The 144,179-nt window shown below is 41.2% G+C and overlaps 6 protein-coding genes and 1 long non-coding RNA gene across 19 annotated transcripts in view; 3 read left to right on the top strand and 4 right to left on the bottom strand.

Annotated features, from left to right (window-relative positions):
- The window catches only part of BEST3 (bestrophin 3), a 17,243-nt gene extending 361 nt beyond the window's left edge, over positions 1 to 16,882 (top strand). Inside the window, exons 2-9 of the mRNA XM_030479372.1 lie at positions 1,490 to 1,584; positions 2,140 to 2,373; positions 7,605 to 7,759; positions 8,480 to 8,557; positions 8,974 to 9,126; positions 12,051 to 12,131; positions 13,460 to 13,611; positions 15,976 to 16,882. Of these exons, the coding sequence (XP_030335232.1) occupies positions 1,490 to 1,584; positions 2,140 to 2,373; positions 7,605 to 7,759; positions 8,480 to 8,557; positions 8,974 to 9,126; positions 12,051 to 12,131; positions 13,460 to 13,611; positions 15,976 to 16,882 (1,855 nt within the window). The remainder of the gene's footprint in view (positions 1 to 1,489; positions 1,585 to 2,139; positions 2,374 to 7,604; positions 7,760 to 8,479; positions 8,558 to 8,973; positions 9,127 to 12,050; positions 12,132 to 13,459; positions 13,612 to 15,975) is intronic.
- Positions 16,883 to 20,949: 4,067 nt separating this feature from the next.
- LOC115604680 (cathepsin E-A-like) lies at positions 20,950 to 30,796 on the bottom strand. 4 transcript variants are annotated; one of them, XM_030477984.1, is made up of 10 exons: positions 29,896 to 30,160; positions 29,555 to 29,732; positions 27,428 to 27,545; positions 27,098 to 27,113; positions 26,808 to 26,928; positions 26,147 to 26,346; positions 25,657 to 25,779; positions 24,846 to 24,990; positions 22,319 to 22,417; positions 20,950 to 22,223 (listed from the first exon to the last, which is right to left on the bottom strand). In XM_030477984.1, exons 1-10 carry the CDS (start codon positions 29,949 to 29,951, stop codon positions 22,044 to 22,046), a joined length of 1,236 nt encoding a protein of 411 aa, XP_030333844.1. In that variant the 5' UTR covers positions 29,952 to 30,160; the 3' UTR covers positions 20,950 to 22,043. The 4 variants fall into 4 exon arrangements, 3 of the variants coding, with proteins under 3 accessions (XP_030333844.1, XP_030333845.1, XP_030333846.1); XR_003990371.1 differs by having other exon boundaries at positions 22,132 to 22,223; positions 22,319 to 22,407; positions 29,896 to 30,775; XM_030477985.1 differs by lacking the exon at positions 27,098 to 27,113 and having other exon boundaries at positions 26,808 to 26,926; positions 29,896 to 30,157.
- Positions 30,797 to 34,837: 4,041 nt separating this feature from the next.
- On the top strand, positions 34,838 to 35,674 carry LRRC10 (leucine rich repeat containing 10). Its single transcript, XM_030477988.1, has one exon. The coding sequence runs from the start codon at positions 34,838 to 34,840 to the stop codon at positions 35,672 to 35,674; it is 837 nt and encodes a 278-aa protein (XP_030333848.1).
- Positions 35,675 to 38,235: 2,561 nt separating this feature from the next.
- CCT2 (chaperonin containing TCP1 subunit 2) lies at positions 38,236 to 50,459 on the bottom strand. Its single transcript, XM_030477983.1, has 16 exons — positions 50,182 to 50,459; positions 48,939 to 49,013; positions 48,408 to 48,473; positions 48,198 to 48,309; positions 47,218 to 47,294; positions 46,103 to 46,215; positions 45,353 to 45,555; positions 45,052 to 45,152; positions 44,838 to 44,965; positions 43,429 to 43,532; positions 41,517 to 41,636; positions 41,176 to 41,304; positions 40,986 to 41,089; positions 39,858 to 39,957; positions 39,229 to 39,370; positions 38,236 to 38,562 (listed from the first exon to the last, which is right to left on the bottom strand). Exons 1-16 carry the CDS (start codon positions 50,182 to 50,184, stop codon positions 38,532 to 38,534), a joined length of 1,608 nt encoding a protein of 535 aa, XP_030333843.1. The 5' UTR covers positions 50,185 to 50,459; the 3' UTR covers positions 38,236 to 38,531.
- Positions 50,460 to 59,682: 9,223 nt separating this feature from the next.
- Positions 59,683 to 111,594, bottom strand: FRS2 (fibroblast growth factor receptor substrate 2). 10 transcript variants are annotated; one of them, XM_030477975.2, is made up of 10 exons: positions 111,459 to 111,594; positions 97,836 to 97,906; positions 94,264 to 94,372; positions 92,918 to 92,994; positions 72,793 to 72,898; positions 70,171 to 70,262; positions 68,090 to 68,276; positions 64,694 to 64,852; positions 63,591 to 63,754; positions 59,683 to 61,245 (listed from the first exon to the last, which is right to left on the bottom strand). In XM_030477975.2, exons 6-10 carry the CDS (start codon positions 70,234 to 70,236, stop codon positions 60,295 to 60,297), a joined length of 1,527 nt encoding a protein of 508 aa, XP_030333835.1. In that variant the 5' UTR covers positions 70,237 to 70,262; positions 72,793 to 72,898; positions 92,918 to 92,994; positions 94,264 to 94,372; positions 97,836 to 97,906; positions 111,459 to 111,594; the 3' UTR covers positions 59,683 to 60,294. The 10 variants fall into 10 exon arrangements, with proteins under 10 accessions (XP_030333835.1, XP_030333834.1, XP_030333837.1 ...); XM_030477974.2 differs by lacking the exon at positions 92,918 to 92,994; XM_030477977.2 differs by lacking the exons at positions 92,918 to 92,994; positions 111,459 to 111,594 and adding an exon at positions 102,526 to 104,364.
- Positions 111,595 to 113,695: 2,101 nt separating this feature from the next.
- LOC115605371 lies at positions 113,696 to 124,747 on the top strand. The gene is made up of 2 exons (XR_003990577.1): positions 113,696 to 115,989; positions 122,699 to 124,747. It is a non-coding gene; the product is annotated as an uncharacterized LOC115605371 (long non-coding RNA).
- A 6,546-nt stretch (positions 124,748 to 131,293) lies between these two features.
- Positions 131,294 to 136,953, bottom strand: YEATS4 (YEATS domain containing 4). The gene is made up of 7 exons (XM_030479667.1): positions 136,820 to 136,953; positions 136,568 to 136,687; positions 135,812 to 135,878; positions 135,617 to 135,711; positions 134,006 to 134,098; positions 133,841 to 133,928; positions 131,294 to 131,875 (listed from the first exon to the last, which is right to left on the bottom strand). The coding sequence occupies exons 1-7, from the start codon at positions 136,868 to 136,870 to the stop codon at positions 131,706 to 131,708; spliced, it is 684 nt and encodes a 227-aa protein (XP_030335527.1). The 5' UTR covers positions 136,871 to 136,953; the 3' UTR covers positions 131,294 to 131,705.
- Between the last annotated feature and the right edge of the window lie 7,226 nt (positions 136,954 to 144,179).

Raw genomic sequence — 144,179 nt, 5'->3', positions numbered from 1 at the left:
TTCTACTTTCAGCCCAGTGTTGAGCAACCCTCCTGCTGAAGTTAGGCTAAATAAACACCCATAGCTAGCCTATGTTATATAGCTTTTATCATTCTGATGTTGAGTTGGCAGCAGCGAGTGTGCCTCTCTGCTTATCATATAGACTTTTCGTTCTAATTGCAGAACTGTGTCTTCAGTTGCTCAGTGGTAATTTCCTTAACAACCTTGAAAGGTAATAATTTGAGAGCCAGGTTATGTAGTCAGGAGAAGAAAAGTTTTGCTTAAAGCTAGGGTGGCACGCAAACTTTATTTTTAAGCTTGCAGAAAGCCAAGCAAAACTTCATGGAAACCAGACATGGTTGTTAGCTTTGTGTCACCCAGGACCTGGGAGGGTCACATTAGGAGAGCTGCTTCTTCCACCAAGGTGTGAATTAAACACTTGTATGACAGATGCAGTTGCATCAATTAGTGCAGTGAAACTTTTAATTGATGAAGTACACCACACAGAAGTATCAAAATCACGATTCAGCTCTTGCCTTGATCTGTAATTAGACCTCGGCGTTTGCTCAAGCAAAGTGAAGCAAGGAGAAAATGAGCTTCAGTTTGTGTGTGATTAATCACTAATTTTGCAAAATGTTCTATACCTGTAAACTCAGAAAGAAAAATACATCATTAACACGTGAAGAAACACAGGAGTCTCAAATGTATTTAAATTAATCTAGTTTTACCGAAAATTGGCAATTAAAGACCAAGATAAATATACCATGGAAAGCTTTCTATATGTTCTCCAGGTTTTATTGCACAATTGTAAGTAAACCCCACCAAATATTTATCATGTGTTGCTTTTATATAAAATCAAAGGATAAATGCAATACTCATCTATAAAAATAATTTAAAAAAAAGTTATATTTGAGATTGTTGTATTTCATTAGACATCTTTTTCCCAGGGGCAGAAGCTGCCATACTCCACTCATTATCTCTCATCTCGTGAATATTTTCCTCACTGCAAAATAAGTACAGTAGTTGTGGTTTTAGTCTTGTGGAAGAGAAAAATTTAGTAGGAGTAAGAATAAAAAAGCTACTGCAAAAACATAACATTTCCAAATGAGAGCAGTTGGAGATTGGTAACCTTTTGCAGTTCAACCAGGTCTGACCATAAGTAGCCCTCTGAAAAAGGAGGATAAGCTCTCTTACAGACCTTACAGACTTGCTATCATCATTGGTCCCTATGAGACAGCAAACTAATTCTCCAGGCATAGTGATCCTAATCAGTACTGCCAGTCAAATTAGTCATGAGAAAACTGCAGAGACCAGGGAATAATACTGTCTTCTCCTCCAGCTTCTGTATTACATGCCAAAAGTATTAAGGACTTTACCTTTAAGAATTCCTTTGAAGACATTAGCCAAGGTTGCTCCTGATTGTGCATACCTGATTATTTATACCTATTTGCACTTTGTAGCTAGTGCCAGAATATTATGAAAGGACAGATACATTTTATTCTTGCTGCAGATTTTTTCTTACAGGTAGCCAAAAACGGTTCTTTGAAAAATTATCAATTTACTGTGACAAATATGCTGAACAAATCCCGGTAACTTTTGTGCTTGGTAAGTACCGGTTACATGTGAAATCATTCTCCAGCGCTATCTCTGTTCAGGCATTTTGTGAATGTCTGTGCATGGAAGCGTTTCAGAGCTGAGGGGCATATGGGAGGTTAGAGGTTCACAATGAAATCATCAGCTTCAAACAGATCTCCTTAAATTCAAGTTGCTTTTTTCACATCAACATTTATACTCATGTTCGAAGTATACCAACATAAGAGCAAAATTTCTGCACGTATGCATATGTATATATTTGGTGCCCACTAACACTGATACATTGTGCCCAATCTATCAAAGCACTAAATGCACTCAAGGTTTACTACAGAAGAGGAAATTTGGAAGTTAATGAGTATGAGAATCTCAGCTGGAATGGGCCATTAAGTTGCAGTGTCTATTAAATAATGAGCGTTGATTCCATCATGGGTTTTGATGTGACTTACTGCATTTATTCTGGGAAATGTAGCAGCTTAGTGATGTGAATAACACTCTGCAAACTAAATCAAAATGACCTAAACAAAAATCCTAATACGCACTGCACTTTTTTTTCCTTCTAACTCCCAGGTTTCTATGTTACTTTGGTGGTGAATCGCTGGTGGAACCAGTTTGTGAACTTGCCATGGCCAGATCGTCTGATGTTCCTCATCTCTAGCTGTGTCCAGGGCAGAGATGAATATGGGCGCTTGTTAAGGAGGACTCTCATGCGTTACGTGAATTTAACATCTCTGCTGATCTTTCGCTCCGTGAGCACAGCTGTGTACAAAAGGTTCCCTACCATGGACCATGTGGTAGGAGCAGGTACAGGAGTCCTTCTCCCCCTCATTTCTTTCCTTTACATCAGAGGTGGAGGCGCAAGGAGGGAAGGAGCTGGACTAATTTTTTTTCCCTCTTTGGCCCCATGTGTGCCTCATACTAAACCATGTCTTTTATAGCTGGACTCATAGACTCATTGAATCATAGAATGGTTTGGGTCGGAAGGGACCTGAAAGATCATCTAGTTCCAACTTCTCTGCCACAGGCAGGGACACCTTCCACTAGACCAGGTTGCTTAAAGCTCTGTCTAACCTGGCCTTAAACGCTTAAAGGTCTTAAAGGTCTTTAAGATCTAGTGATCTTGAAGATCTTTTCCAACCTATGATTCTATGTCAAAGCTACCACGTTTTTGTCAGTGGATTAAATGATGTGCCTTACGTGTGCAGCTTTAATGCTCTTAAAGTCTTCATTCAGTGACACTATAGAAATCAAAATGAGTTGGAAACTTATCTGGATCTGTTTTCAGCATCACAGAGGCAACAGGCCTGCCACAAACGCACAGATTCATTGAGCATCGCTACAACATTCCCCAAAACATGAAAAATAATGTAGTTGCAATACATATGATGCAGTAGGAATGGTGATTGACATATGGCAATTGCCTCGATGCCTAGGATACAACCTTGTCTCGTGTATCAGAGACTGATCCCTGTAGGCTCTTCACAAGTTACAGCTTTATCTCAATTATTTTAAGTAGATTGCATTTTAAGTAGATTGCACATAATTATTTAATACTTAAAAACAAAAAACAAAAACCAAAACCCAAAACAAACCCCAAGGGTTTTTCCTTTATATTTACAATCTCACTTTAAATTTAGTTTTTCAGGGATAAATATACTAAGTATTAAGCATGTCTATTTTCTAATTGGTTTTGATAACATGGTAAGTGTGATGCTGGGAAAGAGAGTTCAATCGTGCAAGACTGCTTGCCTATGAAGGTCTGACTGATGAGTATTTAAAGGCAAGGTGTGATGCCATGCCATCGGTTTCCCATGGTCAGCATCAGAGATAGAATGCCAGTGCAGAGAAATGGAGATATATTCTAAAACAGGAGAAGTCATACTGTCCTTACTGAATGTCCCCTTGCCTTTCTTAAAATATTCCTTTGGCAGAGATTATAAGCAAATTGTAGCAAGTTAAAATATGCAGTGTGTAATATACATATCCACATTTGACATATGTGTGAGAAGCTTGGATATTAACAAAAAATCCAGCAGAATGCACTGATCTTACTGGGAAAAAAAGAAGTCATTTATGTTGGATTCATTGGATTTTGAAGTTCTCTCCTTGTGTTTTTCAAACAAAACTGTTTACCTGAGTGGTGAGAGGTCAGGGAAGCTTCTGTCACTCTCCCCAGCAATCTGCTTCTAGTACACACTGGAGAAATTACAACATTTCCAGCAGGCTAATCCAGCTCTGCCTCCCTATTGCCTAAAGACAATCTGTTCCAAAAGAGACAAAATGTCGCAGTGTTTGTACAAAATTGTAGACCTGGAAAACAAGTTTCGTTGTTGGTGGTTGTTTTTTTTAACAGTGGAAAATATTCTATAAATGGATAAAGAAGTATTGATAGTATAGTCAGCTCCATGGATTTCAGTGCTTGTTCTGTAGGATTTTAATACATATTGGCACATAATTTTTGTTGATGCAGTACTGAGCACTTGAGAGTAATATTTTGCTTCATTAACATCCAGTGATTAAGACAGTACTCTGCAATTATCCCTCCCTAGCTCCCTGTGGCATTACATATGAGACTGGATGGGAGAAGCAGCATTTAGTATGAACGTGAGCAGCAGAAATCTGATACTTGCAGCACAGTCATCATTGCAACAACTTGTGCCGATTTTACATTTCTCTATCAAGCTGAGAAACTGCACAGTATAACTATTGTTACACATTTCTCTTTTCAGGCAAATGAACTGCTTAAATTCATAGATTTTAAATCTGAGAACAGTATCATGATAATCTGGTCTGACTCATCCATAACACAAGGCATAAAAGCTTACTAGTAACATCCTTTGTCATGTTGGAGTTTCTGATTGACTATAATACCTTCTAAGGAATATAACCAGCCCTGATCTAAAATTCATCCGGATATACTGGAGACTACACCACATCCTAGGTGAACTGACATTCACAATGGTGAACTCGCTGTTGAAAAGTGGCATTTTATTCCAGTCTGAACTTGCACAGGGTCATCTTCTAATTACTGGATTTTGGAATGTGTATGGGTTGTTATTTTTCTAATTAGGTGAAAACATAATTTTTCTCTCAATAGTCACCTGTTAACAGAATGCATAAAGGATTGAATAAACTTAGGAACTTCACCATCTGTAGTCTCTCCCTACAAGACACAGTCTTCAGTGTCTGGTGTGGAGGATCTTCTAACTCTTTCTGAACCTTTTTTTCGTTTTTAGCATGCTTTATGCAGCTGTAGGAAGTAGATGCATGTAGATTCATGACATTATGATGCCGAGTGCTGCAGCACGTATGCCATAAGCGTCAAATGCCTAGCAGCAGTTGTAAGCATATCAATACTGTTGGCCACAAAGTACGAGGGGGAAGTTGGATGCTCAAGAACACAAGTCTTAAAAAACACAAGTAATGAGTCAACAAATGAGGAGAGCAGCCCAAAACAGCTGCGAGGAAATGCTGAAGAGAAACATGAGGTATGAGCTCAGTGACATGAATACCTACAGAAGGCTGAAGTCTGGAGTCCCAAACCCTCTACTGGAAGGAAGTACCTAAATTAACTCTTTCTCACATAACACAGAAGCAGAGAGTTAAACTTGTATCTACTTGCTGCAGTAACAGCAAGCGGCTCTGAACTGCATGTCGTTTGTATTGCCATAACCTGCTCTGCTCTCATGAGACCCCACTTGGAGTACTGTGTGCAGTTCTGGTGTCCTCAACATAAGAAGGACATGAAGCTGTTGGAGCAAGTCCAGAGGAGGGCCACAAGGATGATCAGGCAGCTGGAGCACCTCCTGTATGAAGACAGGCTGAGAAAGTTGGGGCTGTTCAGCCTGGAGAAGAGAAAGCTGCGTGGAGACCTCATAGCAGCTTTCCAGTGAAAGAGGCCTACAAGGATACCAGAGAGGGACTCTTCATCAGGGACTGTAGTGACAGCACAAGGGGCAATGGGCTTAAACTTAAACAGGGAAAGTTCAGGTTAGATATAAGGAAAAAGTTCTTTACTGTGAGGGTGGTGAGGCACTGGAATGGGTTGCCCAAGGAAGTTGTGAATGCTCCATCCCTGGCAGTGTTCAAGGCCAGGTTGGACAGAGCCTTGGGTGACACGGTCTAGTATGAGGCATCCCTGCCCATGGCAGGGGGGTTGGAACTAGATGATCTTAAGGTCCTTTCCAACCCAAACCATTCTATGATTCTAAGAACACAGCTTCGTTGAACTTTTCTGACCAAAAAGATACCCATTTAACAGTGGAGAGTTGAACTGATCCTTGTGCCTTTGCTGTTCTTCATGACCTCCTCAGGCTGCGTCCTTCCAGATAATGACTTCCCAGAGCCTCTCAAGTGACTTGCATCCAGTGTTTACTCCAGACTGTCAATTTTCTGATATCCTCTCTGTCTCAGCCTGTTAGAAACATTTTTCCTGTCCCATAATGAGCAGGCTGGCCATCCAAATATCAAAGGCAGCCTGAAAGACTGACTTTTAGGAGTCAGGAGCCATGACTAGCAGGTCAATTTTTCTGGTTGCCTGGTTATTTCTGTAGACTTGATTATGAGAGCTGGCTGCAAACTGACCAGAGATCTTTCTCAAATTCCATGATACTGCAGGAGGACTGTGTCTTGTTGCTGAACTTCTATTCTTCCACGGAATTTTCTGTCCTGTCCTTGTGTTCCTTTTCAGTAGTTGCAGTATTTCATACCTCCCCTGTTGAATTGTTGCAACTGTAAAACAGTGGCATTTTTCTCGACAACAGAATATCTATGAAGGTTGCTGTGTTTCACAAATCTCCTTTTACCTTATTCACATATTTATACAAAACACAACTGAGTTTCTGTATTTTTTTTTCTGCTTCATGTATTATTAGCAATGTTAGCAACAATGAGCCAGTTCTTAGTTACTAGTTGAAGACAAGAAAAAGATCCTATCTACTCTGAACTCCCTTATTGAATTTTCAGCACTCAGATTTGTAATTGATTGGCTGAGCACTTATTTTGGGGCTGTCATGTTACTAACTTTGTCCTGGTTTGGAGCTAATGTCAGCAAAACAGAAGCAGCCTTATATCCACCTTGGTAGGTGACACACACCTGAGCAAAAAAATAAGATTCTCCAAACCTGAAGATTGTTTCAATCCCAGAAAATCCAGGATTTGGATATAAGAAAATGTGAAGTTGATCCTTTTGGTTTTTCTGAGGTTGTTTTCCTCACAGGCTGGCTGGAAGGAAAACAGCAGAGCAGATCTTTCTTACCCAAGGGGGTAGAGTTGTTGCTCCAAAACCCAGCTGCTCTCTTGCCAGTCCCAGGCAGTGACCTGGTCTGATGCAGGTGCTGTCATGCACAGCCCTGGCTCCCCTGCCATCTGACCTTGGGCTTGCTTGCAGCAGGGGGAAGCAGGGCTTCACAAGGCCAGGGAACTCTTCAGGAAACATAATACCTTCCCAGCACCCCAGCGAGGCAAATTGCCAGGCAGAGAGCAGCTTCAGCCAGCAGCCCCACAGCATGTCGCCTGGCCCGGTGTTCCGCTAGCAGCAGGACTTCTGTGCATGGTTCCCTTTCCATCTCTTTGCACGCCTTCATAACCCCAAAGAAAACATGAAACGCAATCTGGCAGGGAACCGTTTTGCTGGCAGAAAACACAGTCTCTGTTGAGCTCTGTTTCATGCATGCACTTGTATCCTTTGTTGCTTGCTCACTGCTTTGCAGATTTACCAAAAAAATACCAGAATCAGAAGGTCACATAAGTGCCCTTACAACATATGTGGAGATGCTGCCTAAAGCCATCATTGCTGAAAAGTAACAGGTAGTTATTGCAAAAGAAGTTGTTTCAGGCAAGATCTATCCTAGCAAAAAACTCAAAAAAAAAAAAAAAGAGAAGACTACTTAGTTGGAATTACAAATAGCATTTAGCATAGTTCTATGCAAATATCACATAAACAGACTCAAACATATTAAAAATTTATAGTATCAGTAGCACTGAAAGCACAGAATAAATGAAGTCTTTGGTTTTGTTTTTTGTTGGCTAAACAGGTTTTATGACAAGATATGAAAGAAAAATTTTTGATGACCTGAAGTCTCCCCACCTGAAATACTGGGTTCCATTTGTCTGGTTTGGGAATTTGGCATCAAAGGCACGAAAAGAGGGGAGAATTCGAGACAGTGTAGATCTGCAGACACTAATGAACGTAAGTAGAAAAGGTAAATCTACAGAAAACTGATCTGAAATTGCTATGTGGTAGCTTTTCACTTCCATAATTTGATTTAGTGTGCACAGCTTTCCAGTGTCATCTAAGCAATCTTATTCAGGATTTATACCACTTGTCTCTGTGTACGGACGTATGCTCAAGCACACACAGCAGCAGTTCGCTGGGATTGTATTTATATGTCTGAGAAGGTATTAACTAAAGCAACAAAGTGATGAGTAAAAAATTATTGTAACATCACTGTAAATTCATACTTGTTCCATCGCTGCAGGCAGAAAAAAAAAAAAAGAGAATAATGTGACATTTGGAAGATTTTAATATCAATTTCAGGGAAGATAGTCTCCCTGAATATTTCATTAAGTGGTCAGACATGCTTTTTATGATATAATATATTCTCTTTCATGTATCACTAAACTGTAGATAAGACAGAAATGAAAGATAATTTGTGAAGAAATACGTAATATACTAAGCATTCCAACTCCATAAACCAAGTGAATATTCAAACGTGACAATGGGGTGCTGGATATAATTATGGTAACAATTTCTATATACTAAACTTTCATATCTCTTTGACTTTTTATATGTGCAAAAATGAATTGTAACAAAATATTTATAATTTAGAATTGAACCCCATGCTATTTTAATTTCTTGGGGGTTATTTTTTCTTTTATTCTTTCTTTTTTTTTTTTTTTGTCCTTTTAGGAGATGAATAAGTACCGGTCTTGGTGTAGTCTTTTGTTTGGTTATGACTGGGTTGGAATTCCACTGGTCTATACCCAGGTACTGAGCTCTTATCCTTTACAAAATTCCAAACACCATTTCTATAAAAGGGGAGTTTGGTGAAAAATATCCATAGACTCGACTAGAGTCTCCGAGCTATTGAACACTCATTGACGCCCACAGGATCACAAAGGCCTCACTGACTATTTAAGTCATATTTAACAGTCATATTTAATGCAGAGATGTTTTGAAGACCTTGCATAAACTGGGAGAGACAAGGGAAGCACTGAAGTGTTTTTATGTTTCCTGGGTCTTCTGCCTGGCCATAATTATTCCTGTGACCCCTCTATTCATAATACCTCCGTAGAGATTTGTAAATTATATGGCCAAAGGCAGTCAGAAGCCTTTGGGTATGTGTTGCTTTATGCATAAGATTGTATTATTGCATTATTTCAATGAAGTTTCGTTCTTTGCAGGTTGTTACTCTCGCAGTCTATACTTTTTTCTTTGCCTGCCTGATAGGGCGCCAATTTTTGGATACTGACCAAGGGTATCAGGGACATGACTTAGATCTTTACATTCCAATCTTCACGCTGTTACAGTTCTTCTTCTACGCAGGATGGCTCAAGGTAAACTAGCTTTCCAGAAAGGTCATGGGCTGAAAGGGATTGAATCATACTTTCTTTTGCTCAAAGCCAGCCTTTAGTATCTGCTGTTAACTTAATCAGATGCAGGCAATTAAAGGCCTCCAGTTCCAGAGGGCTATCAAACAGTAGCAGCCAATATTGGCTACAACCCTACCGCATAAAAATGTTCATTAAAAAGGAGTTATAGAAGGAATTGAATGCTACCCATCAACCCATTGATGCCTGCCTGGTTAACATATCACCATCAATCTCATAGTTGAGTAATTAAGGCACATACCTCATGGCAGTTCTTGCCTCTGCAGTGACTATCAAGGTAGACTAGCTGGAGAAAAGTTTCAAATGAAAAGCAAATCGGTGCATTAGGGTTTATGCGCATAGAGATTTCCTTTTGGAGTTATTAATCATGGCTGGAGACTTAGAGCTAACTTTTCTGTTAGAATATAAATTCAGCAAAATTGGTCACTTTTAGAGCCCCCTTCCCAACTTCAAAGGGCAGAGTACAGAAAGCAGCACACCAAGCTGTCGATTGCAGGGAAAAGTAAAGTGTCTGCAGGGCAAGCTCCTCTAGCCCTGTGTCCTAGGAACTCATGGGGAAAGGGGTTTGCCACATAGGGACCAGCCTTGGGGGGATCATGAGAGAGAGGAAGGGAGGCTGATGCGGCAGGGGCAGCACATTGTTCTAGGCAGTGTTGTCCAGGGATTTACTGTTTACAAAACTCTTACGCTGTTCATCTTGACCATCCTGCTGGTGCTCTTGAAGGATGAATGGTTTCACCTTCAGCAGCACCCAAGGCATTAGCAGCATCTCTTTCAGATCGGCTCAAGGCTACCAGCCAAGTCCTGCCTATAGCAGGTACAAGATGCCATTGTAACTGAAGAATCTTCTGCGTTAGGAAATGAAAAGGAGAAGCAGTTTTTAAAAGCAAATGTATTATCGGCAGCACTCCCTTGGACCGGAGGTTTGTTGAAACCTGCAGAGCTCCCGAGTCAGGATATTTCTGTCTTGAAGGTTACAGTCAGTTTCCTGCTGAGTGTGTTGGGCTTTGGCTGCCAGGCTGCAGAAAGAGCCTCAGGCTATTGACTTCCAGTAACTCTGCAATTTCTCAGAAATTATGGCTAAAATGAGCTCATGCCTTGGCCTCAGGCCTGGTTTGTTATACCTACAGTACAGGGGCAAAGTTTCCCACCATGTGAGACACTTCTAAATCTCCATTTTCATTACAGGTATAGACGGACTGTCCGAATACAGGGCTTAGTTGTCCATCACTACATTCCTTTCCTGAGAGTAAAGTCATGTCTCACATGCCAGGACCACAGCAAAAGGCCACCACTGCTGTTTCCTCTGTCCCAGCCCTGCTCACTTCTTTTAGCTCACGTGACAGTTTTTGCAGTGGATTTTTGAGTGGTGATCCCCCGCAAACACAGTCTGCATTCTGGCTAATTGTTATTGCAGCACTTCCATAGCTATGCCCAAAATCTAATGCCATGCGCCAGGCCAATGAGTGCAAGCAGAGGTGTCCCCTGTCTCCTTTTCATTCCTCCTGATTTTGGGCTGTTTCTGTTATGTTAGTCTGCTTGGTGGTTCATTTGACATCTTCCACTGCTGGCCTGGGAAGTGGTGACCTAGCAGAGTCAGCAGGTGCTTACTCACTGGTGCAACATAGAGGCACATGGGAATAAATAACCAGGGAGTGACTCCCTTACTATTATAAGTTATTTAGATCATAGTCATCCATTGCGAGGTTCATGACCAGGACTGCTCAGTCATACAGTCGATTTACCCATACCCAAGTTAAACTGAGGACTTGGCCACTGCTCCTGTGCCTGGCCCTGGTGGCCACCAGGAAGGCTTGGGAGGGTCAGCAGGAATGTGATTGGCTTCAAAACTGAGGCTTAAAAGGACAAACAGAAGGAGAAAAGCATGAAGGGGAGAGGATATTTAACCTCAGCGTACCAATGAACTGAGAAATAGAGAAGCAGTCTGAATTCCCTAAAACTTTTTCTTTTTCAGTTTTTCCTATATCATCTTATTTTTTCTCCCCCAGCAGCTGTAAGTTTTCTCCCCACAATATATTTTGGTGATCATAGGGATGGGGGGCAGTGTCTGTTGGTTTTCCTTTTATCTAATCCTTGTGGGGGAGAGGGGACAGGACTGGATAAAGCTATGGGCAGCCAGAGAGGTTTTCTTTCCCATCCTAGTTCCCATACTAAGGCACCTCACCACAAAGGTGCTAGAGCTCACTGCTTGGTTGTCTCCTCCACAGGATGGGCTTCTCCCCTGCAATTTTAATCACTTCGAGTGCAGAAACCGAAACCAGCAGGAACAAACTCAGATTCTTCCTTGGCTTTAGCTAGCATGATGCATAGCATCCACTTGAGTCTTTTGGTGGACTGCTTTTCCTGAAAGGTTCAGAGGGATGCCATCAGCATCATCCCCGATAAAGAAGCAGCAGCTGAGGGCTGAGCTGGAGAGACGAGCTGTGGTCCCTCCAGCAGATTCCAGCTGCAGGTCTTAGGAATACTGAGCGAATGGGCTGGTGGAGTACTGTATACCATAATGCAGTAACAGAGTCTCTAGCTGCCTAGCCATTCATTTAAATCAGCCAAAGTCAACAGTAAGGAGATGTAATGACTATCTTATGTGAGAATTACTGTGGCCCAGACGTGTCTCAATTCCCAGCAGGCCAGCACTGACATTTATGATTGACAGCACCAACGAGGCATGGAAGTATGAATCTATAGGGAAAGCAAGCTGTTCCTTCACTAGGCTAGCAAAACCATCATATGGGAGCTCAAGATTTGATTGGAAGTGACAGGCAGGGAAAGAGAGAAAAATCCAATCTTATTTTCTCAGCAGTCCTGACATGGCATGCCAACCTCTATTCACTGTCTTATTTTCTTTTCAGGTTGCTGAACAACTTATTAATCCATTTGGAGAAGATGATGATGATTTTGAAACTAACTGGTGCATTGATAGGAATTTACAGGTTGCTGTTGTATTTCTACTTCCAGCTTTACTGTACCATAGGTTATCATTACATTTAATCCTATTTCTTATACTGAGGCACAAACTAAGGGCAACAAGTGTCAGCATAACAAATTCTTTCCCTGAAGGAGTACCTATGGCTATGATCCACAGATTTTGTTTTGACAAGTTAATGCATCTTGGTTTTGGTATTTGACATTTATGATGCCTGACTAAACAGGCAAACAACTGACCTCAAACTATAAGCTCACTTTGTGCCTGGAAAAACATGTAATGTAGGTCAATCCTGCAAATCCAAAAGCCATCTACTCCCACATAGTTAAGGACACATTTTGCTAATCAGAATGTCTAGAGATTACAATATTGTATATGAATCTGCCTTAAAAAAAATGGCAGTGAAGATACCAAAAAGACCAAGCAGGGCCCTGAACTAATAAGCAGGGCCCATATCATGATTTATGTTGTGATTCTGCCACCACGGCAGCATCTGTGGTGGACACAGGAGCCGATGTCCTCAGTGACAGGAGCTATGAGATGGCCAGGGTACAGATTTATTGCAGCTACTCCTCATTTCCAAACAGCCCCTTTCTGTCAGCCCCTGTGTGTCTGGATGAGCCCAAAGACATGAAGAGGTCCTTTGGCAGCTGCTGCTCCTCTTGCAGGTAGAGCCAAGCATAGCTTTGAGCTGCTGTTGGACCCCACGTCTGCTGGGGACCACTGAGACTGCAAAGCAGAGCCCGGGTGTTCAGGGGAAGCAAGGGCAGGGCAAGAAAACCAGCATATTAAGCAAAGCAAGCAATGCAGGTACAGAGAGGAGTGGGAAAGTCCTTCACACTGCCAGAGATGCTCTCCGGCTTAACACCACTTCAGGCTGCTTGTGCTATAGTGCCTCAGAGCCCTTTGTATAAAATGTATTAGAATGTCCTAAAACAGGATGACCCGATATTTGGTTCTGAATGTCTTAAATGTGGGCAAAGCCTATCAGAAAGCTTCTCTACCTCTGGACATTTGAAGGAGCACATACTTTCCATAGCATCTGGAGGATCACATGTCCATTTATCTACATCACACTTGAGGACTTCGATCCGACACAAATATCTTTGCAGTGTAGAAGACTCAAGTTACAATAACATTTATGCTTTCATGAGTATAGGAGGATGTAGGGGGTATATTTTATAATACTGAGTCTCTTCCCAGTGCCCAGGCCAGCACACACAGATTACTTTCAAGTGTTTCTGAAAGAAATATTGACCCAAGGAGCACAGAGTAGATTATTTCATATACTGTACTATGTTGAAAGTGACATGATTTATACCAAAAAAATCTAAGGTCTCACTTCTGGCGGTGGACGAGATGCACATGAACTTACCAAGGATGGAGAAAGATATTTACTGGAATGACTCCTCTGCCCGGCCACCCTACACAAAAGCAGCTGCTGATTACTGTATTCCTTCATTTCTTGGATCAACTATCGAAATGGGGTGAGTGGCACTAACGGTTCTTAATGCCATCAGAAATAACACCACCTCTACAGTCCGTGTTGATTGATGGACAGTCAGGGTAGGGCTGTAGGCTGTGGCAATACTGTGAGCAGGGAAGGTGAAAATGGGAAATGATGTTAGGAGGGAGTGGACAGGCTGGTGTTGGTGGGATGATTTCTCTGGTGGTCCATGTGCTCATAGGAACTTGGCACCTATAGCTTAAATTGTGTAATTACTAAATAGAGTATGTTTGCAGGGAGGGTTTTTTGGTAGTCTTTGAGCACAGGATGGCTCCTGAATACGGTAACTGACTTTTCTTAATAATTATTTACTACAACTTCTTCATACATCCCCCAGTTAGCAAATTAGCTATTCCTGTGCTTGTTTAGGTAGCAGATGATGGCTGAAATCAGCCCAGACTTTTGTGAAGACAAACAAGAAATTATTGTAAACATACGACTTTTCATTGACTAATAATCTAGGCATGGAAGTTGGAGCAGTCAGATTTTGTGAAGGAATGAAGAGGAGTTATTTGCAGAGATCAACACAAGAACCATCGTTATAAAGAAACATGCAGACAACAGAGGACTGCCCCATGCTGTCAGAATCTATATTAGAAATCAGTGATAGGCCAGTTAGCTTAAAAGCTGTTGAGTTTAAACGCTTGTGACATACTGTAGTATAGAACAGGTTAGTAGGTGTAAATACCACCATGCCTGAACAAATACAAGGGCAAGTAAATGTTTTCATCTGAAAACCTTTTAAAAAACTTTATAGTAGCCATTTTTTAACTTTAAAACTTATCTCAAGAAGTTTTCCATTTCTCTAAAATTTTCCAGCCTTTCTCAAAATTAAATGTGCTTAGTTTTTGCTTTATTTGGCCTGGAAATTGGTGTTTTCTGATTTTTATCCCTCTTATTTTTCCATTTTTACATGCATTCTACTACAAAGAACAATGGTTTATATGAATTCCTCTTATTGCAAACAGCCTTTTCAGAATGCATTTCCTATAAAATGGCCAAAACAAAAGTAAAGAAGCGAGTAAAAAGTAAAGAAGAAAAACTCACAGAATGTAATTTATTTTACTCCAATTGCAAGGGGGAAAAAAGTGGCAGAGAAGAAACATTATTGAGTCTCCGAACAATTTTTTAATAAGAAGCACTTCACACAAAAAATGAAGCAGGGAGTGAATGAAAAATAGCTCCGTGTTAGCCCCTGTGAAATGCAAACAGCTCTGATGTGTGGACTTTTTTATCAATTATTTTCTCCTCTGAACTGTTTCTCTGTTCATCTCTCTAAAAAAAAATTGGTAGTTCTTATGCAGACATCAAAAACAAGGTCTAAAGATTCATCCAAGTCCAAAGGAAATATATAAAACTTCAGCCAAAACCTAAAGTCTTTTCCAGTCCCCTCAAGCCAACACCTGGAACAAGTTGCCTAGAGAGGTGGTAGATGCCCCATCCCTGGCAGTGTTCAAGACCAGGTCGGATGGGGCTCTGAGCAACCTGGTCTGGTGGAAGGTGTCCCTGCTTATTGCAGGGGGGTTGGACTAGATGACCGTTAATGGTCCCTTCCAATCCAAACTCTTCCATGACTCTGTGAGCTTCACAAACTCTGTATGAAGTTCCTCTGTCCCTCCGGGTTAGTGTTGCCTCCCTGCTTTCCTTGCCTCGGGTTTGGCCTGAGCCCCTTTGCCATCCTCACCCTTAGGACAGGTAACTGGGACAGTTTGGCTTGTCCTCTGGTATGCCCTGGGTCCGTAATGTGTACTGCCCAACAGATGCAGCAATAGTTGTTCTCATGAACCACTGAGGCTGGGCAGGAGAAGGGTACCAGGCACAGGCAGGACTTTCAGACCCGCTGTCGTGCCCCAGAAGTATGTGAGATTTGGCCATCTGAGTAATTCCAGCATCTTTTGAAACCATCACACTGTTGCTTCCAGGAGTAGCTTTTTCACTGTTGTTCTTTTTGCCCAAAGGATTCTCCTGAAAAAGTATCTACAGCACCAAGCAGGGTTTCTTTCTCCCCTTTCCCTCACCCTAATCACAAGCCTAACCATGTGGAGCTGCCACAGAGGGCTGCAGCTCAAATACGAAATAGTGCCAGATGCCCTGTTGGATGCCCTCCCAGCCTGGTCCTCAAGAGAAGAGATACTTGGATGTGGAGAGCTTTCTGTGTGATCTGGCTGGTCTAAAGGCACAGGCACTATTTCCTGGCACCCTCACCCCTTTCTTGCCCTTGTTTGGGGGACACACTAGGGCCTTGGTTCCTACATCTTCCTGCTGAGGCAGCAGGATATATGTGCATGCAGACCACATACTTTCTATATATAAGCAACACATTCTAACTGGTTTTATTTGGCAGGCTGGCTGATACTGAATTCCTCTATGGGGAAGAGTGGCCCTGGGAAGAGGAGAAACACCGAAGGCAACGTTCAGTGCTGAGAAGGGTCAAGAGATTTCTCAGTGTCCATGAGGGCCCTTCACCTCCAGCACAGCAGCGCTACAGCCGGCAAACAAGTGAGAACTCAGTGTTTTTCCCAGCAGATGAAAAGGGGCACATCAGACGCCTGCAGGAAATGCACACGAGAGGGAGATACTCTACCTCGAGCTTCAAGAAGAAACATGAAGGACTTGACAGAAATAACAGACTTCACAGTAGCCGAGACCTAGGACCCATAACTGAAACCTCAAGAAACGAGGCACTGTTTGGTGACAGTGACACCTCATCTGAGACAAACAAGCCAGTTCCTGAGGTCATCATTTCTGAAGCCGAGGAGGAAGAACCTGATGTGCTGGGCAAACCAGACCCGCAAACAGAGCGCAATGCAAGCATGCCAGACGAGAAGCTCCAAAGGAGCCTAACTGAGACAAGCGTGAGTCTTCTGGATGATCCTTTTATCCCCCCAGAAATCACTACATACTTCCCAGGCTCTGAGGTGCATCAGTCACTTCCTACTGTGATAGGGGAGCCCAAACATGAACCCTATGTTAGTAACTTAGCCGGTTTCATAACGGATCATGAGAGAAACATTCAGCGATGGAGTTTACCAAGCTTCCATAGTCAAAGTATAACTCCAAATGCTGGCACTGCACCACCTTTAACAGATTCTGAGACATCGTCACAGCAAAGGACCTCCAGTGATGCAAAAAATGTTACTTCTGCTGCTGCTCCAGAGACATTCGAGATGCAGCACTTGTGGGAAAACCTGGATAGTAAAGAAACAGCCATAGTAGAATTTTCTCATGAGAAGAGTGAAAGAAAACTCTGAACAAGCTTCCTCTGGGTTTGACTGAACTTCTCATTTTCTCTTGCAAGTGGTTCTCACACAGGTGATGCCAGGACTGTGGCACCCTCTCAAGAGGTGACAGAGCTGCAAGAGTAACTGTGTTTAGGACTCCACTCTTGCCAAGATCTTCAGCTGGAAAGCTGTAAATATCCCAGGAAGACAACTAAATGGCTCAGGACTGCTAGCAAAAATTGGTCTCTGCCTCCTTTCCCCCAGCCCATTCTCATGCTGCCCAGATGTATCACACATGTTCTCCATTAACCCAAACCTGAGCCAGCATTAGATGGCTCATGCTGCTCCAGGGGTGGCCAAGCCACCTCTCTGAACCTCCTGGTAGCAACTTGGCCTCTCAGCTACCAATCCTACAAGGAGTTTCAAAGCAGGCCCTGAAAGCAGTGGCAGCTCTTTGGTTTTAGCTCTCACCCACATCTACACAAACACAGCCCAGAACGTGAGGCCAGTATTCCCCCACAAGTGAGCATTCAAGTAAATGGTGTCCCTAGAAAAGGGAGAGACCATGTAGCTCAGAGACCAGGAGGAACAGAGGGAGGGGAGATGCAGGAATGATGGGCTGCAGCAGCCAGCATGTGGTATGGCCTGTATGGAACGATAGCCTGTCCACCCAGCTGTCTTGCTCAGAAAGTTGCACTTCAGATGACAAACCAGGGTCTCTACCACAGTAACTGGCAGCACCAGTGGCTCCTGGGAGTCTTCAGGACCCCTGAAGCTGGGAAAGGAATGAACAGACCTGCCTGCTCCTCTGGCCAGCAGCTTAGGTGAAGAGCCCTTCCAGTAAGGCTGTCACATAGAGCAGGACTCTGCTATTGCATCTGGGTAGGCTTTGTGGGAGAAAAATATCAACCACCCCCCCATTTCTACTTCTTCCAGCTTTGCTTCAGTCTGGGAACTGGGTCCTGTTGGTATGCATTAGACATGCTCTGAGCAGTGTCACCCTTTCAAATCCTTCAGAGACACTAGACAAAAGCACATGTATCCCCGTCAGTTTAGGAAGCAGAGGACACTTAGATCTAGGAAGAGATGTTTAAACTCATATTATGGGAATTCCAGGTGCGCAGAAAAGCCAAGCATAGATTTCACAGGCACGTATAGAGGCACTTCTCCACACTGTGAGATGAGGTGATGCCAGTGTCTGATAGCAGCTGAGCAGTGAGGATTCATCACAGTTTTGCAGCAAGGCATTCTGGTGCAACCTGACCCTTGCCACCCCCCCGAGTCCTCAGGCAAATCAAGTTGCTATGGTCAGGTTTGACCAACAGAATGAGAACCTCAACAAAGTGAAATGATATTGAAATAAACAGCACCTTAGCCTAGAAGTCTGATTTTCTGGGTGGCTGTTACTAGGTAATACCAGCTTCTGGCAGCATCCTCCAGCTTTTCAGTCATCAGAGCCCCAGACTGCTGACTTTCCCCTGGGAAGAAGAGTCCCTGCCGTGGCCTGTGACAGTGGTGGAAATACACAGTTTACCCTTCTCTATATCAGCAGAGAAAAAAAGATTTTCTTCCAGCATTCAGTCTTTCTTCCCTATTCTCTATTTTTTCTTTGAGCCAAAGCTACACTTTTCAACTCAGTATTTTCTCAATATAATTGCATCTGCAGCTGTCAAGGAACTCCATTTACCAATGAGCTTAACTTTAACAAATGGTAAAGTTTAAGCATAAATGATATGTTTTACACATGTCACACAGCTAGACAAAGTAAAAGCAACTGCTGCTCTCCCTGGGAGCCTGAAACACTCCTCTACAGAATTTTGTTAAATTCAGGAGAGCAATACAGGTTTCGGAGGAGTTTGGCCATACTCCTCCCAGCTGTGCATGTATAGGAAGAGGTTTCAGTGGCTGTGGAGAAAGTCTGGACTGTTATTTAGCTGTGCCCTCTCAGTACATAAGTTTGAGGAGCTGTGCTTCTCTCTGTAAGGGGATTTCAACCAGAAAACAGAGATAACTATAAACTGCCCAATACAAATCTGCACTGAGGGTCCAGTCCCGCTATATGTCCTTACTCTCTTCCCTCACCTCAGCTTCCACCAGGGCTTAAGGTGTTGGAGCAAAGTGCTCATCCTCCCCAGCCCAGACATCAGCATGTTTCATGATGGCACTGCTAAGCCTGAAGAAGCCATCTCAGCTACACGTTGTCTAGCTCTGCTTATCTTCCATCATCTTCTTCTCAGCCTTGCTGCTACCTAGGACATGCACTGCTGCTTTCAACCAGGGCATATGCATCTTATAAGCAATGATTCTGCTACCTCTGCCAGCACTCCCTGGCCCAGCAACTGTGTTCATTCTTCAGTGGAGGGTAAGGGTAGCCACACTGTAGCCATTAGGAAGATAAAAGCTTCAGTTAAGTCCCACGGAGGTGCCTGTTAGACATGTAGACATATATTAAATTAGGAATGACTGCTCTGAAATCCCACAACGTAATCTGAGCTACACAAATAGCATTTCACACATAATGGACCAGCTCCATGTTAGCTGTAATATTCTGTTTGCTGCTTGCAGAGAAGCTAGTGCTGGGATGACTTAACAGAAAAAAATTCATCTCCTCATTTAGTCTGTTATGCCACTTTTGCAAACGTCTGCAGGCTCTGATTTTGGGATTCTGTGCTCTCTTAGGCATGTCTCTCAGTACACTATTTATTTGCCTCAACATGGTAAATGGACTATTTTAGCAAACCCAACAATTTACAGTTCATGTTTGCTGGTATAAACAATGCCGAATTATTGCATGAATAAAAGCACTTTGAGAAACACAGTCATCTTGGCTGTATCGAACTGTCAAGAAGCACTTCTGGCGAAGGTTTGACCTCCCATGCAAGTCAACTTGGTGTCTGCCAGGAACAGCGAGGCAGACCTACAGAAGCTGGCAAAGCTGGAGAAGAGTGAGGATAGAATAGGGCCAGGATAGACAAATAGGTCAGAGCAGCAGCTTGCTCCCATCACATGGTGCTAATCTTGAGCAGGATGAGAGATATCAGAACAAAGAGAGGGCTGGTCCCTGCACACGCTGCCTGACTTTACACCTATTTCTTGGGTGTGTTCATGCTCTGTGCTAGAATTCGTAGAACTGAGTTGTTGGTGTAAGGACCAACCAGCTGCAGGGACATGTCCCATCACCTTTAAAATCTTCCATCATAAATAACAGATCTCTGACTGCAAGCTCATGTTTGAGGAATATATACATATTTTAGAGAAACAGAAATATACCAGAGTATTAAGTCTGCTGCATAGTAGAGATAACAAAAATACCCCCCTGCTGTTAAATGAGTGATAAGGCTTTATGGATGTTTCTTTGTCTTGGTTTACAACCACACAAATTACGTTTTCTAGACCAGTAAGTTAGCTCATGGTCACTCTGTTCTTTAAGAGTGGCATGGACAAAGGGGAAACAAGACAAGACTGACCTGAAATACATGGTAACTTCATACAGCTCCATCTTGTCTGCAGAGACAACTGGCAGCAGGTCACCATTGCTACAGGTTGGTAGCCAGGATGCCAAATGTGTAATACAATGTGACTGCAAATAGGGAGTCCTGAAAACATGTACCGGAGAGAGAGAGTATTTCATACTGGAAGGCAGGATCAGTATTTCAGAGATACCTACAGGCAAACCATCTTGCTCTAATAATACTTACCGAGCTTTACAACTAAAACCTTCAAATCTAAGGGGCTGTGACCCCAGCGCTGCCAAGGCCAGTAATGGGTGTTGTGTTTGGTCTGTGCTAAGCATCCAGACAGGCATCAGCAGCAAGTCCCCCGGGGCCACCAGCCTCTGCCCCAGCCACACTGCGGTGGGGCCAGCCTCCAGCTCTCCACAGCCCTGCCCGGGAGGTGCCTGGTGCGCAGGGCTGGGGCTGCAGGCATTTATCAGCTTTAGGGAGACACAAGCAGCCCCAACACCACAACACATCCCATCTCTCCCCTCCAGGCTGCAGAGCAACCTGTATTTTCAATTTCTGCTGCATGCCTTCTTCCCCCTCCTCTCTGGCATGGGAACCACTGTAAGACAACATAAAATGAAACTGAAACAGCGCTAAGACTGGAGCAGATTTTGTTTGCTTAAGTTTTATTCACAGGTACGGGGGCACTACCAGTTCTAACAATCCAAACAAATACTCCAATGGGTATAATTTAGGTGAATCCTCTTTTGCCAAATACAGCACAGCTACCTATGGCTGTTTCACACCTCTGTCAGTGCTGAAGCTGCTGCCACTGCTGACAAGAAGTGGCTGAGCAAGAGGCAGTAGATGTCTAGTGCTGGTACATTGACCCCGTAACTCATCTGTGGCAGGGGTGATGCATTGGTACTCCTTTGCACCTCCCTTTGCAAGGGTTGTGGTCTGGGTTTTGTAGCACAAATAGATGCTGCTCCCAGCTGCCCACATCGCCAAGGGGCAGAGGTGTCAGACACTAAATGCAGCATCTGACCTAAGATACAGACATTAAATGCTGAGACCCAAAAGGGGAATAGGAAAGTGACAAGTGAGAACGAACCCAAGGGAAAAAGCAGATTTGAGAGATGGCGTAAGGAGCAGGGAGCAGGAAATGGTGTACAAGGAACAGTAGTGGACATTAGTGGTCGCACAGGCATCAGTCAAATTCCCCTTTATATAAACTGGTTAGAGTAAGCCAATATACAGAGAACTTCCATGGCACTAGGGAAACAAGGTTGAACAAAGCCCTAACCATGGAAAATAGTGAGGAAAAAGAAAGCAGTGGGAAATGGGATGGAAAATAGCACACAAGAATTAAAAAGAGTACTCAGAGCAGACCAGACTGGGATTAGTTTTCCCTGCTCATAATTACTATCTTGTCAGCCTGGCACTGTTCAGCATTTTTTATCCTTCCCGCTCTTCCACAAACCTGAGTGCTGAGCTGTTTTCACTTCACCCTGAGAGCTGTGGTGTCTGGCAGATATTCAGGAAAAATTGTTTCTTAGTTGTAAACATACAGATATTGAACCAAGCTATATAATTTGGGATAAGGATCACACCAAAGCCCTTAAAACCTGGTGGGGACAGAGCAACTGTATTTAGGTCCAGAGCTTCAGTTAAAGCCCTTCTTCACACTTGTGTTGAAGATCATTACATTAACATTCAGGTTAAGGCAGAATAAATGCTATTACGACTCAGTCATAATCCTTCCTATGAGCAGCTTTTGCAAATCCCACTCTGTCATTCCCGCGGTCAAAAATGCAGTAAAAAGCAGACATAAAGACATCTCCTAAAATCCAGAGCAGTCCATTGCGAGTGGGGATGTCGAGAGACTGAAAGCCACTCATACAGAAGGTTTGGTCTTCAATAGACTCCTGGAAAAGAAAGTACAAAGTGTCCTTGTGATAGCCTGCTTCAGCCCCATCTCAGGAAGCAGGAAACAGGGAATGGGGAGGCTGCGGATACACACCTTTATGACGTACTGCTCTGCTGTCAGCTTGTACTCATGGTGTCCAGTCGTGAAGCTTATGTGAGGCAAGCTTGACAGTCTTCTGCAGTCTACAAGAAACTGTGATGCACAGATTGAGACAGCATCGGTTTGCCTTTTTTTAAATATTGCCCTTTAAATGCAAGACTTTAGTGGCAGGTAACTGAATTTGCTACAAACAGCAGCAGGCTGACTTACGGCCCAACACTGCCCTCCGGCTTCGCAGCTCCTGCGCTGGGTCAAAACAGCCTAGCAGCTCAGACCACTGCACCAAAGGCCCAAGGGACCCAGCACTGATGAAAATCCTTGGAAGCCCCAAAAGGAATGAGGTGAAGGGAGACTCTGATGTCCCCCCTGTAGAACTCGGAAGCAAAACTGAGTGTGTGAGCCCCAGTCAATCTATATCAGCAAGAACAGCTGAGCAAAAGGCTTGGACTGGGTGAAGGGAACTGCCTCCAGCTCACGGAGGGAGAGCTCACACCATTCCTTCCCCTAACATCGTCGTTTTAGGGGAAAAAAGCCAGTGAGGAATATAGCACTTTGTACTTATACTCTGCCCTGGAGTGGGATTTAAAAAGCAGAAGAACTAAACTCTGGCATGGTCATTAATTTCCATAAATAATACATCCACTTACAGTAACACAGAAGATAATTTCCTGGCCTTTCTAGTTATTTCATGAAAAAACTGGTGTTTCAAATGGCACTGCAGAATGCTCCAAGCCCCAGAGGGATCTTTGCGTAAGCTGTAGTGTTTAAAGTCATTGTTTTAGAGACTTCCTAGAAGGAAGAATCTATTTTTTGTTGTTGTTAAATCTGCTTTATGAAAACATACCTCTAAATCTTGTGTATACTTATCAGGTGTCATGCCATTAGAACAAAATAAACCATGAGATACAGAGGATAAGAGTGAAAAAAACAGTGTCATGGCTTGTAGCATACAAGAAGCAAGACATTATAATTTACATTTATTCATTTACATAGCTAGTATGTCCAGAATAAATTAATCCTTGCTGGAAAGAGATATAAGCTCTGGTAAAATCACTGATGGATGCACCCACTTATAGGGGGATAAATTTGAGCCAGTATATTCAGCCTGTCTGTGGCTGCTACAAAAACAGTCATAGAAAGTCTTGTTTTCAGGATGCATTTTTGCAGAATCTGAGGTGCTGGCTGAGTGTTCTCATGTCAGCACTGGAGTATATAAACTTTTACTGCAATGACCTGTTCCTTGTTTATACTATGCTGATATAAGTACATTGGAAATACACAAATGCCACTCCAGGTCTTCCTTTTACGAAAGGAGGCAGATTAAAAGCCCACTTTTGTCTTTGATCTTTGCAGAGCAACCATCACACTCAGTTTTCTTCCAAGTGCAGTTTTGGGTCAGGATCAAGACAGCTGCAAAGTTGACAGAAGCCATACAGGGCAGCTTTACCTGGGGCACTGGAGCTGTGGTGATGTGGTGATTACCCATGGGAGTCAGCCAAGGGCCAGCGATAAGGCACTTAGGTAAAAACAACCTGCTCTTTCCCTGGCGGCAGGTGGATTTAGCCATCTCAGGCTTGCTATCTCAGTGCTTAGACATTACAAGGGTTCGGTTATGCCATCTGAAAACTGCCAGCAGGGAGATGCAAAGGGCAGTAGAGAGGCATCCCCGCCCGGCCCGTGGGCAAGGCAGTGGGAAAGCCTAATCTACCTCGAGCAACTTCGGCTCATGCAAGCCCCCCCAGACTGGTGCAGGGAGTTAGGGGTTGCAGAAGTGGGGTCAGAGAGGCTATCAAATGATACATCAAAGCTGTTTTGTCCCACTGGAGGATGTGGAGGTTCTCCTCAGAGGGCAGGCACGGAAGGAGGGCAGGAAGGAGTTGTGGGGAGAATCAGCAAGAGGGATGCAGGAGAGAGCAGCAGAGAAGAGAGGAAAACCAGTGAGGAGACAGAGGAATAAGAGACAGCGAGGTCTGTCCACGCACGTGGCTCATCTGCCAGGAGCCAGCATGGTGATTGACACCACTGTGCATGGCTTTCAAGATCCCTGGCACAACACTGCCTGCTCCACCGCAAGCTGACAGTGAGAGCTCCTGTCAGTGGAGCCATTGTAGGGCATAATTAAAATACCTTTCCTTTTTCATTTGATGCTGATGGGGCTGACCACAGCAGCATCACGGGGAAGCCAGTAGCTATAGCTGAGGGCACTGAAAATCCTCTTATTTTACAAAAGACAATGATCTCTGATGCAGAGTAGAGATTGATTCCTCAAACAGATGTCTCCGTTTTTCCCTTACACACCCGTACTGATGAGTATGGGAGAGGAGGTGGACATATGTGAGGAGGGCTGGGGCAGCAAGGCAGTTGGGTCAAAACCAGCTTGGCTGCTAGTTCAGTGCTGTCCTGGAAGCAAAGCTTTTGCTGAGACCTTTCTGAGCAATTATTTTGGTTATTTTCCCACCCTATAAGCTCTGTGCACCAAATACCAGTTTCTCTTCCTGTTTTCTGGCTGTATAGTTTTTACCTCTCCAGTACGCGACGGACTTGCCCCAATATACTCCTGTAATCGCCTGATTTGTGAAGAGGGGCCCGTGATAAGAGAAGTGCCTGAGTCAACGATGGCTTCACAGCCATGGGAGCAAAATGCCACCCGGCCCTGGATCTTTATACTGCAAGTGAAAAACAAAGGATCTTTAAGCAAATGGCATATACACTGGGACTGAAGCGGCATATTATTGCTAGCTAAAGTGCCAGAGTACGGACTGATGTTAAAACTAGCTGCCAAGTTTTGCCAGTCTTAAAAGACAAGAATGTCTTTAGAAGACAAGAAAGTAATAAAAGGATGAGGAAGATGTCTTGTCTGTGGACTCACTTTTCTCTCTCGGGACTCCTACAGCCCTAATCATTTGCTGCCTGCAGATGAATTTTTCCTCACCTGCAGGTATCTGTCCTCATTGATTTACACAGCATGATGGAGGAGGAGCAAAGAGACACTGACTGCTTTGAGCAAGGTTAACAGGAAAGATGAGAGCAGGACCCAGAGCTGGATTCCATTCTTGGGTGCCTCAACGACTTAACTGAAGAGTCCACCAAGAGCCAACTTGACCACTGGTGTATCATACCAAAACACATTAACATGCTCCCCCAGGAAACAGCTAGCCATGTCACAGCAGGTGTAAAGAGCTAATAAACTCCTGCCTCATCTTGGTGAAACCCCTCTTTGAAAGGCACAAGGGTAAAACACTGCAGCTGAGTCCTCCTGTATAACCAGGTGTTTCTGTCTGCAGGTTTTACCTGGGGAGGTGAATTCCACCAGGTGTTTCATACATACATACTTGTTCAGGTGTATTTGCCAATAGCTTTTCTCGGTGACTGGGACCCAGTGGATTGAACCTTTGTAGAGAGAATGGTCTATCCCCCCCAGAATCAACTCACCACCATTCTCGCTGTCGTCTCCTCTGAAAGCAGAAGACAGGTTAACACAGACATGGGAGTGAGCCAGCATACACTTAAAAAGCAAAAGACAAACCACAGCCCTTTCTGAACTCAGGTATGGATAGCTGAAAAAGATTATTTCTAAATTATAACTGCATATGTCCCAGTCCTCCAAACCAGGGACTAAGATAGATAGGCAGCAGGAGCAGGCTGAGCCAGTTGCTACTTTTGCCTCAGAATAAACAAAACAACAAAAAAAACCCAACCAAAACCCAAGAAATGGGGGAAATTACTTTCTTGAGTTGAAGCTTTATACAGATGCACTGTTGTCTCTATCAACAATTAAAATAGATTTACTTTTCTTTTGGCAGTGATGCTTTAAAGACTGACCTTTTCAGATAGAAAGAGAAGACCGGCTCCTCTACCAGCTGCTGGTTCATGATGCTGTCAAAAACTGGCAGAGCATTACCCACTATCAAGGAGGGGTAACCCAAGCCCAGCACACCATCAAAATGGGCAAGGGCAAAGGTCATCCCTGGCTCAAACACTGACTCGCCAAAGTCCTGGCCCTTGATGGAGATGTTGCTTATCTGTTTGGTACCAAAACAAGAAAAACAACAAACCCAAAACAATTGAAAGCAAAGACACCATCAATTACAAGACATTATCCACATTTCAGATCCATATAAATGGATTCATTCCAGTTATAAAGCCTGCACAATATCCCTGTGTGACTTGCGTCAATAGAGCAGGTGCCCATTTGGCAGGTAGGCTGCACCGATTCTTTTTAATGCCTTAATTCTGTGGCTGTTTGTCTATAAACCCACAACAGGACCCAAGGAGACAAACAGAAACAAAAACCAGAATGTTAGGGGTTTGTCTCGGTAGCCCAAAGCTGGAGCAGCACCCACACTTCTCAGCACCCAGCTTGCTGGGGCCTCACCCTGGCCTTGCCTAAACCAGGCAAGGCTTTCCAAGGCAAAGCCAGTATGTGAACTGCCCTGAAAACAGCTGACCTGGAGGCTGACACCCGTTTGAGGTGGATGCTCACCTGCAGCGTGTCTTTGCCAGCAATGCCCAGAAGCTGTCCTGTGCCATACTGCAAGGAGAAGGCTTCCCCTCCGTGCTCGTACGAATCCGACAGGAAGGACTTAAATTTCTGGTGCACTCCTACACAAAACAAATGACATCTGTGCACCGAGGGGAAGTCCTGGTGATGCACCCGCTGCCCAGCACAGAACCAGAGGAGATGTAGGAGAGCCAGATTTTTCTTGTCTTACAAGGAAGGTGTCGATGGAGGTGGCTGTTCCCCTGCAGGCACCCCAGTTTTTCTGTACCTTTTGGAGGTTATTTTGGGGTTTAAAGACAAATTAAAACAAAAATGGGCATTTCCACCACTACTGGTAGCTCTCCCAGGTTTATTTTCATGCCTTTTACATCCGGCACCTCACGGTGCAGAGTGACCCTTGGCAGCTGCAGCCAGTGCCTGCCCTGGCTGCGGGGTGACACGGAGGGGCAGAGACAACGGAGCAAGCCAGGGAGGGGAGAGTGACCCTCAGGGTGCTCCAAATCCTCCCCTCCCAAATCCCTGCTGCAGGCCAAGGATGGGAAAGGAGAAGTGTCCAAGGAACACAAGACACAAAGAGCGTAAGGGACAGTAACATTTCTTACTGCACGCTTCGCTGATGCAATAAGCAGAAGGGACCCAAAAGTTGGAGGAGCCGGTGTCAAACACGACAGTGAACTTCTGGGGCGGTGTGCCGACACTCACAACTCCGTAGTACTGTGCCTGGGGGGCAAACAACACAGTCAGCTCCGGGCTGGTGAGCTATTCCTGAGAAACAGGCAGGCTCGGGAGTATCACACAACACTTTCTCAGGGGGTTGGGTGCAATTTGAACATGAAGGCATGCACAGGAAGGGGTGTCTGGCTCCAGAAGTGCTGCGGGCAGCAGATTTCACTCCAGCTGCATGCGTAACAGTGCAGGATTTTTAAAACCTGTTAAGCAAACACTCAGTTGGGTTCCCTCAGGAAGTCAACAAGCCCTATTGCACCGACTGCAGTGGTCAAACTCTCACACAACCACATGGGTTTTCCAGCAGCACTTTACTGATGTCAGTAACAAACCAGTGATGCAGAGACAGCACGACCTGCCTCTGCCAGCATCAAAGGACTCCCACCGCTGGCACAAACACTGTCACATGTGGCTGGGCTTTTTCCTTTGTAATTATCAACTATTAGTAAGTCAAAAATCTGTTCTGTTGCATAGACTGTATCTGATGCACTGAACAAAGTTCATCCAGTGGAAAAGAAATGACTGACCATTCCTGGATACCAAGTGAGGATAGAGATAATCTGTGAACACATGAGTGCTGGAGTGAAGAGCTTATCCACATCCCGAATGTAAGTGTCTAAGTGCCCCTATCTGGCCCTGGAAAAGCACTTCAGCATTAAGAGGCCTATTTTTAGGAAGAGGCATTTCTGGAATTCAAATGCAGATAGAAAAGCAATAGCCAGTGCCAAGCCTTTTGTAGCAATACAAATATTTGAATATCTATCTTCAAGTGCATACTTGTTAATACACTGAATATAGTTTCTGACCCTGAATGAGATACTCATGAAAAGGCAAGCAAGTGCACCATTTGAGAGAATATACAGCAGGATTTTATTCCTTTCTGTATTAAACAAACCTTTATCGATTAATCTGTGAAGAGAGGCAGTTCTGAGACATGTTCATCAAAAAGAAAAAACAGAAAACCCACAAACACACTGCACTGAAACCTCCTCAAAACTGTTCCTGGTGCTGGCTGGATATGCTGGGAAAGTGGGTTTGGTTTGTCCTTTTGAGATTTATCCCTGTTTGATAAGCTTTAAAGCAGGCTGAAATGTTTCAGTCTGCTTTATTCTTCTTCACACACATCTCTAGCTCATCTTGACATATTTCATTATGGCTCTCAAGTGTCAGGAAGTTCTTGCTGAATTAATTTGGCCTTCCCTTCCCTGTTCAGATGCAGCCTCCACATCATCTCTGCAACTTAGCTTTTCTTTAGATAAGCAGAACAGAAGAACCAAATAAAACAGAGAACAGACCATCATAAGTGGACAACATGCTAAACCCAGGAAAGACAATTTACAAAATGGTTGACCTGCTGACTTGCCGGAGATCCAACGGAACTCCTTTTTTTCCTTTTTCAATTTGGGTGGTCAATTCAGCCAGGTTAGTGTGAGACCCAGGTCAGTCTCCAATATTTAATACACATTAAACTCAGGAGATAAAAGCAGAAAAAAAACCCCTCTACCTGGGTCTTTTGTTATCACTGATTTATGACATCACATGGTCAGATAAATGAGATTTGGGGAATTTTTTTATAACATTCAAACATCCAAGTTTCTGATAAATAGAATACAGGTAAATGAAGTAATCAAGTTCTGCCACAAAAAACCCAATCCTGAGCCAAGATTGATACAGGCAAATCAACATTTGTCCGGAGACCTAATCAAGTCCAATACAGATTTATACAAAAATAAAACTTGTCACAGGACTACCACTGCTAGACTACATCAGCTTTCTACCTAGGTCCCATGATAACCAGGATCTAGACAGGCTTTATTTTGCAGACTAGTAGACTAATTTTTATGATCTAATATCTAATGATATGACTTAACAGTGTAGAGCAACAAGCCACTTGAAGGCCTATATATTCATTGAGAGACTAGATTTGAAATGTGCTGGAAAAAATAATGTGCCTTCAAGAGAACAATGAGTCCTTATGATTGCATTACCAAAACTGTACTTACATTCATGTAATCATACAGCCTTTCTGAAGCAGTTCCAACTGATAAGGCAATATCTGCAGGGAAGCAATGCAGGTACCTCCGGGCAAAAATGTCAGGGTGGTGATTCCTCCAGAATTCCTCTAATTCTCCCTTTTCCTTCAGCTGTTTCTTGATAGATTTGAATCGAATAAGGGGGATTCTACATAAAATGAACACACAAAAAAATCACTGGTTCTGCTTTCTAGAGCTCTCATACACTCTTTTTTTGTTGAATTTGTTTCTTTTTTGAGACCTCAAGTAGCCACAAGCACCCTGGAAGGCATCTGAGGCATGCACCAGTGATGCTAGATGTATTTTCTTACCGTTCCACGGCCAGGGTTAACGGGATGTAAACCACAGCCAACAGTATCACCCTCATGGCTCCAAGCAGGTCAGAGTCTAACAACACTCATTTACTCAGAAGCCCCTTTTTTATACCCCGTTGTCAGCAGAGGGCTGTTCGCCAGGTCAATCAATCACAGGAGGTCAGCGCTTTGGCAGAAAAGTGATTCATTTGCTCTCAGAGAAATGGCAGGATTGTGCAAATAGTGGTGTCCAGCAGAGCTACTAACACACAGATAACCAGGGCACAGTGTAGACCAAATAGACATTTTATTTGTAGACCAAATAGACATTTTATTAACAATCCTTAATGTCATTTACATAAATACATGCTGTGAGCTTGGCTACTGTTGGGATGGGAAAGAGAAGGTGGTCCAGAAACCTGCCTGGTTCCCTCCAAGTAAGCTTCTTTTCAAGGTTATTTTAGTGACAAGCAGCCCAGATGTGTCCAATACAGAGAAAGACGACATAATATGTAACCATTTCCCTTTTACATGGAGACATTTCAGCAGGGCATTTGATAGGGTTATGACAAGTCATCCCCTAACAACTGAAGTTTAATTCTCTATTTATGGGAGAGCTCCGGTGTAAACATAAATGTGACTGCCACATGAAAAAATGGGGTTTGAAAATAAAAACCATGACAGGCTGCAACATGCAGTAATAAACAGCCAGTGGCTTTGCACACATTTCAGCAAGACACTTGGAAGCGTTCGCTTGGGTTTGTTTTCCTGTGAGTTTCCTGAGGTTAGCAGTTCCCACCGCTGCCTGACACTTGGGTCCAACTCAAACTGGTGGAAAAATAATGGTGTCAAAAAGAGGCTCTGATCTGGCAGAGGGCAACCCCAAACCCATTAACTGCCTGGAAGGAAGCTCAGCACTGAGTCTGTGATTTACTTACGAGACATTCTGAATCTTTCCTCTGCATGAGGAAGCATAGTGAGCAATCACATGCTGCAGCCTGGCATGTGTCAAAGCTAAATGTGAATAATCAGCCATTTTTGTTCAAAGGGCTATGCTAGGAGGCTGGGAAAAGAGCAATGACAACTTCTCCCCTGGAATACATCACTTATTTCAAACAAATTGCTCACCACATGAAGGTGAACTGGAACTCAGTACCCTCCCAAAGAAGACAGCAGATGTTTTGCATAGCAAAGAGTGAATGTTAAGACCATAGAGGAGGCAGGAGTCATCATCTGCTCTAGCAACAATGCTCCAGTCTAGAAAAAACAGCAGAAAAAAACAAACACACAGTGTGGTTTGCCTTAAAATAAACTAATTTAGAGCTTTTTAATCCCCTGGATTTTGAGACACGTTTTACTTTTTTAAACTTACCTCCAAAATCACGAGGGCTACAGAAATTCAGCAAAGGCTGGTGTCCAAAGCTGTGTGCAGAGCTTTAGATCTGAAAAAGCATCAGCACCTCTAGCCTCAATTTGTATCAAAAAATACTAAAATCTCAAAACCACAGCTTTTATATTGGTTTCCATTTTACTGTGATGGGTTTTTAATTCCCTAGCTCTGAGCAGTGTTTCCTGTTCCTTCTGAACTCAGAGGTTTTACACAAGTTCTCAGCAAGAAACTACATGTTCTGTCCCACAGCTGTCCCAGCCACCGAGCTGCAGGAGCTGGGTGCTGGCAATGAGGACGGCGAGCAGTAGCTGTGGTCATCTGTGAACTTTCAGGAAGCAAAGGCATTTCTCAAGGAGCCTACACGTGCCACCTGATGCGCAGCAGAGCAGATGTCATGCCGTCTTGTAGGGCAGTGTCACTTTGACAAGAGCAAGACAATGTCTGTGCCGAGCACCTTTATCACTTGAACTTTTCCTCAAATGCCACAAATGCTTCTGGGAAGTCATTAATGTTCACATTGGAGGGCATCAGGAAAACTTTGAAGACATGAAGTGGCTTTCAAAACACCACCCTGGGTCTACTGAGGGGACTGCCTTTGCCTTAGAGCCTCCACCGAGTCTCTGGTTCTCAGAAACCTCAAGATTATTCATTTATTGCAAATGTAGCCCTTTGTTATCCCACCACACAAAGGTTATATTTTCCCCAAATACTCTGATCTCACCGTGTGTTCCAAGCAGACATTCATTTAGCCAACACAGGTACAAAATGCAGCAACAAAAGGTCATCGTGACTCTTTTAGATAAGCTGGAATAATGATTAAACTACAATGCAAAGGATCGCTAAGAAATAGTTGTCTTCAGCTTAAAAGTTTAAGTAGAAGCAATTCAAGTAGAAAATAATATATAAGTATCTGTGCCTATAAATTTAAGGTATATTGCAAAGTTATCTCTCTCCATATGGATTATTAAGAAAAATATGCCTAAACAAAATAATTAATACACTTTTACCTGGGTTTTTGTGTTGTTCTGATCTGCAGGATACCTGACGAGGCTTGTCTAAGGGGCATGTCTTCACTATGAACGTAAATCATTATTATTTATGCCAAATGCATTTGGTTTTCCACCCCTGTAGCCTACAGTGCCTTACGGGGTGGGGAGCTTTGCCTTTAGGAGGTGCCACAGCTCCTTAGAAATGGAAACATGTACAAAAACCATGAGGGCCGTGGGACTATTTTCTTATAAGTCAGACCACATTCCAGGGTACCTGCTTGGAAAAGGATGACCTGTGAAATCTGGGAATGAATGACAGGCTCCCCACAGCAGTCCTTTGCCAGGGTGCGTGGTGTTCAAGCAGTGAAGTGGCTTCTCTGAGGTGCTCACTCAGTGTGAAGCAGCTGGTGCTTCTGGGACCTTATGCCCAGCATGTCCCGCCTTCCGTCATGAGAGCAAGCGTTTTCAGCGCCTCTCTTCCACAGCACAGCCACAAATGACTGTGACGTATCTTTGTTCTCCAGGCTTGACACTTTGCCCAGCTTCTTCATCCAAAACCTATTTTGTGGCGTTCACGTTGCAGCACTCACTGTTCTCTGACTTGCTGCAATACTGGTTCCCAGATGTCCTCTCTGTAGTTCTCCTGCCCCAGGAAACCCTCCATACATTTCATAATATCACTGCTGCATGGCACAGACACATCTTGCAGGGAAAAAGACTAGTAAACATCCTACAGCCTATATTCGATTGATAGCTAAGGGCTGCTTTACATTGGAAAGCAAGTGATAGTACAGAGCTCTCTATTTCCAGATTTGACCAGAGATCCAGAGGCCACCTTAACTGTTTGATATTGCCTTTTTCTCAATCTTCTGTTTGCTCTGCCTTTTGTTTTTCCAAGAATATGTGGCTCTCAGTAATCACGTATTATGGTTGTGTAGAACCTAACATCCAGAAACCTACTGCAGATTGTTGGAAGAAAGTATCTTCCTGCAATTATGGTAAGTATGGAAAATGAAGGCAACAAGCTGTAGGTATCAAAGTAGAGAGCCAGCTGCTGGAAAGGCTGTTTCACCTTAAAACCAGGAGAAGGCTCAGTGGAGACCTTAGAGCAGCCTTCCAGTACCAAAATGGGTCCTACAGGAAATCTGGAGAGGGACTTTTTACAAGGGCATGTAGTGACAGGACAAGGAGGAACGGCTTTAAGACAAAAGAGGGTAGATTTAGATTAGATTTTAGGAAGAAATTCTTTACTGTGAGGGTGGTAAGAAGGTGGCAGAGGTTGCCCAGAGAAGTTGTGGCTTTGAGCAACCTGCTTTAGTGGAGGGTGTCTCTGCCCGTGGCAGGGGGATTGGAACTAGATGATCTTTCAGGTCCCTTCCAACCCAAACCATTCCACGATTCTGTGAAAGCATTCTGTCAGCTTTCATACCCAAAGATCATGGTAAAGCCGTGTCCAACACATAGGTAGGATAATGCCCAAGAAAGCTTAAAACAGCAGCAGCTCAAAAAGCTAAGTATACAGAGGGAAGCGTACATATGGGAAGGCAAGATTTCATCCTAAAAATCAGAGGTGCTCCTGACCTGAACAGCAATGAGTCTTGCTGAGAGAAGGAGGGAACAATTTACACTGTCACATCTAAATAGTCATAATTCCTAACATTGTATTTCTCTCATTCATAACAAGTGAGAATCTTGATGGAATTAAATTCATGTCAGTTTCTTGTCAGGTTTTGGTAGGGGCACAGGGACTGCAGTAGCACAGTTGGAAGGTAGCTGGAGGACAGCCTTGGCGGGTTGTGATAGTGAGCATATTAAACAGGCATTCAGACAAGGCATAAAACATAATGCAATGAAAAAGGCCCTACAAAGTCAGGAGTGCCAGAAGCTATAGTAAACGCCGTTAAATTAGGAACGTAAATAGTAGAGCAGCTCAAGATAGCAGTTTGCCAAGAATTTGTGTTAAAGCCTTAAGATAAGCACTGGGTGGCAAGTTACACTCTGAAATTATGTATTTGGCACCTTGCAAAGTAAATCCCTAAAAGTGCCACTTGTCTGGAAAGTCAGTCAAGTCGTGACAGGTATTTTAAACAACAATTCGATTACATCCGACGTTTCCACTGAAGGTTTAATGAAAGCTAAACATCTGGGTTTAGAAATCTGGTATTCTGTGGTGTTTACTCTCCTGAGCCAATCCCTGCAGAGAGCACCGGCTGCACAGACAGCACAGCCGGAGTGAGAGGTGAGGGGCTGGGGCATCGGGGCGACGGCTTGGGGCAAAATCAGTGAGCATTTACAGTGTGCACTGCAGGAAGAGGCAAGAAGGAATGTTTTTGGGGAGGGGTGAGCAGAAGTGTGGGTGAGAGAGGGAGACCTGCGCTCTGCATCGTCCTGTCCATAATCCCCATCACCAAACACTCATTCGGTTATCAGAAACGTTTCAGAGCCCTTGAGATTAACAGCTGGTGCCATGTAAACAGAGCCTTATATTGGGAAGACGGAGTTACTGGCAGGCCAGTGCACAGGCGGGCTCCTGTCCCGTACATACACTCCCAGCCACCCCCAAACAAAGAAAAGTCCCAGGATGGGCAACAGTCTGAAAGCCATAGTTGCTTTTGTGCCCTCCAACGAGTGCCAGAAGTACCTCCTGGAAGACCTAGAAGAGATGCCAGTGGATAAAATGGTGGATCTGAGCGGCAGCCAGCTGAGGCGGCTGCCTCTGCACATTTGCTCTTTTAGGGAACTGGTCAAGCTGTACCTGAGCGACAACAACCTGAACCATCTGCCCCCCGAGCTGGAGCAGCTGCAAAACCTGCAGATCCTGGCGCTGGACTTCAACAACTTCAAAGCGCTGCCCCTGGTCGTGTGCACGCTGAAGCAGCTGTGCATCCTCTACCTGGGCAACAACAAGCTCTGCAGCCTGCCCCTTGAGCTCCGGCTCCTGCAGAACCTCAAGACGCTCTGGATCGAGTCCAACTGCCTGCAGTACCTGCCCGAGGTGGTGTGCGAGCTGACCCTGCTCAAGACCCTGCACGCCGGCTCCAACGCGCTGCGCTCGCTGCCCACGCAGCTGCGGTGCCTGCAGGAGCTGCGCACCATCTGGCTGTCGGGCAACCTGCTGTCCGAGTTCCCTGCTGTGCTCCTGGACATGCCTTTCCTGGAGGTGATCGACGTGGATCGCAACTCCATCCGGTTCTTCCCCAGCCTGGCTCACCTCCCAGGCCTGAAGTTGGTGATCTATGACCACAACCCCTGCAGGAACGCACCCAAAGTGGCCAAAGGGGTGCGCAGGGTGGGGAGGTGGTCAGAGGAGACTCCTGAACCCCGCAAGCGGTCCGGGGCAGTGGTAGAAATCCTGCCTGATGAGAGACCTTCACCACCTCCTGCTGTCAAGCCTGAGTTGGAAGCCGAGCCCTGCTGACGCTTCAGCTGCCCACTCTGGCAAAGGTGGCAGCACGCTTGCACCACCACCCAGCCTCTACTTCTTTCTCCCTTGCTTGCTGGCATCCAGGGAGCCCCACACCGCCTTGCCAGTCTTCAGGAGTAGGTGCACCGGCTTGGAGGTAGATGACAGCAGCACCCTCTTGTACAGTCACCCCCTTTTGCACAGCACCCAGCACTCTCTAGAGCAAAGACTTCCTCCCTTCCACCTTCTACCCATGTGGGGACCACTCAGAGATGGCAGCAAAGATGAAGAGATAGTTCAGATGTTTTCCATGGGTGGACTGTACAGAGCACGAATGGACTTGCTGCTCTTCACCCATGGGCTTGCTCTTCTCCCCTCCACCTTGCTGAGGAGTCCGAGCTCAGCTGGAAGCCACAGTTCAAGGTGATTGCTGCCGAGTCACAGCTCTAAAGTAACCACAGCATTTGTCTCAAATGACTTATCTGAAACACAGGAACAGCTTGAAGGTTTCCCTCTCTGCCGCGTGGGAAGCGGCAGCAGAACCCTGGCTGCGCTATCAAGGAAACAGCGCGGATGTAGCCGCGAGCTCTCCTCTTACCGCTGCCGCCTTCTTCCTGGAAAATTTGCAGCCACCCTTGTTTTGTTATTGCCAAGCAGCTTTTTAAACGATGGTGAGGAAAGCAACAGGCTTTGCTGCTAGTTTCTGTTACCAACAACACTGCCATTAAGGGCAGCTTTACACACCGAGTTCTCATGCAGTAGCAAAGAAGAAAATCAAAGCCTGACTAAAACAGAACCACCACAAGAGCTGCAAAGGTAAACTTGCATGAATGAAGCCCTGGGCTGGGAGCCTGCTGCTACAGGCTCGCACAGAATTTGAAGCTGAGGCAAACTTCACTCTGTTAATTTCAGCTGGGTATTTCTCCAGCTTGTAACTCCTACCAGTTCAGATCCCCTTCAAAATGCACTGAACTCTTTCTTAAGTATGTTTTGCTTTCATTGTGTAACGCAGAAATCTGACTCAAAATGACATTTTCAGCTTTTGATTCCACAGCACAGACCACTGAGTTTGGTAAAAGACAGCTTTTGAAGAGGGTGGGGAGCCCGTGGCAGCACAGAACAGCCACTTCTCTCTCTGCCTCACTCGTCAAGTGGAACTGTCTCATCAGCGCAGCCTGCAGCAGCAGCAGTTGGCTTCCCAGAACAGGTTTGAGTCAGTGCCAGTTCGTGACTGCTTAATGTCATTTACATGCTTGAAAAATGATCTGGAAACACACAGACTCTGCTAGCACTTGCTGTCTTGTTAAATGAAGTCTGAATTTAGATCTGGCTGGCACCCCTGTAGCATGCAGCCAAATTAAACAAAGTATACTAACATCTCGGTGAGTTAAAACAGCCTTCTTTGGAATTAACCAAATTCTCTCTTTCCAAATTCTTTATCTAACCTGTTTCTTCCCACAATAGAAAATTATTCAGCAGGACAAGTATTTCGGGCTTTTTTAACATCCAAGTTCAATGGTTTATTTCCTATGGAACTGACCTGGTGCTTTACTTGTCTGAGGGGGTGGGCAAGAAGGTGCTTTCACCTGCTCGTCAGTGGTTGTATTTTAACACAGCACTCCTGACACAGTATTGGCACTTTCGGAGATCTGATCAGTTTAAATGTTTGGAGGAGCATTCTGTAAGCAAGAGTCTCTTCTGGTTTAGAAAACCTAATGAGAAAAATGCTTGCACAGACAATTTGAAATCAAGAAAGTACTCTTGCTCCTTTGGCGAGCAGCCCTGTTGTCTGGCAGGGCACCGCATTGTGCTTGCAGGGCCAGCAGGGTCACTGGTGGCTCAGCTCTTGGGGCTCCCACACAGACAGTGAGTGCCTCTGCTTGTCCCTGCTTCCAGCTGCTGCGAATGTGCTGCAGGCATCAAGGACTTCTTCATGACCTGAGCATGAAGAAACTAGTCCAATTAAAAAACATGTTGTCTTCTTGCAGCAACCACTGGAATAGGAAAGGGAATATAAAGATAGGCTACAGTAGACATGACAAGGGGAGGGCGGGCAAGGAGCGCAATGCAGCCTGGCACACTCGCCACCAACCACCCTCTCATCAAGGGTTTGTAAAGTTGGCCCAAGTTCAGTACTTCACAGTTAAACACACAGAATATTTGGTCATCTCTCCCAAACTCTACCTTCCCCTCAGCAGAACTCCTACCCATATAAAATTTGTAGTGTAAAAAGCTGTAAAACCCCTTAAACTGGAGTTTTGGGCACTAAGTTCTTCTTCAGCTTTTTCCTCTTTCTTTCATCATCAAAAAATGAGTAATCCTCCAGTATCACCAGAAAAAGGTAGCATTTAACTTCAGAGACTATTCCTAGGATTCCAACTGAAAGCCTCTACAGACAGGACTGGAATAAACTGCTCTCACTGAACGCACCAGGCCAACCTGAACCAGTGAGCTACAGCAGCCCAAGTGGTTGGTTACCCTTTGTGCTGATGCCTGAAGCATCTGAGGACCGAGGGTGTGCACTGCAGCTGTCCGAAGGGAGCTGCCCTTCTTGCTTCTACACAAAGACAACTCGATGAATATGAATTTTTATTTATTTTGGTGTATTTTAAGTGGAACCAGGAGAGGAACAGAAGGAAAGAGGGTTGTATAAAACCCCTGATTTACTTGAAAGCGAATTCTTCCCCACAACACATAGAAACCGAAATAAGTTAAAACCAACTGAAGTCAGTTATTTCATGCCATTGATGGAGATCCGCTCTTTTCAAGCTTCTGTTCCACAACCTCACAGAAAATAGATCATTAAAAAAAAGCTACTAGGTGAGATCTGGTCCACACATCCTCACTGTGTTCATCTGGTACTGGAGAAAATTTAACATGGGCGATTGTCTGGTACGCGTTTTCTGGGGAGAAAAAAAGAGAAATCAGAAAATTGCTCACACACACTGATGTCCACCAGCCTCCCCACCCACCCTTATTTTTAAGCTGGTATTTTGTATTCAGTGCTTATCTCACAGCACAAAAGACAGCATCATCTCAAAGCTAATACACCACCTCTGACCACAGTAAAAATCCCCTGCAATTCACAAAGCAGTGCAAACCACCTGGGAGCAGGCATGCATGGGATAACCTGCCTACAAGGGACATTTCTTCCTGAACTTTAACAAATGTGCTTTTGTTTTAGCCACAGATTCTACTTTAGAAGCAGCTAGTCATTTCACTGTGATTCTTGCCTAAAGAAAAAAGAAAAGCAGCATGATCCCCTACATTTTAGTCAGCCACTTCTGCAAATGTTTTAGCGCTATCTATGGCACATGAGTAGCTGGTGACCCAAGATTACCTAGGCACTACTCAGGAATGCTAATTTAAGTGCACTGATGGCTCAAAGGGCCTGTTTATAGTGCTAACACAAAAAAACCCCTCATGTAACATGAACGTTAGCATGCCAGATGTCAGTCTTCATTACAAACGCCAATATTTCTAGGATAAGACTTTTCTGCAATTCCTCTTCCACAGGAGGAGGTTGCTCTGTACCTCTGTAACTGACCATGTAGATACTCTGATCATACCTCGGTGCTGCTTTAATAATGTCATCTACACGAAGAATCATTTCTGCTGCTTCAGCTGCGCTCAGCAAAACTTGTCTCTTGACTTGGAAACTTTCTGTTACTCCCAAGGCTGCCATGTCTCCAATGGTACCCTCTTTCATATCTGGAAGGAGAGACACATTAAGAGCTTGTTTGTCTGTTTGTTTTTAATGTGTAGGCTTTCTAAGGAAATTACAAGGAAGCTGACAGTATGGTAACTTACCTGCTCAAATGAACGACATTAAGAGTAAGGAAAATATTAAAGTCTTTTACTTTAAGCCTAACATATTGCAATTAAAAAAAAAAAAAAAATTGGTTTTAAATCAATACCTTTCTTTTTAAGCTTCATCTAACCACACTCAATTGAAGTGAGGAAAGACTTTTTTACAGGTGGAACCCATCCCCTTGAAAAACAAAGCATTTCACTCTATTGTGAAAAGCTTGGTAGAACAATAAAGAACTGTAACACTGCAGCCTACATTCTGTGCAAAGCAAACAGCAATCAGCGTACTTCCAGCTGAATGTATCAATGACAATTAGATGTGAGCAAGTTTAATAAGCCTCATTGCCCTCCCAAGCAGCAGTCCAGTAACAGAAGTGATGCCCCTTACCAAGTCCATAAGTAGTCTTCCCTTCACTGTGAGCAGCTCTGAGCTGAGCAACCAAATCTGCACTGTCATAGCCAGCATTATCAGCTATTATTGTTGGGATCTATGGGAATAAACACAGGTTGTTTTTAACTCATGCAGGGACTGATCCCTAGTAAACATGAAACATACTTTGATATTACTAGCTTACTGTTCACTTTCAAGAAGAGGAAGTTTCATGGCAGATGTATTCCAGTGATCAGAAGAAAAAAAGCAAACTATTTTTCTAAGGATTTTGCTTAAAACCTTGTTATAAGAGAGTATCTGAGAGGACAGAATCATGTTAGCAGATTTTTCAGTTCTTTTTACATGGGGAGAAAGAAATCTGTCTATTTCAGACTACAACTGGAGAAATGGTTTCATTTTAAGAACATGAGCTTGCTGCTAAGCATTCACCACCTGATCATTCTGTTCACTCTGTAAGTGACAGTAGTGCAAACTGCAGGTGCTGTCAAGAAGTAACGCCAAGTCTTACCATGCTCTTTAATTTTCTTGCAGAAATGTTTTCCTATGGTCTTTCATTTCCTAAGAAAAGCTTTCCTTAAATTAACTAACAGGAAGGCATTTTTTTCCCCTCAAATTGACAGTCTGTTAGCACAGTAATATTCTATAAACATTTCTTGTGATGCATCTTACTGGGAAGTAAAGAGTGAACTCCAATGCAAGTCTAGAAACTTCTAGATAGTGCTAGAGCATGAATACAATCAAATAGCACTAGAGTATCAATAGAATTGAAAAGCTGCTCTTTCATACATCAGTTGCCAACTGAATAAGCTGAGATTTTTATGTGCTATTTCTGCTGCACTTTTAACCTTGCAGGTTAAGAGAAGCAAGAACCACTTAGAAAAGCGCTAGCATTAAACATTCAGAATTCTGTAACATGCAGCATTATTAACACACCAATACTTATTTTCTAAGAGAGAAAACAGTAAGTTTTCCCATTTGTTCATCCAAGTTGTGTTGCTAAATTTCACTTTTTTACTTTTAGACAACCAAAACTTTGAAAGAGAAACAACTATCTGATGTCAGAAGTTAGTAAATTCATGAAACTTTGTATCTATTAATCCAAGCAATCTGACTGAACAAACTTACCATTCGTAAGGCTTTAGCAAAGGATTCCATTGCAACAGACTCTTTGCCAGGTGTTCTGATGGCAAGTTCTGCAACAGCATTAGCCATCAGCATCTCTGAACAACCTAGTCATTAAAGACACACAGATGTTGATGTCTGAATTGAACAGTATTACAAAATGTATATCACAAAGAAAGAATCTAATATTCACCTCCACCGTACACAGTTCTAGTGTCCTTCACGGTCTGGGCAAGAACACAGAGAGCATCGTGCAAAGACCTCTCTGCTTCATCTAGAATCTGCTGTGTTGCTCCACGCAAAACTATGGTGCAAGCTTCACCTAAAAAGTACAAATGCAAAAAGATTAAAAAAATCAAAACAAACCAACACACAAAAAAAGAGGCTACTGCAAAGCATTTGTAACAGTTTTGTTATCACTGCAGTCAAGTTTTACACAGATCAATTTTGGGGGAAAAAGGAGGCAAGATGACATTTCACAGGCAGAATGAAATTATGTACGCTATACTATCGCATCAGTGGTAAAACACTTACCCATTGCCACTCCAGAGAAATGAATGAGCTTATCTTCTCCAATCATGACTTCCTCAATAAGCTTGCAGCTTCCTAGTTTTACTAGCTCAGGGTGATCAAAGGTTGATGCAATTTCACCACCTACAAATGTAAGACCATATATAAGTTAAAGCTCATGATGAAAACATCCATTCGGGCAAGATTTAACCAAGGGGGCATGAGCGGTTATGAAAACAAGCAAACAAACAAAACACCCTTCAAAATTGCCTCTCCTCCCCTCCCAGTTTAAATTAATAATACTGATAAGCCAAATTTTTCCAGTGTCAGCATACGGTACCAGAAACCTTCCACTTCCTTAACAAACCAGTATTTTGTTTCACATCAGAAAAACTATAATAGTTGGAATGCTTTTGAGTTCTGTCTGGGTAAGAGACTAAACGTTGATCTTTGCGAGTATTAACATGGCAATCTGTTTAAAGTTTTAATAGCATTTACTGATGTAGTATTTATAAAATACTGTATCAAGTTTGTTATGTTCTTAAACTTGAGCTTGTGCCAGTATTCATTTTGCCTGTCTGATCATGGCTGAGAACCATTGGCCACCACTTTCCTGAACTGAGTTTCATGCAGTGTTGTAGCAGCAATATTGTGCACTATTTGTAACTCCTGTATTGTAAACAAAACTGGTATTACAAAGACTAAAATGCCTCTGAACAGAATATTGTTCTAGTACTTTGCTCTTCCTATTAAAAAACCATTTACATGTATGCGCTCCCAATCTATGCTCAATTATTCCACAGTGGCTTGCAGCACTGCTGTAGCTGTAGCAGTACAAGGGAAGACAAGATTTGTAGTAGAGTCTGTGCTTACTAAAAGCCTATCTATTTTTTTCAGCTATACATTTGATCCAGTGTGGTCTGATATGGTCCATTTGTTCTGCCTACAAAATTTGCTTTGACTTTGTTCTGGAACATAAGCAACATTCCTCTCAATCAAGCGTCTGCCTGCGTCAGTGAGTCCTCAGACAGTTACACACAATTGCTACTTCAGCTTTGCTAAGCTAAACACGTCAGCATATTTTCCTTTCTCCCTGCAAACCAAGCTCTCCATTCTCATGAAGATTTTCACAATAAGCTTTTTAGTAACATTCCAATTAACAATCTCTAACTTCAGCAACGAGAATCATCTGTAGCATTCCAGATGTTTCATTTTCATTGGTTATCAGAATCACATTTACACTGACCACTACCAAAAATACCGAGCTTATTTGTGTTCACCTCAAGATGATGACTCAGGCCCGTATTTTTAACAATCAAAAAATTGTTAAATTTGTTGTGATGACTATTATCACAATCAAACAACAGCCATTTATAACCAGATGGTATTCATTAATAGTGGATTCATCTTATTCTTTCTATTGCTAAGTTTCATCTTTTCCCTAGAAAACAAGTATTTCAGAAGCTTATCAAGCAGGGACTTAACTGAGAATATTTTTAAAACATGAAAGAAAATTACCAACTGGCACTACTAACTGGATAAATCATATTCTACAGTTCGCATTATGATCCTTTATTCACAGTTACTGGAGGAAAAAAAAAGTACGTTTAAATCACTATGCAGGAAGGATCCAGAATCAAAACAGTTAGTTTATGCATGAAGTATAACATACTAAAGTTAGACACTGAGTTACCTGCTTCTGAAAAAAATACTGAGTTATACAGCAGTTGATAAATCAAAGTAATTTCAAAGTTACTTACGCCCAATTTTGTATTGTATTTAAAGCTCTGTAAAATAATGCTTATTTGGAGTACTTTTCATATTCACAAATCTGCTTAATAGCAAAAAATACAATTAGGTGATCACACATTAACATTTACTAAAGATCAAACAAATAATGTGCCCCTTCAAGCTTCATACAAGATACTCTACATACCTGTAACAAGAGCCAGACGTTCAACACCAGCAAAGTCTGCATGTTCAATAGCCATGACGCCAGCAGCTCCAAAGAGCTGTTCAGGGTAGTTGTAAATCAACTGTCTACAATTAGAACACAGGCACATCTTCCCATTACACATGGAACAAAACCAGAGTAACAAAAGGACACCCGATTCTCAGTAGCATGGACATGCAACGGGTTTCTGAAAACTACAAAAGCAGTCAGCATGTGAGACACCTACCACACATGGAATGTTACACCACACAGAAGCAAATGCATTGACAGGAAAATAGACAAAGCTTAAAAAAAAAAGAAAAATTTAAAAAAATCAAACCTCATAGCTCTTTGAAATACCCTTCCCCTGAAGACACGCTATCACACTAAGCACAAGGACACTTTAAATACTAAGACCTTTGATCCTAAGTGCCTGCTGGGCACTTGACTACCTATTCTAGCAGGGTGCACTAGAACAATATGTGAAGTAATGTCTTTTAATTCCTTCACCAATACAAAATCCAAACAGTTTACAAATCTGTGAACAACCAATGGCCAGTCTTGTAACATATACAAATAGCAGACCACGGAGAAGAGTATGTACTTCCTTATTAATACACATCCCCATCTCAACAAAGTAGCTGTCTAAAGCTGAATGGTCAATGACCATTCAGGAGTGCTACGCCAAATCATTCTTCCCTTCCAAATTAAAGACCAAGTGCTGCAGAAATCCAGCAGAAGCTGGGAGAGGTGATCTGCAGCAAGAAAGGTGTTTCTAATCTATCTTCAAAAGCGACAATTGGCACTGCTGGGTATATGCAGAGAAGACACCTCCCACCCCGGATCCATATGACCTTGGCCTTTGTCACACGTCTCCTCAGGGGTGTTTGACTAACATTTACAGTATCTGATGTGATGTGGATCTACAGCATGCCTATAAGAAGTCAATTTTATCAGGGAACATATTTGAACGCCAAAAGTCAATCTAATTGCAGCACCACTAACCTGGCTTCAGTGATTAATGCTACCTGAGCTTCCTTAGGGCAACCACCAGTGTCCCAAGCACACTGGATAGCAGCAGTGGAGCTAAGGATTTTCTGAATACTTCAAAGGATTCTTCCATCAGTTTGCCAACAGGGCTCCTGACTCTAGGACTCTGCACGTGTACCATGTTCAGTGGACAAAGTACTCATTTTGCCCAAGGTAGAACGCAATGTATGTGAAACATGACATAGACGGAGGGGCTCTAAGATTCATCAGTCTGTCAGTGGTTCTTACAGATGTTTAACACAAATTTAGAAGGTGAGTTTTAAGATGCACCATGTCTTGAAAGAGTAAATTTTTGCTTCTGTGGAAAACAGTGCCACTCTTACAACTTTGTAACTCTCACCTTTTTCCAAGAAAGGACATACCTGTTAATAAAGCAGTTTATTCCATGCTTCAGAATACTCTCGACCTTCTCCTTCATTTTTTCTTTTTCTGCCTGTTCTATTTCTGCCACTTTTGCTGCAGAGTCCACTCTAACGCGAGAGCCAAAAATCTAAACCAAAGAAAACAAAGAATTCAGTCTAAAAATAAAGTCAATTTACAAAAACATTGTTTCACAACAGTAGTTGAGTCCCATACCTTAATCTTGTCTGTATCCATACCAGTATTTGCAATAAGAATCTTTGCATTTTCAATTCTTTTTGGCTGATTTACACCAATCTTCTTATCAAGTAAAAAGCCTGTAGTAACAGAAAGGCCTTGTAAGACTTCAAATTTAAAAAGGAGAACAATTAATTTAAATTATTACAAAAACCCCTCATATTTACTATTCAATTTAATAATAACACAGCAATGTTTCCTAGAACAAATTTGTGTAGAGATGCGTAACTATTAACAGCTTCATTTCTCAAGCATGCTTACAGCCAACACACAGACTTACCCTCATCTAAGTAGGAATCAGCCAAACTTCCACCAAGTTTCTTAATGACGTGGATAGCCTCCAAATTACCAGAACCTTTCAACCTAAGGACAGCTTCCACAGCCAACTTGACAAAGTGATCTTTATGATGAGTAAGTAATTTGGATGAAAGGGTCGTTCCTGCAATGTTCATCAAATCTTCGCGGAACTTCACTTCATCATCACTAAAATAAAGGCAGTACAGTTAAAGTGGAAAGTCTGAAAGCTTTAACTATTGTTAACCTACCACTGCGAGTCTCTCTCTGCTTCCTCTTGCCTGTGTTTATGTGCACTGTGTTCCATTTTGAGAAATGATACCCAGAATCCCACCAGTGCCCCAGAATACAACCTTAAACTTGAAAGTTCAACTAGGAGAACCTTTGCATTCAGCTTTAGAAAATCTGTACTCTCAAAGTATTGGGTAAAGAAAACAGTTACATTTAAAATCAGAGTATGAAATCTGAAATAACAGCTCAGATTTTTGTTCTAGGGAGCAACTTATTCCTTGTATTTTGTTTCTGCATATTGTAACTAATTTTAAATCATTTCATAAAGCCTCTGCAGTTTATCAAGAGAAACAAAAAAAAAGAAGCCTTTAACTGTTAAAATTTATAAAGTCAGCCTTTACACTACTTAAAAGAGAGCGAAGAACTTCCCAGTGGTATATAATTCTTACTGATGTTTTAGTCCTGACCGGTTTAAAAAGACCTACAGCAAATGTACATTACTAACCCATGATCCACAGCTGCTTTCAAAAGTGCCTCTCTTGAAGCTTTCGTGGCTGCTCTCCAGCCTGCAATAATGGTCTGAGGATGAATCTTCTTTGCAATCAGTAATTCTGCCTCCTATTTAAACGAAAGAAATAATCAGGTTTTTTCCCCAAGGTACACTTACATTAACTATGAAAGACATTTCCAAGTAATACGAAAATTCTGAATGGCAGTGAAAACCAGAGAGCTGGTAACAATGAAATTAAAGTCACCCTACTGGCGGCTTTTTTTCCAATCTAGGCAAATACAATCTGCCCTTGGAATACTGTCAAGAAATTTTGATTAATGAAAAAAACCAACCATAGACTTCAAAATAGCTATCTTTAGCTTCATGTTTGAGATCAGTTTCTTGTTCGCTTAAAGCTGCAACTTAAAGTATAGTTGGAAAAACAAACATCTTCAAACTCCCTTTTTGAGAGGAACTTGGCAAACTGACAGATCATTTCTCAGATGCTTTTGATCACAGCTCCTGGATCTGAGATGATTAGATTTACTGGCACAGCTCTGCTAACAAGAATTCCTCACTTCTGAAGTCTCTTTCATAGTAATTTCAGATTTAGAGTTTGGCAGTATAAGCTCTTACGTAAATATAAAAACCATGCAGAGTTTAAAGGAACAGCATGAATTCAGGTCTTGTGCATACAAGAACAGAATTTAACATGCCTTCCCCCCCCCAAGATGTTATGGAGAAGGATTTCAGAGGCCTGAATGTTACAACTAAGCAGTGCTGCATGCTGCTCAATGCAACATCCAAGAAGCGACTCACGAGAGATACTTCTCTGTTTCACTTACATAATAAAGGAAGAGAGAATAATTTTCTAAAATGTACCAAATTAAAATACTAGTGAATTTGTAAATGGTAATATAAGGAATATAGTTTAAAATATTTTTTTATATATATTTGATGACACAATACCTAGATTGGGTTTTTTCCCCTATCAACTTCAATGGCAATGGAGCAAGGTATTCCTATACTTTCAGAGCCCTCTTCATAAACATCAACCACCACACCTTGCATTAATACCACAGGAGCACACTGCCAAACAGAAACACATCTGAAAAACTGTAATACGTCACCCTCAGTAATTCAGCTGCCAACACCGTGACAGACGTAGTTCCATCACCAACTTCATCATCTTGAACCTTTGACATATCTAAAGAAGGAAAACTCTGCAGTAATGTTTTCATTCAAAATACCACACTCACTAATACCAGCTTCACATACAATTATTTTTACTTCGCGTTTGGAGAAGAAAAGAGAATTTTATTCTTTGATAGTTTAAAAAGGTCACTCTAAGTCACAGAAAAACCTGTGCATATCAAATTCAGCATCCTCCCAATTCCTCCTCTTTATCCGCAAGCTATATACCAGTTCCAGCCTGGTAATGGTCAAGAGCTACTCCCCTCTCTCCCCATTCTTAAAAATGATCATAAAAAGGAAGCAAGGTCGGATACAAGCTCTAGAGTATCCATACTGGATCAGAGAATATAACAGCCATGTATGCTGCATGAACTGCTGACACAGAAGGACCAGCAAACATGAAACCATTAAGAAACTGGACACTGAATTGTTCAGTGTCCTGTTTGACACTAAAACTGGACCACTGGCACACTAAGACAGTTTATCACTAAGGTTAACTCTGTCCAGAGTACAGTGTTGATTAAGTGATAAAAAGAGATTTAAATCGGGAGAACCTGAGAGACTCTCTGTACCCCCGTAGATTTCTGTTCCAAATTTTCTCAGTGAAAAAAGAGGGACACACAGTTGTCTTGTCCCTCTGACTCTTGGGACTAATGAGGGCTGAGGGAAAACAAGAAGATACCAGAACAGTTTTGCAAGAGCAGCACACACCTCAATTTTACTTTTGCAGAGTTCCACAACTCTTGCAACACCTTGGCTTCCTTACTTCCGGAATTCTGCCTCTCCCCCCCCGCCCCGCTTCAATTTTTCACATTATTTAAAAAAAGTTAGTTCTAAGCACAAACAAAAACTGCAATAACAAAGTTACAAATGAAAAAACACCAAGTACTGCAATGACAAGCCATTAAAAACTCACCAACCAAGACCTTGGCAGCTGGGTTGTCAACTCCAATCGCTTTCAGGATGGTTGCACCATCATTGGTAACTGTTACTGTGCTAACTCTCCCAGTACTTAGAAGAATCTTGTCCTACAAGATGCCAGATTTAGAACAGCGCTTGAAAACGTACTGCAACTATTAAAAGTAAATTAACAGGTGTAACTACTGAGAACTTGCAGCTATCTTACCATGCCTTTAGGCCCCAGAGTGCTCTTGACCAGGTCACCGATAGCAATGGCACCAACAAACGATGACTGAAATGAAAGCAAATATACCTGAGAGAATGATTTATTTCTACTTTAACACAAGAATTATATGCTAGCCCATAACTTGCAAGGGGACATCTTAACCCAACCCTTCCACAGCCACACTTCTTTCAGCAGAGCCTGGGGCGAAGTTTCTTGAACTGATGCATTTTGATAACTGATCAAATACACTGAATTATCACAGAAACCATAAAAGCCTGTCTCACAGGCAAAAAAAAATGCCTCTCAATGAACATCAACCTTCCGAGCTAGAGTTACTTAGTTTTTGAACAACTATGAGGAGCTTCTCTAATTGTTAGCATGAACAACACTCCTCCTTCCTTCTGTTCATAGACATACAAGAAAAAACAGTAAGAGAAAGATGAAGTTCCACATCACCATAAACTGAAAGCACATTTAACAGTAGACAAGACTACCCCAAATGTTACCAGTTTCTCAGAGACTTAAACTTACCAGCCGAGCTGTTTCTGCCTTTTCTTCATCTGCACCTGCCTTGAAAATGTTCACAGGAGCAAGGGAAAGGGATGCCTAAAGCAAAGTTAACATAAGAATATTCCTTTAGCTTTAATAACACTATGCATTTTAGAAAAAAATCCCTCAACAATCTAAACAATTACTGAAATTATTTATTTCTATACCCCATCTGGTCTTGATAAAAGGTATATCCAGGATAAAGTCATCTTGACTCTTTAAAATCTACCTTGCAATCTCAATCACATAAATTGATTTCAAGACCGACTGCAATGTGCTCTTACAGACTGCACATCATATTCCCTGGTAAGGTCTAGGAGCCTGGAAGGCTGTTACCAGACCCTTACTTCATGGCCCTGCTGTTCTGCGCGGCTGTTCGACTCAACCCAAAGACAGGCACCACGAGCAGAACCTAAAAGAATCTAGTTAACTAACCACATCAGGTCTTTAGTATTTTAGTATTTTTGTTGAGCCCTAATCATTTTCTTGCATTCTCATGCAAATTAATTACAGCAGTAATGAATATATTCCTTTAAACACCAACAGTTGCAAAGAACTCAAGGCCTTAACTGAATTAGGATCAAATCCTAAAAGAACAAACGTTACAACCTTCTTAACAGAGTTCGGTGACTTTTTGCTTTGCTGCGCAGCCAGCTCACCACTTTTGCTACGCTAAGTGACCGTTACATCACTGCTTTGACAACAAAAACCAAGAGGCTGCCGCGGTAGGCGGCCTCACACAGCGGGAGGGCAGCACTCGGTCGGGCATCGAGAGCGGCCGCCCACGCTCGGGGCCTCGGTGCTGCCTCTCAGGGCTTCCAGGGACACGCGGGGCAGAAGCAGCGGCCTGCACGGCGCCACCCGCGCCGCGGGCGGGCTCGGAGCCCCTCCTGCGGGGCCATGGGGAGGGGCGGCGCCAACCGCGGCCCGACCTGCACCACCCCCCCCACGCCGGCCCGGCCGCGCCCTCACGGGCCCTCCTCGCGAGCGCTCTAGAACGTTCCAGGCCCAACACGCCGCCGCCTCCCCTCCTCCCTCCCCGCGCGGGCAGGGCGCGAGGCCGCCGCAAAACGAGCGCCGCCGCCGCCGGACAAAGCGCGGGAGAGGGGCGCGGCCGCCGGGCCCTCGCACGCGTGTCTGCGGGGAGCGCGGCCGCCGCCCTGCCCGGCCGCGCAGGGCCGCGCAGCACCGGGCGGGCCGAAGCGCCGCCACGCCGCGGGCTCACCATGGTGCCGGTGCTGCCGCCGACCGGGACCCCGCCAACCGCCGCCTCCACCACAGAACCAGCGCGCGGACACGCAGCGCTCACGAGCTCCCGCCGGAACTGGCGTCAGAGGAGCCGGCGGTTCCGGCGGCGCGCGGCCCGCTGGGAGCCGCAGTCCCGTCCGCCCCCGCCCTCCCTCAGGAGGAGGCGGCCCCGGCTCCGCGGCGGGGGCTCTCCGGGTTTTCCCAGGACTCACGGGACTCGGAGCCCCGCTGCCGCCCCCCCCCGCGCTGTGTAACGCCGCCTCTCGTGCGGCGGCACCTGACAGGGGCTCGCCCGGCAGCGCCCCGCAGCGCGCCGGTCTTTCTCCGCAGAGCTGCCGTCTGGGCACTGTATTTCTATACAGAGTTATTTCTGCCCCTGCAAAGGAGGTTGAAGGTTGAATTTCACAGTTTGATTTCATCGTACTCACGGAAGTCAGTTCTCAAACTGGTCAAAAGTATTTTAAATGAACGGTTCCTGGCTTCCAGTGCACTTGCCAGTGTCCTGGTGTCTGCTGGTATACCATGCAGATCACCAACTAAAAGTAGTGAATGGGAGACAACCCCAGTGCAATCCCTCTTGACACATTCTTTTTACAAGGGCGTGTAGTGACAGGACAAGGGGCTTAAAACTGAAAGGGGCAGATTTAGGTTAGATATTAGGAAGTTCTTGCTGTGAGGGTGGTGAGACACTGGCACAGGTTGCCCAGAGAAGCTGCGGCTGCCCCATCCCTGGCAGTGTTCAAGACCAGGTTGGACAGGGCTTGGAGCAGCCTGGTCTAATGGAAGGTGTCCCTGCCCATGGCAGGGGGTTGGGACTGCATGGTCTTTAAAGTCCCTTCCAAACAAAACCATTCTGTGATTCTACAGTTCATTCCAGTATTAAAAAATTGGTAACTAGTCTCTTGGTAGCTCAGCAAACACAGACCACATCCAAGCCTTTTTCTGTTGCTGCTTTTCCTCCACACAGAAAGCCCCCTAGTTACCTGGTCACAGATAGAAGAAAAAAAAAAAAAAAAAAGTGAATTGGTTTGTATGGTTTGTTCCTCAAGAATTAATTCCAGCTGCTATTCCTCTTCCTGCTGCCAGATACAAATCTCTCGGGATATACACAAATCTGTTTGTTCTAGATTCAAACTGGCCAAAGACAGTAGGTACCTACCTCATTGAAGGCAGCAAATCTCTGCTTTCACATCTATCTTTGGTTTTAAGTATGTGAACACCTTGCCAGTATTTCGCTTGTGTTCTTTGGGCTTTTTGCTTTGTTAGGTATGTTTGTTCTCCCCCTCCCCGGTCTCCGCAACCTTGTTCTGAAAACGGGAGTGCTAACTGAATTCTAACATCTTCAGTTTTCCTCATGGTTATGTACAAAAACATCTTATGTTTTGGCTAGGGCTAACATCTAACTAAAACAATATTAAGTGCTTTTATCTCAGAATTAGAGCATTCATAAAGATGTGCACTGAACTAATGATTCATTTTAATTCACATTTGCTGCTACCAAGGTGGGAGCTGGGAAAAGAAAAAAAGAGATTTTAAAGTGCCTCGAGAATTAATTGTGGCCTTTGGAAGGTCAAATTCTTATAGAAAAACTTACTACAGCAAACCTGTAAGTTTGGTTTAAGGGGCTTTTGCCTATTGCTAAGCTGTGAGTTTTAACGTGTAAAAGCAGCAACACCAGAATAGGAAGAGCTGAGAAGCAGCACTACCGTGTTCCTGCCTCTCGCTTCCGGCTGCACAGTGCTCTCACCTCTGTTGTGTTAATGGCAATTTTTAGTCGCACTGTGAATAAGTGAAGGAAAAAAGAAAATGTCCCTCACTTCAATGTTTTCATAAACCCACACTTTGTAAATCCCCTCATCTCTTTCAAGGTTAAGAAACAGAGCTTGTTTCAGCCCCAAAGACTGTTCGACACACTGCACAACTCAGCGAAGCACAGGCTTGGTTGCTCAGGGGTGAATTCCCAACCAGACCTCCATGTGTCTCCATATCTACTGATAGCGCTTTAATTCAGATGGAGACCTCCTGCTTATAGCCAAGCTATTAACGATGTAGGAGGAGTAATAGAGCAGCAACCGTTCTCTGGTTTCTCTGGGACCGGTAACTGAGGCATTGATCACAGCATCAAGTTTGAGTTTAAGTTCACTCAGGCCCGTCTCTTAAACCTCTGAGCAGTTACGATTCTGAGGGTGGGAGGAAAGAAATGAGAGACTCTTCACAAAATCCAATTCTTCAGGTGCTCCCAACAGAGAATGAACAGATGTATGACTGTGATTTATGTATAGGGATTTTAACAAGGCCAGTTTATAGCATTACTGGAAATCCTGGCACTAGGCACCTACAGCTGGAAGGTTGGTTCCTTAATGCTCGGCTGTTCAATGCCACCTATTTTGAGCTGGCTTCAAAATTTTATTTCAGAACAAAGCATCCTTAGGTCAAGAACATGAGGTTTATGCATATTTTAATTGGAATCACAGCAGTTGCATTGTTTTAGTGATTATATTGCTAGCAATTGTCTAACTGCATATATTTTACCTACTATCACATCAGGAAAGGTGCACAGGAGCGTTTCAACCAAACATCTCTGGGAAGCTTTCTTCCCGTTTGAAATGCAGGTAGAACCAACCCCAGTTTCTACTGAACTCTGTATCACCTTACTATGGAAATGTTAAGTGTCACAGCCTGCTAAGCAGCCATTCCCATTAGGAAAGCTGCAAAACTATGAAAACCTTGAGAACTGAGTTTTCAGCCAAGTTTTCTAACCAACATGTTGTCTCTTAAAAGGTTCTGAAAACAAAACATCTCCTAATGTTTCTAGGGTTTTGTTCATTTGTTGGCTAGCAATTATTAACATCATGCCTTAAAACGGTGACTTGGGAGGGAGTAAAAGGAAATACTGAATTTTGATAAATCACGTTTTATAATCCGCAGAAAAAAGTGAGAGGCCCTCTGGACAGGACTTTAACCTTGTATGTTCTTATTACTTTGTTTCTGAATTTATCATTACTATCCCAGCAAAGTCCATTGGGTTTTTGTGGTATCTTAGGCTCTTCGTAACTGAGAAAGGAGCACATTCGAATTGCTGGCACATGATTCATCAGCCAGTAGTCGATAGCAACAGTACTACCGTAACAACAACAAAAAATATCTAAGTCTACATACTTGAGAAAGATGTGACAGAACAGCAGCAGAAGTGAAACAAAAGGTTGGAGAAAAATTCAGACTCTAAATCATCATGTTCTGGCTCTTTTTTTAACCACCATGTAACGGGTGGGACACAAGTGGAGGGACAGGTACCTGAAGCAATGAGTTAAGGAAAAGCAACAAATGTTATACTAACAAAATACAGTACAGCAACACCAACACTGGGAAATCCTGAAGTAATCCACAGACCGTTTTCCATGTAAAAATCAACAGTTTATTGCCATGCTACTCTTTTTTTTTTTGTTTTCCAAATGAAGTTGGCACTGGTAAAGGGGAAATGTTGTCATAATACAGATACATTTAAAAAAAATGTGCATTTGGTAAGCTTCCTCAGTAATGACAGCTTAAAACAAGTGAAATTAGTTTGTTTTTTTTTTTTTTAAGATTAATGTGGAATGGCATAAAAATACACTCTTTCTGCATAGTATAATATCACTTTTTTCATAAAAGAAATACGGAATGTTTGTAAAAACAAATTCACTGAACAGGGTAAGTTAACTGAAATTTTATAAACAATTTGGCAACGGTACTCCCACTGTTTAGACTTTTTTATATAAAAGAAATAAAAATCTAGAAAGCTACCTTTATACAAAGTTGCTATATTTATGCCTTGAAGTAGGAAAAAACATTTTATAATGCAAATTAGGACATACAATAATCTTACAATATCATACAATGTAATGACAAGAAAGGAACATACAACATAAGGTTTTGGCCTTTGTAGAAGTGTCTATTTCTGCATTTAATAAATGCATTTGTGGCACACTGGTGACTATTGTATTCTCACTACTACCAGTCAGCTTTCGTGCGAGCGCAGTATCCAGCTGTACTGTAACGGCAGGTCTGCAGTTGAGTTTAAAACACAGCCTGTTTGTTTGTCAGGAGGCGAAAGGTGATGATGCTGCAGCGAAGCGAGATGTGAAAAAGGCAACGGGCCTGCTGGTTGAGACGACTGTATTGCGGGACACCGGACAACATCTTTCCTTTCATACCAGAGCATTTCTTATACATTCAGTTATTAAGTACCAAAGTCTTCAAAGTGAGAACATCTGCGTTCGAGATTTGGCAAAATTTCAGGGAAAATACAAAGTTAGTACCAAATATATAATATATTATATATAAAATGTGGGTGTATGATATACACACATACTCTAATGCAAAAAAACTGCATTAATATGGAGTTAGATTTGCTGACATCCATTCCTAAATAACACAACCATTACAAAACAGGTGTAATCCTGATCTTTCACACACTTCAGAATCACTTCCTCTTTCATACATAATAGTTAAAGCAATATATATGCAAGTATGACTAAGAAATCAATATTCACATAATAATCTGAACTCTGACCACAACAAATAGGATTTTTTTTTTCAGGACATGTTATTAAATATATTTATATTTTTACAGTATTTTTAGGCCATTCCTGAAGAACTTGACCAACCAGGTCTTCAGGTGTAACAGAGCTGTTACATCAGCAGAACTTGATCTTGCAGGAACACATCCAGTGGCCCTTGAAGTCAATGCAAATCACACATACGGCTTCAAAGGACACTGCACGAGACCTGAACAAGCTCCACAAGGATCACCCTGCAAACAAGGAAGATTCTCTGATGACATCAAAGCTTCTACCTCAGACTTCCTTTCCTACTGCCAAAGGGAAGGACTGAAGCAAAGGAGATACGGACTCTGGGCATTCTGGGTTGTTGGCAGATGGCATTGGGCATGACCACGTACAGCACACCCCAGCGTGTGGCAAGGTGAGTTTTGCGGCACCTTTTGTACTAAGGCTTCTTGTGGAAAGCAGAGGAGCCACTCCTCCATGCTCACTGCTTGGCAATTAGGTCACCAGGGGTCTCAGACGTGAGCTGTGGCTGGGACCCCAAGGCATGAAGGACTTTACAGACACAGAGGAAGACGGTCTCTGTTCTGAAGGGCTCGAGCCTATTTCTTAATCATCTTTCTTACATAATCTCCTTTGTATATTCACATATTTGCTACATAAAATAGAATTACACCGAAGTAATGGATATAGCAGAAAACATTGTCACAATATATGTATATAACCACACTAAATAATTACTAAAACTGCAAGAAAATTTTCAAAATGCCCTTTGTAGTATATAAAAATATAGAAATGTCGAACACTTGTTTCATCAATTTTAAAGGTAACTTTATCTCTCATATTCTATTTCTATCTGTACACCTACATATTTCCAAACAAAACACTGCGTTAATCTGGAGTAAACACCATGTTAGGCTAATATCCTCATAAGACATCTGAAAGACTTAGTCACATACCTTACAGCACAGTATCACAAGACATAATGTATACATGGTCAGAGTTACAGCTGCTAAGTTGAGGGGTTTTTTTTCCTTATTCACTTATCTTGTCCAAAAGAGGAAGTAATTCCTAAAGATTGCGAAAAGAATCTTAACTGGTGACTTCCTATCTTTTTTGTACATGCTCTATAAGAAGGACATCAGGAACCTTGACTCCATCTTAACGCAGTTTTTTGTGGTGGAATTTCTTCTGGCTTTTTTTGGAGTGTATATGAATTTAAAATAAAGATATCATAAATGAACTTATGTTTATATTAAGTAAATACTGTCAAATATAAATGCCTGCATTGCTACCACAAGGAAAAGATGGGAAAGATCTTACTAAATTCCAAAAATACCTAATTCTATCTATCACACTGAAGGACCAAACTTCTTCAGGGGAAATAGGAGAATTTCAGATTTAAGTCCACAGTTAGCTCCTACTAAATCAGCTTCATCTTATTTGCAGCCATTAAATAAATTAGTACAGTGCAGAAACAGAATTTCACCATTGATCCCACCTTACACGAAGAGGAGAATACTGCTTAGAAATAGAGGTCCAAATCAGATACCTCATTATATGCTTAAAGAAGTAAATGACATTAATCAGAACTCGCTTTTTTGCTTCACCAAGAAAGACAATCTGCTCTCTCGTGACCCTGTCTCAATGAGAAGTGGTTAAGTATAAAACAAAAGCAAGGACAGCCAGATTTTGAGCCAATACATGCTGTTATAAAACCAGCAAAATCAACTGCTGGTCTGTCACCTGCAGAAGAGCAGCCCTTTTTTGACATTGGCTTGGACTCCATACAGCTTGCACCTTTTTGTGGCCCTTTCTACACCCAAACCCTTGTCAGAGGGGTAAACACACATACAAATATCCAAACATCTTGAGGAGAAGGGAAATTAAGCAGTTTATGATATGAAAGGTATTTTTGAACACTTAACATTTCTATAAAAGTTCTGTAGACTTTTGATAGGAACAGGAATAGTGCTTCAACACAGTTACATTCCCTTGGAAACGTACTTATCGGGGGAAACAAAACCTGTTCTAATGAGAATTAAGGTTTTCAGAATGGTCTGGTTTATATTTTTTTATGGAATCATCAAGAAACACCACAAAATTAAAAAAAATTGGTCCTTCTCTTGACATCAATTTGAGAAAAAAATCAAATATCTTCCCAATATAACCAATGGATTAAATTCTAACTAACTGTATTTCTAGTACAATCTTCATAATGTACTTTTGGTCACTGTTTCATCTTTATCAACTCAGTTTCCTTGTTTAAGAGATACACTAATGTATGTCTTTCGCAAATCACTGCATTAAAGGAATACCTACAGTTAAAGGCTTTCCCTTGTCCAATGTGCTTGAAGGGCAGCAGCCAACTGCATGTTATGGATGGAAAGTAGAACCGATGGAGATGCTGCCATTTTTGCAGGATCTAGTTTATGTAAACTTAACATGTCTTGGTTACTACAGAAAATGGTTACATATTTGTAGTTTCTCAGTCTATACACCTGTGGGCCCAAAATAAATATGACCTAAATACTGTGGAGAGATTTCAGCTGAAAACGGAATCCTAGATTACAGACACTAAACCTAACATCACAGCCTTGAAAAGAGACTGAATTGAAAAACTATTTACCAAGTCTCAAAGGGTAAAGTGCATTGCAACTACATCTACTTCAAGGGGCAGAAAATAAGGAATGCTAAAGATGAGTAGCATGGGTAATGGGGACTACCCACTATGTTTGCAGTGTACACAAAACAAGAAAGCATTATCCCACCTGTAAAATTTAAGAGGGTAAAAAAATGGTCCTGGAAAATATGTCATCAGACTTGTTAATATAATTGTTACAGAAAGTTGAAATCTCAATATGTTCTCAATTCTGGGGACCAGAGCTAAGAAAACACCTCCTATAAATTACTGTGAAACTTGTAACCCTAAAAAAAAAAATTACTCAGAGCATCCTTCGTATCTAAGACTATTCAGGATAAACACATAGGACACCACACCAGAACTGAGGAGGGATGTGGTTGGTGGTTGTCATTTCAGCAGGTCACTTCGGATCTACCTATTTCCCTATTTGTCAATTAAGAATATTGCCTCCCTGCCCATGGGGGTGTTTATTCACAGGTCCAATTAATTAGTATTTCTGAAACACCTATACCCTACAGATGAGAACCAAATATTTCTAGGCAGCTGGTTAGATCAAACACGTTTGCCTCAAACCACATGCTGAAGCATTAGTTCAGCTCACAAATTAGAGCGAGCTACAAGCTAAGAACCAGAATCACGCCAGTAGCAATAACCTACTATGTATTTTGCAAAATCTGGTAATTTCTCTTCAGTATAGACCAAGAGTGGTCCATGGCATAAGGTGAGGCAATGGCAAAGACGTGAAGGAGCACTAGCACTGCAGACCTGTAAAATGTTTCACTCCAGGCAGTCATTACCTCCTTGAGTACCAAGGTCTCCCCAGAAGTCAGTGCGTCTATCACAAGAGCATGCATAGGCTGACCATGAAATTAACAAGCTTTTTTTTTTAAAATCTCATTTAAGTTCCTCACAATGGTCTCAATGACTCCCATCTGGTACTTCTGCAAATTATTTTGTTTGTGCATCTGGTATTTCAGTACCATACAGTCTGTAAAGAGCAATGACAGTCAGAGTGTAAAGGTTGCCTGATATCCCTTAGTGGTGTGGCAAGACCCATGTATTTTAGGTGCTACTAGTGCCGCCACTACTGAAGTGAGAGAAGACCAAAGAAAAAGTTAACAAAGGAATAGGAACACACTCCAATTTAAAAGACAGAAAATAATTGTAGTTTGTTTGTTATAAAACTTGAATTCAAATATTGCATGAAGACCCTTATTTATTTTACAGATCTTCAAATGGCTTTTCTTGCATGTGTTTTTCTCGCTCACAGTTTAAGGGTTATTTTACATCACACCAGTTCACAGAAGTGTCAGTTCCTTTGCAATCACAGGCTCAAGAGTAATCTCCTCGGCTGCTAGTACCAAGGTGCACCTGCAAGACTGCCAGAATTCTAAAATTATTCAGAGTATTAGAAAAACAACAAACATTAAAACTTCTGCTAAGGGCGCATCTGGCATATTCAACAAACAACATTCTACCTGGATGTACCTGTTACACTGAGCAGCCATCACTGAAACCAAGTTCACCAACTGCAAAAGGAAAAGAAGTATGCTCATAGATAATACTATCTTCAGATAATTTACTACGTATCTTTCGAAATTAAAGTATACTATCAACTATGGATGCACATTGCTAGGATGTACAATTTTCTATAAAGAACTATCAAGTCCAGTACCCTGCCTCCCGTGTAACCTGTGACTGATGTGTTAGAGGAAGACAATAACTGCATAATAAACCTTTCCAGTTGTGCAATAATGCATGCTGCTGGAGAGCTGGGATATCTCTGTCAGGCATAAAAACGTAGAACACTGGACAAAGAAAACCATTTGACCTTCAAGAGTCTTTCTTTGTCAAATGCAGAGAGTAAGACAAACACATAACGACCCTGAACAATAATTAAAGCTATGTACAAAATTCTGACTTTTAAAAGAAGACATTATGGAACAGATAAAAAAGAAACACACAAATGCAAAGAAAGGAAGGCACACTGAACTAAGAAAGGACAAGAGAGCCTTAATTCATACAGCTAACCTGTGAATTCCTTCACAAAAACCCCCAAACTCTAATGAGATTAAAATTGTCAGATTTCACAGGGAACTTGATACACCACTCTGAATTCTCTTCTAGCAGAAGGAGCTTAAGGCTGGGTTTAGATGCATTCATAGCTCTGAGCAACCAACTTTGATGTGACCTCTCAAATATCACACAAGTTAAGAAAACTTAGGAATTAGAGGCCTTCTTGTCCATGTGGTCTAAAAAAACCAAAAAAACAAAAAACCAAAAAAACCAACAAAACAAAACAAAAAAAAAAACCAACCAAAAAAAAAAACCCCAACCAAAAACCAAAAACCAAACCAAACCAAAAAAAAAGGGACAAAAAAGGTGTGGTGTTTATACCCCTTGAGATGAACCAATATATCTTGTGTACGTCAAACCGAGTGAGTTAATGCATTAACATACATTTCATTCTGGAGGAGCCACTTCAATGAGGAATGAACGCAAGATAGGTATTTTGAAAGATTAGGTTTACCTGCTAATATAATGCACATATCAAAAGAGGCTTTAAAAAGTGTTATAAATGTCATTAACGAGTATAGGCACCAGACCAGAATATTTATAAATTCAAAACTGGCATGTCACTCGGAGTCTAATCAATTTAAAGAGGCACTGTGAAAGGTGGTGATGCTGCTATGCAGTAATTACTACTACTGTAGAATGAAATAGTGTTACCTAAATGAATACTTGCTCTACATTAATTCCCTTTAGTTAGACAAGTACATGAAGTAGGCAGAAAAAGTTCTATTAGTCTATAAAAGGCGTTAGTGTTAAGAAATGCAAAGTATTTGCATCTTCAATTCTATAAACTTCACAAAAGGTGCAAATGATTTAACGCTTCCCAGGCTCACATAGGCAGGTCAGTACTGTTATGTCTAGTTTTTCTAGAAGTACCATCATCTCGGGGCAGTGCTTTTTGCAAGCTTGACATAGCAGCAGTTCTTTCAATGTCTATCACAGCATACAGCTCTGTGCGCCTGGTTGGAGTTTGCGGAAGTGGAGTGGTGGGGGTTTTTGGAGTCTGAGGGTTGTCGGAGTCACTACCACCTTCCAAGTCAACCTGTATATAGTTGAGCTGCCTGTGTTCTAAACTTGGACGCCTAATGTCAAAGTTAAAGACTGTTGGGGTACAGTCCCGACGTCGCGTAAATTCTACTTTATGAGCACTTGCTGGTACTGTTACATTCTCTGTATTGACATAATTATGCATTGGATCTAGGTTATTGTGGTAGCCATTTAGAGATGGGGTCTTTGGTCCTAAACTGTCATCTTCATCTCTACTCAGCTTGTGGGCTTCCCAAACAGGAGGCAAGGATGGCAAGTTCTCATAGTTCAACAGCGCAGTTCTCCTCTGAGCAGAGTTGTTAATGTTCTGGGTGTCTGAGGTACTGGTTGATGTCAAACGACCTCTCCTGACCCCTGAGGCACTAGGGATTGATAACCTATTTATATTTTCATACACCAATTTATTACCAGACGGTGTTTCTCTACGTTCATCACTGTCGTACCCAGTGTCCCATTCAGTATTGTTTGTGCTGCTGCCGCTAACTTGGTCTCTTCCAAGTTGCTCCAGTTTCTCTCTTTCCATTAACTGCCTTTGAACAGGTGTTGGTCCTAAAACAAACTTGACTCCTTCAGGCTCCAGGAGAACCTGAGCATCTCTGTCATCAGTACACATCTGATCTTCTTTCGCTTTCATTGTTTCAGTGTTTGAAAGCTTTGATTCCAGTGGCGCGTGCACACTTGATCGATTTTTTCTTTCCTCTTGTACTCCAGTAGTGTTGACGTAAGTGTGCACCTACAAGGTCAAGAAAAAAAAAGTAAATTCAAATGCTATTTCTGCCTTTTCTCCCCCTGCAAATTTCTTTCCTTCTTAACTCCCTGCTTTTCTAATCAAAATACCTGAAAAGCAAATCTCGTGATAGTAGCTGTTTAAGAGCGAACGTCGTATCTCTCACATGTTGCTGAACTGTGAACTCAGTTCTACTTTTTTCCCTTGTTGGTTGTGTTAATGTTACTCTAACAAAAGAACAGAATTTATATCCTACACTAATGATTATTTTGATTTCATATTTTACCTCAATTGTGCTCTAGTTACAGCTTTCCAGGTTCTATTCCAGCTCTGCTCTGGTCAGGGCAACCTTGGGCTGCATCAACTTAGCTCATTAGTTCAAATGGACAAATCAGCAAGAGCTCTACTCTGCTGTCCCTCACTACAACAGCGACCAACAGTTCAACAGTTGCTTTGGATAAATTTATCTTTGTAATTTCCACACTGCAAAGGAAATTTAACTAACACACACTCACCCACCCCACCACCTCCAGGATTTCCCCTTGCATACTATTCAAGCAATGAGAAGAGAGGTTGGCTCTACAGGAACAACAGTCATTCTTTCTTCAAGAGCCAACTGCCTCCTAAAAACAGAAACTAAAGGAGAAAAATATACAATTCCATATGAACCGTGGCACTCTGAATTAGAAAGGAGCAGTAGTTGGCACTGGATGCCACTAAGAAAGGGAGGAATATACCCCTAGGTTATCCCTCCGAGTTCCCACAATGGATCAACACAAGGCTGAACAGGAATGACTGGAGTAATGGATTCCTTCTCTAAATTTTAATTCTGTGTCTGGATACCCAAACAGCAAAAGCAGTATTTGACAGCAGCAGTCATCTAGCCTTCCCAACTTCTATGTCAAGCTCTACAAGCTGAAGTGTAATTTACAGCTTGCTTGACTCCTACACTCAATTGTCTTTCTCTTCAATAGCTCCAACAGTAACACTTCGACTCTTCTGTGGGGGCTCTTAACAAATCCTTTCCCACAAGATGCTTCACTGCACTTTACTCCGTTTACCTTCTCTGATTTCCAACACTGTTTCCTGCCGTACATGAGACTCTTCCTAAACCACATCACAAATTTTATTAAACTTGACTAACATTTTCAGCAACAACCTGAATGAGGAGACAGAACACACCCTTCTGAAAGTTTTCGGTCTATCCCAGATTGGTAGGGTTTCCGCTGAGAGGGATCTCAGCAGAACTGACCTCATAGAAACCTCATGAAGTTCAGCAACAGCAAATGGGAAGTCCAGTGCCTGGTAGGGAACAACTACAGCACAGGCTTGGCACCAACTGACTTGAAAACAGCCTTGCAGAAAAGCACCGGGAGTCCAGGTGAATGGTAAGTTGAATGTGAGTCAGCAGCGTGCCCTTGCAGCAATGAAAACCAAACATGCATTGGTTTGTGTTAGCAAAAGCACAGCCCAGTAGGTTAAGGAAGTATTCAGTCTCAGAAGCACTGGATTGACAGTAAAAATCAATCCAGTGCTTCTGAGACTGAATGTGGGCTCCCCAGTACAAGACAGACATCACCATACTGGAAGAAGTCCAGCAGAAAGCCATGATTAGAGAGGCATGTGACATACAAGGAGAAGTTGAGAGCACCATCCTTGTTCAGTCTTAAGAGAAGGCCAGAAAACCACCTAACAGCTGTTTTAACTACCTAAGAGGTAAAGAAAAAGACAGAGCCAGACTCTTTTTGAAGCTGTTCAGCAAAAGTCTAAGGGGCAGTGGAGTTACCAGCTGTAACAAGAGAAAAATCCAGTGACATGAGGGAGAAAGGCTTTCACAACAAAGGTGGTGAAACACTGGTTCAGAGTGTTGTGGAATCCCCTTGGAGTATTCAAAGCATGACAGGACAAGGCTCTGTGCAGCTGCCTCTAACTTTAAGATTTGATCTAGAGGACTCTAGAGGTCCCTTCTAACCTCAGTTATTCCATGATTTCTATTCACCAAGTAGAAGACTTAAATGTAAAGAAGCTTTTTGACCAAGATCTCTCATTAGACAGTACAACTTAGGTGTTTAAAAATATTTACTGAAATTTTTAAGAAGAGTATATGCCAATACATACTTTCTATATCTTTATTAATAATATAAGATGAGCAACTTTAAGTAATTACTTTCCGCCACAAGCTATCCTACAAAGTGTCATTTTAAAGAGGCAAAGCACTTTTCTGAGGCAGTCAATATATGGTAGAAATACATTACACCCGATACTGAAAATCACAAACGAAAGCCTACAGAGCAAGCATAAAATCTGAGCTAATGCAGAACCTGACTTACATAAGAGGAAAAAATACCCACTTGCTCCTCTGCTACCAGTAAAGGATGTGTTGATTCTTCACCGACAGAGGGGAGGCGTGCACTTCCGACAGAAGGATGTCTGCTGGAAGGATGTGATGAAGCATCTCCAAAAGATGGGTATCTGGGATAGCCGTTAGGTAAACTTTGTGCATTGAACCCAGGAGCTGATTCAATTAGAAAACAAGCAAAGCCATATTAAAATAGAACATTTTACTGTATATGAGTAAGATGCTTTGTATCTTCACTTTTGATTTTCAAAGGAGAAATTAAAATATGTAAACCAGTGTTAAATATTCACAAGACAATTTTGCTGGGGGGGAGGCAAAGAAAAGCAAATTGCAGAGTATAGCATCCCCGTATTTACTGAGAAACATCTCTGAAGCAACCACTGAAATCCAGGTGTATTACACATCGTAGTCCCCCCAGTAAACTCCCTATCCAACTTCTCTTTTTACCATTAACACGTCTCTTTAACAAACAGTACACTTATTATTTACGTAAGCTTCCATTTCTCCGAAATCATCAATAACTTGGAATTCCTAGTTTCAAGTATCAAACCATCTGTCTGAGATTACCTAAAATCCTCTGGTATTTTTGAAAGGACTTGACCCATCCATCGACTCACAGCAAAATAAATATTACAAACCCACTGTAGATGTGATATTACCATTACTTTTCCCCCCCTAATAAAAAGGTTGGAACATTACCCAACATTAACACTTCTCAGAAATGCTACAAGTAAAATATGGTGATATATTATAAAGCAACACTGCTTCAGTGTTCTTATCCACACACCTATTGAATTGCTTCAGAATGCAATGCTGCTTCGGTGAAGCAGTGTTCTTACGGAACAACCAAGTTCCCAAAACTTGTTTCTTAAAGCTGAAGAACTTGACTATGGCAGTTTTGCTCCCAAGATTTAGGATTCTGTAAAGAAATGCTCAGCAAGTATCTCAAGAGAATGCATTACTGGTAATTAGCCTCTTAGCTTTAAATTAGTTTTCTTTTTAATTACTTAAAGATTTAATGCAAATTAAATGCTGTTTTCAGCTAAGCACCACATTACATTCAAGTATGTCATCTGACAGTATAACCATACTTACCGGTAGGCGTTCGAGGGGTTCTTGGAGCTTCCAACTCAGTTTGATGATTATTCCTTTCTACTACTGGTTCTTCTACCACATTTATGCTATTATTCTGCATTATCTCTTGCAACATATTAAATAGCTCTTCTGCACGGGCACATTTAAAGGCAAAAATTCCTATAAATACACAAGGAAAAAATCAAAATCCTTTAACTTAAGAAACATGTCGTATAATGTATGTAACTTTCAAAAAACAGAACTGGAATCCATGGAATGAATAGCTGCTAGAGAAACAAAATGTTAAGAAACTTTTATTGCACCAAAATACACAGAATTACTGTGAAAACCTTAAAAGCGTTTATCTAATAGAAGAATAAGATTCCCATGCACCAAAAGTTAAATTAGAACAGAAAAGTGGTTCAGTTAAGAGCAAACTAAGTTTTGAGTGCTAAAGGAGGGGTTTAAACAAAACAAAACAAAAAACACAAAGCAGGGCAAGATTTTTTTCTTTTTTTTTAAGCTGAGAAAAAGGATACCCGTTTGATAAATTAATTAAAAAAAAAAAACAAAACAACAAAAAAACCAAAATTACTAAATGAAACTACTATGGTGCTACAAGGTCATATTTTTTAAACCAGGTTGCTATTAAATTACCATAAAATTAAGATACCTGCACAACAGGAAAGAAGAATTTAAACACTGGATAAAAGTTTGGTTTCTTTAAGAAGATTAAAATGAAAAGCTAGTCAGACAAACTGTGTGAAACGGACAGTAACAAACCAATTGCTTTAGGCTAAAGGATAGACACAGAACACAAAGTTAGCAGCAATACCATGTATTTTGCGTGTGTATTGTGCCACTTTGCCTTCAAACAGCAGGGAGCGCCCCAACTTACCCTCACCAGCAAAGTCGCAGCTTTGGATTATTCTTCCATTGAAAGCATGAAGTTAAAGTTGACATGCTTGTTAAACGTGGGTGCAGGTGCTCAGTTTTTAAAGTGAGTATTACAATCTTAAAACACTCTTTACTAAAACTACCTACCTAAATAGCTAGTTCTGTAAGCACAATTATGGTAATACACTGGCAATTACTATCATCATATATTTACTTAAGGACACAGAACTGTGACAGATCAGAACTACCAGAAAGGCTCCACATGGCAGAAGTTCACAAAAACCCAGCTGGGAATATACCAAATGGCCTAAGAGGAATGACACTCCACAATTAATATTCAGCTGGTGCAGTGAATAAGCTTCATGCTTGCAACACAGCAGCTGCAGAGCTTCTTCTCTACTCCATTTCCCCAACCCATGATCCAGTTCAAGTACAATAATCCATGTTTAATTTTTTGTGTATTTATGAAAACTCACATGAGATACTTATATCTTAATGGACAAAAAGTAAATTAAAAAAAAAAAAAAAAATCTAGGTTCACAAACTTTAAAAAGCTGCCAGCATGTTTCTGAGAAATTCAGCTGTCTTTACATATTTGTTTAAAAAAAGTGTTTCCAAATTGCTGGTTCCTTACAATAGGAGGTGAACCAAATTGGCACTGAAACTGCAAGCAAAACCAACTTGATGAAACCTTGATTTTTATTAAATACGTTCACATTAATACAATGCGATCTGCCATTGACACAACATGGTGACACACAATCTCCTCCAAGTTTTCTACCCTTAATTATCTATCAGCTGCGCTCCCAAAACATGTCTTCCAGGTTTCTAATACCTAGCTCAAACTCACTGTTTTGCAATCAGTGCCTTCTGACAACTCATCAATTAATATAATTAGAGATTAAATGTAAAACACAAACAAGAATACCAAGTAATGCAATCAGTACAAGTTGCTGGGCAGTATTCAGGGTATACTCAAATGAAAAACTTCTTGGTCATCTCACCAAGTGAAGATGAAGTTTTGCAACTGTGCCCACAAAGCCCAGTGTAGGTCTCAGGAACAATGCTCCACTGCAAAAAGGCAGCAGAGAGAACATTTTCTGCCAGATTTCTTTTTTCTCAATATTCACAGAGTTTTAATATTACGTAAGGAAGGCAAGAAACAAAAGAGGGAGGAAAGGGTTCCTGCTTACCCAGCCTGCTTAATCTTCTCTATTAAAAAAGAAAAGAGGAGGCTAGCAGAAAAGTCATTTAGACTCAGTGGAAAATTTTGCACACTTGTTAACAGATCATGGAAAAGAACCTTTAAAATAGTATTTTCAATTTAATTTTATTATTATCTATTTTACATATTTAGAAGAAGCAGTAAATTAAAGCTGAAAAATCAATTAAAGTGATTTCCTCCAAAACCAAGTTTATCACTTCTAAGAAGTCTGAGAATTTAGTTCAGTATGGAGTGTACTGTAACATTTGAAAACATCTCCATTCCTCATTAGATGAGCTGACAATGCCTTCTAAGCTCTTATTTAAATACCCCAACTGTCTGCTCTGACAATGGAGATTGACCAGCTTTGTTTATGGTCAAGTTCTTTCATCTTACTGATTTCTTACAGTCAAATTTTAAAAAACTGCCATTGCTAAATATCATTATTGATAAAACCTCCAGTAAATGCTAAAAATCTGTAAGAAAATGAAAATGCAACTTAATTTCACAAGGTATGAACACATAAGAATTCCAGCTACACACAGCTACATCCCAGTAGAAAGATGCAAAATGAGGCTGAGACCTCAACCAAAACAGCTACCCCCTTGGGGACTGCTGCAGTGAAGAGAGACAAAAGCCTGTATCTTCTCACTGGGAGCCAACCTTGGCCAAGGCAGGCATGATCTGGGAACCGCAAAGGTAACCATCTTTTTCCATTTAAAGCCACACAAAAAATAACTGAGCATATCTGGAGATTGCACTTCATACAAACAGTATGAATTTGAGAATGATATCACTGATATAAATGAAAGTGGCATTTGTTTAGATGATGAAACACAAGTGTGTTACTGAAGACAATAATACAGTAGGGATGTCCAGTTCGTATCAGTGCTCCAGTCCTTTAAAATCTAAAAATTGAGAATTCTTTGAATTCCAAGGAGATTCCTCCAGAGTTTCCAGGCTTCACTGCCCTTCTCTGAAAGTCAAGTCAACCTCTGAGGTAGAAGGATTTCCTTGTCAAAACCATCTCCTAAATTGACCAGAGCTATCCACGCATACTAGCGTGAAGTGCTCCAGACCTACAATGCCAAAAACTATGCACAACTGAAATCCTCAATTTACCATAAGATCATTCCTCATAAGGTAACTTGCTTTCTTCCTCCAGAAACCACCTTCTCATATAAAAGTATAGCCTTTATAACTCTTGCCAAAGAACAGGCAAATATATGTTTTGGGTGGGGGGTTTTTTGGGGGGGCAAGTGTCTTCCAACATCAAATCATTTCCAAAGAGCTTTATATACAAAAATTTCACATACCTTGTCCAGTTTGACACCTTCGGCCACTTTCAAAAGAGAAAAGATTTGAGTCGTAGCCATAGCGACGGAGACAGAGGTAGTGCCATTTTACAGAGTCCCTTTTACGGGTGTACAAAATTAGTTCTGTATCTGTAAGTTCCATTATGCCAGAACCCAGTTCGTTACCATCATCATCCACATTAATAACCTATAAAAAGGAAGTTAAATAGTATTAGGTAAGTACTCTTTGAACATCAATATGACTACTACTACCGTTTCCCTGATATGCTCCACCTGCTCTGTCGTACTGGTTATGATCCTTGAGGTAAAAGTTAAAAACATAAAACACCTCATCAAACCAGTTCCTTTGCTTCCCCCACCCAGAATTAAAAGTAATACATATTCAAAAGCAATACAAGTAAGACTACATGACATTACTGTAAAATCCACAGAGAAACTTAAAATAGATTTGCAAGTTTAAATTTTTTTAAACTGGCTTTATGTACATGTTCTAGTATTTCCATCCAGATAAGGCATACCTCAGATAATGGAATCTTTTAGAGACCCGTTTCTAAAAATATTTGCTTTGTCATATAACCCCACTATCAGTTGGGTAAAGGAATGAAAAAGGATAAGGGGCTCCAAGATAAAGCTTCCTTCACACACTGTATAGCCTTGCACTGTGCTGAATCACCAGACTGTTTCAGACTTTTTTTCTGCCTTCTCAAAAAAAACAAAAATAATTCAAATATCCTATGATTACCTTGTGTGAAAATGTGTATAAAGCTTAAATATCTCCTTTCTACTTTTAAACCAGTTTGAGGTCATTTGCATTCTTTAGGCAATCTGGACAATGTCTATTTTCACAGACTCATAGAAATAGTTTGGGTTGGAAGGGACCTTCAAAGCTCATCTAGTCCAACCCCCCTGCAATGAGCAGGGACATCTTCAACTAGAAGATTCCTCTGCATGTATTTTGTCTCACAATGCTGCTTCTAGTGGGATTGTGTCTTGCTCAATAAAAAAGCTACCAAAAAAACTTCCCTATGGTATCGATTAATGTTACTCCTTAAAGAGAGATTTTCAAGTTGAAATCTAGTCAATTAGGAAAAGAATTAGGAATAGTTTCATCTGCCACTGAGGCTTATGCCAACTTTCTTCATTTTACAAATTACATTCTTGCATCTTCTCCCCCCTGCTGCTAAATCAGTGACCCACACAAACAATAGAGAGATTCTATGAGGAGGAAAATAGGAACTAGCTACACAAAGTGATGTCAAATGCATAAAAAACAAGAAAGCAGAAAAATATTTTATCCTTCAGCCTTTTCTACTGATAATACTAAACATTTCCAGAAATTCCCATGGCTTTAAAGCTCATTCTGGTGTTGCCCTAAGGCAATGCATGAATCATTTTTCACTATGGAAGCATTACATTTCTTTGCCAACTCATAGAGACAGTTTGAAGCACAGAAGCAAATCTGACTTATGCGACTATGCAAAGGTATGTTTACTTAAAGTCACTGACTTCAGCAGCTTCACATTAAGTATGTTAAGCACATGAACAAGTGTTCACAAGCTTTATAAATTCCAGGGATATGAGGGACAGAAGCACATTTATAAATAAAATTTCTCCAAGTAAAGGACAAAAGTTCTCAAAATACTATAATCAGTAGTGAGCTTCAAATAAAATCAGCATCCTAAAATTTTCCATTGCTGACTCCACATCCAGGTCCACAATCACGCTTCTCCAAAAGATCTTCTCTTATGCTCACAACTCCCTTCCTAACTTCCATAACCTCACAGAGGCAACAACACTTACTAGGGCTCTACCAACAAAAGCACAGGACTGCTGCTCCTTCCTGAAGATCAAAACTGTCACAAACAAGCCTATCCATCTAGAGAATTCTTGTCATTGCTGGTAAGAGAGGATTTCTCAAAGGGGCAGTAGAAACCTGTGGCCATGGACACCTTCAACTCTGCAATGTTTTAACTGTTCAGCAGTTCTCACCCTTTTTTCATTGAAATTTTTAAGAAAACAGAATTACCTACTCTGCAAGAAAGCAACAAAATAATTCATAACAGATCACATCAGTTGCTTACCTTAAACTTGTTTCGATGGTTATCTGGGACAGTTTCTTTATCTGGACAGCTACAACAGCTACCCATGACTTCTTTAGAAAACCATGTGATCTCTAAAGGGGAAAAAAGACCCAACCAAACATGAAAAATATCATTTAGTTGAAGAAAATTTAGAGTATCATCAACACAAACCCAAAACAAATTGCTCCCTGAAATTACAGTTCTTCATGATGAATTTTACAGGCATAAGCAATTTAAAAAAAAAAAAAAAAAAAATCAACATAAATATTAGAAATATTTTTAAATAGTTAAACTAGATTTGGCATTAAGGAGTGGCAACACCGAGCTGTTAAAGTCCTACCAATAATTCAACTTGAGGTAACTACCAAACAGACCCATTTGTCACCTTAATTCCCATGGTAGCAGCTTGGGGGAAAACAAAACCCAACTACTCACTGGGTGCGATTCTCATCTCCTAAACCAGGGCCTTTACACAGGGCAACTCTCCGGATTCCAGTTCTAAATCAGCACTCCCTGGCCGAGGCTGCTGAGCACAGCCCTAGTGACGCCCATACAAGCCCTGGGCTGTAGGAGGTTACCAGGCAGAGGCAACACAAAGAGCCTGCATGGCAATCCTGAAGAGCTGCCCTGGCTTCAGCAGCTCCAGGGCTGGCTTGCAAGAGGAGGTGGAGGCGTTCCAGGCCTGGAGGCAGCCCTGTGCTGGCAGCAATGCAGCAAAGCTGTGTGCTTCCACACTGAAATACTTCCCATATAGCAGTGTACATAAAACTATGCAATCAAAGTCAAGGGAAGGCAAAAAACCCACATTCAACACAAATATTTCAAAACTTGGAGGTTTTTTTAAGTTCCATTTGGATTGTGTTACAGAGCCTACTTCATTTGCTCTAAAGCAGTAAAATATTCAACTAATATAACAAAAAAATATTCAACTAAAATAAGGAAATAAAAATATTTGATATTTTTAATATTTTCATTTAAATATTTTTCTATGTATGGTAGAACTTTCATAAAACGGTGCGATAAAATGTTCACAGAATCAAGTCTCACAACAACCTTCTCCTCCCTCTACCACTTTGCAGAATGTGGTAAGTCTCATATTTAAGAAATATGAGAAAGTCAGACAAAAGAAAACTTGACCATTTACATCATCTTTATATTGGATCAGAACTAGAATTTCCACTACAAAAATGAAAAGTGGGGCAAAATTCTGGAAGAGTAAGTCAACATGAGATATGACATTAGGAATCAAGAAGGAGGAACTGGTTGGTAACTTTGCCTGACTAAAGGGGGAAAAAAAAATCTGATGTCACCTTAAGAAAACTGGGACTTGCTTTCTAGAGAGGCATTTGTATTAGCATGCAGCAGTAGTACCCGAGTAGTACTTTAGTCTGCTGAGAAGTAAGGTGCAAGGAATACAATGAAGAGCAGCTAACTCTTCCCCTCTTCTTGACCAGAAAAGCCACTCAAAAGTTATACTGCTACCCTAGAGACTGTATAAATCTGCCACCAAACCCCTGCAGAGGTGAAATGGAGAATTTAACAGAAAAGGTAACAATACGGCTTGGATTAATCCCAGTAACAGGCAAAGCGCCAGACACACAGTCAGAATCATGGATTCTCTAAAGTCATTTCTGGCCATAACACAAAAACATGCATTAATTTGATGGAGCTTTTTTTGCCCAAATCAACATGAAACTGGGGGGTTGATTGCTTCTACTGTTAGAGAGTGAAGCTATGCTACACACAACTGATTTTTGCATAGTGAAGTCCTAAATCTTTTTCATCACTCAAATCACTCTCTCAATTACAGATTACTTTTAATAGTCTTCACACATCAATGTCATAGTTAATTCAACAGAATTTTTACTTCTGAACTCTGCCTGGTTTGTTTAGAAAGGGAGATACAGGTAATAAAACCTATTACTAAGTTCCTGCCCTGCACCCCACAATGCCTCACTACAGTGATGTTCATGTTGGTCTTGTTAGCCTACTGATGGTACCCTATTTATGCTGAGAATTCACTGCTAAAAAGACCAACAAGTGACAATAGCTGCAATGCAGATTCACAATGAATATATAAATTTGCAGCAAAGGTTTTCAAGCTCTGGTCCATACAGCAGTCATAGCTGTAGAGGCTTCTAGCAGCCTTCAGGCACAGATGCTTGCACTTAATAAAGCCCAGTCTTAGACCTCCTCAAATGTTTTGACAAAGTGGAAACAGAACTAGATAGCAGCATGCTGTTTTACTATCATGACTTCTTGGCATTCAGCATAAAATAGCTGATAAAATCTGTTGGAGGCAGGTGCTTGCAAATTTAAAACAACTTAAAAAACTCCTTAACTGCAAAATAGTTTGGGAAAAATCACTAGAGTTGCAAGCAGAAAGTTTGCAATAAAGTATATGAAGATGTATGAAGTATGGCCACTGTATCTCAAGAATGACAGAAGAAAGGGTATCTGACTGATAATCATATAAGCTCAATACTTCGTCTCCAATATATTCTGATATTAATACTTCAGAAAATCAGGAACTGCAATGTTGGTTCAAAAGAGAGCTGCAAACCAAGACTATGAGGAAGAAATGAAGCAGCTAGGGAACTGGCAGATTTAAAAATCACTCACCTAGATTTGGCCATTAATATTCCCAGCCTCTGCTGCAGCATCAGGGCTTCTGTCATACTCAAAATGTCATGCTGTCTTGTCACAGAACTAATCATTTGACCTAGAACTGGAAGAGCACATAGAAATGTAATTTTTCTGCATTTTAAAATGCAAGTTAGTAAATAACAAAAATACATACTTTAAAAATTATTATTTTGGCAGTATTATGTCAAGTGAGGTATTGATGGCCAAGATGCATCTTAAGTGGAGTTTTAGACAAGAGATTGATTTTATACAGCTTCCCCAGCATTTCAGTGCCTAGCTGGGTCTTGGAAGAAAATCATCTGGTGTCCCTTTTCTGCAGTGTAGCCTGTCACGCTGGGGACTCCACTCATTCCCATTCAATTCAGTGTGTAGAAATGACAGATGTGAAGCTTGCGTTATCCTTAGCACATACTGAACCAAATCATGGCAGACAAACAGAAAAACACATATAGCTTCCTCTGCCTAACTTTGTCTTGATTATCCTACTGAACATACACAAATGCTGACTTGTATGGCTAACACTGCAGCACCGGTAAATGCAAAATAACACACCTAGCAAAGGAGCTCTATCTGGTAGGAAAGATAGCCAGGTAGTCAGGTAGTCACGCAGTTCAATGAGAAACTAGCTCAATAGCTATCATAAAGGAAACAATTGTTTGGAAAGAACTCAAAGAGCCAAACCAAAAATACAATTCTACTGTACGAATCTCCAGTGCACCCACGGATGTGGTAATGTATGCAATCGTGCCTTCCCCTGTCAAAAAAGGCAGAGTAAAACCAGAAATACAGTGCTTGGACTGCTCAGCCTGGAAAAAGGAATCACAGAGGTCAGAAAAGATGAGTACAGAACTATAGGTGACATGGAGAAGATAAATAAAGCACGAGTATTTTCCAAGTGCAAGCATTAGGGAGCAGTAGTGGACACTATTAAGGTGCAGGGTCAAAAAAAAAACCCCACTGAAGTTTTGCACATGGTATGTAGTTAAACTTTGTGATCCACAACATATTGTGGGAATGAGTTCCAGAAATTTAAAGACTCAGAAAGTAATTGGGCAAATGCAAGCTCCACGAAGAGCTCTTAAACTCAAGGATGTCACATCTGGCTCAAAAAGTCTATAAGCTGCAGATATTTAGAAGGGTCTTAGAACACAGACAAGCTCCTTTTTACTGTTCCCTTATATTTAATATTAGCTATCAGAATTTACTATTTAATATCAGAAAGAGGATACCAGACAAACTGATATTTCAAGTTTCATCCAATAAAGCTATCCTAGTTAACACAAAAGGATGACATGGACTCAACATAAGTCTTTGAGTGCACTGTCGTAAGACGTTAAAAAAAGAAATAATAAACAACTTGTATTTAACTTGAAACTAAAACCTAGATTTCACAAAGGTAGAGGGATAAACTTACTGAACTGCTTGATAGATATGTCATTTTGCATACATGTACTAGACACACAGATTCTTTGCTGTGTGTAAGTGGTATTTAGTACCCGGAACTTGGAGCAAGTCACATACCCATCCTATAATTTATTTGCCCTTTAGCCATAAGCTTTCTTGATCTTGGACAAAATTGTACACAGTTGTAGTCAAGATCTATCCCTCAGCAACACACACAGCACTCTGGTTCTATGATGGCCTGATCCATCTAGCTGGTATTATTTAACTATTTTTTTTGGTCAGGTTACATTTTTGTTGGCTCAACACACCAAACCAGCTCAGCAGAGAGCCTAGCAAGTGCCAGAGCCAGCTGGGGACGGAATCACAGCTTTACTCATCTCTGCCCATTTTTCAGAAAACTTAGCCCCTGCACTAATGACTGGGATTTACTTAGTTTACCAAATTCCCTGCTAAAAATCTTCAGAACAGGAGAAAGGAAAGAGGGAGCAGAAAGCTTGACACACACACACACACACCCCCCTTCCAGTGGAATCTTACAGGTAATCATTAGAAAAATAATAAAATTAAAACTTTTCACAGGCAAGCCTCACTAATGCAGGTGTGTTTGCACTGGTATTTACCCTGATATTTTTCTAGCAAAGTTCTAAAGCCTTCACATGGTTTGGCTACCCAAAGCCGAGTAGCCTGTTTCAGTTACCTAAGAATGATTCTTAAGTGATCTAAACAGAGTTTTTAATGGATAAAAGAAAGCACATGAATTTACAGCACCCAGCTTCTTTTAAATGTAAAGGAATAACAAAATTCTCCAACCAGTTGTTTCCAATTACAAGTTGGCTATTTACTCTGTTTGGGATTTTCTTAAATCTTCCCAGATTGCAAATATTTACCCAAATTTAAACATACGAGGAGAAGTAGACATTGTCACAGTCACAACCCTAAAAGTTGATCTTTTCAGTTATGTCTACAATGTCAAATTTAGGAGCTGTAATTTCCCGTTCACGAAGTATCAGTGGTGGTTGGGTGCAGTCATGCAAGGAGGGGGCAGGGGAATGGTGAGTATTTTCTGCTTCTCTCCAATGCATTCATTACTGCACTGCAAGGTAAAAATTCCAGGCAAGACAAACCAGGACCAGCACTTATCTAAACCTTGTTAACAGAGTTAAAGTTAGGAACTGCTGTAACTTCCGAAAGATTTATTACTTGGCTTTGTAAAATAAAACATGTCCTTTTCCCTCATAGACTAAGCAGTGGTAACAAGTTATGCTAACCTCTGAAAAGTCAACGAAGACAAAGCATCAGTGTAAGTACAGCAGGTATTTTTTTAAAACCACAGGCTGACACTTGCAATTCTGCCATGTCCCCAGCTTGGGAATGGTCTGAACAACATGTGCGCTCCCCTCATGTAAGAAAAGCTACATGGGCAAGCTGCAGTCATACTCTTCCTTTCACTCATGATAACTGGTTGCCCATTAAACTCTGCTCACGGTTGCAATGCCAGTGTAAAACCTGGCATTAAATTAGCTCTGCATGCTCTGGTTGCAGAATCCAACATTAACCGAGGGGGGGATATTTTAATTCCTAGCACACACCTTTTAGAACTCAGGGAAGGAAAAACCCCAAACCATAGCATGCCCCAGAAGAGGTAGCAGGAAGCGAAGGTGCCTTGTCTGTAAACCCATCTTTTGCACGTATTCTTTTCAAATGAAAATGTGGCCTTCCAAACCACTAGCTGCCACAGTGCTAGATGCTCTGTATGCCTTGCTCTTACACCTATAAGGAGAGAGCAGAAAATGTAACTACAGCACATTAACATAATTTTTAAGTGTTTTATACCACAAAACTGTAGTTAAAAAAGAAAAAATAAATTGGAGCTTTGTCCTCCTTCAGAAATTTTAATATCTAGAAAGCCCAATGAGTACAATGGAGTAACTGGAGAAAGATGCCTGTGTACAGGTTGTTAGCACGCAGGCTGACAAGCACTTGAACCTATTTGTTCTCATATTATCAAGCATCAAAATATTATTATTTTGATCACAGCTAAGTGACATACACACTTATACTGTCATTTTTGCCTATAATATTCCAAATTGTCCTACTTAGAAGACTATATCCACTTTTAAATTTAAAGTGTCAGCATCGACCATTTTCGAAGACCGTTTCTCATTTGGCCTAAGCTATGTAGAAAAAAATCAATATATATATATATTTATGTATGTAAAAGGACATAATCCCAACTACTAGAACACCAAACTCCTCTGCACTTTTATTTCCTACTCTTATTTAAAATATTTACTTAAAAGGTAGAGTAAAAGGAAGTACTATCAAACCCTCTATATTTAACATCAATTTCTGTGGAAATAAGTTATTTGGGAACATGAGATACATGTATGAAAAGACAACTATTATTTTAAAAATAAGTATTCTGCTAAAACCAGTAATTGAGGGAGTAAGGCAATTTAAAAGTGGCTAGCATCTTTTCTTCCCAAGTTCTTAAAACTTTGAAAGAATGGACCATACACGCCATTTCAAACTCAAATTGTGCTGTGTGTCAATTTACATGTACCATGCAAAAGATACTTTACCACAAAAGGGAAAATTTTTAACTTGCACATGACTCTCCATCCTGGAGCTGTCAGTGCTGGGCACTGTTCATCATGAAGCATTCTCGTCTCAAGAACAACTGGCAATAGCCCACATAACAGAAGTGCAGAAGTTTACTTGAACACCTAACAAAAATGGTATCTTTCACAGAAACCGTGACCTTGTGGATATCATAACCTGGATAAAGTGGTGCACATTTGGCTGAAAGCCAAATTTCAACCTTCTGTTTGTAACAACAGGTCTGTAACAGCAGTAGGGACCAGACCTTGAGGAAAATCAGGAGGCTCCTGGGATGCCTTCCTGAAGGTTTACAATTGCCTTGTTGTTGACCTAAGCTATACGCCACATTGGAGCCATGTTTTCCTGTGACATAGTTGCATGTCTCCAAATCAACTGTAGAGTAGGCAAGCTATGAGCAGGGGTTCTTGTTCCTTGATGCCTGTTGTGTGAGCCTGTTTGAAATGGGAGAGCTTGAGGGTGCCTCTGCTGAACCTCCTCTCAGCTAAGAAGATGTAGCTTCAACCTACAAAATGCAGAAGAAAGTGGGAGACAACAATTTACTTTTTTTTGTTCTGAAAACCCATGAAGTCTCCACTAAGAGACATGAATTCTTTTGTATTTGTAGCTTAAAGGTAGAAGTAGAATTAGCTCTTCATAAAGGATTGCCCTGAGCCCAGAAAGGGCTCTTTCTCCTTCCTTTCTCAGGAATTATCAGAAGTGATGGCAATGGCAAATTATTTGTACCTGTAGAAAAAATATGCACAAATTGCTTAGTATTAAGTAAAACTCCCCCTTCTCTCTTCATCCATGCATATTAATGCTGCCACCTCTTATAAAACTCCTTAGAAATATACATTAACCTCCTCAAAACTGTTACTTAAGATAGCTAACACTTAAAATATTTTGTGTAGGAACAGACCAATCACACTTCTAGATTTGGCCTCTTCTAGACCTTTTTCTTCCCCCCTACCTCACTTGGGGGGTGGAAAAAAATAAATACTCCAAGTGGAAAGGCACAAAGGAAAACCAAGGGAGCAGGGAGGAAAGGTTTTTATTATTTAAGTAGACACCAGATTCATCCTGCATTTTAGGTTACTAAGCTAAACACTGTCAGTCAAGGCCTTCGCTCCACAGAGACTGACCTCCTTCCATTTAGCGTATGAGAAACAGAGTCCAAATTTTGGTTGTCTGAATTGCATCTGACTTAGACACTAGGAGTAGACATCACAAACAATTTGCTAGACAACTGAACACACTGACATAGGAAAAATTAACTTTGTTATTTTCTCTCAAAGTTCAACATTTGTGGCCTCCAAGTGTTTGGATGTTTACATTTATACAGGGATTCAGACAGGAAGCATCCCCAGTTCAGAGCAGGTATTACTACGATCATCAGTGCATCCGCCAGCACATGCTACAAGACTAATCACACACAAAATACGTGGTGACTTATGCAAAACAAGAAATCTAATTTCATTACAGTCGGATGAATGGCTTCTTATAGGAATGTTACTGATGTCTTAACACTGATTTCTTTTAAAGCAGAAGTTATTTTTCATCTTTTTTATGGCTTTGATTACATGGAAACAAAATCACTGTCAAACAGATATAAACCACTCCACAACTTACTTTTCATCTCTCTTCCTGTGCCTCATTTTTCCCTTAAGGATCTATTTTTCCTTATAAACTTTTTACAGAATGATACTAAACATAAAATTATTTCAGATTTTACATCCTTCATGTTTCATCATTCCCACCCTTACATACCATGTTAAGTATTGCTTGATATTTTATTACAACTGGTGTATTTAGATTTGTTTAACAGTGAACTTTCACCCTGCAAGAACACAAGCAGCAACGATGGGATGCAGTTTATAAAGCAGCCTGTTTCTCTAGATCCTTCATGAAGAATACTGAGGACATACTATGTCAAAGAGAAAACACACTTTAAGAGATATTGCATGAATTGTAGATTAAGTCCTCTATTTATAAATTCACCCCAAACAATGGCAAAGTTTACATTACCTTTACCAGTCCAAAATCTTCTTACGACAGAACGTGAAGCTTACATATTCTATTACTTCAAACACTAGCAACTCCACTCAACTTCTGTTTTGTTTTTCTGTTTACCCTATGAGCCGCCACACAGCATAGAACTGCCCCTCCCTGAAGCTCATTCCAGTACGTCTTTCTCCTCTTTTAAACTCTCACAACTGGAAATACTTGAAGAAAGCACAGCCAAATCCCTCCGGATGCATTATGGAAAGTCATTTTCTCAGCTCAAGGGTTTTTGAGCACTATTGATGCTAATGGTTATTTTACAGCATGGAATAATTTCACCTGGATACTGTCACCTCAGATATTAAGTACAAACTGAGAGTATAAATCTGAGCGTTTCAGGTTACACGTAGACAATTTCTAACTCACTCATTGCACATCCTCTGCTCGTTAACCAGAGCTGTCACTAAAGCAAAGCAGATTTGATTTTTCCACACATAACAAATTTAGGATGCAAGTGGAAATCCTACAGGCATTTGAGACAGCAAACAGACTAATAAACAGAGGAACCAACTTACCACATAAGAAAAAATGTTACTGAGTAAAATAACGATTGGTTTATTGCCATGTTATTCCTTCCAGAAGATAGGTGAAGAAAGCTGAAATGGTACTGCAGTCAGACGTTTGAGTTTTGCTGGTAGCTGAATATTGCCCGTTTCGTAACTGGCTAGTACAATGGATTAAATGGATAACCTATTTATCTGATGTGGCAAATCCTGTGTCTTCAGAGTCATGATGTAATCCATGGTGGCAAATTCTATATGATTTAAGAATCCTGGTATCCTACTTAGGACTTAAAATAGTCCATACTTCAACCTTCTATTTATTTTGGCTAGCATATCTTCACTACCATGAAGCCAAGTTCTCTCAATTGGAAAACAAAACTTAGGTTTCTGGAACACGGGACTCCCACGTACCAGACCTCACATGCACATAAGAGATGTAGCACCAAAATAAGACATTTGCCCTGAACTAGCAATTACCGAGTGTGGTCAGCTCCAAGAGCCTCATTCCCCCAATGGTCACAAAAAGGACCTCTTCACTTTATAATTACTTGGGAAAAAAAGTAAAAGATTTCTGTACATCAGCAAAGGCTGACTAATTTACTTTAATGTTTGGAGACCGAACACATGTAAGAGGTGCCAGAGCTGGAATGTTCTCCTGTGGAAACACAGAGCTTTAAAGGGATACGAGTGTTCAGCAGAACAGGAAGAAACCCTGAGAAATACAGCAAAAGGGGCACAAAATGTTCTCCTTGCCTGCCGAAGCATGCCACCATCCTTCAAATCAACTGCTCTTCTTCCAGGTGTCCTGGAAGGCCCTTGCCTTGCACAGTCTGACAAATGGCAATGTTACAATTCTGATTCACCCCCAAACAGCGAATGTATTCTGGGGACATGGTGTTTTAATAGTAAAGCAAGCTGAACTAAGGTCAAACATAATCACTGCCCTTCATCCACTTGGCAATGATTACTAAGAAAATTAATATTGAAGATGCATGCCTAAGTACTACAAGGATGAAAAAGCAGAAGTGCTAACAAACCATAACAGAGTTAAAACGACAGTGAAGGAGATCCAAGGAGAAACTAAACATACTGAGAAAGAGTTTGGTGCCGCTGGCTGCAATTATGGAAAACAAACTATGAATGGTAGAGGTGAAGTTGCAGAATCTAGTTTATAACTTTGCTTATGCTAACAGGTGGAGTTTTACCTCAAGATTTTTATTAAATGAGCATGTTGTCAGACTTATGATTAAAATACAGCAATAAATGTATGCTCCTTTTCTCTCTTCAGCCCTTTCCAAAGGAGAAAAAAACCCCCAAACAACAACAAAAAACAAACCTGGCAAGACCCAAGCTAAACTGAAAAGCCTTCTGGCTCCTATGAAAACAAAATTACTGCAACCACACACAAGCTCCAGCACACAAGCTTGCCACTTCGGCACGCCGCCTTCAGAGCCCGCTTTGAACACGCGGCGAGGAGGCTGATGCAGGATCACACCAGGAACTCGCCCTCTCAGCAGCATTCCTCTGCCGGCACCTCCTGCCGCTGCCAACCGCCTGCTTCTCAGACTCACAGGAGGCTTTCTTCTCTTTTCTCACTCGTCCCTTTTAGCATCCAGATCCTCACAACTCGATCTGTTTTGCTGTGTATGTAACAGTGTATTTGGATTCAAAGTGAACAGCAGCTTCTTCCTCCACACCTCACTCTGCCTTAGTGCAATATAAAAATACCCAATACCATTTTAAAAAGCAGAGAAAAAAAAAAAAACCATAAAGAAAAGCATATGAGGAGCCTTGCTGGTTTGTTTAAATTGAGGACTGCCAACTGATCTTGAAGAGTCATTACGTAAAATTTCAAAATGGCATGTTAGCATTAAATTAATTCTCTACAGTTCTCCTTAAAAGTGATCATTTTAGCAAAATGCTGAGATTTAGGTAAGTTAGTTAAACATTTGTTGGAACGCTGTTCATCCATAATTCCTTAAAAACACATGCTCATTCTGACTGAAAAACTCTTATATTTGCCACAATTACAGTCAAACTGAAGATTAAAGACCAACTCAAACAGCTGAGTTAGACAAGCAGAGAGAACTGCAGCAGGCAGCAATGTTGTGCCAACTCTTAAATACTTCATGACATTTAAGACTGATTTATGTGATGCTGATCCTAGACCTCTCCACTTCCCACTAGCATTTCATTCTAAGACCCGCAATCCCTTATCCTGAAGTATAGCAACCCCGTATTTTGGCCTAGCCTAATGCGATATAGAAAGTAATCACACATTTCATCCAGGTAGTAGGTTGATACAACTGTTCCATTCAATATGTGTACACATACATATACACAGCATTAAATGGAAGTTTCAAATCTTCACCTCAGCACATTTCAAAACCTCTAGGTCTTTAATGAACATGCATCTTGAACAGAAGCACACAAGCTCTTTGCTCCACTATCCCCATTAATCCTTCTGAGGATGTGGGACAACGTTCCTTGTTTCTATTCTTTAATCACTCTCCAAAAAACGAGCCTCTTGCTCTAAACTTCCAGAGAAACAACACTTATATTTTACTTGGTATCATTTTTAAAACAACTTACACACATGCAAATATTTTTCAATTTCTTACTCAAACAATTTCTCCAGATCCACACCACCATATTGTTTTCTGTGAATGACTGCCAGATTAACTACATCCTTTTAAAAGAAACAGCCAGAACATCAAACTCCAAACTGTGACATTAGGTTAAATAAGCAAGCACTTCTAAATTATTTTATTCTTGGATATTCTGAATCTCTTTTAAAATGTCCTCTCAGGAATAGCATATACAAAAAGTATCATTTTTACACAACAATAAAACAGCAGAAACGGGATTGAAGTTTTAAGCATTAGTGCTATGGAAAGGCTTTTTTAATACAGGATCAAAGAGAAAGGCAAGGAGATGGGAAAATAAAATGGAAAGCTACAACAATTAATTCAAGTAATGGGGCCTAAGAGGAAGAGATAATCTAGTTTAATTCTTGAAAAGGATGCCTGGCTTGAGTCTGTTTAACTAGTGAGTCAGCTCCCCAATATTTAACCACAAATGCCTTCTAAAACTTGAAGCCCACAACTTTTGCCAGGTCTTCAAAGCCAGCAAAGTGCCAAATTTCGTAATTAAGTAAAAGGCATTGAGTTTATATTTTGTAATATTTTATTCTCTGAAACATTGTTTATTCAAACATTTCAGGAAAAGTTTTGCTTTATATTTTTGACATGTCTCACACCCAGTCTTCTCATACATTAACAGAAACAACACTGAAAAACCTCCAAGGTCTTTCTTACTGAAATGTTACGCAGATTCAGGAAGATGTTATCAAAATCAAGACCACGCCACCATGTTTTACAAAAATAAATAAGAAGATAAATACAGTTTCAGTATCTATTCTCAATATGTGCCTTTCTTCATCTATCCTTTGGTTCCTCTTTCGCTATCAGCAAGTTCTTAGCACTTGGATACAAGGAACCTGGCCTTATCTGAACATCTAGCTTTTATATATGGTTTTTGCTTCTTGGAAAACTGACAATCCCATCCTCCCAAGATATCATTAAATCTGGGTTCTTTTAAAAATTGTTTCTTGTGTTTCTCATTTCTCCCTGTTCTGCACAGAACTCTCTACAGCACATTTGAAAGACTCCTGAATTTCCTAGTTCTGTTCACATGCTTCCTCAAATGCTTCTTGCCCATTTTTAGTTCCCACTTTAAGGAGAAATTCTAATAATCATTTAACTTTACGTCCCCTGTGACTCCAATTCATGGTATGAAAGGGAAAGATTAACAATAGCTAGTTACTCCTCTAAATCAAGACTATGTAGGCTCTTCACTGGTAGCTCATGAGAACTAAGATCCGCAACCCTAGGGTACCTTTTGTCACCACTGAACTGCATCTGCCAAAAAGTGGGTTTAGGTTAGTATTTTTTTCTTTTGCATTTGCAAAGAAAAAGAGCATACTTACATTCAGTTAATGTGGCTGACTTGTTAAACCATGGTAACCTGACTGCGTAGACACGTGTCCATGCTTTGGGCTACACCGACTGATTAAAATTCTGATTATTAGAATCTGTCCGGCAGATTTAAGTAAAACCCAAATATAATCATATTTGTACATCCACTTTCTTTTCACTGCTGAATCTCTTACAGTCAACTTCTATATAATTAAATAACTATAACATCCTCTTCAGTTTTGAGTACTCCTTTGTTAGTAATTTAACATGCTCCCCGTTAGTCCATGTTCCATGCCCTAAAAAGTATTTTCCTATTTGAGATGGAAGTTCCCAAAAATTGTAGTTTGATCTACCAGTACAGTAGAGAGCAAAGTTCAACTAAACAACAGATCTTTATTCCCAACGCTTTATAACTAATACAGCTGAAAGGTCCATTTCCTTGTATTATATTTCAATTTTTTTTTTAAAAGCTCCTTTTTGTGTCTTATAAAACATCTCCTTCTTGAACACTGCTGAAACACCACAGAAATTTCTGTAGCAACCCAGAGCTCTCAATACCGAGCTTTACAAAGCTTTATTCTGTTGGATGACTATTATACTACATTAGACAACTGCTGCCCAATGCTATCACCATGGAGCATTTTGTTTTAGCTAAGAATAAACGTACCTTTCTACAGAATCCATAATGAATTGTCCGATTTATATAGCTCTCTTCCTAATAAAGATCTGCAAAAGTAATATTAGAATGATATTCAACATGAATGGAAACGTGGGTGTTTGTGCATGTGCGTGTCAGTGTCTACACACCAGAATAAGCAGCAGAACAAAGATTAAAGCTTAGCTTGTCCCGATAAGGAAGAGCATCTTTCCCACAACAGTGCTCCCTCCCAGCAGTAAGGCCCATCCTCTGATCAGACCACAGCATGGACCACTTGCCAGTGGAACAGCCTGCAGCCTAACACAAGGAGGATAGCGCTGAGGTTGCATCACACTGCATATATAGTTCCTCTCCCTGTTAGTGCATCCTCAAAAGAGGCTATTGACACATATTTAAAACATGTTAAAAAAAAATAAAAAAAAAAAAGGGAGGAAAAAGAAAAACAGTGAATAGCTGCCCCTCCTAAGATTTACGGAAGCTGAAGATTGAGAAAACCACACCACAACACCTGATGATGGTTAAAAGATACAAAAGATCATCAAAAAAATCAGTTTGGCATCACCAGTCAACAAGGACCCCAGAGATTTTTTTCTTGTCCTGTGCTTCTCACAAAGGATCCCGGCTAAACCACTCGGGCACAAGTCTTGCTGCTTGTTAAACAATTGAACACAAGAGCACAACCAAATGAAATATCAGAGAATGACTGTCAAGTAATTTAAGAGATCAGAGAAACAAATACCACCTTGCCCTACCTACAAATACCAAGATCCTATAGGATCTGAATAGGCACTGAACTTTGTTGAACCATTCTTCCTAGAAAGATAAACTAATTTTATCTGTAATTTGTACTGTAAAATAACTGTCCCAGAACCATGGGTTTCATTACAAAGTCAGCTTGAGTAACCATTTGCTCTTACTTTTCAAAATAAGGGACTGTAATATAAGAATGCAAACCCAGCCACATTTAAAAATTCCTCAACACCATCAGTTGTGGACCTCATGATTGGCTACCAGTTAAATCTTTTTTTGCCCCTGGGACACCTTTTTAAATCACTATTACCAACTACATCTTTATTACCTGTAAGAGTATGGCCGGGATGAGATGATGGAGGGAAACCCACCCAAAATTCTGATGTTCTTCTTTTTGTAAGACTGAACTTTTCCCAAGACATTAGTGAAGCTGCTTCTTCAAGGATTTTATTGTCCCACATTTGTAGTTTAAAGACTGTTTGCAGAGTGAAGATGCCCTTTTGAAGAACAGAAGTTTACAATAAAATGAAGCTTCCCTCTCCAAAAAAGTCATATATACTTTTATTTAAACAAGTCCTTCCATAAGATTCTTTCCACTAACAAGTTAGGCTAGGTGTCATTTAGAAAACAGTTTCTGTGGAAGGTTTTCAGGATTAAACTGTCAACTGGTACCTTCAACTATCCAGAAAAGTCATATCCACCTTATTGTATTGAAATTATCACCTGTTATCTTAAGTAGCAGATAATCTTAAAGGATAAAAAAATAACTTTTCTGAATTCTTGTCTTGATAGTACACTCATGTTTTCTAACTGAGAACTACGATGCCTGAATATGTGCAGCTCATGCTCTCACACAGCAGTCACGTCCAAGATTGGGATTCACAAGTACGTATGAGGACTCAGCTCTAATCCCCTCTGAATGAGCAAAACAGTGACACAATTCAGTTTAAAAGAATAAAACTAAATCCTAAATCAAAGCCTAAGAAGCACACCAAACTTTCCTGGTGCTGGGACAGTAGCCTGAAGCTTCACCCTCAGACAAACCCCACAGACCTCCACCTCTCCTTGGCTATGAGGAATTCTGAGTACTGTACGGTATCAAATACCACCTGAAATACTGTAGCCCTCAAAGCCTTCACACAGATTTTTTGTTTCTCTACAAACTGCATTCAGTGGTAATCTCTACATGTGGGTTCACACTGGCTTAATGTTTCTGTGTTATTTTATGAGCCAATCTTTTGTGCTTCAAACTTCTGCAACTTCTAGATATTAAGAATGAGGTTGATGTAGTTTAAAATACCACACTAGAACTTCAAACACTCCTGCATATCGAAAACAAGCTGATTTGGTTTATAGCTAGCATGGACAAGCTTGTCCATGCCCATCGATTTTGCTAGCACCTGATGGCTATATTGAAAGCCTGTTTTTTTCCCCATGAAGGATTAATTCTAGAGACTGCTGAACATGCCAAGACTTTATTACCAGTACCACGTCAAAGCAGCACCCATAGCCCCCTTTGAAAATGGTATCAAATCCACAACAGGGTCTTGTCTTTACTTGGGACTAAAGCTTCCAAATTTACCCTTCACAGCTACACAATTCTTTTTCTTTCCTTTTTATTTTTTTCTGATGAACTTCCACAGTGGAAAACACATAAACTGTGAGGGAAGACACACACCAACCAACATGTATGCTCCTGGGGTACACTACATTAATTCTTGATATTACATTATACTCTTTCATCAACACAGATCATACTCTCATTCTGTGCCAGCTGTGCTACTGAATGCATATTGAAGTAGTACCACTTGGTAGAATGCATTAGCTTAAAAGGTATAAACAGTAGCTCTTCTGAGACATTTTTTATTATCAAACTTTAAAAAGGCCTTGTAAATGAGAAATGAAAATAAATGTACTACTGATGCTCTGAAAGTCCTGCAGACCTCCACAAGAGTTGTAGATTCTGAAGTATTCTTGACATTAAATGCTTTACTGGCTAGAGAAGACAAATTGTCTCTTTTATGAAGAGTCCCTACTCATATGCCAGCCACCACATCTCCTAAACCAGCATTCCTCAAATCAAAGTCCACAAGCTCAAGGCACATTTCACCTCGCCACCCCTCCTACTTTCCCCTCCAGTTTGACCAGCACTTTGCAGAAAGCAATGGAGAGTTGCAAGGGTGCCAGTGGAGCAGAGGGTAGAGGTGACTGCTGAAACCAGGCAGGGGTGATGCACTGGCAGTGTGGAGAGTCAGGCAGGCAGTGCAGAGAGCAGGACAGCACAGCTGCTTAGAAACAGATGCAGCCACCTTTCAGCATGTGATACTCCTGGTGTATGGAGGCTACACAAGTTAGAGGTACAGCAATGGGCTCTCCTGCTGCTCCTGGCCACAGGTGAGCTCTGGCTCTCACCAGTCTCCATGGACAGCTGCTTCATGGAGCAAGGCCAGAAGAAAATATATTTTTGAAAGGCTACATTTCAGCGATTTAGCTTCCTGAGCTGCCTTCCTGCTGGCCTAGTGACAGAGCTGGCACAACCGAGAGAAGGCAGGAATGTGCAGGGGGAAGCAAGGCTACAAACAGCTGTGTGCTTAGCTCAGCTGGGACTTCGAGCCGTACCCAGATCACAGCTCCTTTAGCACAGCTTGACCAGAGATCATTTTATTTATGCTCCAGCTAGTATGTACATCTCCACCTAAACGTATGCAAAATATCATTTATTGCTACTGAGAAATACAATACAAACAAAAACACTAATAAGTAAACCCCATAACTGAAATGCAGGAATCTCAGCTTTCTAGAAACGTTTCTTCAGTTACCCATCACTTCCAAACATCAGTATGTCACTTGTAACTTATCTGGGTTAAAAATAATCATTTCCCTTGCTCAGCTATTTTTTAATCTGGACCAGCTTCCTGATCAGGTTCACCACATGAACACCCAAGCACATATAAGGGGGTGGCACTGTTTATACCAACAGCACCACAGAGAGAAATGCTTTTTGAAACTACACCCACAAATACACCTTTGTAGTTACTCTCTTCTGTGCCGCAGTTAAATAATAAATCACACCTTATTGTCAGTGAAAAGTCACAGAAAGCATCAAAGAAAGGACAGAACACAGAAGAACTCAGATTTAGACATTTTAACAGAAACGTTAAAAAAGTTACGATTCTGACCCATCAATGGGTCTTGCAGGTTAATTTTAAAGTAGGCGCAACAAGAGAAATGGATACGACCCCAATCCAACAATTTGCTAGAAGAGGACAGATAACTTAAATTACACAGTTTAAACAGCCAGTTTGCTGCTTCAGGGTATTACAAAACTGGCCAAAGATGATAAAAAAAATAATCATTCACAGATTCTACAGCTAGAGCATTTTATGGTCGAAAACTCTGTGGTCTCTAGCAAAACAGCACAATTTGTTTAAAAACATGGCATGTAAAATGTTTTGGCATAAAACCCATTTAAATAACAAGCCCATAAAGCTTGCTGGCACCTACTTAGACAAGAATGGAAAGAAAACAATCTATTCTAATTCATTCAATTCCAAGAACTGGATTTGTGTTTTAAATTTAATGTTAATTTATACGAATCAACATTTTAAACTAGACTTCAAATACACATGCCTGCAAGTTAAAAACCAAGTTCAACAGATACTTAAGTTGACTTACTAAGTCCCTTCTCAACTTACTCTCTAGGTGAAAATATCTATAGAATTTGTGCTGGAAACAGTGCTGATAACACAGGGATGTTTTCCCTATTGCTGAGCAGTGCTCACACAGAGCCAAGGCCTTTTCTGCTTCTCACCCGACCCCACCAGCGAGCAGGCTGCAGGTGCCCAAGAAGCTGGGAGGGGACACAGCTGGGACAGCTGACCCCGACTGACCCAAGGGACATTCCACACCATATGGTGTCATGCTCAGCATACAAAGCTGGGGGAAGAAGCGGGGGACGTTTGGAGTGACAGTGTTCATCTTCCCAAGCAAGCGTTAGGCATGATGGAGCCCGGCTCTCCTGGAGACGGCCGAACACCTGCCTGCCCATGGGAAGTGGTGAATGAATTCCTTGATTTGCTTTGCTTGCACAAAAAGGTTTTTCTTTACCTATTAAGCTGTCTTATCTCAACCCAAGAGTTTCCTCACTTTTACTCTCCCAGTTCTCTCCCCCATCCCAACATGGGAGCAGTAAGCGAGTAGCTGTGTGGTGTTTGATTGCCCGCTGGGGTTAAACCACGACAGCTAAATATTTTAACAAATATTTTAAAGTAAGGGAAATTGCTTCTTACCATTGTTAATACTCAAACTCCTGTAAAGTAGTTAAAAGATCTTCTCACTCCCTACAACACATTTCAACTGCTCAAGAAAGGCCTGGGAACAATACATAAAAAATGTAAACCAGCTAAACTGAACCACCACTGTCCACAGAGGATTTGTTTTTACTAGTTATCATAACAAAATACAGCAATTTAAAAGAAGTTTGAGAGCTATTTCATATATATTTTATTAGCTGAACACCCTGTCACCTGAGACCCCAGCATAGTGTTTTATTCTGTGAAGAAATGCAGTAATGATTTTTGAGGTGCTCTCTTGTATTTAAGAGATGTAGGATACTGCCAGATAACTGAGCTGTTCTATCTTAAGCAAGTAAGTGCATTACAAATGGACTAAGATGGGACTTCTATGTTTATCAGTTACAGTTTGATAAATATTTACACCCAAAAAACATTGGTCAAATAGAAACAAAAAAGTTTACACTTCAACATGAGGAAACTTGATAGAATCTTTGAGAATTAAAAATTAAAAAGTCAGGTTCTTTAAATCATTAAGTAAAAAAAAAACACACCACCAAATAATTAAACATATAATAAATACATGGCAATTAATGTCTGTAATAAGCTGACAAGAAAACTGGTGGAGCTTTGATGTCTTGAGTAGCTCCAAAATCAAGGTCAGCAAACTTTCTGGAATAAATTATTTAGGTAGAAGTTAACTGCTTTCAATTCAAGAGTAAATGGGTGAGCTGTAGTTTCTTATCAGAACACAAAGGACTCAGACTAGGTTCCTCCACTCTAGCCCTAAGCAATTTATGACTAAGAATAAATGTTGGCATTAAAAACCCCAAACAAACAAAAACCAACCACTTTCTCCAGCATTTAAAGATTTTCAAAAGCAGTATTAGAATAAAAACTACATTTGAACTTGGCATTGAAATATATTCCTGACACGGACTACATTTTAGCATATCACTGCATTACATACAAGACTGACACAAATAACAGAATTGATTACCGAGTACCTTGAAGCATGGAACAGTGGAAGTAACACCAGTGAACACACAGGTTTGAAAGAATGTGCATCTTTGGATAGAAAAATCAAAACGTTTGCTATGTAACAAAGCTGTGAAGCCTGAAGTGTAAACTTTAAGGTTTCATTAATGTTACTTTTGATCTAGAATCTTTGATAATGAGTTTCACCTATTCCATAAAGGAAAAAAACAACCCTCGCTGTACTGTGTAAGAGGAGGTTTTCCAGAAGCACTCAGTTCAGGTAACAATTTTATATGACAATTGATTTGTAAAGCATGAGTACTGGACATAGTGTTCCTCCCTTTCCTACCTACCTCCATTTTTTTTCCCATCTTTCCTATAGCATTCCACCTCCTGCCGGAGAGACTTCAGCTGGAAAATACCCTGAAAATAACAACTGGCCCTTTTGTACCAACTTTGGGGTTTAATGAATCAGTATGGTGATGAGTATCAATCACCACACTGCCAATTATTCTGGCCAGTGGACAAGGCCAGTCAGATGAAGCCCGACAAGCACCCCAGGTGACAGGACCAGAGGTGGCTAAGGCCAGGACCTTTGCTTTCCGGGATGTTTGGAAGATTCTCTGAACATCTCCTCAGCCGTCTTTCCTATGTTGGCTTGACCTTTTCTGTCCATTACAGTCTTCATCTCACTTCCTTGCTCCTCCTCCTCTCGCCACATCTCATTTCAGCTATCTCCCCTCTCATTCCATGTTCCTTGCTTAGCTCATCCCTCGTTCATCTGAAGGAGCTTGCTACCATGATTGCTGTCAATGTACAATCACTTACGTAATACATGTATTTTTTTCTTATTTTGCATGCCTGTTTTATCCATTTAGACTATAAATTCTAAAAAAGAGTTGGTAATTCCCACCCTTTTATACTGCAGCTACCACAAGAGAGACGTAATTTCAGCTGACCATTACACACACTGTAACAGACATGAAAACTGTACATCCAGCCACAGTTCCTTGGCAGGAACACCTCTACCAGTCTAAACTGGCATCCCCGTTTTATGGCACAGTTATCTTGTTGCTTTTGTCTGTTCCCATGCAATGAAAATATTCTCCATCCAAGAACTGGCAATGAGCAGATTCATTTCAACTATGTTGAGTGTTATGCTTATCATACAATTTAAGTGCCTTGCACTTCTCCCTTAATTTGAGTACAAGTTATGAGTTTTTACATGCAGAGGTATTATTTGATATTGTACTGCTTATAACCCTTCAAACCCACAACTGTAAAGACATCAAACATACAGCTGATGGGCACAGGCTTAGAAAGGGGAAAGTGTACAACTTGTCAGTAAACTTGACTTGGAAAAAGCTTCTTACGGAACTCCAGCTATACCTTACTTAGTCATCACACAGTGCTAATCCATTTTTATTTTTATGTTTAAAATATTTGTCTGCAATAGTACAAGAGACAAGGGAAGAAAAAGCAAGGAAGACCTTGAAATGAAGACATTTTTCAAGACATGCTGTGCCAAAAGTAGTTTACTTTTCCTACAGGAACTGTATTCTTGGAGATAATACAACTAGTGAGCCCAAAGGTACATGCATAGGAGGCTCAATCACATGAGATTAAAATCTTTTCCATAACCATGTTTAGACATTTGCTCATATAAATTCAGACGCAAAAAGGACACCTTGTCGAAAAGTCTCCCACCATTCCCTTACAATCTAAAGGCTATAAAAGGAGTCTATGTGGCAAGGGGAAAAGAGGGCTCAGAAGAGCATGTACCCATCAAACATCTCAAAAAACTGTTACTGCATGTTAAATGAAGTTGAGCATCTATCCGTATGGACTGCACCATAAGCAACCAGTGAGAACTTCAATGAATAAACAGTTCTAAGGATGGTGCAACTTATTTCTACCAAACGCACAAGAATTCTCTCATGAATGTGCCCAACAAGCTTATAATTTTGGATACTGGCATGCTTTGGAAACAGATCTGCAAGTGTGCTTGACTGGTTTAAAGAACCTCGACTATTAGTTGGATTAAAACATCCATTAACTACCTAGTACCAAAATACACAGCATTATCCAACTTAACAGTCTCTAATGCAAAAAGTCCAATCTTTACCAAAGCTGCACAATAAACAGGCAGAAGGACAAAATCATTTGTACCTATTGGCATGGTAATATAGACACAGCCAGGTCCTGAGCATGCTGTTTCTCCTTTCCAAAGCTTTACTACACACAACTACCCTAGTTACCCAGTGTGACTGGTGTTAAGCAGGATGGATTTTACTTGTGGTGTCATAAATACAGTATCTGCTCCACAAACTCTGAAATAGGTTGCAGGTCTTAATTGTCCTAATTTTATAAAAAGAAATAGCCTCTTTGAGCCTACGCCTCCATCTCTTCACTGCTATTGCTGCCTGTGCTAGCTGGATAAAGCATGCTTCTTGTAAAAATAAACATGCATTCTCAGAAAGTTGCAATGTATCTGTAAGGACTAACACAAAGATTATCATTTCACCTCGAGTTACCAGACAAACATTGGCCTCAAAGCATCACCAAAACCAGTCACACAAATTAAGGATAGAACAGCATATGTATCCTACTCTGCGCACATCTTCTCATAGAAATGTACCTATATAAACAATATTTTAAACAATATCAAGATAAATATAAACCATTAAAGGATGCCATTAAGATTTATATGTATTTTCCAAGTCATTCCTTAAAAACTACATCTTCCATTACCAGAAGCTGATTCTTTCAAATTCAAAAATATTTTGGTGTTCTTGCTTATTTAATCGATTCAGAAAAAGACAGCAGTATGAATAGCAAAACCAGATGTTATTAATAATATCTAATTAACAGCACAACCTTCCTACTGATTCAGTGCAACCCCAGAAACATGGAGTTTCTGTTGTCTTCAAGCAGCCAGGACAGATAGGAAGTCTCTGGGAAGAACAGATTAAAAAATTCCTGTTAACAGCTGTGTCTTAAAGCCACCCCTCACAGCCAGTAAAGCTACAAGTTAACATTAAGAATTTAAGTTTCACGTAATAATCTTTCCATCATGCTGAATTTAACAGTGAGGAGAAATTGCAAGTAATTTTGCATCTTAAATTTGTTCTGCACACCAAAGAACAGCACTAATCTACGCAGAACATAACAAAAAGCACAATGATTTTATAAGCAGCAACAACTATACTGAAAATATTAAGGTAAAGGTTAAATAGAATGGGTGCTTTTTCTACTCATATAAGCAGATGCTTATGTTAATAAGGGTCATGTTTTATGTCAAAGATTTTAACATTACAGGGAGACAGCTTTCAAAACAGCTAAGAATTGTGGAAGCTCTTTCAACCATATACTCAAGATTAAAGCTAAACATCTGAAAGTTTGGATTTTCTCTTAAATATTCTCTTTCACAATTTAAAAAAACCACACTACATTAATTGTGTCCCAGTAGCCATATTTAAGTATGTGTGGTACGGGAATGACTGGGAGGCGGGGAGAAAGATGTAAAAAGTCCCATTTACAGAAGAAGTTCAGTTGTATTCTATTCATATATCATTCCCATTATACATAGTATCTATGTACTTTAACTAGAGCATTTGATATTAGTTATGTAAAGGGAATAACTAAGATGCTTGCACACCTTTTAAAAAGTAAAAAAAAAAAAAGCTAAACCAGTTAATAATCAAAATAGTTGTGTAACACTCATTAAAGGCCACTCTAAATATTGCAGGTTAAATATTGGGCTACTCCACAAACTTTTATCCTGCCAACCCCTGCTTGCTTCCTTGAAATAAATAAATAAAAAAATTTCTTACTACTGTTGTGAAATCACAGAGAAATCCAAATGACTCAATACTAATATTTACATATCTGTGTCCCACTCAATTTTTTCTTTATGTGCTGTCACAGAAAAATGCCAAAAATAAATAACTCTTTACAAAAATTTGAATTCTCTACTAGAATTATGTCCAATAGCACTGACAGGAGGTAACAAAAACACCTCTTTCAAAACCAAGCCTATGTTTCTGAGATAATACAAATTCAATTTATAACAAGGACATATTTTTCCCTCCCGTGTATAGAAAACATGCCTGGCTATCAAGTAGTGTGAAGTTTTCTTTTTGCAAATTAAGCAGTCATTATTAGATGGGATATTTTAAATTATCTGCAGTGCTCTTCTTCCTCAGAATGCTATTTTCTGTTACCTTTAGCTGATCTAAAGGTGACTGCACCTGAAAGACATGGTCTTTTCCTGCTCTGGCTATCTTCTACTTAGCCAGCCAAGCTTCAATCCAAATCACTGCACTGGTCTTGCTGTCGTGCCAACAAGAGCAAGGCTGGACCATGAAGCCTAAGGAGAAATTATACTCTTCTATTTTGGAAGCAGGTCATACTTGGACCATTTTAAAGTGGTTATCAAAATACAGCTTCATTGTGACGTAAAGAGATATTACAGTATCTGCTAAAATAGATCAACTTGGGTATCAGTTTTACAAAAACCTACAGAACACCTAGCCTCTGAAACTGCTTTCTCTGAACGTACTCTATGCAAAGGGAAGTTCTATAAAGCTACGGTTAGTTATGTGTGCAAAGTATAATTTCAAGCAAATACTGACATCTGTTTAAAAGCTGGGAAAAGATTTTTACAAAAAGCATAGTATTCCAGTTGCAACATCAAGAATGAGATTGATAAGGCTCATTAAATCTAGATTTACAGAAGCAGCATGTTGGCATTCTACAATTTCTAACAGTGCTATTTCTAACTGCCATGTTCAATGCAGTAAAAGTGTCAACAATTCTGCATAAATACAGCTTCAAAAGTTCCTAAATGTTTAGAAGCAGGATTAGTGATACTTTAGCCAGTACAGATTTTGTTAAAAAAGTCCACTTACTTCTGAATTTTCTTTAAAACAAAACCATGAAACTTCACCTAAGTATACAAATAAAGATTAAGCTCCTGACACTTAAGCTGTTTCACTTGACTGATGGAAATCGTTCCCATCATTTTTCAAAAAGTCAACTATGGATGTCAAGCCTCCTTACAAACTCCAGCTCAAGCATTATCCAACTCAGTATTAAATTACAGTTTACATAAACACACAGCATGAAACCTTTGGAAACTTGTGATTTGCTAAACCTCATTGTTAAAGTGCTCAGCAACAATAGCTACAAACAGCAAGACTTTTGTGCATGTGTCCCCGCAAAAAAACAACAGCATAAATATTGATTTAGAGCAAGAACATAAAGTTTAAGCCTTCATATGAAGTAGCACATTAACATCTGATTTCTAATGCAAGATAAATGGCTTTCTTTTACCTTAAAAATAACATTCAGTAAACTAGAAAGAGAGCAGTATGTTTTAAAAACTTATTACACTACTTAGTATTTCAAGTTAAAAGGATATCTTTGAAATGATAACTATGTATTGTTTGAAAATATTTTGGCACTGGCACAGATTCTGGAACGAATAGCCCAAGCTTTAAGTTAATTATCCTTTTACAAGAATTGTGGTCTGAGAAAATACAACTACTTCATAAACATAATAATCTCTCAGCATAATCACCTTTGGCAATAATGTTCCAGAGCAAGTTTGGATAATCCAAGATAAACCATGACTCCCATTCTTTCTCTCTGTGCTTTTGCAGTTCATATAAAAAATTCAAAAGCAAACATAAATGGTGTGTCTCAGGCTGTACAAGCAAACAAAACACAAGCTTCTGTGAAAGCAACACATTACATCCAGCAATAATTTAATCAGTCAACAAGAGTATGTTACAGAAACTGGAATTCAACAACAAAATCTGCAAAAGCTACATTATGTTCTAGAAAACAGAAAGGGACTGAAGAAAATTTAGTCTCAAGTACAGAAGCCGTGTGAAATAACCATGATGCTACTTACGGTGCACTCGAATCCCAGATACTCTGTCCATTTATTGCAACCCCTTTGTCTACACTAGAAGACACCCCCAAAAAAAATCGCTCAGAAGCCACTTATCCCTGCCTAACAATATTGCAGATATTTTGAACGTAATTTAGAATTAAGAAACATGACAATTAGCTACTGCTAAGACAAACACTATAATTCAAATTCTGTATGTAATAAGTGACACTAGGATAAATTAAGTCAAGCACCCAAAATTCAAAGTATTCCAAAAATCGAGCTTCTTCCTAACCAATTCCTAGTCCCCTTTCTTTATCAGTTCTCATTAAATACCCCGTGCTCATCCACTACCTTATCTTGCCCAGCTCCCACAACTTCTGTTTAACCCCATCAACCTTTATGCTGCTCACCTATAGGTCCAGTTCTACATCTCAATTGTATGTATTATCTAGAACAGCCGATATCATTACACTAGCAATTTGCTTATTCTAAACATGATATCTGGTTTGATACTGTTGTATGACTTGAAGTAAATTATTTCACACTGAATACTTCAAAGATTATCAACCTAACAAACATCCCTACGCTCCTTCATAAATTCCAACCCATATATGCTGACAATCTGTATATGCAGAACAATTTCTGTATGTTACCCCCTAAATTACAGAAGGAGAAGATTGTTGGATTTCATTTAGAAGTCAATACTGCTTCATAAGTGTCCTGGAAAATAATGAGAGAAGCAAAAAATTATGCAAAGCATGTGTATTGATATCACTTTCCTTGGGAAGAAGACCTTTAATTCGCGTTACTTCAGTCAGCCTATATACATCTTTAACATCACAAGTGAGAGGACAGCAAACTGTAGTGCAGAAGGGAAAACAAACAGTTGGAAAACTTTTAAATAATACATGATGGAACCACAGCCAGATTATACTCATCTCTCGCTGCTGTGGAATCATTCCCCTCTTCTGCTGTGCCAGCAAATGAAAGCCTGTGCTATGCTGCAAAGAGGGCTGCTGAAAAATTCTGAAACCTGCCTAACACTGCACACTGGTGCCAATTCTTCTACTGCAGCAGTCAGTGACTTTTGCAAGCAATCCTATTGCACTAGCCTGCTTCAGACAGGATCCCAAGCATGTTAACATTCCCCACTCTAACAGCCCTACAAAACAGCAACATGGATCAGTTACCCCAGTAGTGTAATTCATACATTATTCAATCTAAAATGCATTAATTCTTGGCTGCTGAGGTGATACCTTTTGTCTATTCACTGAACTAGGGCCAAACTGGATAGAACAGATTTGTAGGGGTATATTAGTATTAGCCATTTTTGTAACTCACTATATACTGAAGTGATAGCCAAGTTCTCTAATCACATCTAGGCTTCCTCCCTAGCCATCAGATAAGCCTAGGGAATAAGGTCCTCAGAACTCAGTCTTCTACTTACGTGATACTGTACATGACTCACTTGAGAAGTTCCCTAGAGAACCATCTATAGTTGACTTTTGAGAAGTTTAATTACATCTGCAAGTGTTTAAAATCTCTGCCAAGTCACTACTATAGACTTATGCCATCAACAGTGAAGTATAGCCTTAGATGAAGCAGATATAATAGCTTAGTAAAAAAAAAAAACCAAAAAGAAAAAAAACCACAAAAACAGATGGGTAAATAATGCATAAAATCTGTATGAAAAATTGCAGGGCACCACGTAAAATTGGTAAAATTCATTACATTAGGCACAGGCCTAAGGTGTGCCTGTGAATGCACATAAGGGAACATTTCCAGTTTTCTTGGAAATAAAATGAAGTTCTGGGAAGCTGCAACCACCATCACCAAGGAGCCAGCAGATAAATTCACCATCCTCACAAGGTGCCAGCCCCCCAACAAAATCCCTACCTCATTCAGAAGACAAACACTGTACCACTCAGGAATCAGCTGCTATATTGCTGCAGTTCACATCATGGCCTCTTAAAGCAAACAAACGAAAAAATACTGTAAGGCATACTGTAAACTGATTTACGAGCAGTGTAATTTTGCATGCTCAGATGATCTTGCAAAGCAAACTGTAGGAAAAAAGTGCACTGCCTGCCCCAAGCTATGCTGTCGCTATCTTTGAGTTCGAATAAAAACCCCAAAACCTACTGACATCCAGTTTAACTTAACACTTCACCCAAGTGTAAAACAGCTGGGCAAAACTGTGCCATTCAAACAACTTAAAAATATATTTCATGGAAATGGGAATGATGTACTCACTGTGCATCAGCAACAGCACAAAAATTTCAAGTCTTGGTAATAAAACGCTTCTAAAAAAATATTTATTAACAAAAAGAAAAAAAAAAAAAAGGCAAAAGTCCCTAGTCTCAAATAACACACTATTAACAACAGAAACAGAGTGGAATTTGCTTCTGCTCTATATCTCAGTTTGGAAAGAAATTGTGATGGTATTTTAGCACAAAGCAAGTGAAACTCAGATTCTAGGTTTCTGAGATTTTCTCCAAATTTCTGTTGGAATAATGGGTTTACTCCCACCAATAGCAGAAAAGATATATTCACAAATACAGATTTGAAACCCAAAGAAAGTTTAATGGTTTTTATTAGGGTTTGCCTATGACTAACTTGGCAAGTAGCTTTTAACATAAATTTAAAATCAAACATTTTGGTGACAGTTTTAGTTACATTTCATTCATGAGGCTTGCATTTTAAAGACAACACCCCCTTGTTCTTTCTAGTTTTATGTTTTTTACACAGCCCTATATAGCTACAAAATTTCCTACAACTACCCACCTCCAAATAGTCCATTCATAATGAAAGGTAATCAGTGATGTGACTTCACTGAAGTTTTGTTTGGTATTGGAATTAACTCCTGGAAAGCCTTTACAATGAACGTAAACCAAGATCTCTCTCAGATTCCTAACAGTCAGCCCACAACATTTACTATTTGATGTAATATGTAGAATACTTCTACTGTTCACCATACACTGCTAGCCTTTATTATTCCATCATCTCAAGCATTCTCTGTGATATTTCCTTGTTTGTTCTGAAGTCAAGAATATAGAAGGCATTCTGAAGCTACATTTCCTTGATATAGCACACTTGAGAAATAACATTTCATACAGAACAAACCTAAAATCTAACTACTTAAAAACCTCATTAATACAGTATTTCACTTATTCCTCCTTGGCTGACAAGGAAGTTTTATATATTTCATTATACAAGAGTTTACATTCTTTTCAGCTCCTGGGTTATGTCCAATTCTTGACAAGCTGAATGCCAGCATTTCTACAGACTAATGATGGAGCAGAACATAAAGCTGAAAGCACCCAAGTGATGGAAGAGAGCTTAAGATTTTCTTTCTATAAAAGAATGAACACTAGTCGTCCCTTCCCCATCCTACCCCAATAATTTTAGCTATTAATCAACAATAAAAGCTATGTTAACTTGCATAACTCCATTAAAAGAAAAAACAAAACCCACACACATTCAGGCCACACACTTTTTTGTGAGGCACTGCACTAGAAGGCAACATGAAGAAATACAATCTGCCTATTCTAGACATTTTTACATCTGACAGCAGGATTAGAAAACAGGTCTTACTTCAAATATGTTTATTTTCTTGAAAAAAATCGAGACCTGTATGTAATGAGCACTTTAAAATATGCCGAGTACAGCAGCTGATAAAAAACTGTCAGAATTTCAAAATAATTAGCTACTAAATGTGTAGCATTGAAACAAATACTTAACTTTTTTTGTTCAAAAGCCTAAAACTACATATTTCATGTACAATTTGAAAACTTATGCTTATGATAGAACACTTCATAATAATCCAGTACACCACCCTTAATGCACTGCTCACTTTTTAAGTCAGCAATACAGCCAATCAATCTAATAGTACCACTGCAATCAGTCATCTCATCGTGAATGCGAGAGCAGTTTGGCACATATCACATAACAACTGGTTAATATCACTCATTAGCATAAAATATCTCGTGGTAGTCAACATTTAATCATGCTATTAAGAGCTTTCCCTAGAGTAAACTACTTATCATTAAGTATTTCTGCCTGTCCCCAACAGCTCAGCTGAACAGGTTTCCTCCTCTTCAGACATCTTCCTACTCCAAACTACAAAGAAGTCATCCTTCCTAAGGAGAGCTTCAATTCCAAACTGAACAGCATATGCTTAAATTAATCCCTACTCTTCCTACATGTCTCACTAAGTTTTGTCACCTGTAGTTCGATGAGAAGTCAAAACACCAAGCAAAATCTTACATGAATAAGGATCTAAATAAAGAGCCACCCAAAACTGTGCTGCAACTTACTTAGCCATAGATAAGAGAACGGGAAGCTGTCAGAGGTGAGGTGTGAACATAAAACTTCATTTAACTGCTTACCAATTAATTTTCATACACTTGTACCTGTGACCCTTAACACTACACAAATATTTAAACCTGGACACAAAACTTCACAGCTTTCCTTAGGCTGAGCCCCAGGATAAAATGGAGGTGCCTATGTCCTTGGAGGAGGGAGACAGGATAGGGGACAGACTTCAGTATAAGTAAGTGTAATTGATTTATTTTGACATGAGCAGTGAAAAATTCACAGAAACTAACAACTAAACTGATAGGGTAGTGGCACAAGCAAACCTTCAGAGAGGTAGTTTACTTTTCAATTTCACACTACTAACAATGTTAAACAGCTTTTAACTTTGATATGAAACGATCTAAAAACCCATACCATTTAAAATTAGTAAGTCACATCCATTTAACAAATAGAATTCAGTATTACAGCTGACATAAGAAATACAAACTCTTTAAGAGAAGTAAATTTAGCAGACATACATGATGTTGTCCTCTATGGGACCAGTTTACAGGGCCTTAACAGAACAAGGAACCCTGAAGCAGAAAGAAATAAGTATTTATTAAGCAAACTTAGTGAGACATACAGACTAAAGTCATAGTGAAAGAAAACACATTTGTGAAGGACAGATGATCCACATTCACTGTAAGCACAGAAAATCCAAGACAAATAACTTGAACTTTAGATTTTGAAGGGCACTTTGCTGCCCTTTACAAGTAGAAATATTTCAAGATCCTAAGTGGTCATCAGTATCTTAAAATAATAGTCATAATATACACTTAAATCCAAAGAGTCTTACAGAAACTAGAAGCTTATCTAAGCTTCTGGTGTATGTTGTACCACTGAGACAAAACACTCACTGCTCTAGAACTAAAGACCCAGAGGACAAGCTGGAAATGCTCTCCCCCCTCTGTTCTCAGAAGAAGTTCTGGAACTTGGGGAGATAGGATGTAAGCGCTGGGTAAGAAAGGTTCACCCATCTACCTGTCTACAAAAATAAGGAGGAAGAAAAAATTTTAAAAAAGAAAATAGTTTGTCAAGCCTACGTAGTACATTCCCTTTTCCCCTTCCTGTATACATTCTTTTCTAGTCCAGCAATTTTTAGGAATGGAGCACTCTCTAGGGTTGCAGAACTGACCAACTGGCATGTATTACTCAGAATTTCTCTAAATATAGGCACAACAATGTTATTATAATATTACTAAACAAATACCACAAAGTTCAAGTTTAGAGAACAAGTTATTGGATAATATTTTATTTAATATTAGCTTGTTCATTACTTTTTAAGATCCAAAATGTCTTAAACAAATGCCTTTTAATAACAAAGATTAACATAATAATATTCTTCCTAGCAAAATTGCAAGTACAGAGGAAGCTCTCTCAGGAACTGAGTATCACCCCCTAGAACTTAAACAGTAAATTAAGAAAGAGACACCTATCAGAAGAGAAGTAGGTATTCACATTCACACAGAGCATCCAAACATTGCTAATTTAACGCTTTTAGGAACCTTAAAGTAGGGGCCAATTATTTAAGAATTTAAGACTACTTCCAGTCTAGCTGCATAAATATGGTGTAGACCTATACGAAACATCCAGCTTACTTTAGCATTAACATCTGTACACCTGAGAGAACCAACACCAAAACTCCCTCTGCTCTAGTCCTTTAACATTTATGGCAATACAAATTCATGAGTTACACATACAGTGCACTCTTAAATTCAAGGCATGAAAGTAGATTTTGAATCTAAAACACCAGGCAAGCTGCCACGACACAGAAGAGGTACATGATGATTTAACTGTGCTATCCTAAAACATTTCTAATGACAGGTACAGCAAGCTATATGTTAATTATTTTAGCTATTGTAATTGTTTTACTTTTTCATTTTACTACCAGCCAAAGCATTCAAAACACAAGCCACAAAAACCTTGTGACCTAAAGTTTCATAAGAGATGAAAAAATATTTACAGAGAAAAAAAAAAGTATTACCTCTGTTAATATTAGCTTTTATTCTGCAGTAAGTCAAGTATAGGACATGGCACTTAATACTACTTTTACTGCCAGTTTACTTCAATTTGTATAGCATTTAAATAAAAGCTGCAGATTACATCTGATTTGCCTCACTAAAGAAACCTGCCAAGTGCAGAAAAAAATATTTACTAACTGAAATCACATACAATAATAAAAGTCTACAAAATCTGACACTGTACTCACACAACAGAGTTTAAAGCATACCACCAGTGCTCTTTGCTTACTCCAGAGTAAGAAGTATAGTCATCGGACAAGTGAACCAGTTTGGAAGATTTACAGCAACATACATTTCACAGGACTCCGTAAGAAAAGATCCAAAGGTAACATGCATCCCTGTCAGCTTTGGTAGATCAAAAAGTACTTCATCTGTATAAGCAGAGACAGAACAGGGCACTGTAATGCCCACGAAGCAAAGCGAGAGGTGCAGTCATTTTCTCTTGTAGTAGCATTAACATATATAACATACAATTATACTAAAAAGTTTCCTAAATCAAAGTGAAGAATATGACATCAAACATAAGTAAAGACATGGGGGGAGGAGAAAGGGATAAAATATAGATCTGAATGTCCAGAGTAGCAGGGGAAAAGAATATGATGCAGAAATGTAAGATGATGAGATGCAGGTCTTTGAATTCAAAGACAATGCGCTTTAGCTAGCAGTCAGACTACTGAAACATGGTACCAGCTGTATTTTAAACAGATTGCAGAGATAGGAATATCAGCAGAAGAGGGAGGAGGTACTTGAAGTACTCCAGATGACAGATACAGGCCTCAACTTCACTTGTAAAGACAGAAAAAGAAAACGTGGTCTTGAAAATGTTGTTTGGACAAGGAAGAAGGAGGATATGAATAAAACATTACTGTGGATTCAAGGGAAGAAAGAGGGCTACTCCCAAACAACTGCCCTGGGCAAGAGAGGATTATATCACTGTCAGCAGCATTGCAAATGGCAAGCAAATGAGTTAAGTTTGAGAGAGATGATAATGAGCTCCCAGACATTCAAAATGCTTATGATAATAAAAAACATCGCAAGACCTGAATGAAGGCGCATACAGCCATGAAACTCTATACAGAAATGCAGTAACCTAAATAAAGGAGATAGCATGCCAAATTTCTGTGAACGCTGAACGGCTCAGGATTAGTGGGAAGACGTTACAAAAGAGGAAGAATTCTTGCAGCAAGCAGCAGCACAGATGCCAAAGAGGGACAAGGCTGTGACAGACAGGCAAGCTTCCCTACGTCCTATCTCATTCTCACAAAGCTAAAGCAGCTTAGTGATACGCCTCATAAAAAGCACAGCTAGACTTTGAAAATGTAAATAAATTTTTGATTGTATTACGGCATCACCTGACAGATGCATAACAACCACTTTCAATTACAATTACTGTGGTGATTAAGTAGCGAGAGCGTATTACATTTAAACTAAAATTACACATTTCAATCAGTGCTTGAGTTACTGAAAAATACAGACAGCTGCAAAGAAAGGAGTATTACACTCTCTACTTCTAATGGTTGGCTGAAAAGGCTAAACTTCTTGAGTGACATCAAGAGGAAAAAACCAAGAAAGTCACCTTGTGTTCCAGGAAGATTTTCTTAAAAGAAAAGTAACAACAATTGCGCTTTAAAGGAGTAATTCAAAGAGATATATTTTTTTTAAAACGTAAGTACAGCGAACTCTAAGATGTCAGAAGAATCTTAACATACTTCCCTGAAGAAGTAGCCCTCCCTGTATTTGCTTGGTATCTTAATTTGCCTTTGGCTTCAAAACTCTAGGCTTGCCAAGAGCTATTCCTTTCAAAACCTCAGGAATTCCATTACTAGTTTTAAGCTAAATTAAAGGAAAATAGAAGCATTCAACGCATGGCGAAAGTATGCACAAAGTGTTTGTTGATACTCATAAATAGACTGAAAAATTTAGACATGTCTGAAGGATAACTGCTGTACAGTCAGCTCTGTTTTGCTCTGCTGTGCAGCTAAGCAAAAAGCTACTGCTGTCATTTCAGTAAAGCTCGGCATGAGATACACTGCTACCCAGATTGAACATAGCACTAAATCCTTCATTTTTCACTTTAAGTTTATATATAAACCAATGTTTGCATTTCTGCAGAGGAAAAAATAAATAGTTGGAGTTTCCCCTTTAAAGCTACTGTTTCGACATCTCCATTTGGGAAAAAGATGTCACTGTCCTAGGGCATGGCAAAACCTGTCAACTCTCCCCCCTGTCAAACATCTTGCAAGCCATGAAATAAAGACATTCCGTGTCAGAAATACATCTAATATTGTGCTGATGAATATCTTTCCAATGTTCTCACAATAGGTCCCTTCCAACTCGCCATGTTCTATGATTATAAACAAGCAGTATTACTACAGCTACTTTTACTAACTAAATTATGATAAGAATGAAATGCCCCCACCTGCCTATTGTGCCAGTGTCATACTAACACATGCTAACACGAGAGCATAAAACCCCCCTGCAAAGCATTTAAGAAAATTTGTTTGAAAGACAAATGTTTCATTTGTGTCAAGGTGAGTAATCCCAGCAGGCAAGAATTACTATGCAGTTTAACTTCTTCAGCAGCAGCCACAGAAAACAGTGGAAATACCAGCACATCAGTTTAAACTGCAGCTCCAGTGAGAGATCGATCAAAGCTCTGTACCTTCCATGAGAAACACAGGCATCTAGGTATCAGTATATGGAAGAGTGTTTTACCCTTGAAAAGGAAGGAAATTAAAGCAACTTTTCACCATTGAGTAACGGATCACACAGTAACGGATCAGTGGTTTACAGTAACCGTTACCACTGTATGAATGGCAGCAGGAGCATCTCAACCCTGCCAGGATCAGAATCACTATGACAAAAAGCCAAAGGAACAAGTTTGTTCTTCAGACTAATAAAACAGTGCCCGAGTCTCTCCTGAGTTTGCAGTACAGTCCAGGAAAGCTATTGCTATCTCAGATATGCCCTATAGTTCTCAGCTTTTATTACAAGCATAGATAATTCACACAGTATTTCTGAATCACATTTTCCTCAACAGAAAATGTAACAGACACATAAAATCACAGAATGGTTTGGGTTGGAAGGGACCTTAAAGATCATTTAGTTCCAACCCCCTGCCATGGGCAGGGACACCTTCCACTAGACCAGGTTCCTCCAAGCCCTGTCCAACCTGGCCTTGAACACTGCCAGGGATGGGGCAGCCACAGTCTCTCTGGGCAACCTGTGCCAGTGCCTCACCACCCTCACAGTGAAGAATTTCTTCCTAATGTCTAATCCAAATCATTCTTACGTCAGTTTAAAACCATTCCCCCTTGCCCTATCACTACACGCCCTTGTAAAAAGCCCCTCTCCAGACTTCTTGTACGCCCCCTTTAAGTAGTGGAAGCTGCTCTAAGGTCTCCCTGGAGCCTTCTCTTCTCCAGGCTGAACAAGCTGAAATCTCTCAGCCTGTTTTCACAGGAGAGGTGCTCCAGCCCTCTGATGCTCTTTGCGGCCTCCTCTGGACTCCCTCCAACAGCTCCTCATCCCTCTTGTGCTGGGGACCCCAGAGCTGAACGCAGTACTCTGTGTGGGCTCTCATGCACAAGAAAAGCTGAATAGCAAGATATACTTGAGTACCTTTGCTAAAACCTACATTTGGGAGCTTTTTTTAATCCTGATTCAAAAATGTACCAACACAGGGGTGTTTCTACCAACAGCCCATACTGAACCTGAACCTTTACACAATAAAAATTAAAATCTATGCGAAGTGGCAGGTCTAGCAACTGTGGCTGGTTCCAGAAGCAGAAGTAAATAAAGGTGACCATCCAGCACGGGCAGCTACAATAGCAATGACACGCAACAGAACGATTTTACACTTGCAGTAATTCAGAGCAACACATTGCTTAACGCAGATGTTAAGTATTACACTGTTAACTGAGAATCTGGCAAAAAGTTTAGGGATCATCCTGGACCACCTGAGAAGTCAGTGACAGATTAAGTACGGCTCATGTGACAAAAAGCTTCTCATCTCACTACCCCACATATTGATGTGGAAGCATTTAAAAAGAACAAACACCACATGAAATTAAAGTACTGTAAAACAAGACAAGGAAACAGTCAGTAATCACAACACCATTTCCACTAATTAGAAAAGAATGCATATAGTCAGTCCCAAACATGCAATAATCATGACATTTTAATGTATAAACATCAGAAATAAGTTATTAGTTCTTTTTGTCAAAGCCAAGGGATAATTATTTCTGTTGTCATTTCAAGCTTGAGGGAAAGACTGAAAGTTCTGGAGAATCACATGGCTGCAGGAAGATGGGCTCAATAAATAGTGAATTAAATTGGTTGTCATAACTATTGCCACCCTGCCAGAAGCAACTTTGAAGACTACACTACACTTGGAGAATACATGACATATATACACAGGTATATGTATACATACTTACATGAGAACACACCACACATCAGTTTTATCGCCAGTTCAAAAAGGATGTTCACACCTAACACTGATTACACAGAAGGGCCATCAAGAAAAGACGATGCTTAAGAGCCAAAAATTCTGTTACATTAGGGTTGTTGTTCTACAGCTTATACCAACTAAAATACCATCTGCATATGCTGTGTGAAATTGCACATCTTTGGACAGTTTTCAGCCAACTGCTTCTCAAACAGCTTTGATGAAAACCGATGTTATTCAGTAGGAGACAAAAATAAAACCCATTACGTTTGTTTCAGAAAGTGTCACTGAAAAGCTGCGGATAGGTCATCTCTTCCAGCAGCGGCTACTGCCCAGTTACTCATCACCACCCAGCAAAGAGAGGTTACCACCCATACAGACTTGCAGCAGAGTGAATCGTGTTAAGAGCACACTAATCCTATGCAGGAAAAATTAATCAAAGTAATTGATCAGTGAAGGCAGACTGAGCTAATACTATCCATTTAACTGCTGATTATGCCTAAAGCACGTAACACTGCATATAGCTTCTTTGGTGGAAAGGATCATTAAGCATGGTAATAATCTATGGCAGAGGAGTAGAGACAAATGGCAGGGGGCAGAGTATCTACAATTTTCACAGCTGTTTGGGGACAGAAGGAATAAAAATCAATGCCCGTCCATATCCTGAAACATTAAATAGAACTTCTGTGATAGCCTGAAAGCCTTAAGACAGATTTTGAAAACCACTAACCATTAAATAGTTACTTAAGAAGAAGTCATGCACTGCCTCCTAGGAAACTGTCTGAAGTTATAATATATGTCTTAGGTCAGCCTCGTAATTTTCATAGGTTTGTTCATTTAGGTTTTTTTAATCCACTTATTACTGCAAACTACCTTGCAGTTTTCTTATTTTAGTCTTTAAAAAGTGGATATATATGCTGAACAAATTCACTGTTTCAAGGATCGGATGAACAGCAGTTACAAACAGGCGTGTTTTTCCCATTAAGTGCCGCTAAATGAAAAAATAGGTACCAAACAAAAACACTAAAAAATAATTAGTTACTATACAAAAGGCCAGATTCTTCCCTCGAAATCCCTTCAAAGTACATAATGAAATCAGAGACACGCTGCCATGGATTAAGGGGTCTTAGATGTAAAATATGCCCATGCACCATAACTGAACAATGTCTTCAAACCCTCCATGCTGTTCAAGCTTAACCTCAGTGAATGAGACCAGTATCGAATATACTTTAAACTGGCATAATGTGTCACTGTCACCAAAAGAAACAGACACACCCTGCTCCCCTTACTGCTTGCTTCCACCCCCATCTTTGCGCCAGCACAAATGTTTGTGCAGCAAACTGATCCAGCTTAAACCTAACCCTCCCCTCCCTGCCCCTCCCCCAAGTTCGTTCAAACCTCAACCCAGTTCACCACATAACCATACAAGTATTTGCCTGCACAAAGAAGGAAGCAGCAGAGCGAGGTGGAAACAAACAGGACCATGTTTTTCAATGGTGGAGCTGGTCTATACCAGCTGTACACCTATGCAAAGCGGTAGGTTGCAGGCTGGAGCCCCCTAATACCAGTCTCACCTTCAGGCCTATGCAGTGTCACTTTTCCCTCCCTCTCTGGGATCCCACCTCTCCGCTCACATGGCCACTGACAGGTATGCAACTGCACAGTCGGGTCAGGGTGCTGAGTCAATCAAAAACTGACTCTACGAAACAAAAAAAGTTGCTAGCTTTCAGCTAGTTCAGCTTCCTCAACAGCTTCCAGTGCACTCCTTACCAGCACAAGGAAGGCAGAGCTGGAAGAAGGCTAGGAAAGCAGAAGATCCAATTTTAATCAGGTTATGATGCTGTGGTAACACACTCGTACCCGGCCACATTTTACATTTAAACTTGTCAGAGGAGCTGACATTATTATTTTAATTAATTTGTTCCTAAGATTAAGCCTTGTCCCATTTTTCTTCCCAGAAACCTAAGCAGCCATAGTCTACTTGGGCACAAGCAGCAGGAAGTGAGGTCAATTCACTACTTAAACCAATTTTGCTCTTCATGTTTAATAAAATGAAGATAGAGCATTAGTTACTCTAACTTAATATACTTTCACCAGATACTCTTTTAAATATCACTGATTAAATCACCTCAGATATTCGCATTGGAAGAACACAGACGTAATTAAACCAATGCAGTCATGTTAAGTATTATCTTAACTGTAGTTTAGTATTTACAAGGAATTTAAACAATGGTTCTGGTGATTAAAGTGGTGTTACAAACCTCTCTGCTCAGGAGTGAATTTCAGCCACTATTCAAAAAGTTGTTTTGCTTAAACTACAAGACACAATGGTTACAGAAGTGAACAAAATTAATTTCAGCGTGTTCAGAATCAGACCCCAATAAACATGGATACAGCTACTTTCAAGCTAATTTTTGAACACTAAAGTATCGTAAGTAGGAGTACAGACAGACTGTTAGCGATCATCTTACTAACTTCCAGACAATATTCATTACTGAATCATTAGATTTCACAGGGAATTATTTGCTATGCAAATAAATATATGTTGAGCCAGTTACCAAGTAAAAGAAACAATCTTATCAATTCAAAAGACAAAACAGAACATCACAGTTCAAGAACTGTACAACTGACGTGCAGAATCAGATTCATGTATCCAGTCTTCCCAAGTGCCATGAATTATATTTTTCCAGTTTATGAAACTCTCCTTTTCTTACAAATATAGATTCTTCCACAGACTACCACCTGCTCATTGCAACAATAAGACAACCTTTCCTCTCTTTAACAGAGATTTCCTGCATGATGAGAAAGTGTTCCAAACTACTCTGCCTGTAAGAATTATGCAGAGATGAGAACAGTTTATTTTGACTACAACTCACCACCACCATTTAAGACAAAGACACTGAACTGGAAAGTGAGCAAAACCCTGGAAAGCCATTTAACCAGATTAACATGTAACTGCTGGCACATTGTTTCAACAAACATTTTCAAAGCATTCTTGACACAGAGGCAAATAAACTCGGGGAATCTCAGTCAAGGAATAACGTTTTTAATGACTTTCCATTTGTAACAGAGCTAATGGGGTTTGGACTTGAACTGCTGATTTATACTGATACAGGTTTCTTTTTAAGCAGGCATAGACAGGTGTGCTTTTCAAATGCACTTACTAACGGAGGAAGACAGACAATGAACTTCCCTGGCAGTTCTGCTGACATTAACTAGAAAACAGGATGCTTATCGGATCTGGACCCATGTGTCTTAATACCAAATCACTTTTAACACAGCAATAAATCTTAAAAAAATTAGTTTTTCAGTCCCCTAATACTGTAGAGCTAGCTGAGCAGATTTAATGATAGATTCATAATATAGAATTACAGCTAACACTAATGCGATTAAAGATAAAAAATACTTATTCAGAAAACTCTTTTGCTCATTAACACTAAATGTCATTTTGTCACTAGCACTTTAAATAGAAAAAAAAAATGATAAAAAATCAAAGGCTATTCAAAAGAAGCCACAAATGAAATACTTGTTAGAAACATTATTAATATCAAATCACAGTTCAACACTAACTAAAATCAACCCTGATTCCTACAGTATGTATTCACTGCAATAACAGGATTATTTTCAACTCACAGTCCAACAATATTCCGACTGGTTTCTGTCATGATTATCACCTCTTGAGCATTAACACTCAACAAGATGCAGTGACCAGGAAAATACGGAAACATGCTTTAATTTTCCAGAAGAAAATGAAAAAAAAAACCCTAAACTGCAAGTTTAGGTGGAGAACTCAGTCAAACGAATATGAAGACACCTTTTGACCTTTACGATGCTTCAGATCTGCCCTCGCTACATTCACATCTAGCGTTATGCCAGAAGAAGGGGAGTTTAAAATAGGAGCAAGTTAGGTATCACTTCCATTGATACAGACAGCATCACTTTGAAAAGCTCAGATGACGCCCTTCCCCTCGGAGGAGGCTCCGTCTGCTGACCCCAACTAACCCACTGACCCGACAGAGCTCTCAATTAGTCTGAGGGCTCGCACCTCGAAAGCCCCAGGACTTGATCGGCGACATGGAACAGAACATGCACTTGTCTCGAGAGGCATGTGACGGAAGCAGCTGAGCCAGAGGAAGGTGCAGGCGCTTGACAGGTCACCCAAGAGGAGGCTGAACTCGCAGACCCGCCAAGCGCACGGGCGGGCGGGCAGCCGTGCTCCGCACCCCGCGCCAGCCCTGCCCCAGCGAGCCAACCGCCAGCACGGCTCCAACGTCTTTTGTTTTTAAACTCACACTCCGCTCACCCACCCCCGCTCCCTCCCGCCCTCCCGCCCCAGAACAAGGCGCCGATCCCCCGCCGCCCTCCCCCCCAACAAACGCCCCCCGGCCGCAGCCCCCACACGCCCGCGCCCCTCGGCGGTCCCCACCCCGGGGGTCCCGGCCCCGCCACCCCCTCAGCGAGCCCCCGCACCCCGGACCCACATCTCGACCGGGGAAGCGGCAGGTCCCCCCGCAGGGCACGTCCCAGCGCGGCTCCCGCGGGAGGAGGCGAGACACGGGTCTGCTCCCGCCCATGGCGAGCCGGGCTTGGGCCCAGCCCCGGGACCCTCCGCTGCCGCCCCCTCCCAGCGGAGCCGGCTGGGCACCCCCGCGAGAGGGATCCAGGGACGGAGGGGGAAGGAGCAGCACCCACCTCCGCCATGAGCCCCGCGCTGGCCGCCGCGCCGCGCCGAGCCGGCCGGGCCGCCTGTGACGGGCGAGACGGCGGCCCCGCGGGTAACGGCTGCACCTCCCGACAGCGGCGGCAACAGGGCCTCGCTCTGGGCCGGACCGTGCCCGCCACAACTTCCGGGGCACGGCGAGAGCGCCTTCCGGGGGCAGCGGCCCGGGGGCGGGGGCAGCCGGCGAGCGGGCGGGGCGGGGCGGCGCGGCGCGGCGGCCGTTAAGCGGGGCGGGGGGCGGTGGCGGCCATGTCACCCACCCCGGCGGGCGCGGAGCCCGCAGCGCTGCTCCCGGGAGGCGGCACTCGGTGGGCAGCGCGTCGCAGAGCGGTGCAGGGGCCAGCCGCGAGGGAGGCGGCCGCGGAGCTGGTCTTGCTGGTTTCCCAGGTAAAGATAAATCAATAAAGAGTTAAAGCTGTAACTGCGCGCACAGCTCTGGGCAGGATTGGGTCAGTCGGTTTGGTTTAAATTTCTGTCGAGGCAGCGCCCGTCAGTTGCGCCGAATACGGTGTCACAGTGCTATTTAGGCACTTGACACGGTAACTCGTCGACAGCCGTTGCGCTGTTTTCATGAAGTGCACTACATGCAACTGAAAGGTGGACGGTGTATCTGTTAAAACCAAAGGTACAACAAGAAGAAATGTGGTGAGCAAGAAGACCGAGAGGAACGTGCAACACCTGCATGTTGTGCAGCTTTGTGGAAACACTGAACACTCCTGTTAGCCACTGTGAACAACCACCACACGTTTGTTCTTACTGTCACTACCAACGTCATCTCTTTTGTTACCTGTTGACAGACCAATACGCGTGACAGGTCCTGGGCCAGAAGACCTTGTAATCTACAATTAATCTTGAATGTGTAATTACTGTCCCAACACACACACACCAACAAAACACATTGCTCGTGGTTAGGGCAGCCTGCACAAAACTCGCATCAGCTTTGTCTCGGACCATGCTGCATATGTTCCCCTCTTGCGGTCTGGCTTCTTTGGCCTTGCACTAACTTCTGACCTCTCCGCCAAACAATGGCAAGTGCCGAGTTACTTCACAGAACTGGTCTGTCTACGTATCTTACTCTCACAGGGGTTGTGCAACTCATGTTTTGACTGTGTTTCAGTTATCTAAAGTCTCTGGCAGGGAGAACGAAGAATCTTGCTCTGACAGTTGCTCACCCTTCTTCCCTTCCATTGACACTTACTGCTTTGTAGCAGAAGTGGCAGAAACACATGAATGACAGTACTCCACTACCCCAGCATTAATTTAATCTGTAGGTTGCATGAGAGCTGGAGAAGCTGAAGTGCATGCTTCTTCAGATGTACATGCTAGAAAGGTGATAATATCTAGAAGGAAAAGGGGAGAGAGAGCACAACTGTGGTTTAATGTTTGTACCATTGCAGCTGTTGGCTTCTCTGTGTGTGAGTCAGTGCTCAGAGAGCTGGATGGATAAAACAGAGCAAATGGGATTTTCCTATACCTGAGTCACGTAATTAGTGAAGACACGTAGCAAACTCTGTCATCTAACATACTGTATATGCTCATGTCCCATAAATGTGATATATTAATGGGCTACAAAGCAATTAGCTGCTCTTAAGACAAACATCTGCAGGATTCTTTGTGACCTTCAGGTTGTCTGTTATGCTTTAAGTTTCCTTGCCTTCAGTTGTCGATCTCGATCTATGAGTCCACATCCAGCTAAGTATTTGTACCTTACAATGTTTCCACAGCTGCCTCAGCAGCATCTGGATGAGCAAGGAACAAAGCCTCCAAATGTCTCTTCTGCTGGGTCATTTATTTCTTTTTATACTCCCTCTTGCTCTCACCGTGGCTTCACCAGCTCATGTGAATAGCTGCATTTATATGTCAGGATTTGTATTAAATTTGGATAGCATAGTGCCTCTTCAACACTCAAGATCAGTATCTTCATCAAAGCTAAAGTGCTGGTTTTGTTCACCTGTCAAATTGGTTGTCTTTGTCATTTACCTGGTATCTTACCCAGCTCACTCAGATTTACTGACAGACCAGTTCTGGACTTAGATACTTCAGGAACTTTGCTGTTCTCTATGACTCTTACGCGTCTTTCTCCAGGTTGTTTTCTGGCTTCTTAAGACCTTGCCACATCTCATTCCTGCTGAGAATTTCTAACTGGTCACATCATTGTTCTTTCTCTTTCTCACTTCATAGATGTTTTGGATCCATGACATATTGGTTGCTGGTCATATCTACAGTCATTATTGTCATCCCAAACTGAGATTGCAGCAGCTTTGTCCAGATGCTGCATCGATTACTAGTCTTTCAAAGATTGCATATCTGCTTGCAAACTTCTGCAAATTACGAACTTAGATTGATTTAAGTCCTTTGATGGCATCTTCAGTTCTGCTAGATCTTCCTAAACATTCTTTAGATCAACTTTAAAGTCAGAGATGTCATCTGTTGTTTCACTATAGCTCCTATTCTTTCTTTTAAAAATTAGATGCTGCTGACACCTTTAAAGCTTTTCTGTAAGTGTTCAGCCCATAGCAAACATTTGTACAACTATTATTTTAGAAGCTAAATGTTCCAGTTTGTTTGTTTAGGCATTTCTTATGTGGTCTTATGCAGTGGCTACTGGGTATGTTAAATGTATGGCTTTTCTGAGGCATCAAAAGTAACCATACATTTCATTGTTCTCTGATTCATAACTGGTTTACTCAATTCATGTTCATCTGAATGTTCATCTGAAAGGTGTTAAATTTTAGCACTATTTAGAATTAACTCCTTTATTAATAATGAAACTTGCACTCCAAATTAAAATTTTCAGTTTTATTTAAAAATTTCCTTTTTATTTAAAAATTAGGTCATATAAATACTTTGTAAAGGAGTCATTGAAGAGGAAATAAAATTGAACTGTGGCAGATAGACTGTGGCTTGTATTTCCAGAAGTTCTCATTTTGCTGTATAATGTATCTCAGTGTCAGTTCGCAGACTGATGTAACCTGATCTTGTTCCAGCTCCTGGATTCTTACAAGATGGTACCAACATTTTGCGGTAAGTTTTATCATGAAGTTTGGACTCTGCAGGTCAAGTGCTTTTGCCTGTGACCTACACTGATTTAGGCAGTATTCAACTCTGGAAACGAGAGAGCAGTCCAGTCACATACAACATTTTAACAGCAGATTCATCTGGTTAAGAAAGCGCACCCTTATTTATCTTGTATTCTTTCTTTTTAATGCCTGGGCCTGACAAAGAGGGGACTCTTTGGGAAAAGAATGCCAAATTCTGCATTGTGTTTCTGCAGTTCCCTGTCATATGTTGTTCAGAGATTCATGGCAACAAACTTCTCAAAGGCATGAAGTGAAGGAGTTACATTTCTTCTTCCCCAGAACTTTGGAATCTATCCCATTTCATGTGTAGTTTGTCTTCTCATCAGGGAAGTATTTTCTGATCAGTATGAGATGTGTATACCCAAGCATGAAGCCTGGATGTATTTTCAGAGATGGATACTGATTAAGATCCTTAATGTTTCAACTATAAATTCTACTCTTAAAGTAAACATTGGAGAGTAAACAGTTTCTGTTAAAAATAAAACCATAGCAACAGCCTCATGACAAATCACAGAACTTTGCACTCGCTTTGTTTTGTAATAAAGAAGGCCTTTGATACGCTATAGGCACCACCTAGCCCAGCTATAGGTGAGGGCTCTGTTCTAAACACTGTTTCACAGCATTTATGATTCAGCATCAAAAGCATGTTTCTGGTTGAAATGTGGTACAGAAGCTCGCGCTCTTTCTCTGCTGTAAGAGGCTACCTAGAGTGTAATTTTATTCTGACCCCCCTTTCCAAAATCCTTTTGACACCGTAACAAAACTTTAAAAAGAACAGAAAAACACCAAAAAACCAAAACCAAACCAAGATTGAACCAGTAATTTAAACCAGTAGTTCACTACTTCATTGAGTACTGTCATCATTAGTTAAGTTGTCATCATTTCAGTTAAAAGTGGGAAAAAAAAAGTGTTCAATAGGAAATAAAGGTGTCTTGCTGCTGGACATTTTAATTCACATAGTGAAACTTTTCCTGAAATGACTGCTGGAATATTACAGACCTTCTTCTCTTGTTCCTGTGGCATCAAGGGAAAAGTGGAGCAGACCTGGTTATTCAGGAATTCCTCAGGTGGCTGTTTGTATTGTAATTTGGTTTTTCTCAGTTGTATAAATTGTCTTGTTCTTGTGCAAATATACCACTGATGTAGTTAAAGGATCCATGAGCTCTAAGTAATGTCCTGTGAAGGGCAAGATACTTGTCTCTGTGGCAGTTGGTTAGCAGACTTTTAAAGATAGTACAATAAGCTGCCAAAACCAGAATTTTAAGCTTAGGTGTTTTCTCTGACCTCATTTTAGGCCAAGCTTGCTGTCTTGAGATACTAGGTATTTTACTCCTTGAGATACTAGATACTTGGTTCTTACCATGCGAATATTGAAAGCGTGAAAAACATCACTGCAAGTGAAGCTGCCTTTTGGGCCTCGCAAGTATATATGCTAATTCAGTTCTCCTCACAAATGAATGTTCTCCTTAACCAAATCGATCTGTTTTCATTCCTCCAACAATGGCTGCCACACGCAGTTCCTGTAACTTCTTGCTGGCTGTTTCCCAGGAGGAGCATCAGTGTGCTGACTGTAGAATGTACACACGTCTGTTTCCAACTAGCCTGTGATAACCAAGTGGGATGTAAATCTGATTAAATGCAAAAAAAAGCTACAGTGTGTTGCAATAACATTCAAGATCTGACTTCAGCTGACAAAAGCAAGGAAGCTCCAAGTGAAGATTGCTGCTATGTCCTTACTTCACCCCTTCGTATTTCAGAGTTTTAGGGCCTCAGAACTGCACACACTTGACTGTACAAAACTGTTCAAAGAGCATTGTCACAATGTCAGACTTTTAAAAAACAGGCAACTTGTGCAACTATGATTTTGACTTGCTTGTGGGCACAGAGTATGGTAGAATTAAGTAGCCTATCATACACCATTTTTCTATTTTCCCCCTTCCTCATTCAGGACAAAGAATAGATGCCTCTTACAGGAGAAAGCAGCTGGTTATTTTAAATCTCTGCATGCAGCAAGTGCCCTTTGCCTTATTTGTTTATTCATTCAATGAATAACTACTTAGGTATTCTTAGGGCATTTGTCATTGTGTTAGGTGATACTTCATTAGCATTAGTGGAATTATTTCTGTGTTTCTTTTACAAGAGAAGAAATACAATTTCATGTTACTTGCAAGGGAGTGTGGATTAGGTCTGCAGGGGTTTTCGGTACTGCACCACTCGGATTTGTGGCAGTTAACACTGAAGAACCTTGCTGGTGGGTGAAATCAATCACAACTAGTTCTCTACCCAGGTTTCCTATATGGTCCTTGGTGGAAGCAAGTGGAGAAACGGGATCCACTCTGAACAAGAAGCTGGCTATACTTTTCACTGTGAAAGCCCATGACATACATGTGACTGAAGTTACAGTGACTAGGACTTAGTGCTGAAGAATCTTGTAAGATGCTGGGATGGTGTCAGTTGTTCCCCACAAGCAGGTATTACGACTGCTATTGGAAAATTGGCAGATGGACTATGTGCCTTTGCCTCAGCCACTACAGTGCTAATTCAGGAATAGTAAGTTAGGTCCATGCTGCAAGCTTATAAGCAGGACATGGACAAATAGTTCAGGCCACAGGTCCTGTCAGGAGCCTGCTCCAGTACAGGCTTCCCACAGGGTCACAGCCTCCTTCAGGCATCCCCCTGCTCCACTGTGGGGTCCTGCATGGGCTGCAGGTGGAGATCTGCTCCACCATGGACCTCCCTGGGCTGCAGGGGCACAGCCTGCCTCACCATGGGCTGCACCACCGGCTGCACTGGGATCTCTGCTCTGGCACCTGCAGCACCTCCTCCCCTCCTTCTGCACTGACCTGGGTTGTTGCTTTCGCAGTGTCTCACTCCTCTGTTATGATGCACAGTTGGTTTTTTTACCCCTTCTTAACTTTGTTATCCCAGAGGTGCTACCACCATCACTGAAGGGCCAGTGGTGGGCCCATCTTGTAGCCAGCTGGCATTGGTTTTGTTGGACATGGGGGAAGCTTCTAGCAACTTCTCACAGAAGCCACTCCTGTAGACACCCACTACCAAAACCTTGCCATGCAAGATCAGTACAAGCAGTCAGAGATGTTTTGGGAACCTCACTGAAATAAGAATTTATGGAGTGTAAGCACCTCCATAGTTAGTTGGAAAACAACTGGATGAGAATTTTGAAGACAGTCATTTTGCATTTAAGGACCAGAAGTGTTCATTTTCACCTTTTGCTGGTGTAGTCACCAAGAGTTGTCTCAGGTCACACAAGCAAATCACTGACAGAGAGCTGGGGTGAGGCTTCAGCATACAGACAAATACGTCAGACTTTGGAAAAATCAACATGGGTTTTTGTAGATAGAGAAGTCTTGTCATAATTATGAAGTTGTTTGACAAAATCAACAAACTGATAAACCAGGGTGATACATTCATTGCAGTGATTTCAAAAGAGCTTCTGGCACAGTCCCTCACGAGTGCTGCTGAAGAACATGAGCTGTCAGAGGTTAGAAAGCAGGCCTGACTTCTGAATTACTAACTAGCTGTCGGAGAAGGGTTAATGGGGTAGCAATAGTCATTTTTTACACTGCAGGAGAGTTACGATCAGACTCCCACAGGGATTCATGCTGGGACCTGCACTAGTTAGCATACTCAGAAATGGTGTTGGAAAAAGACTGAGCAGCACAGTTTGCTGCTGATGCAAAATCCTTTACAATAGTGGAGTATGAAGCTGACAGCAAGGAGCTTCAAGAGGATCGCATTCTGCTGAGCAGCATGGGTGTTAAACTAGAAATTGTAATTCAGTCTCAGTAGTTGTAAAGTAATGCCTACAGGCAAAACCAATCTTAACTGTATGTGCCTAATGGTAAGTTCTACGTATGCTGTTACAGCAAAAGAAGTTCTTAGAGCCTCTGTAGGTAATTGTTGGGAAACTTAATTTCCAGTTCCAAGTCAAAAATACCAGGAATTATTAGAAAAGGAAGACAGAATGGAGCAGAAAACGTTGTGACATCTTTGTGTACACCAGTGGTGTGGCCACATCTAGAGAACGTATGAAGCTGGTTTTCCAGGTCAGAAAGAAGGTAAAGGTAGCAAAGAATAATAAAACATAGAGAACAGTTTCTGTTCTATGCTGGACTACACTTGGACTTTTCAGTTTGAAAAAGACAAAATTAACAATGCCTCAATGATGGAGGGAAGATATTTGAATTATATAAAATGGTGGCTTGTGGAGAGAAGGTAGGGAGCTCTCACTCACTTTTTCTAGTAAGTGGACACACAGGGGAAGTAATTGACAGTAGGTTTAAAACAACCAAAAAGTAGTCTTTTTTTCAGATGCTGCAGAACCAAAGTGTGGAGCTCACTGCTTCCAGAAATGTGGAATCTAAAACTATAATTACTTTCAAAAAGGGACTAAATTCAAAAGGGAGGCAGTGCATTGGCAGCTAGTGAATGGAATGGAATACAGCGGCCTTTAGTTCAGGTTTTCCCTAACCAACGATTTACTGAAAATTCTGTATATGAAAAGGGATTGTGCTATACCTGATCTGTTCTTTATACTGTCTTCCTGACTGTTTAGTCCTGGTCATTAAGTTGATAAGTGAATTAGGCATACCTGTGTAGTCTGATACAGTATGGCTGCTTTGCAGCTAGTACAGAAGAGAGACACCAGGATGGTCAGGGGACTGGAAAAATCATGTGTTGTAGAAGACTGAGAGAACTGATACTGTTCAGCCTTAAGGAGGCAGCTAAGGGATGATCTTATTGCTGTTGTCTGCATGGAAGACCAAGCCAGATTCTACTCAGAGGTGCACAGTGGTAGGCGAAAAGGGAATGGACACATGTTGAAACATGGGAAATTCTGCTCAGATGCAGAGATAGATGTATTTATTTATGTATGTATTTATTTATTTGTATCATAAAGGTGGTCAAATACTGGAACAAGTTGCCCAGGGAGGTTGTGTGACTTTCCTGGTAGATACTCAAAACTTGACTAGATGTGGTCCTAAGCAATCTTCTCTAACTGGCCCTGCTTTGAGCAGTAGGTGGTCCCAGGTGGCCTCCCAAGGCCCATTGCAACCTGTGTGGTTCTGTCTTCTAAAGATAGGTTCTTGCTATGTGCTTGTGCCCTAACTGCATTATTTCATATGGTATAGTTTTTCATAAAAGTGGAATATAGTGGGTCTGGGTTAATTAATACATGCTAAAACTCAGTGCGAGAACATAGTGGGGACGAGACATTTTGGATTTGCCATAAAGAAAATCCAGGAGTCAGCAAAGGTACTTTCGAAGTGGCTTGACAGTAGTCATTAAAATGCTTTGTAAAAATACATTACGAAGAGGACTTGTTTGTCAGGATGCAGCTGTAGCACAAGTCAGTAAAGGTACTGTTGTCCATGCTTACAGTGTTTGTGTTTTACTTCCAGTGTTCTAAAGAACAAATGATATATAATTAGTGTGTCAGACACTGAATGATGGGGAAGAGTATACCTAGCGTAGCGTGTCCTGCTATGTCACACAATGTGATTCTGAGTGCATATTCTCTGCATCTGGGTCAAACCTGTCTCCAGCAAGAAAGCCAGTAGAAAGATGCTCTTCACCCTGATTTCTCTAACCAGGGTCAGCAGTTCTTGGTATTTGGGTTAAGATCTTTTGAAAGATAAGATAGTGCTGTCCTGACTGACTGCTTCTGTTCAACAGCTGGCATGCATGGCATGAACAAACATTTCAGACTACCAGAATACTCCAAACTGCCCATCACTGTTTTCTCCTGTAATAAGAACTTCTGTTTGTAAGCTGCAAACCTTGCTACAGCTCAGCAACTTAACGACAGTGTATTCACCAGCAGTACTTATGGAATAAGCTGAGTCCTATAGTTTTAAAGAACAAATGCACTTCAACTTAATTACAGTCAGGCCTGAATAAAAATTAAAGGGTTTGCATGTCTGCTAGTCTATATGTGGGTAGAAAGGCAGCGAGGTTAAGATAATAGGCTCAAAATGTATTCTGAGAAAACATTTAAAACCACAGCAGGGTGTGATTGTATGCAAATAAGTATTTTTGCAATAGCAGATTAAACACCTTATGGAATTTGTATGGAAAACTGCATGCTTGTACATGATGCAAAGTATGATTAAGCACCAGTGTGTGGAGTTTTTGCCTTCGGTAAAAAATTAACGCAGATTTAAATCAATCAATGTTTTTCCCAGTCTTTTCACAGTATATCTGGTAAGTTATGAATGGTTACTACTAGAATGTTAAAAATAACACTACTTTTTCCTTGGGCCTGCATCCTTACAAGAATATGTCCTGCTACGTGGCAACATACAGGAGCTGAGATAGTGAGAAAAGAAAACTGGCAAGTTGATAATAAGGTTTTACTAGAACAGCTGTCAGTGGTATGTATTTTGCCATCAGCTTACCGAATGACTTAGAGAATGTTTTTTATAAAACCTCCCAAGTATCTTTTTGATGCTTCTCATGAATGGATGGATTAATCATCCCAGGTTCCAGGACTACATTTAAATAAACTTTTTTGCATGTTTGGAGATTGTTAAAATGGCTCTGAGGGGACCCAGTGCCTATAGGGACAGTAGGTACATTCACAAAAATGTGTAGTGAGCAGTGGTGGAAAGACCTGCATTGGCAGAGGCAGATAATCGCTGCTGTACTTGGTCGTTTGCATAACTAAAGGACATTGTGGCTGGCAGAATGACTGAACTGTCTCTAGGAAATGGTCTTTAATGTCAACTTCTAATCGACATTACATGCTAGAGTTATGTATCTGCCTTTCTGAAACTCCTTTCTCTAGCACACAAATTTCTGTATCCTGTGAAATGAGAGAGAGACCCTGGCTTTTTCGAGAAAAAACACCTTTTAGGTGAGCTCAGGAAGAACGTTTAAAGGAACATTTAAAATTGCAACCTGGAATTTTTTCCCCTAGCAGTGATAGATCTGACTTAGCAAAATCAGATATAATGGTGTTTGTTTTCATCTAGTGTTTTTCCTATCTGGAGTAGAAAAGATAAAATACATTACTTCAAATTAACCTTAATGTAAATAATGAAGTAAATTGGACTGACAGTGATCTTGTGCAGCTCCTCTGGGTGAATATGCAAGAAATAAAAGCTGCTCTGAAGAAGTCAAAGCGTCACATTGAAAAACAGTGAAACACACACTCTGTCTTCCAGAACAACTCTGCCTGCTCAGCAGTAAATCTGCAGAGGGAACCCAAGCTCACACTGCCAGGATTACTCTTCTTTCCTGCCTCTTAATCATAATTTGTTAGCGAAAGCAGTGGACAAAGAAAGTGCAAGATCAACAGTTCTGAACAGTGGTACAGCAGGCTTTGCTCTCCTTCATTCATGTGCCTTTGTCCCACATACTCCAAAATCACATCTACCCGTGAATGGATAACTGAGCGGCGTGATTTATACAGACAGATGAAAATCAGAGGACTGTGAAAAATATCACCTACCCATCTCTTGAAGGGCCTCATGCCTGCTTGGGGGAAGGCTCAGTTTATGAAGTTGCTGCTGAACTATGTATCATAGCCTGACATTTTAAGAGAAGAAAAACATAAATGCCAGGGATTTTTTTTATTTCTCACCAGTATATAAAGAATGGGTTTCTTCAGGAAACCGAGAACCTTCTTACCATGTGGGCAGGAACTATTAAGTGAGGGTAAGGGGCCATCCAAGGTGAGGAACCACTCCAGTCCTTGAAAAAAGAACTTTTAAAATCAGAGCTGAGACATCCCACATAAAAGTCTGTGACATAACTTCCAGTATGCTCCCTCAGAAAAGGCACAGAAGAAGGGAAGATGAAGTATGGCAAAGCGGAGTTATTGGTAATGGAATATGGATCTGCTTTTACAGTGCCTCGTTCTGCAGCCAGCATATTATTTCTCACTTTTAGGACTGCCTAAATTCACACATAAAACTGGTAGAAGCAAACTACATAATTGCTTGAAAGAAGGGAAATAAAAGCAGACTTGTTAATTTAGTGGTATTTTAAGTAATAATTATTTTTAGCAGAAATAATTACATTTCCTTTCAATTACGTATAATAGCATATATTTTGAGCCAAATCAGGGACAGAATCAGAATATATACCAACATTATTCTCTCACACAGAAACAAGTATGGGGAAGAGTCTGAAGGATGGCGACCAAGGAAGTCCTGCTCATGGAATTTTTCCCAAAGCACTTTGATTCAGATGAGACTAGCTAACTCTTCTATAGAGATGTATTTGTCCCAATTGTCTTTGTAACTCCATACTGCCTCTTAGCAGGAGGAGAGAGAGACAACGGAACAGTTTTTGCTTGGCTTGTGTTTATGTTAAAGAACCCCAAGGAGATTGTCAAGATGAAGGGAGAAGAGTTGATGTTTCTGAGGTTTTGACTCTTGGGGAAGTTCATTCCACTGTTAAGAAAGCTTCAGCCCCCTTGCGAAGAGAGCTTCATTATGACAGAAGAACCAAACTGGTAACTGTGGACCATGGATGATCTTTGATGTTTTTCCTTCTCTCTCTGTCATACTCTTGGCCTTTCTAAAGATGTTCAAATAGTTGCTCTTTGTGTTAGTGCTCAGGGCAGGCTGCGTGTCCTGGTCTTACATACGACCCACTTGTCAGTGCAAACCTCTATAAAGCAGCCTGAAGCATTTGGGGTTTTTTGTTCTTCATTCACAATTGGTGGGCATGGGCATATTTTGTCAAAGTAATGAAGCAAGATGCTTAGAGTTTTGGGGTTTAGGTTTGCTTCCCAGGGCTACTTAGTTCTGTACCGAAGGACTGCATGCCCACTCCAACCCTCAAATCAATGTCTTTTTGATACAAGTGGGAGATTTTCAGAGCATTTTGGCTGAATTCTTATTTGCATCTCTCCTTTTCTAAAACCATAAGAAAATTTTTCATGCAAATGACTTCCAGGAATACTGATTTTTAAAAGAAGCCTATTTTGTTAAAGATGGTGAAACTCATAGACAGCAGTCACTTTGCTTACCCACTGTAGTCAGACTGAGTTGTGTTGCCACAGGATGAGAACCGTACTGAATGCTTCTTCAGTTCAAAGTGGATCAAGGGTATAATTTTAGAGCTGAAAGACATTGCTTACAGTTCAGGTAAAGAACTGCAATTTATTTTACCACCCATCCTATATTGCACTTTTAGATTGAAGGCCTTCAGGCCTGGAACTCTGCCTGTGCATTTCACATGTACAGTATTCTCAGGATACAATATAAATAATAGTATATCAGCATTGGAGGGAATATCCCTGTGGAGCAATCCACAACTGAGTGAACCTCTCGGATATTATGGAACAAGGCCAGCATTACTTCAAAAACATTTTTCTTAGACAAAGTCAGTCAAGTGCCTAAATTAAAATCCCACTCAATTGCTTTGGTCTTATCAGATGAAGTATCTGTATGTTCATTTAATAACCCTCTCATGCATTTTATCTTTATGCTTAATTTAAATATGAGAAGCAAACACATTTTATATAGTTGTTATTCTCCAATTACTACAAAAGCTTCTGAGAATCTTTGATCATGAGAATGTTACTTCAAATCCAATTCTGCTTCACAATTACAAAATGTCTTACTGAAGTTAGTTTGGATGCAGTTCTAGTCCAAGTGCAGTAAACCACAGTCAGTCCTCAAAACCCAGGTATGACTACAGAGCAGTAAGGAGATCAGAATGCACTCATGTAACTGACCTGATTTATTTAGTGGTGGGGTTTTTTAAGGCAGAAATTCCAGAAGAACTGTAATGATAACAAGTGCCTAACATAGTGCATGAATGATACGGCATGAGATGCAGTTTACAAAATGTTGCTATTATTAAAATACCTAAAATACTTCTAGATCAGTAAATTTTATTTATTGCATCAGGGACACTACAAAGGATGTTCAGCCACAGAGTTCTGTTTTTTGGGAGGTATTTTTACACACGACCATGGAGAGGTGACACAGGCCACTAATATTAACACCCTTGTGCTTGGATGGGGTCAGATTAGACTGTGAACAAACTTTTAATTAAATTTCACTTCTCAGACAATGAAACCATGAAAAGTTTTGCTGCTTTTCCATTTTCCATACATTTCAGCTTGTAACACTGAAACGCATACAAATGAATTTCAGCATCTTTACAGTAGTGACTTTGTTTCTGCCTTTTATCCTTGAGGGGAAAAAAAAAATACCAGAAAGAATTCACAGTCTTAAAAAAGTATCTATCTTCTCTATTCTCAGCAAATGTACAAGAACTAGGACTCACTGCTTGTTTATTAACAAAAAGCAAGCAAAACTCAGAACACAGTTTAAATTCAGCTAGACTGCATTACTGTTTGAAATTGCAGTCTCATGACTGTTAAATCCTGTAGAATGAAGCTAGCAGGAAGCAGGACTAGCAGACTGGTCAGTAATGAGGTGCTCAAAGAGTACAAACTACTGCCCAAGAGGAGCTGCCACATGCTGACTTGCAGGCCTCGCAGCAGGGTGGGTCCTAAATCTGTTTTTCCCTTGCCCACGACATTCTGTCATGATGCAGGGCAATGCCCGTGTTCATGTGACACTGCAGTTCCTGGGTGCCGCTGATAAGGACTGAAAAAGGAAGACTCGGAGCAACCACAAAGCTGTGCAACGCAGCGGATGCTTTGATCGTTTCCAAACATTGTGTAGGAGAGCAGCGGAGTCCAGCTGTCTCGTTTAAGTGCCTATGCTATTTCTTGCCTCACCATGCAAATGTGCCTGACCTGGAGCAGGAAGGAAAAAAATCAGTTCCAATTTGTCCAATATATACATTTCTTCTACTTAAAAGGTGCATAACTTCTGAAGGTAATAGGAAATTAACTTCATCTAATTTAGATATGTTCATTTACTAAGGATCTGACCCTTTTCTGAGGTGGTGGCTTTATTCAGGTTGAAGAAAAGCGCTAAATTTGTTTTCTCCAATACCCTAATTACTAAGTCTTGCAGAGCTGACTGCCTGCAGCTCACTGTGAACAGCAACTGTAGAGAGTACTCTTATGACGTCATGGTTAAGAACATCTAAAACTATGAGATGCAGATTCAGTCTTCCTCAGGATTATTTAGCTTATGGAGTAAATGCTTTAACTACTACATATGATTACATACAGAAACAAGGAAATAACACCAGAAGTTAACCATGAGCACCTCAAACCTAACTTTTCAAGATTATCCATATTAGCTACTCAGAGTTCAGGTGGCTTAGGACCTGAATGGAGCTTTAAGTGGGATGTAGTTATCACTCGAATCAGGACAGTGATAAAAATGACTTTGATTAATTCTTGTTTTAATAAGCATAGAAAGGAAGAGGGAGCTACATGCTGGCCCTGCTACATTCATCAGACTCAGCCCGTGGAACAGCAGAATGCTGCAGCACTATTCATTCTCCAACTTGTGAGTCCAAAAACTGTCACCCTTATTACATGCATAGAGGCATAAACGTTGTTGGTTTTTGCCAGCTCTTACTACCTGTATTTACCCATCATGCTAGTGCTTAAAGATGCAAGCTTAGAAACTATGATTTCACTATGAAATTATTTCAGTTCTTTTGTTTGGAGTCATTAAACTGAAGTGCCGCTGAAAAAGACCTTTCTTAGCCACGTGTCTTGTTTATTGATGCTGTGAATAAAGATACCAGAATGTTTCACTGAAAAACTTCAGTGTTTATATGAAACCCATGCATTTTAATAACATTCTAGATCAGAGGTTAAATAAAATATGCTATTTGAAAAAAGGCTGAATTGTAGAGTAAGAAAAATGTGAGATTTGCCAGACATTGCAGAATTAGACATTGAAAAAGAAAAGCTATTGATCACTTCATGTGGAAGTATTGGCAAAGCAGAAGCCAGTAGATCAGATGGAATTTGTTTCTCTCCTAAAGTACAGAATTCTCACAACTGTGGGAATAAGTGCCAGCCACTCGTTCAACACATGAACACCTTAAAAAGTGTAGTAATTATGAGGGAGGGAGTAGGACAAATACTGCATATTCCAATGCTAACGAGTTCTTTTTATGGCCTAATCACTAGGCATTGGAGAGGTTTTTCCTAAGAAAATTGAAATGTAAATCTTAATTTCAGATGTGTATTAGCTATTTGCATAGGTCAGGCTTTCACTGGAAACTACTTGATTTCATGTTCCAGCTTAAACATTTTAAAATGGAAATAATGTGAATGTATTGTAAATGAATGTTAACAATGAATCCAAACTTACTTAAGCTGAGATGTTCTTCCCTACTGTATTCAGGAAAATTAAAAGTTTCAACACACTTGGAAGCCAAAGGTTCATTCATAGTATTCATTAAGCAGTAAGCAGTCAGAGAAGCTTATTAACATTATCAATATGAAGTTTAAAAAAGGAGCTACTTTTACTCATGGAAAACCCTGCCATTTTGCACCTGCAGTTGAGTGTGAGCAAAGTATACAGTCCAGTCCGGTCCCTAAGTTATGTTTTGTTCATTCATTTTGTCATGCAATCTTGCCCTGAAAGAGCAAAAAACAACCAACCTAAAACCAGCCCTATAGATTTGTATTTTGAAAGCTGCTTCTCTTGCCAAATGAACAAAAACTGCACACAAACATTCACACTTTTTTGGCTTCCTGGCACAGCACATTCGATTTGCTCACAAGGCTGCTGAACAAACTACAAATACACCTTGTCTAATCAGATGATCAAGTTCCAAAGCAAATGAGATCAACCAAAGATATCATGGATCTTCCAAAATCTCAGTAGTCAAAATGCTGTTGAGACTGGAGAATACTTCGGACGTGCCTGCCACCTGGTGTTTGGAAAACAACCTCATGTCCGAAACAATCCGAAATGCTCTTAAATCTGCATTCTCGTTAAGAAGCAAACGAACACTGATGTATTTAGTACGGATTAAAAGCATAAGCAGCAAAAGTGTCGTTAGGTTGGTGTTATTACCAGGATCTACCTAGAAAGAAAAGGAACAGGGTGACTTAATGTTCCTTCCAGTTACATCCCTACTAACCACAAAAATTCTCAAGTAAATCTTTGAATTCAGTGTATTTACACATCTCCTGTCACGAAAGACACTTCTGATGAGAAACCTCCCAGGCACAGCCTTATACAACTTCACAGTCTGTAAGGTACAGCGTGCCAAACCCAAAGGCAAAGGGAAGAAGTTATATGAGGTGGAGCTACATAAAAAAGGACTAGCAATAAAGAATACTGTAAATATTCTGCAGTAAGTGAGTAAGCAGGCAGTGTCTGAAATTACGTGTGATGACTGTTAAGGTGTCTGAGCTAAAATACTTAAAACCCCAAGTCTGTATAGTGGAAGTGGCAATGACACTAACTACCATTTTTGTCTGTTTGATGCCTGAAGTAAACATTCCTCATTGGCAACATTGATAACATTAAGCATAGAAACTGAGATAAACCGTGGTTTATCTTTCTTTACCTATGAAAGGGTTGCTTCAAGTGGGATCTAAAGCTTCAGTGCTTTACTGTGCAATTCTGTGATGATAAAACTATACCTATAGCACAGTGAGGGTTGGGGTTTTTTCCCCTCTTTCCTTTGCAAAACAAATTGAAATACATCTGTGTTTCACCATTGTAACTCAGGATGAAACCACAGTCTAAAGTCAGTCTGAGCAGTATAAATAGCTAGCATTTAAGTGAGTACCCCTGGCAAGCATGAACGGTAACTGTTTGTCTGAAATCACTTCTTTGAAGGGCTGCCAAAGTTAGAGCGTAGCATTTGGGTTTTTCTTTTTCTTCAAGGCAATAGAGGTCAAATACAACTGTGTCCTTTGGTGCCCCACTCTATTTCAGTTCTACTAACTTTGAAAATGATATGCACTAGAAGGTCAACACTATATTGTACATTTACTGTGTACACATGCTATCTTGGGTGCTTGCATCAACAACTCTTTTAACAGCAGAGCACATAGATCCAAACATAACCTACCTATTAACTGAGAACCAGGCACTTGCGTGGAGAGAAGGCAGCTCGCTGTAGGTTTACTTGTGAAATGGAGGGAGGTGGAGTTTTTTCCACAGTTAATCTCAAGCCAGTATCTTAAACTGCTTAATTCTCAGGAACTTTTTCCAGGATTTAATTACTGCCTAATGCAGGGCTCCGTGGCTTCCTCAGCATCTGAAAGAAGTGCTTTCTAATGAAAGCGCAGAACATAAGAAGGAACTTTATAAAGCAGAAGATATTCTTCCTGTTTTCTATCAACAGTAACTGCTCAGCACAAACAGATGTTAGAATTACCTTCTTGCCTTCGTATTGATGGGCAGACCTAATGATTCTTGTATGATCTTTACAGAGAGCACAAAGGGGAGGAAAAAGAAATAGAGGAAGTTGAAGGAAAAATGAGAAAAACCCCACTAACCACAAGTAAAAATTACGTCACTGGCCTAGCATGTTGATGGCTACTAACAGTGGGGCCAGGATCACCGCTCCTGTGAAGTTGAATACTAGGCTGTTTATGGGATGTTGAAAATACGGAAACAAAAAGAATACTTTAGGCTCTTATGAAAATGTCGGATTCAAAAGGTATCACTGTACTCTTTTTTGGTCTGTTCAAGGCTGTTGCAGCAGACCTGGCTTTTTTAGTCACAGCTCTTGCAGGACCTCTTTAACATTCCATCTGAGTTATTCTACATTAATATTATTTAACTGTCAAATACGAAGATAATAATGTTGCATATAACCTAGTGTCACAAAACCTGTGCTTTCTATTCCTGTTTTTGTTTCAGCAGCACAAATGGACCTTAAATATCTCCTCAGAAAATGGAATAAATCTGCAAGAAGCTAAAATTACGTACTTGAACTCACTTCACACTAACCCTACTATTTTTTTCCTTCAAAGTCTGCCACTGACGATTGTCAAAGATAAGGAAGCAACCAAATAAACACTTTGGATAATAAGGTATCATCAAAGAAAATGGTATGGATATGATTTTACTTTTCACTGAAAAAAATGTGAAATACGTGACATTACACATGTAAAATGCAGAATACACTGTGGCCCACACAAGTCTTATTTTCGGAGCGCAGCTCTGACAATGGCACATTCTACTGTACTGCAATTGCCTAGCCTTCTTCTTCAGCTGCTGCTTAAACGGAAATTGGCTCCTGAATCAATAAAACAAACCAGTTAGGTAGCCAGAAAATTTGGACTTGCAGTGCTAGGAAGGCTCTGTGTGGACACACTGGCGCAAGCTGCTCCCCAGTCTATGTGCATATATAATACCATAAGCTAAATGTGCCAAGTTTTAACAGCTATTTTTATTAACCAAAACCTGAAGTCTACATATTGAGTGTTGAAACTGTTTCAGTTCTAAATCTTTACCAAGCAATGGTAAAAGCCAATCATCAATTGTTTCAAATACGAAGAAATGTGTGCTTTGTTCTCAAAGCATCTCTAGTGTTGTTTTCTATGGGAAAGGGGAGGTGGGATCTTTGATTCTCTGATGTAGAGTTTACTGCAACACAGCATCTTGAAGCTGTGGAGAAGATGCCCAAGCCTTTTCAAAACCTGAGGTATCACCATCCCTGTTGGGCTCTTTTACCTCTACAAAAGAAAAAAACCCAAACATGGAGATGTTACAGGCAAAAGAACATGTACTGATTTTTCAAGGTGAGCACGTGCTGGTTACCTACGTACTGGGCTTGTGTGGCAAGGTTTTGTAGCAGAGGGGCTACAGGAGTGGCTGCCAGAAGCTTCCCCCGTGTCAAACAAAGCCAATGCCAGCTGGCTACAAACAGACCCACCACTGGCCAAGGCAGAGCCCATCAGCGATGGTGGTAGCACCTCTGGGATAACAAAGTTAAGAAGGGGAAAAAATGCTGGGGAAACAACAGCAGCAGAGAGAAGAGTGAGACTGTGTGAGAGCAACAGCTCTGCAGACACCCAGGTCAGTGCAGAAGGAGGGGAGGAGGTCCTCCAGGCACCAGAGCAGAGATTCCCCTGCAGCCCGTGGTGCAGCCCATGGTGAGGCAGGCTGTGTCCCTGCAGCCCATGGTGCAGCCCATGGTGGAGCAGATCTCCACCTGCAGCCCATGCAGGACCCCACAGTGGAGCAGTGGGATGCCCAAAGGAGGCTGTTACCCCATGGGAAGCCTGTGCTGGAGCAGGCTCCTGGCAGGACCTGCAGCCCCATGGAGAGAGGAGCCCACACTGGAGCAGGTTTGCTGCAGGACTGGTGACCCCCTGGGGCATCCACGCTGGAGCAGTCTTTTCCTGAAGGATGCACCCCATGGAAGGGACCCATGCTGGAGCAGCTTGTGAAGAACTGCAGCCTGTGGGAAGGACTCACATGAGAGAAGTTCATGGGGCGCCCATGGGAAGCAGCCCATGCTGGAGCAGTGGAAAAGTGTGAGGAGGAAGGAGCGGCAGAGACAACGTGTGATGCACTGGCTGCAGTACAGTCCAAATGTTAAACAAACTTCTACGAAACAGGATCGGAATAATTTCCTGCTTCTGATCGTAAGCTGCATAATTGCTGCATTTGTATGTGCTAAAGCAGACGTGGGGCTAGAAGCTCTTACTGCAGATATAAAAGCTATTTAAAATCCTGTCTTCACTGTGCTGATACCAGACAGACATGCAGAAATCACTGTCACCAGGCTTAAGCAACTTGCATACCGTTATTATTTCAACGTCTGCCTTAAATCAGAGCATGCTGTTTACAGCTGTTCTTGAAGCCCACAACTGCACAGAGACAAAAAAATACTAAAAACCCACATTTTATTTTTAGCTTTAAAGATACATCTCTAAACCATCAGTACAAAACCAAGTAAAAAAGTAAACACCACCATTTTGTAAAATCACATAGAACTAATACGAGACTTTATATAAAGTTTTCATATACCACTCAAATGCAGCTTAGAAACAAACAAAACAAGTAGCCTGGTCTCCGAGACACCTTCTACTTGAAATAAACTGTTAAGTACCCGCAGATTTTAACTACAAACCAAGGATACATTCTTTCCTTTTTCTTCCACTTATGAAGTCAACAGTCACATGCCTCCATCACCTGCAAGTGAAATCTGCAGGGTCTCAGTTACAGAACTGAACATGTACAATGCCGGGACTGAAGTCCTTCCGTTTTCAGTATCGGCTCTTTATCAAGTCAGTGCTTGTCACATATCTTTAGACTGATCATCTTCTTCAAGTTTTCTGATCTCACTCTTTAAACAGTTGATGGTTTCACGACTTGCTTTTAGTCTCTCTTTAAGCTCAGCAATTTCAAAACTAGTTTTCTTTTTGGCAGCTTCCAGCTTTTCCCTGGTCTTCACCTCAAGATCTGCAACTATGGTGGTGATAAAGAAAATGAATATTGTGAGTACCATGAAAAGTTGTGATAACTTCTTTTAATTTGCAACAGATGCAATTTGGATGGTTTGTGTCCTGAAAAAAACATTTTAATATATTTCATAAATAAAATGTATTGCTGGGCCTCATTCAGCCAATCAGTTTTGTGGATGGAGTTACATAACTCATTAAATCACAAATCATTTTCCAGAGCTTTTTAAAGATTAAGTGGAAAAAACCCCAAACCCTGACATGGTGACAGCAAATAAATGGGAGATTACAGAGAACTACAAATAGTTTGTATGTGGTGCCCAGTGCCAGGGCGTGGGGCCATGGGCACAGACTGAAACACAGGAGGCTCCACCTGAACACCAGGAAACACTTTTTCAGCGTGAGGGTGACCCAGCACTAGCACAGGCTGCTTAGGGAGGTTGTGGAGTGTCCATCCATGGAGATATTCAAAAGCTGTCTGGACATGGTCCTGGGCAACCTGCTGTAGGTGGCCCTGCTTGGGCAGGGCGGAGGGAGCAGATGACCCCAGAGGTCCCTTCCCCAACTATCCTGTGACTCCTTCTCCATGTACTGTAACCACTTTCCACCTCACTGGAGTTTACGTATCAAGAAAATTTAGTTGTGCTGCCATTGCTTTTACCAATATCTGACATTAGAACATCTCAATCTGCTTTGCTGAAATGTCATTTTTAATTTGTTCATGCACAAGTTTTTGGATAAAGCTGGCAAAGCCAATACACCAGGAAAGCCATGGATATCCCTTCCTATCCCAGACATTACATAATCCTGGATCATGCCAAAAAACCCCAAACAACTTCATTTTTACCTGCTTCAGTAGCACATTTTAAGGGAATATATACCCCCCAAAAAATCCCCACTAAGAGTTTCTATCTACTCTTGGGAGAAACATCCAGAAATTTTAAGTGAGAAAAGTTTAAATTTGGACAATACTTTCTTATTAAACATCTACACATAAACTGTAACAACATGCAACATAAGGAAAACCCACCTCAAGACAGCCTAAACCGAGGTAGAAAATACAAGTAGCTCACAAGTCCACACCCTCAAACAGACACAAGGCAGATGGGCACCGTGACTTTGTAGAGCTTCAACGTGATGACCACTCTTGGCTCCAGACATTCACTGCCCAAACACACCCAACAACATTTGTTGTCAGGGGAACACACAGATGAGCCAAAGGCCATGTGAGCTGGACTAGGATGGCGTTAGAGTTTGTAACTAACAAGGTAGGATTTGGGCTCAATAAATATTACCTTTGCTTTCTGAGAGTAGTAAAGAGATGAAATCCAAATGATCAGAACAGAAATCATCACTAAATACATCCTATTTTATGCATTAATGTATTTTAATTTCATTTAACTCCCTTTATATTCTGGTTTAAAGACAGATTAAATAAAAAGGACTCAAAGAACATTAAGTTATACTTAAGCATGTTATGAAATGAGCTACGGTTAAAGAATTAGAAGGGAAAAAGGCAGGTAGAGCTTTCAAGACACTACTCTATCCCCAAAGGGCTGCTGCTTTGACTCAAACAGTACCAAATGTTCTCTATTTCAGTGCTTAAAGTGGGATCTTTGCATGCAATTAACATCTGGATGAGCTGAACACAACCATACCACAAATACAGTGACCTTAATTTACTCTCTCTTTTAACTCATTTCAAAGATGTTAAACTGGGTGTAGATCACGTCATCACTCTTCATACTGAGTAATCCTTAATTCCTTTCTTTCCAGCAGGCACAGAGATCAGAAAATCTTAAAAGTTTGCAAATAAGTGTTCATACCTTTGCAAAAGTCGAAGGTAATTTAATGCAAAACCACCATTTTTTAGCTGTATCCAAAACCATTGTACTGTTACAGCCCAGAAAAAAAACACTAAAAGCAAAACTAATTATTGTTCATTTCTAACATTAAAGTGTTTTCAACTTACACTCTGTTTCATGCTTATAAGCACCTAACGTTAGTTGACGAGACGTTGTTAACAGCTGCTGCATCATTGCAGTAGGATCTTGAAATATCTAATGAAGGAGAAAAATACATGGTATCACTAATGCTCTCCAAAGCAAAGTGAGGATTATGTTAAAAACTTTCATACCATTTCATCATAGAATTCAGAAACTACAGTTTTCTTTCCCAGGATGGCATTGGTATCGGACTGGAAAAGCTTCAGCAAGTGATACAAGGTTACCTATGCAAAGACAGATGTTTATTAGCTTGACAACTGTAAATAAATCCAAATCATCTTTGAATATCAACAAGCAGTATTTGTTCTTACTAAACTATTGTATAGGATTTAAAAATCTTTTAGGAATGCAAAAATAAATGTTGTGTAACTTTAGAAGAATTACAAAAGTTTAATATGAATTGTTAAACTGCACCAGCTATCCAGAGTTACTTTAAAATACTTTAACATGATGATTTTAAAATAATTTAATGATACTTTAAAAATGCCTGGGCAAGTGGTTTAAGATTAACGTATAAAAACTACCAAAAATACCTTCTCTTAAACATTTCCGAACAGATGGCTTACTTCAAACCCTTCCCCAGTTAATCAGAGTGCGCTTTCTGTGACCATGTCAACCCTTCTTGTGAAGGGAAAAACTCCAGGAGAGGACTGTGAAGAGCTTCTCACTGAAACGTCTCTTTACAGCATTACTCTTCCATTACAGCACTGCAAATGGCAGAAGCCGGTGAGGAACGTAAGCCCTCTGTCCATGCCTGAGGAACCACTGATCACTTTGGACCATGACCTGGGAAGGGGACAGAGTTGTCCCCTTCCATGAACAGGCTTGTGAATGGTCGGGGAAGAGAGCGATACCTTACTCTGGTTGGTACCTCCTGGAAAAGAAGAACCTGACAGGCACCGAAACAGCCTTCCACCAACAGCAGCAAAGAAAAAACACACCCAACCAACTTTAGGACAGCTTGGTCAAGCTGTGAATGGAATCAATACCACAAGTCAGGATGCTGCTGAGCACAACAACACAGGAAGCCCTTCCTAGTCTACTATCAATTATCATGTATTCAAGAAAAACATAACACTCAGTTTTCCCCTCATCTGGCAAAAAATGGCTAAAGCAAAAGGAGCGCTGCAGTTTGTGCGACAGAAAGAACTTAGTCCTTCCAGAAATAAACAACCCTTTCCCCTAAAATATGGTAACCGAGTTTCCTACCTAAGCCTAGACAAACAAACCTACAAGATACGTCTAAAACATGGGTTGGGAAGAATGGGAAGAAAGAAATTCATTCCAATGATTTATGCAACTAGAGATGTGCCTTAACCTGGTTTTGTTAGGAAAGAGACTAACGCCAGCGTAGTCCCTTTGCTGCCTCCTGACTGGTTTTGACCAAATCTGGTAAGACTAAAAAGAAAAAAGAAGATAATGAAAATAATTCAAATATCCTAGAACTAGAAACCTACATGGAAGAAAAATCCTCAATATGTGCTCAACTCAGATAAGGTGCAACACGTGGTCACATGTTAGCAAATGTCAGAGAAGCCAAGCGCAGGCAGAGCAGTCACGAATGTGACAGTAAATAAAACACAGAAACAGGAAAACATGGCCAGTTTTTCAATACATTTCCTACAGGCACAGGCTGTATTAATTCCATGGCTGATGGGGCTTATTTTGACCAGCAATATCCTACAGAGCAGCTTCAGGCCACCGCAGCGAATTAAGCATTGTCAAAAGTTCAAGGTACTTACAGGTCTTTCGTTTGGATCAATGAAAAATATCTTAATGATGATCTCAAATTCACCCCAGCCTGTTTCGGTGATCTCATACGGTGGTTTGGTAACAACTGCAGAGGGAAACACAGAAGCGTTAATATGAATGACAAAGCCCCAGTGGAACTAATCAAAATCCCAGTTGTAGGAACAAGGGCCAGGTGCAAAACCCACCTCTCAAGGGGTTACCATAGCTCTCGTGCAACTTGAACTGGATTTTTTTCACATAGGCTGACATATCCTAAAACAGAAATGCCGTTATTCCTGGTGATTTACACAGCACACCAACTACGGGTCATCCAGCCAGAGAACCACAGAACCAACCAGGCTGGAAAAGACCTTTAAGATCATCAAGCCCAACCTTTACCCCAGCACTGCCAAGACCACCACTAAACTGAGGGCCTTGTCTACACTTGCAGACGGTGATTGCACCACTGCCCTGGGCAGCCTCGCTGTGAATGAACTTTTCCTAATATCCAATCTAAACGTCCCATGCCACAACTTGAGGCCGTTTCCTCTTGTCCTATCACTTGTTACTCGGGAGAACAAACCGACCCCCACCTCACTACAACCTCCTTTTGGGTACTTGTAGAGAGCGATAAGGTCCCCCCTGACCCCTCTCTTCTCCAGACTAAACCCCCCAGGTCCCTCAGCCGTTCCTCATCACACTTGTGCTCCAGGCCCTGCACCAGCTCCGTTGCCCCTTTCTGGACCCACTCCAGCAACTCCATCCATCAGGCCTGTTGCTTCTCCCTGCTGGCAGGGAAGCCAGGCAGTGCATCCATGGACCAGTGCCGGCAGGCAGGTCTGTCACTACTCTGCCCCTGTCCTCAAATCCCGGCTTTTTAAGCCCCCAATTCCCAGTGATGGCCGGGGCTCGGCTGCAGCGGCGGGGCAGGAGCCGCCCGCCGGTCCCCGGTCGCGCCTCACCTCGTTTCGGTACGGCTTCACGTACACCGTCCACTGGTGAGTGTGCCCATCTTCCTCCCTCTTCTTCCCGAAATACCGCGCCACGTTCCCGTACACGATCGGCTTCACGATGGTGACGCCCTTAAGAAGAACAAACCAGGAATAAACCCAAGTGACACGTTCCGACACGCGCCCGCAGCCCGACTCGGGCGTGCCCGCACGGAGCGGCCCCCGCCCGCGGAGCCCCCGCCGGGACCGGGCCCGGGTCCGCACCTTCACGCGCCCCCCGGAGTCAGGCCCGAACTCGGCCATTCTCTTGAACATATTGCCCGGGGGGGGCCGCCCGCAGCCGCCGCCCGCGCGCCGCTCCCGCCAGGCCCCGCCAGCCCCGCCCCGGCACCGCTGCCCCCGCCGCTTCCGGCGGCGCGCTGCCGTCATGGCGCCGCGGCGGGGCGCGGGCGGGGCGCAGCGCGGAGAGCAACATGGCGGCGGCGGCGCCCCGCTCGGTGCGGCCCCCGTTGCTGTGGCTCTCGTAGCGTCACTTCACTAGTGCCACACAGCCTCGGCCAGGCGTGGGCCGCGGCGCGTCCCCGGGCTCGGCGCCCGGCGAAGGAGGCGTCCTGCGCGAACGGAGCGGTCCCGGGGAGGGCTCGGTGTGTGCTGACGGGCGGGGGCAGCGGCAGGGAAAGGCCCGTATAACACGCAGAAGGTGGCAGGGTGCTGATAGCTGTGCAGCCGCGCTGAGCTCCGGGACAGTGGGCTGAGCGCTCCGGAAATCTTTGTACAGCTCTGGAATATCCAGAATATCGCCATCGGCTATACACGATCCTGTTGTCTTCTAGACAAGAACCAAAAGCTGTGTTCTTCTCTTTCCATTGTCCAATGAAAAGCAAAGAACTTCCCCCTGGCACCTCTCAGTTAGCAGAATGAGCAGAATAAGTCCAGTGAAGCAAGTCCTTAAGTGATGGAAAACAAACCGGGCTGCAAGAGGATGCTGCATCTCATGCATTTATCTTTGCAAGATAAAATACAGAATGAGGCTATTGGTGTGACAACAGACTGGTTTCTGTCACTGTTTTATGGTTACTCTGCAACAAAGCTTCTTTGCTCATGAGTAAACTATCATCAGCTGGTCTTCTCAGTAGATACCTCTTCAGTTTTGCTGTAGTGCAGCAAAAGGGTTATCACACCACAAGTTAGCAAGTTATGCTTCTGGCTCAGAGTTGGACCAGGGTCAAAGTTAAAGGTTCTTTGGCTGAACAAGGTATTAAAAATTACCTGACACTGAGGCATGAGTGGCTTGTCCGGGTGGTCCTCGTCTTCATCAAGACAAGTTGGTTTAGCAGGAGCCAATGCCTTTAAGTCACAGCCCGCGGCAGGACTGGGGGAAATACCTTTCCGTTACAGAGGTGAATAAGCACACAGCCTTGTTTGAACCAATGAACAAATTCCCATGAAGTCTGTTGAAACAGCGATGCGTGGCAGGACTTCTGCAAGGTGCACACAGTATTCTTGAGGTGAGGAATGGCAATAAAGGATTACACCTGTAGAGTTGCTTTAGAATTGGCACATCTGTATAGATTAGAGCTCCTGTGCTCTCTTATTGTAGAAGTGAACTTGGGTATTTATTCATTTCTACTTTTTTTTTTTTTTTTTACCATTTTACCATTTTTTCATTCAATTAGCTGGACTATTGGGATTTTCTAGGTCTTCTGTACAGTTGTTCCACTTCACCTTTTGAACCGGGAAATAACCCCAACACGTCCCAAAGGAAGTAAAACTTGAAAGTTAGTTATATTTTCAGTTCCAGTTGATTCTATAAACCTGAAACATGTTACTCAGAATATGCTGCAGTCACAGCTAAGTGGCTCTATTCACTACCCACATATGCTTCAAGCTCCTCTTGTGGCTGGAGCCAAAGAGTATTTTCCATCCTGTCTTAGTCTTTGTGATGGACAGAAGATGCCACTCTCTGTTTCTCTGGAGTGCAGGAAGGAAAGCAGAAGAGGAGAAACTGCCTTCATTTATTGCCACTCATTGCAGTCAGTCTAACACTCTCCTACCATACTACTAACTAGTAGTATGTCAGCCAGGAACACCTTTCTTTTTCAAAAGCTGCATTTAAAGATGCCCAATAAACAGCTTCTGTCTGTCTTTCAGACCCTGAGGCTATGAACCTTTGTGACTTCCTCCTTTAGTGTGTTAAGTGTCAACAAAAGTGCTCCTCTTTTTCTCAGGTATTGAAAACATTCCCATATTCCACATTCAGACAGAGATAAAAGCTCACAAGAAGCATCATTAAAGGAAGATCTGGCCTTGGAGCTAACAGATAAATTCCTGACAACATGTTTCCTTCTATTCTGGCAGTTCTGACTAAACCGTAGAGAAGCAAAGATGTAATGAACTACACATAAGCATCTACCTGGGAGGCATCAGTCAGAGCAGTAGCAAAGGCCTGATGCTGTACAGAAAATAAGCAGCTTTGCTTCAGCTTGGGCATGTTCTTTGGATGGGCTGACTTAAGAGTTTTACTTCTAAATTAATTTTGAGTAAAAGCCATAAAATTACTTTAAAAATACTATAAATACTTAAATGGAACAGTTGGGGATAACTTAAAATTGGAAGGGCACAGTAGGGATCCCACATGACAGAAACCCCCCTTATTTTTCTGAAGTATACTGTTACCACTGTGAAAAGAAACACCAAGGAAATGTTCCCAGGCTCCAGCTGAGATGGAAGCCAGCCAGCAGATAGCTTTCATCACGATGGAGAATTTACACTTACACAGAGAAACTCAAAATACAGCTTTTTACAGCTGCAGTAAAACACCGTCCTTCGCTGACCCTTTTCATTCAAAATAATTTATGTATTAAAAAAGGAACCCGCTGCACAATTTCAATATTATTTCCTGCAGTTTCTCCTGCAGGGCTCCACTGGCCATTCTACACCATTTGCAGTTTTTGTTACCCTTACACTATGGGTCTTTAAGAAAACAGGAGCTGTGGACCTACATCTTGCAAAGATTCCAGGCTAAATGATTGAGGACAGTGAGAACTGCAGTTTTAATTATGTACAGGCTCCAATTAACTTTCTGAGGTGGGAGCCCAAGTCCCTTATAGCTTGAGCCATGAATAAGGATTCTGTTTGGGATGAATGGTCTGTTTTCATCCTCTCCCTCCAGTGTGGAGCTGTAACACCTCCTGACAGAGACATATTTTAAGTGAAGCACAGTCTGAGGATTGTAAGCAATGGTGAGGGCAGCTGCCTGTCAGTCAAAAACAAGTAGATGGCTAAACAGGGAAAGGGGATACCAGCAAGTTTCAGAAATTACTTTTAAGCATCGGTTTAACCATTCTGAAGTACAATAAATTTGTAGACCTCCCTGTACCTTCAGAGGTGAATGCTTCCTGTTCCACACAGGAACCCACCCGTGGGCTTGTTCAGCCTGGAAAACAGAAGGCTCCGGGGAGACCTTAGAGCAGCTTCCAGTGCCTAAAAGGGGCCTACAGGAAATCTGGAGAGGGGCTTTTTACAAGGGCATGTAGTGACATGACAAGGGAGAATGGTTTTAAACTGATAGAGGGAAGACTAGATACTGGGAATAAGTTCATCCCTGTGAGGGTGATGAGACCCTGGAACAAGTTGTCCAGAGAAGCTGTGGCTGCCCCATCCCTGGCAGTGTTCAAGGCCAGGTTGGATGGGGCTTGGAACAGCCTGGTCTAGTGGAAAGTGTTCCTGCCCATGGCAGGGGGGTTGGAACTGGATGAGCTTTAAGGTCCCTTCCAACCCAAACCATTCTATGATCTTCTGCTGAGTTTTGGAGGTGTGCAGGCAACATTTTCTCTGCCTGTGTGAACAGCATCTTCCAGTGACAAGGAAAGGCTTCTTAGCGTATTACACAGAAAACATGCACAGCAATTTAAGAGCAGCACACTCGAAAGGCATTCAAAATATGTAGAAAGTAAGGCAAGAAATGAGGACTTTGTCATAAGGTGTCAAGGCAAGGACAAAAAAATACATAATACCTGTTTATTTTGTGGAAAAAGGGGAAGACGCAACTGCCATTTTCTTAAATTTAGGGCAGTTGAGGATTATCACATCTAGTTCTGCTGACAAAGCTCAGAATGGATCTGGTTATGTGGGATAAATGACCAAGGTGTGGATATCACAGTACTTAGACAAACGAGGGTCACAGACAATTAATGAGATTTTGAATTAAGCAAAGAGGAGTGGTTTTATGTCACTAGATGGCAGGAGAAGACCCTTTTACACCAATTCTGCAGATCTGCACCATTTTGAACATATCCTTCCTTGTGTGACAGAACACGGAGGGGCCTCACTTCACCATTAGAAATATACAAGATAAAATATACTCAATGAGTGCCAGTGCAAATTATATCAATGTGTTTTGGAACAGATGTTCACAAATACATATTTATTTTAGAACACCTGTTTATATTAGGTCATTAAATTGGGAAACCCGGGTTGAGAAGAAATTAATTCCATTTCCCACTTACACAAAGGGCACAAGGTTTACAAGACTTGCAGCTACTGCAGTCGGATGGGCAGCAAAGTGTGAATAATTTTCTGCAAATCATTCAGAAGAGACGATAAACAGGTTCAGATAATTAAAAGGGATGGCAGCTGTCTACCTGCAGCAGAAAGACCTGCTTCTACAAAAAAAAACTGATCTGCAATTGTTTTTCACACTGTCTGTCCAGGAGCAGAAGAGCAGAGTAAGAAAGGCAGAAAAACTCGGTTCCTTGACCACCATATGCTTTGTGTCTCAGCATTAGAAGCATGAGCTGACCAGCATCTCACTGTTTTCTATGTTGTTATACATTGTTACCTGGACAAAAGAGTTTCTGTCTGACTCACTGCCAGCTCAAACTTAACCAGCAGAATCTGTTCAGAAAAGTAAAAAACCCCAACCTGCTCCGTTTAGCACCAGCTCTTCTCCCTGCCTCGGCCCCGGGACACGCCAAACCTCACAGCCTGTGACACCCTTGAAAATAAACCTGCTCCCCTCCCTGGCTGCCACTTCCATCAAACGGCTTCTGCAGCTTCCACAAACCCCTCCTGTCATCTCCTGTCTAATAAAGGAAGTACATTCCCACCTCACTCTCACTTCAGCCTCTTCGTTGCCTCTCTTGTTCCTCTCCCAAAAAGTTACTTTTCCTGGATTTGGAGCAGGCTTGTCGCATCCTCACTTCCAGCCATTTACTTACATTTTTCAGAAGTCATCACTTGCTTTTGTATCTTCTAAGAGGCAAAATAGATAAATATTCAATGTGACTGACACATTTTCTTCCTCATGCAGTCCTGGTTAATCTGTCCGTCTCTTGCATGACACTCTCCGGAGCAGCAGCCGCCTTACCTGCTCTCATAAAACATGAATGACCATCAACTCTTCAAATTATTCACTCTGTTTGGAGTAATCTCTGTTGTTAGCCAAGATGCATTCAGAAAGTCAAGTAGTGTCATGCTTCAAGTGCTTTAGGATATGCCAAACCAACTTTGAGAGGTGCTGAGTGTGCAGACTACATTCCTTTAATAAATACACTATGCTACTAGAAGGTTATCTTTGGAAAATGCAGAGGTTAACCCGGAAAGCATCCTTTCTCAGTTGACTACTATATTTCTGAGAGTGTGATGCTACAGGCCTTCAAGAGGACACAGCTAATTCCCAATGCAAAACAGAGGTTCTGGCCCCAAAATGATAAAACCAGCATTTCCTTGCCTGGCATGTTACATCATAGCATTTCAGGATAAGTTGGCTAACGACACTCAGCTGCCTGCATCTGATTTGCTTGTAATGTTTGTAAAAACGAGATCTTTGTTATCATGAGCTACGGATATACCTATGGTTTACTTTACTCAGCCTGCACTGGACAAACTTACCTTTCACAGCTTCATACAGATTTTGCTTTGCTGATTTTGGCTTTCCATTTCCTTTCTTCTGCTCCTCTCTTTCGCAACTTACCATCTCCCCTGGACCAGCTGCAGTATTATCAAACAGTATGAAGGATAGAGAACATCACTAATACTGTGAACCTGAGCGTCTCTCCCCACCCCAAACATAACAGGGGTCAAAAAGGACACTTCTGAGTGCTTACTCAGTGTCTGCTTCCCAGTGAGTGCTTAGGTGTCTTTCATTTCCATAAAGACAGATTTAAAACACTAAAGCCTCTCCCTGACCAGGAACACTCCTCTGCTGACAGGAAATGCAGCAAGATGCCGGCTTTGCAAGAGGAGGAAGTTCAGCAGTGCCTTCGGTGGGGCTTTGAGTGCAGCAGCAGCAGAACGGAAGACTTCTCTTTCCATAAGGACATCCTGGGGACTTCGCTGTCCCACTGCCTGGGATGCAAACCCCATAGCAGAACATCTGCACAAGAACTCCAGAGCTACCTCACAGAAACAGTTCCTACAGTACAGAAATCTCCGGTCAATTGCAGCTGGTGTAAGAACACACGGCTCAGAGGTGACTATTTTAAGCTCTCCTGCTAAACCTCACACATGCCTTCCACCTCTCTCTCCTCCCAAAGAGCTGCCAGTCAATACTGAGGGTCGCACAGTTACTCAGCTAAGTACAGGCTGTGCTCAGGAACAGGTTTCTCCTGGTGTGGGTAGTTCTGGTTTTGCCATTCCTTTTCCTTGTCTGCAGTCCTCAGAGGTCAGGATAGATGGGAAGGGTTAGCATGCTCTTCTGAAGGCCAGTCAGCTTGCAGCAAGAGGTGGCAGAGAGGCTTCGGCACCAGTTTCTGCACTGTGAGGCACCGGAGGAACACACAAGGACAATCTTCTGCAGAAGCCTAGATTCCGACAGGATCTCCAGCTCACCTCAGCCTCTGGGCCTTTCAATCTGCAGCAGCTACTGAGAAGACACTGAAAAGGACTGGAGGCAAGGTTCTTGCAGGTGGAATTGAGCATGGAACAGTTCTCCTCATAAGCATTATAAAATTATTTGTTTCCAACTCAAGGGATGGTATTTTTCCCCAGAGAGCTTACATGGAAGAACCCTCCCTCCCCCCATACTCAGAGTGCTTACCTTCCTCATTCTTCTGATACCATTTCAAATCATATCTTGATGATCTGGCATCCTGCTTAGGTTGATTGACCTGTGCTTACACAATGAATTCATGCATGTCCTACTGAATCCTCACTGTGTTTACCTTAAGAGTGTACATTCTATGTTTTTTGGGTCAGGATGCTTTACAATTCTCTCCCATTTAGCAACGGGAACTGCTGAACACCCTAACCTGAAGGAAAATTGCAACAAGATGCTTCAAGAGTTAGCAGTCATTTCCCCCTGTGCTCTCCACTCAGCCTGGAGTGCCCTGAACCCCACCAGACACAGCTGATGACTCCTTCCCTCAGTCAATGAAGCCAGGCTACAAACAGCTATGTCATTAAAAACTCATTAACCACGAAATTCAGACAGTGCAGTAAACAACTGGTGGCCAAGTTAGTTTTGCTATCCTGTTGCTTAGTATTTTTACCAATCTAAGCCCTTTAGAGCAGGTGAATTTTATTTTATTACAAGTTTAGAGCACTAGCCAAAGAAATTCAGGTTAATTTTCTAACAAGCATTTTGTTTCCTCTACACATACCTGTACAATCACCCACACTAATT

This window comes from Strigops habroptila, chromosome 3 (genome assembly GCF_004027225.2).
Source record: "Strigops habroptila isolate Jane chromosome 3, bStrHab1.2.pri, whole genome shotgun sequence".
Lineage (NCBI taxonomy): Eukaryota > Metazoa > Chordata > Aves > Psittaciformes > Psittacidae > Strigops > Strigops habroptila.
The sequence above is the reverse complement of the archived record's forward strand: the minus strand, read 5'-3'. Positions and strand labels throughout refer to the sequence as shown.

Coding starts and splice junctions, on each gene's coding strand:
- LOC115604680 (XM_030477984.1), bottom strand. CDS start 29,951: ATGAGGGTGATACTGTTGGCTGTGGTTTACATCCCGTTAACCCTGGCC. Junction 26,347..26,807: donor CTGGCAAAGACACGCTGCAG/GTGAGCATCCAC, acceptor GGTACCAAACAG/ATAAGCAACATCTCCATCAA. Junction 22,418..24,845: donor GTCCGTCGCGTACTGGAGAG/GTAAAAACTATA, acceptor TGTGCATCACAG/TTTCTTGTAGACTGCAGAAG.
- LRRC10 (XM_030477988.1), top strand. CDS start 34,838: ATGGGCAACAGTCTGAAAGCCATAGTTGCTTTTGTGCCCTCCAACGAG.
- CCT2 (XM_030477983.1), bottom strand. Junction 45,153..45,352: donor TGATTCCTACTTAGATGAGG/GTAAGTCTGTGT, acceptor CTGTTACTACAG/GCTTTTTACTTGATAAGAAG. Junction 43,533..44,837: donor ATAAACTGCTTTATTAACAG/GTATGTCCTTTC, acceptor TTCTAATTGTAG/ACAGTTGATTTACAACTACC.
- FRS2 (XM_030477975.2), bottom strand. CDS start 70,236: ATGGGTAGCTGTTGTAGCTGTCCAGATAAAGAAACTGTCCCAGATAAC. Junction 64,853..68,089: donor AAGGTGTCAAACTGGACAAG/GTATGTGAAATT, acceptor GTGTATTTATAG/GAATTTTTGCCTTTAAATGT. Junction 61,246..63,590: donor TACTGGTAGCAGAGGAGCAA/GTGGGTATTTTT, acceptor TTGACCTTGTAG/GTGCACACTTACGTCAACAC.
- YEATS4 (XM_030479667.1), bottom strand. CDS start 136,870: ATGTTCAAGAGAATGGCCGAGTTCGGGCCTGACTCCGGGGGGCGCGTG. Junction 136,688..136,819: donor ACTCCGGGGGGCGCGTGAAG/GTGCGGACCCGG, acceptor GTTCTTCTTAAG/GGCGTCACCATCGTGAAGCC. Junction 135,712..135,811: donor CTATGGTAACCCCTTGAGAG/GTGGGTTTTGCA, acceptor TTCCCTCTGCAG/TTGTTACCAAACCACCGTAT.